Source organism: Manihot esculenta, chromosome 13 (genome assembly GCF_001659605.2).
Source record: "Manihot esculenta cultivar AM560-2 chromosome 13, M.esculenta_v8, whole genome shotgun sequence".
NCBI lineage: Eukaryota > Viridiplantae > Streptophyta > Magnoliopsida > Malpighiales > Euphorbiaceae > Manihot > Manihot esculenta.
Window position 1 is genome coordinate 31,672,525 of NC_035173.2, and position 138,456 is coordinate 31,810,980.

The 138,456-nt window shown below is 36.1% G+C and overlaps 10 protein-coding genes and 1 long non-coding RNA gene across 22 annotated transcripts in view; 4 read left to right on the forward strand and 7 right to left on the reverse strand.

Annotated features, from left to right (window-relative positions):
• Positions 1 to 276: 276 nt before the first annotated feature.
• LOC110629412 lies at positions 277 to 9,525 on the forward strand. 6 transcript variants are annotated; one of them, XR_006348324.1, is made up of 5 exons: positions 277 to 706; positions 1,168 to 1,754; positions 7,916 to 8,778; positions 8,983 to 9,050; positions 9,219 to 9,525. XR_006348324.1 is itself a non-coding variant. In XM_021776375.2 (4 exons), exons 2-3 carry the CDS (start codon positions 1,200 to 1,202, stop codon positions 8,759 to 8,761), a joined length of 1,401 nt encoding a protein of 466 aa, XP_021632067.1. In that variant the 5' UTR covers positions 277 to 706; positions 1,168 to 1,199; the 3' UTR covers positions 8,762 to 8,778; positions 8,983 to 9,525. The 6 variants fall into 6 exon arrangements, 3 of the variants coding, with proteins under 3 accessions (XP_021632067.1, XP_021632064.1, XP_043805907.1); XR_006348323.1 differs by having other exon boundaries at positions 7,916 to 9,124; XR_006348322.1 differs by having other exon boundaries at positions 7,916 to 9,050.
• A 4,614-nt stretch (positions 9,526 to 14,139) lies between these two features.
• Positions 14,140 to 16,176, reverse strand: LOC110629503 (protein SHORT-ROOT). Its single transcript, XM_021776503.2, has one exon. It carries the CDS (start codon positions 15,924 to 15,926, stop codon positions 14,421 to 14,423), a length of 1,506 nt encoding a protein of 501 aa, XP_021632195.1. The 5' UTR covers positions 15,927 to 16,176; the 3' UTR covers positions 14,140 to 14,420.
• Positions 16,177 to 30,597: 14,421 nt separating this feature from the next.
• Positions 30,598 to 33,679, reverse strand: LOC110629095. Its single transcript, XR_002490161.2, has 4 exons — positions 33,268 to 33,679; positions 31,968 to 32,863; positions 31,475 to 31,601; positions 30,598 to 31,368 (listed from the first exon to the last, which is right to left on the reverse strand). It is a non-coding gene; the product is annotated as an uncharacterized LOC110629095 (long non-coding RNA).
• A 1,156-nt stretch (positions 33,680 to 34,835) lies between these two features.
• Positions 34,836 to 39,412, reverse strand: LOC110630404 (adenylyl-sulfate kinase, chloroplastic). Of its 5 annotated transcripts, none has more exons than XM_021777889.2 (7): positions 38,896 to 39,405; positions 37,325 to 37,465; positions 36,145 to 36,294; positions 35,925 to 36,043; positions 35,748 to 35,832; positions 35,536 to 35,582; positions 34,836 to 34,950 (listed from the first exon to the last, which is right to left on the reverse strand). In XM_021777889.2, the coding sequence occupies exons 1-7, from the start codon at positions 39,125 to 39,127 to the stop codon at positions 34,852 to 34,854; spliced, it is 873 nt and encodes a 290-aa protein (XP_021633581.1). In that variant the 5' UTR covers positions 39,128 to 39,405; the 3' UTR covers positions 34,836 to 34,851. The 5 variants fall into 5 exon arrangements, with proteins under 5 accessions (XP_021633581.1, XP_043805856.1, XP_043805857.1 ...); XM_043949921.1 differs by having other exon boundaries at positions 37,325 to 37,460; positions 38,896 to 39,032; XM_043949922.1 differs by lacking the exon at positions 38,896 to 39,405 and adding an exon at positions 38,411 to 38,880 and having other exon boundaries at positions 37,325 to 37,460.
• Positions 39,413 to 43,468: 4,056 nt separating this feature from the next.
• Positions 43,469 to 45,716, reverse strand: LOC110629574 (BTB/POZ domain-containing protein At3g49900). 2 transcript variants are annotated; one of them, XM_021776605.2, is made up of 4 exons: positions 45,462 to 45,716; positions 45,294 to 45,363; positions 44,540 to 45,043; positions 43,469 to 44,461 (listed from the first exon to the last, which is right to left on the reverse strand). In XM_021776605.2, exons 1-4 carry the CDS (start codon positions 45,581 to 45,583, stop codon positions 43,670 to 43,672), a joined length of 1,488 nt encoding a protein of 495 aa, XP_021632297.1. In that variant the 5' UTR covers positions 45,584 to 45,716; the 3' UTR covers positions 43,469 to 43,669. The 2 variants fall into 2 exon arrangements, with proteins under 2 accessions (XP_021632297.1, XP_021632298.1); XM_021776606.2 differs by having other exon boundaries at positions 45,473 to 45,615.
• Positions 45,717 to 58,841: 13,125 nt separating this feature from the next.
• Positions 58,842 to 59,543, forward strand: LOC110629395 (60S ribosomal protein L26-1). Its single transcript, XM_021776346.2, has one exon. It carries the CDS (start codon positions 58,928 to 58,930, stop codon positions 59,366 to 59,368), a length of 441 nt encoding a protein of 146 aa, XP_021632038.1. The 5' UTR covers positions 58,842 to 58,927; the 3' UTR covers positions 59,369 to 59,543.
• Positions 59,544 to 67,586: 8,043 nt separating this feature from the next.
• LOC110628977 (calcium-transporting ATPase 2, plasma membrane-type) lies at positions 67,587 to 74,975 on the forward strand. 2 transcript variants are annotated; one of them, XM_021775795.2, is made up of 7 exons: positions 67,587 to 67,865; positions 70,625 to 70,679; positions 70,762 to 72,710; positions 72,820 to 72,978; positions 73,532 to 73,703; positions 73,807 to 74,105; positions 74,396 to 74,975. In XM_021775795.2, exons 1-7 carry the CDS (start codon positions 67,692 to 67,694, stop codon positions 74,633 to 74,635), a joined length of 3,048 nt encoding a protein of 1,015 aa, XP_021631487.1. In that variant the 5' UTR covers positions 67,587 to 67,691; the 3' UTR covers positions 74,636 to 74,975. The 2 variants fall into 2 exon arrangements, with proteins under 2 accessions (XP_021631487.1, XP_043805629.1); XM_043949694.1 differs by lacking the exon at positions 67,587 to 67,865 and adding an exon at positions 69,666 to 69,880 and having other exon boundaries at positions 70,625 to 72,710.
• A 68-nt stretch (positions 74,976 to 75,043) lies between these two features.
• On the reverse strand, positions 75,044 to 80,689 carry LOC110628976. Its single transcript, XM_021775794.2, has 5 exons — positions 79,538 to 80,689; positions 78,445 to 78,909; positions 77,250 to 78,308; positions 76,271 to 76,451; positions 75,044 to 76,101 (listed from the first exon to the last, which is right to left on the reverse strand). Exons 1-5 carry the CDS (start codon positions 80,606 to 80,608, stop codon positions 75,119 to 75,121), a joined length of 3,759 nt encoding a protein of 1,252 aa, XP_021631486.1. The 5' UTR covers positions 80,609 to 80,689; the 3' UTR covers positions 75,044 to 75,118.
• A 2,479-nt stretch (positions 80,690 to 83,168) lies between these two features.
• On the reverse strand, positions 83,169 to 85,459 carry LOC110629656 (cyclin-D5-1). Its single transcript, XM_021776731.2, has 5 exons — positions 84,988 to 85,459; positions 84,775 to 84,861; positions 84,400 to 84,691; positions 84,174 to 84,307; positions 83,169 to 84,007 (listed from the first exon to the last, which is right to left on the reverse strand). The coding sequence occupies exons 1-5, from the start codon at positions 85,258 to 85,260 to the stop codon at positions 83,780 to 83,782; spliced, it is 1,014 nt and encodes a 337-aa protein (XP_021632423.1). The 5' UTR covers positions 85,261 to 85,459; the 3' UTR covers positions 83,169 to 83,779.
• A 48,138-nt stretch (positions 85,460 to 133,597) lies between these two features.
• Positions 133,598 to 135,777, forward strand: LOC110629339 (BTB/POZ and TAZ domain-containing protein 4). Its single transcript, XM_021776255.2, has 6 exons — positions 133,598 to 133,907; positions 134,026 to 134,293; positions 134,390 to 134,520; positions 134,596 to 134,902; positions 134,985 to 135,298; positions 135,383 to 135,777. Exons 2-6 carry the CDS (start codon positions 134,045 to 134,047, stop codon positions 135,516 to 135,518), a joined length of 1,137 nt encoding a protein of 378 aa, XP_021631947.1. The 5' UTR covers positions 133,598 to 133,907; positions 134,026 to 134,044; the 3' UTR covers positions 135,519 to 135,777.
• A 1,503-nt stretch (positions 135,778 to 137,280) lies between these two features.
• Positions 137,281 to 138,456, reverse strand: part of LOC110628967 (formin-like protein 6) — a 5,399-nt gene continuing 4,223 nt past the window's right edge. The window contains exon 4 of the mRNA XM_021775786.2: positions 137,281 to 138,456. This exon is cut by the window's right edge and continues 42 nt beyond it. Within this exon, the coding sequence (XP_021631478.1) occupies positions 137,704 to 138,456 (753 nt within the window). The 3' untranslated portion in view covers positions 137,281 to 137,703.

A 138,456-nucleotide genomic window follows, 5' to 3' on the forward strand; every position in this document is an offset into this window, starting at 1 on the left:
TGATTTATAGTTTTTTCTTTTTTTAATTTTTGCATTTCTTTGTTACTATTAAAGAAATTCATGCTATACTTGGGACTGTTAAATGGATTTTCAAAGCTAATTTTCAGATTATTGAGTGTAAAATTATCATAAGAAATTAAATAAATTTAAATAAAAACAACTCACACTTGGATTCACTTTTTTTTAATGTTAATTCAGGAGAAATTTTGAAAAAAAAAATTGACATTTTTTATTAATAGTTGAGAAATAAATTATTTTAACAGATTTTTTAGGTAGTGTTGGAAAATCTCACCGCGCAAACTCGCCGCTAAACTGAACTTCATTAGACTACACCTCATCTTTCTACGCAAATGGCAGTTGGGTTCCTCCTCCAGGTTCCAGCAACAAAATCACCCAACACACTCTTCAGACGTAGCGACACATATATATATACATAGGCGTCTTTGGTCTCAAGTCTTCATCAATCATCCACCCCCTCAGATCCAAATTGAACCACAATTTAATTCCGCAACTCCTCTTCTTTTGACCTCACGGGACTTGCTTGATTGTTATTATATGAGAGAATTATTCGTATTCATTGATAATGTGAAGTGGGTTGTGGATTTCTTGGCTTGCTAAGTTAGTTTGTTGGTTCAACTTAAAGAGCATCAGCAGTAAAACCAATTGTTTGGAAGTTTGGCTTCACTCATGGTTCGTAATTGGGCTGGTAAGTTGTTTTGGACTTTGGTCTTGAGTTCTTAGTTAGCTGGTCCTTGAGTGTTATTTTTGCATACATTTTTTTTTTCTAAATTGTTCTAATGTTTCTGGTGGGGACATGAGATAAGTTTTGAGTTCAGGCCATTGCATTGGGGTTTTTGTGTTGATGTGCCGTATGGGATTCAATATTTTTTTTTGATACTCTTTTAAATGGTTGGTTATACTAGTTGTAAATTATCATTCTTTTTCCAATATAATGAACATGATTTTCAGAAATTTGGGGAGGTTTCTGTTTTGTGCAGTCCAAGGTGCTATTACGAAGCTGGAAAACCAACATATCAATTTTAAAATGAGTGCTTTGGAGAGTACTTTAGGTCCTTATATCGTTTTGTAGCTTATTTTGAACTGTTCATGTATTTTGAAACTTTTTGGTTCATTGGATCTCCATGTATTGTATTTTGTTAATTGCAGCATTATTTTGGAGATAAAAAGAAAAACAGAAAATGGGAATGAGGAACAAACACAGGAAACCAACCACTTTCCGTTGCAATGCAGGGGGCAGATGTTCAATGTCTGCTATGGTGTGGAGCTTGCTGGGATTTCTACTTTTCCTTCACTTGTACTCCCTTGTAAGCCACAATGGTGGAAAAGGTGGAGAGAACAAATTCCATTCAAGTCATCATCCACTAATCCATGAACTCGAAGAGGTGGAGGAGGAGCATATCCAAATTCCTTCACCAAGGGATAAAAGGTCTCCACGTGCTGCAAAACGAAGGCCTAAGAGGACGACCACACTGATTGATGAATTTCTTGATGAGAATTCTCAACTTAGGCACCGTTTTTTTCCAGATATAAGAAGTGTTATAGATCCAGCGAATGATGCTGGGAACAATAGCTTGTATTATCATCCTGGGAGAATTTGGTTGGATACTGAGGGAAATCCCATTCAAGCTCATGGAGGAGGAGTTCTATATGATGAAAGGTCAAAGACCTACTATTGGTATGGAGAGTATAAAGATGGACCCACTTACCATGCACACAAGAAAGGAGCAGCACGGGTAAGTTAGTAGTTTTAAATTATCTGACCAGCAACTGCTAGACAGCCGTTTATGTCCGTATCAGTCCATGAAGTATTTTGTGTAGTTTACATCTCCAACTGCATTTCTTTTTTCACATATGCTGGGATGATGTAGCTAATGCTCGGTAATAATATCACTTTGCTCTTCACTGTTTCAAAGCTTAAAGCTGGGAGGAAATTGCTGATTGTACCAACTCATTAAAATCCCTTAGTCCTAAACTACTTTATAGCTTTATCTGGCTTCTGTTTATCTCAGTAATGTTGGATTCCTTTCATTGATATCCTCCTAGATAAGTTCTGATTTTGTTAGTGACACCTAGGATACCTGGGTCTGATTGTTATTGGGCTATTTGTAGAATTTTTGGGTGCTTTGATTTTGCTCAGCTTTGTTGGTAGGCTTTATTAATCATGTGACTGTAGCTGGGGTATACAGAGCATACATTTATGCAAGTGATTTTTTTTTCTCTCTCTCTTTATAGCTGGTTGCCTTCCATGGCCCAAGTTCATTTAGATTGGATAGCTACCAGCAATTATGCGGGATGTAGAAATTCCTAATTTCTTATCAATCAGAGTGCAATAGTGATTTACTGATTTATCAGAAGGAAGTCGAAATTTTGGTACTACATGATTGACTGTGATGTAGATGAAATATCTTAGAATTCAGATCTGTGCCAACAATAAAACAGCCTGAAAATGATATGTTTATCTAATGCTTTATGATTTAATTGTCAAGGGTTTTTAGAAAAATCAGTCCAGGCCTTTGTGAGGTAGAACCCTGTTAACCAGATGATTGTGCAATTTTTCCCTAAATACATGCAAAATATTTCACATTATATGCTCTCACCTTCTTATTAACCCGAGTGAGATGTACAGTTGTACACATATGTATTTTGCTTCTGAGACATTTGGCTCTGCTTTATGTCAATTTTTTTGGATAAGCACCTTGAACCCATTGTTATCTATCCTAATCCCAAAGCTGACTCTATTGATATCATTCTTTGAGACGAAGATCCAAAGGAGGTGATGGAGCTTTTGGGAGAACATATGATCCTAAATTGATCTACTGCTTAATATGCCATTTGGTATCAGCTTGGCTTTTTGGATGAAGTTTTGTGCTCTTTTAGCTGTTTTTAGCAATCCTATGCCAATAGCTATGCGAAGCAAGGTTTACATTTATGAAAAGGGATTACTGTCAGGCAGTTAAGCAGGTTATCTTCTGTTGATTCTCCCAAATTTGTTTGGCACCTTTTTGTCCAAGTACGATTTCCATGGGATAGCATCAAGGAAAATGTGCCAAGAACAGAGTGCAATTTTGAGTTTATATTGGAGGAGAATCGTTGTAGTTGAAGAAACTATGACCATAAGGGTTATACTCGACTATTGAAGCCATAATGGATTTGATGAGTATGTTAAGAATGCATATTCTATGTGAAGCTTGTAAAGTTGTCAGTGAAATTCAGATCCATATTGATTCTGCTTGCAAATGGTTTAATGTTATACAGCCCATAATTTTCATTTTTTAGCATGGGACCTTTTGCACAGGCTAGTCAAACACCACAAAAGGGGCATTGCTTGATCCTGTCAGTCTTGTAGCTATAGTTTTTTTTTGCCCAGAAGAAAGTACTAATCAGAAGAATCCGATATCTCCCTTATTGCACAAGATGCCTTAGAATACATGCTTTTGTCTTCTTATTTTAAATTTCACAGATCAGATGTAATTTGTTTGAGTCTTAGAGATGTAGGACTTATTTTGTAGCTTTCATATAGAAGTTTAGTCTCTTAGGTCGAGTGATTCCTTGATACAATATCATACCCCTTTTGACCAATTGGTTCAAAGAACTTTCAGTGCCTCTTTTGACTAAGTAAAATTTTAGCACAAGAGATAGGTGGCCCTAGGCTCACCTTCTCACTGAAGCCCATTAGACATTCATATTAGAAATTTATTCTTTGCCTTGGCTATAAACTTGAGCTTTTAGGTTATTCTTTGCCTTGGCTATAACCTTGATCTTCTATGACTTTTATTTTACATTTTTGCGAGGTTTTTCCATATGGCATTAAAACCTTTTTGACCAATTTAGTTTAAGCCTGATCTTGTGAATTGAATTTCTAGACAAGGTAGAAGTGACACCATGCTTGCTCATAAATTCAAGATTACTTAGCTTTTTCCCATGGGACTCTATTCTTGGACTTTCACCTAAATCTTGAGCTTTTAGGTACCAATGTTTTGAATATGTGCATTTGCATTGTTGCTTCCAGGGTGCATGCTTATGGGTCATAATAAGCAATTAAAAACATGTGAAATGCATATTGTTGAGATTGATGTGATCTTCAAGATGATGTTATTTATTGTGCTGTTTATTTTGTGGTGACATTTTCTTTTTTGAGTTTACCATTTTGTTTTAACATGTTGACACTCCGGCTACTCCAAAAAAGAAAAAGAGACATGGAGAGTCGATAGTATGTTCTTTTTAATTATTGTTAAATTTATTTGTGTTGTAAAATTTATGTTATGTAACTATATAGAGCATAATTTAAGTTATGCCCTGTTAACAAGTTGGATCGAGTTTTTTTGTATATTCTTTGGAAAGTATACTATTGACACTGTACATAACTTTTAAATATCAGCATTTAGTGTTTGGCATCTGTATAAAAATATATACATCTGCGCATAACATGTCAAATAGGCTTTTCGAAATTGCAGCATTAATTCCTGTAAAAAAGAACTATAATTTTTAAGCTTTATGGTGAAAAATTGTAACTGGAGAAAGGTCTATCTATTTATATGAAAAAAGTTTTTCGAGTTTGAAATGTTGCTTTTAAATGCTGCTACTTTGTTTGTTCTATCAAAACTGCTGTAATGCTAGGCTACTAAAACTTCCCATGATATTGTGTGATTATATTGATTCTTGAAGCAGAGGAAGATTAGCTTAGCTTGCTTTTAACAAATTTATTTCAAATTTTAAAAATTGATACCAAAATAGCTTTCTGAAACAATTTTAGATTTTATGTGGGAGATTATTTGTAATTTATTTGCAATAAGATATGCTTCAAAAGAAAATCACTAGATGTACTTAAATTTATATAGTTTTTTTTTTTAAAGAAAATCTAATGTTGCTTATTGAAAACGATAATGAAAAAGAAGAGGGAAGTAGAAGTTTTGAGAATAAAAATGCTTGATGATTCCCCACAAGCCAGTTGGGGTATATATACTATTTGTAAGAATATATATTAGGTAAGAAAAGAAATTAATTCCCTAATTATAGTCCAATCATATTACATAATCATATTCCTAATTATATACACAATCACTACAAATCTAGGCTATTTAGAGAAAGTATCTCAACACTCCCCCTCAAACTGGAGCATACATGTCATATATTCCAAACTTGTTACAAATATATTCGATTTGTGAACCCCAAAAAGATTTTGTGAAAATATTAGCTAGTTGATCATTTGAGTTGATAAAACTAATAAAAATGCATCTTGACTCAATCTTTTGCCGCAATCCACCTCTATATGCTTCGTCCTCATGAAAAATTGGATTTGATTTAATATGGAGGGCAGTTTGATGATCACATATCAGCTTCATTTAGCCAGTATCGCTATATTTCAATTTTCAATTCCTAAAGAAGTTATTTCAATCAAATGAGTTCGCATGTTGTCAAAGGCATAGCTCGATATTTTTCTTCTCCACTTGATCTTGCAACCACACCCTATTTTTTACTTTTCCAGGATATAAGATTCCTTCTAATCATAATATAATATCCTGAAGTAGATCGTCTATCTGAAAGGGAATCTGCTCAATTTGCATCAGAATAGCCAACAATTTGTGAGTGACCCTTGTCCTCGTAAAGTAAACCCTGTCTTGGAGCTCCTTTTATAAATCTAAGAATGCGAATGACTACATCCCAGTGACTATTGTATGGGGTTTGAAAAAATTGACTAACCACTCTTACAACAAGGGAAATACATGTAAGAGTAATATCTGGTCGCGTGATATTGAGATAATTGAGCCTTGCCAACTAATCTTCAAGTGGCTCCCCTGTTCAGGAACAAGTTTGATATTTGGATCTATGGGAGTATCCACATGTGACAACGAAAATCTTTAGTCAATTTGCTAACAGGGATTAGGTTATACGGACATTTAGGGGTAAATAAAATATTAGTCAAGGGGATAGAAGGAATGAGATATATATTATCGATCCATTTAATTTGAGTTTGTGAACCATTAGCTAATGTGACTTTAGATGGTGTAGAAGGTGAAATAAGAGTAGAGAAACTATAGGGATTAAGATCAGAAGGACCAAAGTATAGGATCCATGAACCAACAGCTAAAGACTTGATTAGATAAGTAAAAGAATTACCAAAATGAGCAATATTTGATTGGGAAATGGGTACTAAATCTGCAAAAAAATAGCATCTGTGTTTGTGAATAGTAGATCCGAAGCTACTATTCATAAGCGTTGAGTGAAGACGAGCTGGGCAGGTGACGGGATCTAGTGGGCTGAGTCGCCAGCGTCCGGTGATGTTGGAGGAAGGGTCGCCGGTGTAAAAAGGATAGACTGTTTGAGCGGTGCGTAGAGGCGATTCTGGTGGCAGTGCTTCACCGGGCCGCCGATTGGAAGCCAACGAGAAAGGTGGGTTAGGTGGTGAGATCAACTGATTTCCAGAAAGTCTCCAAAGCAAAATGGCAAATCTGCCACTCACAGCTGAACCAAGTTTCTTGCCTCTGATACCATGAAAACAATAATGAAAAAGAAGTGGGAAGCAGAAGTTTTGAGAGAAAAATGCTTGTTGATTCCCTCAAGCCAATTGGGGTATATATACTATTTACAAGAATACATATTAGGTAAGAAAGAAATTAATTCTCTAATTATAACCTAATCATATCACATAATCATACCCCTAATTATATACATAATCACTACAAATCTAGGCTATTTGCAGAAAGTATCTCAACACTTGTATTTAAAAATAGAAATATATATTTTTAAATTTCAAATATGGCCTTTGACATATTGTACAGAAGTTCTTTTGATTATTAAAAACTGTCATTCATTGTCATTGATACACTTTTAATTTTAGATATCAGATTTAATGTACTTTGGTGTACCAAGTGCTACTGTGAAGTAATGCTTTTAAGTATTGCAATGAGATGTTCATCAACAAATTGACCTTTTGGTTTATTTATTATGCCCAGAAAATAAAATCAAGTTCTGTTGCACTGTTTATTAAGAAGGAAGCGGAAGAAAATGCTTTTAGCCCAACATAGAAGTTGTATGCATTTCATTTACTTAATGTGTTTACCCACATTTTACCAGATTTAGATAAGCTTCCCTTGTTTTCTTAAATTATCTTGAAGATGCTACTTTTCAAACAGTGCTTGTAATTGTTGTCTTGAGATAGATTGTGGAACTTTTGTCATCTTGAATTGTTTTTGATATATGGTTTTGCAATAGCAGTGTAGCACATTTACTATTTTCTTGGGATGTTTCAGAATTATAGAATTTTTTTTTTACACTACACATATATACATGTTGCTTTAATCCTTTTCAATAGGATTTTTTTCCTTTTTATATTAAATGGATAAATAATTTTTTAAGTCCATAATTATCATTTTTACGGTGTGTAGCTTCTTCTCTGAAGTGTTAACAAGTGTAAAATGAGATATATGTGAATCCTCTGTATCTTTTGCAATTTCTTTGCTTGATCATGATTATTAATCTTAAAGTGTGAGAAAACAAATTCTCATGATTCAAAGGAAGACAAACTAATTCTCCCTTTTTTTAATCCTCAATTGTAATAATCATAATAATCAATTCTACTGAATAAAAGAAAATCCTCGGAATATAATTTTTTAAATTGTATCTTTGAATATTGCATCAGTGGGAAGAAAACTAGTCATAAGACTCATAACAAATCCATGCATACTTTAAGATTATGAATGAATTTTAAATTTTAAGTGCTTGTGGGTCTATCCAACCAGAATTTTGGTTTATAACTTGCCTTGTTTTATTAGACTTTATAAACATATGTTTATAATTTATCTCATCTGTCATTGATCTTGTTATAAGAGCATGCATAATACGTTATAACTTGCAGATATAACTCACTAGGATCTGTTTACTCAAATTCTTTCAGGTTGACATCATTGGAGTTGGTTGCTATTCTTCCAAAGACCTCTGGACATGGAAAAATGAGGGAATTGTATTGGCAGCAGAAGAGGCCAATGAAACCCATGATCTCCACAAATCTAATGTGCTTGAGAGGCCAAAAGTGATTTACAATCACAAGACAGGGAAGTATGTGATGTGGATGCATATTGATGATGCTAATTACACCAAAGCTGCTGTTGGTATTGCCATTAGTGATTCCCCAGCTGGTCCTTTTGATTACCTCTATAGCAAAAGGCCGCATGGATTTGAAAGCAGAGATATGACAATCTTCAAAGACGATGATGGTATGGCATATCTTATATACTCTTCTGAGGACAACAGTGACCTTCATGTTGGACCACTTACAGAAGATTATCTTGATGTAACGCATTTTATGAGAAGGATTCTAGTTGGACAACACCGGGAAGCCCCGGCACTATTTAAGCATCAGGGCATTTACTATATGATCACATCCGGGTGCACTGGCTGGGCCCCAAATGAGGCACTGGCTCATGCAGCTGAGTCGGTCGTGGGTCCATGGGAAACTATGGCAAATCCATGCACTGGAGGCAACAAGATATTTCGGCTTACAACATTCTTTTCACAAAGCACATTTATAATTCCTTTGACAGGATTTCCAGGTTCATTTATTTTCATGGCAGATCGGTGGAATCATGCTGACTTGAGGGACTCAAGGTATGTGTGGCTACCTATGATAGTTGGTGGTCCAGCCAACCGACCACTTGATCTTAACTTTGGGTTCCCAGTATGGCCAAGAGTCTCAATTTACTGGCATAGAAAGTGGAGGCTTCCTTCCATCTGGAGAGTGTAGAGGGGTAGAAATGACAGGTTTATATCTTATATTACTGTATCATATGCTAACGCTCTTTCATGTTCTTTCGCCATTTTCATTGTAATTGCCTCCATATTCCCACAAAGCTTTTGCTTTTAATCACAAAATTCTGTGCTTAAGTTAGATTAACATTGAGGATGCTTGGATGTTTGTAGAGAAAAGTATTCATGGGTAGGAAATTTTTCTAATTACTTTTACAGTTGTAGGACAAGTTACTGTCTGCCTTATAAAGCTGTGGCAAAGCAAAGGTGGCACTTGAAGGGTTAAGGTTTGTTGTTTACTTGCTTTTAGTGTACTACATGACAATCAATCTTTTCTACTGTTGGGAACTAAATGTGTAAGGTGATTACCAATGTTTTCTCCATCTCTCACGTTTCTGTTTCTGTTTCTGTTTCTGTTTCTGTTTCTGACAATATAATGGTGGGATTTGTATCAGGATAAGAAGGTTTTTGAAGCTGAGGAGAATCCTTGCCCATTTAGAGATTCTGACCTAACTTGTGGTCCCTTCATTGGTGAGAATCTCTCTCTCTCTCTCTCACACACAATGAAAAAGATGTTGCCATTATCATATCTCCCATCCCAGAGTGAACCTCTAGCTTTAGTGGCGTTCTTTTAATATATATATATATATATAAATGTTTGGTAGGTTATTTACATACCTGAAACTAACATGGTGGACTGAAATCCCCAATTGCTGTATCTTACGACATGTAAGAATTAGGGTCTATTTGGCATTGTTGTTAGAGTTGCTGCTGGGAAAAGTAATTTCTTAAAAATACTATTTAAAAAATAATTTAAAATCATTTTTGACATAATTTAATCATAAAAACACCAAAACAAAATTTTCCCAAACTGCTTTCTTCAACATCTAAAATGATTTTTTTTTTTTTTTAAAAGCCCCTTTTTGACCTCCCAACTCAATTATCAAACAAGCTCTTAGTCTGTATCGCTGACTTTAAAAAAAAAAAAAAAAAAAAAAAGAAAAAAAGAGGATTGGGAAGTAGAAAGAGGGAGAAAAGGGTTGCAATTGTTAAATGCAGCAGATAAATTATGTCTATTAACTGAGCTGATAGCACCAGTACTGGAGAAATTTCAACTGCTTTAGATGCATTCATGCAACTTATGAAAATATCCGAGGTAGTAAAAAAGGAGAGCTAGCTAATTCAGGTAGCATTTGCTTTGGCCAAATTTTGATAGAGACATCCATGTACAAATGTAATTCACCAAAAAAGGATGGTCCCCATTCCATTTCCACCTCCCCAACTCACGCTTCTTGGATGACTCCATGGGACAGTGACCCAGTTGTTGTCTTTGTCACTTAATTAATTTTTAAGATTATGTTTAACTTTTTTATGTTAAAAAAGTGAATTATAAAAAATTATTTTTTTAAATATTTATTTAATCACTATCAAAACAGTTAGCTGATGCTAAAACAACTGTTATTATCGATCAAGACTTATTTAGAGTGCTGTGGGCAATGAGGGGTTGAATTCAGGAGATTGACCTGGGCCTTGTCTCACAGTGTCAGCCCCTAAGAATAAGCACTGGGCTCGTCCAAAATCTATTTAATGGTTCTTGGACTGCACTCCAAGGGTGATGCGAAACAATGTTGTTTATGGTTGTGAAATCTGTGTTGGAAGTCCAAAGGAATTAGAGATGAGGACATTGATGGTTTCTTGAAGTCAAGGGTGTACTTGCTCGTGCGCCAAAGGGTTATTGGATCCCTGGAAATTTGGAAATTTTTAGGGGTTAGAGTTATAATTTCTTAAAAGCTATTCAGGAGCATGTCAGCTGGGAGTCTTTTCTCGCTGCCAATTGAATGATAACAATTTTCTCTGAATTTGAGTCTTTTCTCGTTAATTTTTGGCAATTAGAGATGAGGACATTGATACCGCTGCCAATTGAATGATAACAATTTTCTCTGAATTTGAGTCTTTTCTCGTTAATTTTTGGCAACAAATCACCTTTGTAATCTCCTTTATGCCCTCTTAGGTCTTAATAATACTTTTTACCTTCTGAAACAAAAAAAAAAAAAAAAATGGATGGCCTCTCCGATCGAATGAAGTTGGTCCCATGAGAAAAAAAGAATAATAAGATTGAAATCAAAGACAGCTAGGTGGTCATAGTCAATAGAAGAAAAGAAGGATAAAAAGCTTTAAGATAAAGAAGGTATGGGCCATTCCACTTTAAAAGAAAGTAAAGAAAAAACCTGCAAACACACGTAAAGAAGATTGATAAAAATAAATAAATAAATACCATTATTTTCTTTAAAGAAAAGTTGGCGGTGGAAGGTTGGTTGTGCAACCCTCATCAAAAGATAAAGTTTATTCATTGAAGAGATTTCAGTACTGGCTTCAAAACTAAACGCAAAGAGAAATGAGTTCCATATATAAAATTACTTTATAGGGAAATAAATAAAAATAAATATAAAATTTATATGGTTTAAATATAAGATTTATACCAATGAATATAAAAATACAATTATTAACTCCATTTTATTTGAATTCTCTCAATATTATTGCAATAAATAGAAAAATATAATATTTATATTAATAAGAATTCAGTCCCATAAAAACATATTTAATTTTTTAATCTTAAAAATACACGTGTACACACTCACATTTATATTTAAGTACCCAATGTCTCTTTTGATCGCCCTTATTATTTTTTATTTTAAAAAATTTTATAAGATTAATTCAATTCAATTTTTTAATTTTTTTTTATAATAAAAAATTTATTTATTTTTTAACGTATAAAAAATGAATTTAATTTAATTTTATAAGAATTCATTTAATTTTTTTTATAGAATAAATCATATCAAACAAATCTTAATGTTTAATTCTTCGTACATCATTTTATCTCTTCGTATTTAATTTATCTCTTTACAATATTTTTTATTAATTTAATTAAAATAAAAAAATCTTAAAAAATTGATTTTTAACATTTAAAGTTTTATTTTAAAACCAATGTATTATTACACAATTTAAAAAAAATAAAACAGAGAAATTTTGGAGAAAATGAAAGACTATGTTGGCCACTAAGACTCTTAGACCCTTGTTGCCACAATTGACCAAACAACTTTTATGAGATTCCCCAAACGCACCCCAACCTTTTGGCCGTCCTAAGATTCTAAGGACCCAATGTCGATAACGACCTTTCCACTTTATTATTATTATTATTTAAAAAATTATTATTTAATTCTGAAAAAACTTATTTATAAGTTTCTCGATTTTATACTAATCGGTCTATTTATATTAAAAATATTTTAATTTCTTCACAGCATTTAATAATTAAAAATTAATTAATAAAAAAATTAATTAACAAATTTTTTAAAATTTTAAAGGTTTTTAATGTATTTTTTTAGTCATTTGATTAAATAAGAATACAACTTTATATTTATATTTAATTATGATTATAGTTAAAATTTTTAATTTTAAATAATAAAATCTCAAATTTTAAATTTGTTAGGACAATTTTTAAAATAATTTATGAAATGAATAAAAAATTTAAAATTTTATATTTAATCACGATTATAATTATAATTTTTAATATTGAACTTAAATTTTTAAATTTGTTACGATTATAGATAATTTCTAAAATAATTTATTAAATGAATAAAAAAATTTAAAACTTTACGTGTAATCACAATTATAGCCATAATTTTTAATATTCAATCTAAATTTTTAATTTTTTTTTAATTATACTCAATTTTTAAAATAATTTTAATCAATTTTAAATAGATGTAAATTTAGTGTTATTTATTTATTTATTTTAAATATTTATTAAATATATATACTAAATTCTTTAACTTTAATTAATCATATAATCTAAAATTAATTTTAAATTTTGAATGAATCTCTAAGTCTAACTAGTTTTAAATTAGGGATTTCAAAGTTTAAATTAGGAATTAATACAACAAAACTTAAATATTTTAAAAGGTATATGGTTAATTAGATTATAAGAATTTTTATTTTAAATAAATCTCTAAACTAGTTTTAATTAGGAATTTTAAAATTTAAATTAAAGATTAATACAATAAAAGTTAAATATATTTAAAAATATATAGTTAATTAGATGATAAGAATTCTCCATTTTAAATGAATCTCTAAATCTAACTAATTCTAAATTAAAAATTTTAAAAATTTAAATTAAGGATGAGGATAAGTTAAATATTTTTTTAAGGTATATAGTTAATTAGATGATAAGCATTAGAAATTAAAATAATAAAATTACACTTAAAAAATTAGTAATATATATTTAACTAAACATTTATCTAAAATATTTTGAGAGTTGGCTATAATTACTAAAAGAGTTAAAAAACTTAGACTTTTCAGTCCAATTTAATAAATTATCTTAATAATTAATTATAATTGCAATAAATTTTTAATTTTGATTATAATCGTGATTAATTGTAAAATTATAATCTTTTTATTTGATGGTTTTATTTTTTTTAAATGAATAGTCTAATTAATAAATTTTTATATTTATTGTACCTAAATAATAATTTATTATTATTATTATTCTTGTTTAGAAATCCTGCAAGTTATATATGCTGATATCACATTATTACACCAAATTAACACCAACCCCATTTCAATTTGGACTGGAGTTATGCATTGAAGAGAGTAAATTAAAATTTAATGGCCTAAAACCAAACATATATTTTTAAGAAAATACAATTCCATGGCTTCTATTACCTGCCTTTTGTCTTCAGTGGAGCAGTTTTTTAAAATTGATAGCAATAAGTTTCATCCACTCCACTTTTCAACTTTCATTTTTATAATCTCTAATTTTAATTCATGTTTTTAAATCAATGTTTTATTAATAATTTAATTCAAAAGTGACGAAGATCGAATTTTTTATGTTTAGGGTGGTGCCGAACTTTAAAGAAAAGTATAGACTTAAAATTTATCAGGCCATCTTCAAGCAGACCAACCCAATGCCGCAAGTCTTAACTCGGATACATGAGACAGGCCGAATGACTCATGGATACGGATTCAACAGAAAATAACCTAGTCCGACGATATGATGCGAGGGAGAATAATTAGTCCAGTCACTTCGTAGCCTTAACAGTACGCGCGCTAGAGAATTAAATGGCCAACTGATATGGAGAGGTACTCTAACGCGTTCGTACATACAGATCTAAATAACAGAGATAGGTGACACCGTTACAGAAAAGCGATTAGACATTACTAGCAGACAAAAGAAAAAAAATAAAAGAGAAGAAGCATAATTTTTCTTGGCCAAATTTACACCCAATTTTTTGATCTCACAATATAAAAAAGGTTCAAATTAATCCAAACCAGCAAATCTATTTTTGATTCTAATCCCTAAATTAAATGCAAATAGGAAACTTATATGAAAATATAATACATTTTTATTGTGACTAAAAAGCCCATGAGCCAATTCTTTGCATAAAATGTAAAAAAAAAAATTGTAAACAAATTAAGATTAATAAAATTTAATTAACTTCAGCTTCATTCCTATTCAAATCAAAGCAAATATCTACCCCTTCCCATCTAAATCAACCCCCACAAACATCCCCTGCACGTGCCCAAAAAACACATCACACGTGTCAATCACTCCACAAAACTTTGATTTTTTTTTCTTAAATAATAATAAACCCATCATCTATCAATCAAGGCCTCCATGCACTAGCCCACACTACCGGCTGGTCCTTCCAGCACAGGAATATTCCGGCGTCGCTGCACTGTGTCATTGACCAACCTTCCATATACCTCCTCAACAGGGCGCGTACATCGTCACACACCTCGTCACTGAACAAAACAGGGTTAAATCCACATGCATGCAACCTTGCAGACCAGCGCGTGGCTGTCTCCCGCCGTTCGATTGAGTCGGACGGCTGACGAGCCACCAAGTCAACTATGGCACGTCCTGCAGCCCTCTCAAGCATCAATCTTTCGTTGCTTGTTCTTGAAAAGCTCTCTTCCAATGATTCAAAATAAACCCTAAACCATCTCAAGCATTCTTGAAAGCCCCTTACGAAATCCAACCCATCAGAACCCACATCAAGTTCAGCTTCTTCTTCGACAATAGTGATGATTCTTGGCTGCAATCTTCGAAAACTTGATATGATATGATCTCTGCTGTTAGAAACTGAAGTAACCGAGTGTAGAGATCCTATACAGTTGATGGCTAGAGCTTCATCGTCTTTAATGTCCAATTCAGCTAAGTTTAGATCACATAAGTCACCTGCATGGTGGATGACATTGAATTTAAATGGAACGCCCATAAGTCTTGCAAATTTTTCCATTCTGCTTCCAATTTCTTTCATTACCTTCTGGACGGCAGCTAAACCTCCGTTGCCACCACCCCCACCACCAGTTTTGGTAGTAATTACGGTGGTTAGCCTGAGATGAGGTGTCTCATCATTGCGGGTCGCTAGGGCTTCTAGCAAAGTAGGCCACTGGGTGCAAAATGTGTTGCTAATATCAATAATATGCAATTTGGTTTCACCTTCAAATGCTTCCATGATTGCACCATTACAAGATACGTGACCAAAAGTACTCCAAGGACTCACCTCTTGAAACTTCAATACCATTTTCCTTGTAGACTCGAAAGAGCAAGTTTTATCCGATGCAGAAGCTAAAGTTCGGTAGCATCGCTCACCAGAATCCGTCATCCGGCTAAATAAAGCTTGGAGAAAATAGGAGGCAAGCTTTTGATCAGTGTCGCCATAAGGGGAGGCGAGTTCATTGAGCATCCACATAAGTTGCTGAACACGGTCGCTGTTTTTATCGGCGAATGCCCGAGCAGTTTCCAGGAGGATATCAGTGGCCCACTTGCCGGAAAATTCGAAATTTAGCTCACGAGAAGGTGAGAAAGAGAAGTCAGCGGATTCAACAGCATGATGAGTAGTGGGGGTGCTAATATTAGTGGTGGTGGTAGCAGGGGTAGTAGCGGCCGTTTGTTGTTGATGGTGATAAGGATAATAATGCTTAGAAGAAGACGAAGAGAAGTCTTCTTCATCCATGAAAAAGTTGAAGCATTCTTCGTCTTCTTGCTGGTAGTGATGGTGGTTGTTTTGTCTCGAGGATCTAGAGCTGCTAGAGGTTCTGCTAGTAGAGTTATTGAAAGATTGATCAGATTGTTGAAGACTAACAAGCCTAAACAAAGTATCCATCTAAAAACCAACCAGAGACCCACATCAATAGATTTTGGATTGAGTTTGATGGGTTTCTTGAAGGGTGAATGAAGAAAATAGATGGGTATGTTTGTGTTTTTAACAGTGAACAATATAGCTTGAATTTAGCAGCTTGATGGGTTTTGCTTATTCTAATTTTGATTAACATCGATATATAATTAGAAAGAGATCAGGAAAGGAATCTGAGCTAGTTAAACTTATGCTTTTCTTTTGTAGCAATCGATGAAATTGGAGTGGGGCTAGTGGGTTTATTTCTCTTTATTTCTTTTCTTTGTTAATATAAAAGAAAACAGATAAAATGGGCCAGTATGTTTTAATTAAATTTAAGAAAAATTTAATATTTAGTGTTTATATAAGGATTAAATAATAAATTTTTCTAAATTAAATTTTTTTAGAAGTACGTATAAAAAAAAAAAAAAAGATAACAAGGTCAAGATGAGGGAGTGGTTGTTCAGATTTTTTGGTGAGTGGATTAGCTTTTGGTTGATGAAAGAGAGAGAATGTTATAGGTTTTAGTGGGAGCAGGCGTGCAATTGGGCTTTGAAGAGAGAGATGAGTAAAAGCTGCCGGCGTGATGATCACCATCACCAACAACACATCCTATTCACATTCTTTGCCTGCCAATCCATCTCCAAACACTGCCAAAATTCCCCCACCACCTTTTCTTTTTCTATACTATAACATCAGCCCATACATCAACAATTCTTATTATAATCTCTTATTCTAAAATCGATACGTACCCTTCTCTAATTTCTAGGGCATATATGCTCTTGATCTCCTTTCACCAGCAACCCATTTAGGCCATTGTCACTATTCACTAGTTACATCAAGCCAGCTATGTAGGTTTTGTTGGAAATAATAGATATTTTAGTATCAATTGACAATTTTACTAGCGAATAATTATTTTAATAGAAATTAATCAAAGATTATAAAAAATAATTTTTTTTAATTCACCAGTCATTCAATAATAATATTTTAATTAAATTAAAATACTAAACACTGATTTTAATCTAATACGCTCGACTCATTTTAAGTCATGTTTGGGTTCATTATGATTGGAACCCAAAGTGCACCACTTGGCCTTATATTGTCTTGACCTTGTTGTCCTCTTCTTGTACCTTAATTCTCTCTAGAAACAACATCTATATATTGGGTTGGCCTACACCATGATACTAGAGCACCCAACATTTCATTTGTTTCTGTGTCTGCTTCGTTAAACTCAAGGGAATATGAATGATCAGTTCCTTTTTTTGGGAGGATTTTGATGGTTCAGAACATTATAATATGTTTCGAGTTTGGAAGCCTTTTGTGTTGTAGCCCTAGAGGTTTGTTGTTACATGCATTATCTTTCATCATTTCTTTTTGATATATATATATTATTAGTTATTCAAAATTTATTAATTTAATTAATTTATATTCGTAAAAAAAACAATAATTCAGTTCTAAATTTTAAAAGTGTTTTATATTTAAAATTCGAATTCAAACTCAAAATCTCTATCTCTGATCGAAGAAAAAGAGTTCGTACTATCTCATCTCAAAACGCTCTTCCATCATTTCTTGTATCTGGCTAGGTGGGTATGCATTTATTTTATCCTTGGAAAATTTTTGCTTGCTTTCTTTTATCATATATCCTTGGTTTCCTCCATTAATCATTAGTAAAATTCCATGTGTGGATTCTTTGTCTCTTGCGGAGAACTGGGTTTATAGAAGCTTTTCTTAGAAATCATCATTGCTGGCAGAAGCAACTAGCTAGGGAATTTACCCATGGATGATGCCTCGATCAGGCTCAGAGAAAGGGCACTTTGGTCATACACTCGATCAATTGCCAAGAATCATTTTGCTGAGAAGTTGTTCGGCAAATAATTTATGCTTTATATATGCTTTAATTATTAAAATAATAAGTAACTTTTTATCTTAATTATATAACTATATCTAATTAACAAATGAGACAAAACCCCATCAAGGCTTAATTTATGGGATTTATTATTGGACCCACATTATTTATATATATATATATATATTTTTTTTCAAAAATTAGTGTAATTTTAATTGACTTAATTAATAAAAAAAAATCACAGATGAAATGTCATTGTACCATAACAAATAAATACAAAATTTGTCTTAAAGTGGGGTTGATACGTTATATATATATATAACATGTTTCGTGTGATGACTTCAATTAATAAATTATGAAAATTTAAAGTTGTAGAATATATATATGTGATAAATATAAAAAAATATATTCACAGATATGGTAGTTACTTTGAAAAGAAAAATATGGTAGATGGGATATAACATTTATTTTAATTAAAAAATATTTGCGAAAAATACTCTATTTTTTATTAATGAATCAATTCGATGCGAATATAATAATATTTGATGACCGTTGGATTTTTAACATCAGGACTGAGGTTGAGTCTTGAAGAAAAGAATAGACCGAAAGTCCAATAGATCCCTGAGCAGGCCGACACACCAATACGTCATCTAGTCCGTGATTAAACCAGGTTAGACTAATCTTAGATTTAGATTTATCAGAGGATAACCTAGTTCGATGACATGACAGGAGGTGTAGAAGAGCAGGTCCAGCTACTTCGCGACTCTAACAGCATGCGCTAGAAGAAAATTAAATGGCTGCTTAACAGAAATAAATACGGATCTGTGTGACAAGAACCGGTAATACTGTAATAGGACGGTGGTTATAAGTCACTAAAGAACAAAAGAAAAAGGAATAAAAAGGAATACATGACCACTCAGACTAAGTTTACACAGGTAAATTTTTTTTTTTTTCTGAATTTCATAACATTAATATTTATTTTTTTAATGATATTTTTAAAAATAAAATGAAAAACCAATTAAATTAATTTTTTTTTACAAATTTCAAATGGGTGGTTAATGCATATGGAAATAATAAAGTCTTTAACTATATGGCATTTCTATAAACTAGGCCATGGGTTGATAATGGTGTAATTAAACCAGAGATTTTAATCTAAAGATTAAATATATTATTAAAAGATTAGTGGATTAATTAGTGAGAAAGCTTTGGTTCCAAGCTAGTTGGTCCCATGCATCTCTCCATTTTCAAAAGTCTTTTTGCTTGTAACTAATTCAGTTTAATTAGGTCAATTGGTCTGCAGATAATGCCTGGGAGGGTTCCACAAAGTGGGGTTAGTTTAGGACCTGTTAACCAAAACTTTATCAGTGGTTATAGAGAATTAATTAAGTGATTGAAAGCCATAAAGAACCTCAAGCTTGTAGCTGAAGTTATATATATGAAATAGGAAATTCTTGGGCTCAATCATATAAACATCTGCCTTTTAAAAAAAATTATGAAAAGTTAGAATTTTTTTTATTGAGATATTAATTATTAATTTATTTTATATGATCTCATATAAATGATTAAGTTATTTTATATATTAAAATGACTAGTTAATTTAATATAATTTTTAGAGTGATTTAAATTTAATTTAAATTTAATATGATATCAAAATTTTTCAATTAAATATTAAATATTTTAATATAATTTTAGACGTGAATATATTAAATTTTATATTGATTTGAAATTGCATTTTATTGAAAATTAGATTATCATAAATGAATTAGATTTTATTTAAATTTTTTTTTTGAAATGGAGATTTTACTTAAATTTAAAAGCATATCTCTTTGTTTTAGTTTCAATTATTTTCTACTAAAATTCAAACTTAAACCTCTCCATCTAATAGATTATTTCAATATCAAAAACCTAAAACCCTTTAGTAGGATACATATTCCTTTGATTACGGATCTATTAACTTATTATCATTATATTATTAGAGAGAATTAACCGCAAGTTTTTTAATTTTAAAAAAATTAATTAATTCGTTTTTATTTTAAAATTATGTAATTAAAATTTTTGTATATTTTGTAAAAATTAACTATTTAGTTTTTTTATTAAAAACATTGATAGTCAATTTATTTTATATTTAATTAAAATATAAATATTTAAAATTATAAAAATTAAATAATATATAATTAAAATTACATGATTAAATGGTAAAATACTAAAAATACATATAGTAAAAAATATAAATTATATGGATTAAGAGGGATAATTGATTTTATAAAATTGAAAATTTAATATTAATTTCTCCTTGTTATTAGAAGTGGCTCGAGTCTGTGGCATGATTATGTAACTGTTACGTTTGGTATCCAGCAGGGTTGGCCGAAAAGAAGAAAACACATGGATTGGCAATGGCAGGCAAGGACTTATTATTGTCCTTTTATAATTCTGCTGCGGACCAATTGATCGATTCATCAGAAGACTTTTACTTGGTGGGTAGGTGCATTTTTCAATTTTAATAAGATATTAAATTTGAATTTTTTTTCTTTCTTTCTTATAAAAGCAAAAATAATTTTTAATATCTCGATTCCATTCTTTCTTATAATATAATTAAAACATGTAATTTTCACTTTTAAATTTTGTTTAAATAGTTATTCTCCTAGTAGAAATCTAAGCATATAGAAGATTTTCTTTTGTCATGTCGCCTTCCTTTGTGCAGTGTTTTAGATGCAAGCTTTCTTGGTGATTCTTAATTGTTTTGGTTATTGGTGGATGGGTTGTTTAAGTGGCAATGGGTGTGATCTATTCTGTGTTAGGTTGTGATGACCGTCGGGTCACAGCCACCCAGAAGAAAGTTAAACCCAAAAAAATGAATCAAGTCCAAAGCCCTTGAAGTCTATCCTGGTAGACAGTCTAATATTTTCAGCGCTGACCCAAATATGCGGAACAGATCGAGTCACTCACAAGTTCAGGTCCAATAGAGAGAAGCTCAGCCCATTGATGTGACATGAAGAAAGACAACAGACTCAATCATTTTGCAGCCCTGTTCGCAGGCGCGCTGAGGGGAATTAAATAGCCGCCTGGCGTGGAGAAGGGCTCTGACGCTTCTGTATGTTCGGACCTGAATGACAGGGATAGATGACACTGTAGCAGAAAGGCCATTAGGCGTCACTAGCAGACAAAGGAAAATGGATAAAAGGGGAGGAGCTTCTCCCTCTCCACCCAAGCTTACACAACTACTGTGAACCCCCTTATTCTGGATCTCGAAATATCAATTGGCGCCGTCTGTGGGAACGAAGGAGATCTTCTCGTCACCGGAGTTCCTTTCTTGCAAAATCCACTGAGATTCACAATGGCAAACCACAATGAAAACCACACCATTAACACTCCAAATGACTTGAGCTCTGTCCAAGAAGGGTATCAGTTCTCTTTTTCCAGCCTTACAACTTCTACCAGCCAACCAAAAAGGCTGCTTAATCCCTTGCCGAGCTCAGCAAGGAACACACCCAGAACCACCATTTCCAACCAAGAACTCCAAACCATAGCCCTCCAGCTGCAAAACACCACCCACTGGCTAGGGCAAATAATGCAGCAAAGGGGTCCCAATACCCTATTGAACGTATTTCCCGTAGCTGAAGGAACCCCTATCGTAGAACCTCAACCCACCTTTAACCACCCAATCCCTCAACAAAGCAGCCTCAGAACAAACTATAAGTGTCGTGCTAGTAAGAGAAAAGGGAGGAGAGCAGAAACCAATATTTTACGTCAGCAAGATACTCAAAGACGCTGAGGTCAGATATTTGAACATAGAGAAGTTAGCATATGCTCTGTTGTTGGCCGTGAGAAAATTCATGGTGCACCTTGAGAGCCATCAGGGAGTGGTGATGATAGATCAACCCTTAAAGAAAATCATTCACGGACTAGAGACGTCAGGTCGAATACTTGCTTGGTCTGTTGAAATTAGCCCATATTGTCTAGAATACCGATCTCGGACAACCATCAAAGGTCAAGCCCTTGCTGACTTCATAGCAGAATGCTCATTTAACAGAGAGCAAACAGAGCCTAGTGAGAGGCCAAATGGGGCGTTAGGAGGAAAGGATGAGATGCAGCCCCTATGAGAATTCAGCTGGAGATTGTTCATAGATGGAGTGTCTAGTGCTGGGGGCAGTGGTGCTGGAATAATGTTGAAAGGACCTGAATGGTTTAAGGTTTGTTATGCTTTGCGAATGGAGTTCACTGCTTCGAATAACATAGAAGAGTACGAAGCCTTAATAAATGGGATGCTGATATCAATGGAAGTGGGGGCAACCGACCTAAAGATAAACAACGACTCTCAGCTAGTAATCAATCAGATAACGGAGACATACCAAGCAAGAGACCCCACCATGCAGAAGTACCTGGCAAAGGTGAAGGCTGTAGAGGCTGAGCTCGACGAGCAGAAAATCATTGTGCAGTATCAGAGGATACCCAGAGAAGAGAATGAGGAAATAGACCTGCTCAGTCGTTTATCTAAAGAGGAGTTAGAGCAACTCCCAGATGAAGTGTACATACAGCACATCAGCATCCCTGCATACGAGAGATCAACTGCAATAATGGAGATTGAGGAGGGGGAGAACTGGATGACCCCGTACCTGGAATATTTAGAGAAAGAAAACTCCCTGAAGACAAAGCCGAGGCAAAGAAAATTGTAGCCCTAGCTGCCAATTACCAAGCGGTAAGAGGGACCCTGTACCGAAGAGAGAAGTCCAGCCCGTGGCTCCCATGTGTAAGCTCAGAAGAGGCAATCAGGGTCATGGAGGAGATTCACTAGGGAATCTGTGGAGCACATGAAGGGGCAGGGATGTTAGCAAATAAAATTTTCAGGCAAGGGTACTACTGGCCCACAGTTAAGAAGGAGGCAGAAGAATTTGTCAGGAGATGTGATGTATGCCAAAGAATTGTCAATGCCATCAACATTCCGATTACTCCATAGTCCAACATATCCAACCCGTGGTCATTCTCCCAGTGGAGCATAGACACCTTGGGTCCTTTCCCTAAGACCATAGGACATAAAAAGTTCGTAATAGTGGCAGTGGAATATCTTTCAAAGTGGCCAGAAGCTGAGACCGTCCCCACCATTACAGTGCGAAAAATGATAGACTTCGTCTGGGGCAACATTATCTGCAGGTTTGGGATACTAAGGGTGCTCTTATCAGATAATGGTAAGCAGTTTGACTACAACATCTTTAGAGACTTCACAAGAAACATGGGCATCTGACACATAAACTCAAAAACCTAACTATGAGCTAAACATGCATTCTACCCCATAGATCTTGCATAAAACTTACTTTAAACATGAAATGAGCTTAAGATCGGCTCTTACCTCTTGAAGATCGAGAGAGAGACGTCCTAAACTCGGAGGTGGGAGATTTTTGAGTTCTTGAACCTCAAAGCTCCAAAACTTGCTTTAAACTCGAGAATCTTCAAAACAAAGCAAAAACTTGTGAAAATCTTGAAAGATTTGAAGGAAAAACTCAAGGATTGGTGAGGAACGGCGGAGAGCTCACCTTGGCCGACAATGAGGAGAAAAACTCGCCCGTTTTCGGCTAAGGGACCCTTTTATAGTGGCTGGCCAGGCCAAGTTCGGGGGCCGAACGTGCCTCCGCATGCATGCCATGTTCAGCGGCCGAACTTGAGGTTCGGCGGCCGAACCTGGACTTTCCTCAACCTATGCCTTCGGGGGCCTAAGGCACACCCAAAATGCCTGCATGTTCGGCGGCCGAACCTGAGGTTCGGCGGCCGAACCTGGGTTTTCCTCCAAGGTTGTTTTCATGCAAAAACTCATTTCCTCTTTACTTAAAATCATGAAAAACATTAAAACATTTTATGAAAACATGTTTCTACCCCACTAGAGGCTTCCGACATCCGAGATTCCACAGGACGGTAGGAATTCCGATACCGGAGTCTAGCCGGGTATTACAGTAATGCCACCACTAGCAGCGGTCTTCTTTGAACGGGGAGCAGCAAAGATGACCTTGGCCTTGACACCATCCTTAGAGGTGCCCTTGCTAGTGGGAACGACCTCAGCACTAGCTCCAGAAGCGCCCTTGCCAACCGGGACGACCTCACCTCCACCCTCAAAAGCACCTTTGCCAGTTAAGGACCTCAGTACTTTTCTTAGGAACGTATTCAGTAGTAGGAGTGACCTCGATCCTTCCCTGCAGAGCTCCCTCAGCTGATTCCTCAATGACTATAAGCTCCTAAGAGGTCAGGGCTGAGGCCGACTTGGACTTTGGAGCTGCAGGAGACTTGGAGGAAGAATGGGACCTGCTGTGACTGGAGGTCTTAGGAGCCCCCGAGTGAGAATCCTTGGAGCCTGGCACCAGACACGAGAAGAAGCCAAGGCAGGAGGAACAACTCGGTAGACTGGTCTGGGGGAGATAACCTGGGCGACCTCCCGAGTTGCATCAGCCACGGACAGGCTAGCTCGAAAGGCATCCAAAGCGGCCCTCATGCTCTCCTGGGAGAGGAAAAAATTCTTTGATGGCTTGATCTTATCCATGGGGAGTTCGGAAGCTGCAGAAAACAAAAATAATCAAACAAGTTAGAAATATACCCAATGAAAAATAAAAATAAGTGAAGACAAGACATCAACAAAGCAAATACCCGCGTCCTTGCAGTCTTGAAGACTGGACACAAACATACGCTTCTCGATATCATATTTACGCTTAATAGAAGTCAGTCTGAGAAGGTCGATCTGCTCAGAGAGGGTCAGTCTGAGAAGGCCGATCTGCTCAGAGAGGGTCAGCTGAGGAAGGTCATTGCAACCCGGTGGCACATCCCTCCAGGGGAGATCTACCTGCCAGGACAACCTGGGACCTCCCTTGTAATACCCGGCTAGACTCCGGTATCGGAATTCCTACCGTCCGATGGAATCTCGGATGTCGAAAACCTCTAGAAGGGTAGAATCATGCTTTTATAAAATGTTTTAATGTATTTTATGGTTTTAAGTAAGAAAGAAATTGAGTTTTGAATGAAAGAGACCATGGAGGCATTTCCAGGTTCGGCCGCCGAACATGGGATAGTTTAGGGGGGCAATTTAGGCTTCCAAAAGTGGCTCAGGTTCGGCCGCCGAACTTGCATGAGTTTTGGAGGCACTTTAGGCTTCCGAAGGTGGTCGGGCCTGCCCCTATATAAGGGCTCCATGGCCGAAACGGGCAAGTTTTCTCCCCATTTTCGGCCAACGGTGAGTCCATGCTCTCTCATGGTTGTTTTTTATGATTCTTCCTCCAATCTTTCAAGTTTTAACAAGTGTTTACTTGGCTTTTGAAGATTTGTGAACTTTGAGCAATGTGGGTTGTTTATGTATGTTTGATGTGTTGTAGTTGGGGTTTAGGATAGTTTGAAGCCCCTAGGAGCTTATGTATGTGTGTATGCATGTTGTGGAAGTGTTGTATTTGAGTTGTATGGTTTGGGAGGCAAATGTGCATGCAGGAGGCTGAGTTCTGCCCTTTGGAAGAACTCAAGTTCGGCAGCCGAAGGGACTTTCGGCCGCCGAAGGGACTTTCGGCCGCCGAACCTGCCTGTGGAGGCCAGCCTTTGGCTGCCGAACCCTGCCCCCGAAAGTGGACTTTCGGCTCTGGAAGGGAGTTTCGGCCGCCGAAGGTGCCGCCGAACATGCATGAGTTTCGTCTCTGGAAGGAACCTTCGGCAGCCAAAAGTGCCGCCGAAGGTGCATGACTTTCGGCTCTTGAGGGACTTTCGGCCGCCGAACCTGCCGCCGAAAGTGCCCTGTTCAGCCTTCCTTTGCATGATTTCTATGATTGTTTTAAGGTGTTTTAGGGGGTTTTTGGGGAGAATCTTAGAGTCATGTTCATGTTTGTTTAGTCCCTCATTTGAGTCCACCTGTGTAGGTTCAGACCCGAGGAACCGAGGACCCCAGCAGTGAGTCAGCTGCTTCAGAGTCTTGTCAGAGCTAGCCTAAGGTGAGTAGAATGACTCTTTATGATTTAAAGTAAATAATGAAAGTTTTAGCATAACTCACGCATCATGAATGCCATGAGATATATTAGGGTGCTTGCATTAGAACTCACGAATATGTTGCATTGCATATTATGTTGTTGATGTGGATGAATGTTGAATGATTCATTAGCCCTCAGATGTTATGACATGATATAATGATGATAGGATATGGAAGTCCAGGCGTGCCTGCACTACTCCCCCGGCACGATTGGATATGTATGCTATGGAAGTCTAGGTGTGCCTGCACTACGCCCCTGGCATGATTAGACTGTGTGGAGGGCTAAATGGTGACAAGTTCATCCTTGATGTGATTTGTCTGTGATGTGATGCATTCCATGAAAGCATGAATTTTAAATATGATGTTTTATTATTCTGCTCACTGGGCTCTAGTAGCTCACCCTTTTCCCTAATCCCCCAGGTTTGCAGGTACGGGCTAGGCCAGGAGGTCAAGAAGAGTAATTTTGTGTTTATGTACTAGTTAGATGTGGACATGATGAATTGTAAAGTATTGAATAGTCATGTAATAATGTTATTGAGGATTAGAATTATGCTTGACCCTATGTGTATGGTTATCCCCTTGATACATGATCTATAAAATGTTTTTATGATGTTCAAGTTTAACCAAACTTTTATGATGTTATGTACCCCATTGGAGCATTGATGAGGACTCCAATGTGGGGTTGATGATTATGGTTATGAGTTTGTGCATGCACAGGTTAAGTTTGGTAATTGAATGTGAAAGTTTAAAATTTTTATGTATATGTTGATCATGTATGGGATTAAACAGGTTTACAAGTTGTATGTTAGGCTTGCTACGGGTCCCGGCGGCCTTAAGCCGACCTGGATCCTAGCACCGATAGCGGTCTGGTTTTCGGGTCGTTACATCCCTTCAGCTCTACCACGGCGAACCCCTCTGCCTAGCCTTTGGTAGAGTCATTATGCCCCGAGAAGATGGACAACCCTCCTTGGGGAGCAAAGTAGTAAAAATCGTGACTTGCGCGAACCAAGCGAAAGAAGGTAGTGAACAAACGAGCTGTGGGAGTGAAACCCCAACTCAGACTGACAGACTCAAAGGAGCACATGAAGAGGACCGAGTTAGGGGCAAGCATCCGAGTAGTTATTCCGAAGTATCGGAAGACCTCAACAAAAGAGGGGGAAAAAGGGAAGGTTAAGCCAAACTCACGCTGTTTGACGAAGAAAACTAAGCTACGGTATTTTTGGGGGTCGATTAGACCAGAGGGAGGAGGATCGGGAAGAACGATCCTCTCATTACGATTGGGAGCCCTAATGCAAAAGAGAAGGGTATCCAGATACTCCCGAGAAAAGAAGTTTGCAAGAGAAGAAGGGGTGACATTAGACTCTAGATTCATGACATCAGGTAACCTGGGACTGTCCATTGCAGTATGAGAAACGTACCTTGAAGATGATTTGGCAGGAAAACAGGAGAAATGGAGCACACAGAGAGCAGAAGGAGAAGAAGGGTTTGGTAGAGACTTGAGAATTCGAATTTGAAAACAGTAGAGGCGAGGAAGGGACGTTTTATGAAGAGCCGTTCTTGGGCCACGCGGTCATTATGAGCTCCTAGGGATTTACCCCCCATCAGTCATGTAATAACTGCTGAGGAGGTAAAGGGGCAATTGATGACTGCCGGGCCGCAGCCACCCAGGAGTAGGCCAGGCCCAAAGAAATAAAATAAGCCCAAAGCCCTCGAAGTACACTCCGGCAGACCAGTCCAATACTTTCAGCCCTGACCCAGAAACGCGGAACAGGCCGGGTCACTCACAAGCCCAAGTCCAGTAGAGAGAAGCTCAACCCATTGATGTGACATGAAGAAAGACATCAGGCCTAGTCACTTCGTAGCTCTGTCCGCAGGCGCTCCAGGAGAATTAAATGGCCACCTAGTGTGGAGAGGGGCTCTGACACTTCTGTACGTACAGATAATAACAGGGATAGATAGCACTGTAGCAAAGAGGCCGTTAAACGTCACTAGCAGATAAAAGAAAATGGATAAAAGGGGAAGAGTTTCTTCCTCTCTACCCAACCTTACACAACTACTGTGAATCTACTTATTCTGGATCTCGAAATATCAGATTGTTTTAGCTTCTATCCATTTGTTTTCTACGCGTTCCTCTTGTGTATGTCCTCATTTTAATCTGTTGAGTATTTTTCTGGGTGTGCTATGGTCTGTCATCTTCTTTTCGATTATTTTGTAATGGAGGCAACGGTGAAGGTGGTTTCGAGTTTTCCAAGCGACACCAATTTCCTTGGATTGGGCTGCGGGTTTGAGTGTTGGATTGTGGATCGCGGGTCAAGTAGAGGCTTGAATTTATGTTGAGGGATTTTGTTTATGGGGACTTTTATCTCCTTTTTATTCACCTTAATCTATTGGGCTTTATAATACAAAGAATTTTACATGGTAAAAAAAATAAATTAAAATTACAAAATTTAAAAACAAAAAATTCTAAACACTTGTTGATGGAATTTTTTATTTTTGGCATAAACCATTCAGTATTAAAATTCATTGATTCGATTAATTCGTACTCGCGTCAGGCAGGTCCATTAAGAGGAAAGCGCTCCATTCCAAAATTTTAAATATGTTCCAACTCAAAGTTTTAATTTGAAACTTATAATTAATTTTATTTTACTCGCTGTGTGTATTTGACAATAAAATTTAATATATGTGAAAAGTCATCAATAAAATTATTTTTTTGAAAAGCTCTTAAACTGTCCTACAAGCGTACAATGAGCTTTTTCTTAGCCCTCTTCGATAGCTTAATAAGGAAAAAGAAATCCAAATTTCTTGTGCATGATGATAAGCAAATTCAATCATTGACTAACAAAATGTGCTGATGATGGACTACCTACCATATTATTATGGTTTATTGTCTTGTTGTTTTAGGCACAGGTGAGCCATTCATTATGCCATTAAATCTATAAGTTTGATCAAGAAATCAAGTTGATCCATTATTTTAGATCAATCAGATATGACAAAATGTCTAATTTGCATTTTATATTTTTTTGAGATAAACACATTGTTTAAAAAAAATTCAGAATGATTTATAATAAAAAATATATTTAAACACTCTTTCTATTTTATAATTTTTATTATAAAATTTATAGTGTTTCAAAATTATTATTATTTTTTTATATTATATTAACATATAAATTAACTATTATAATCTTATTTAATTTTCTTTTATTTTTAAGAAATCATTTAAAAAAATTTTAGTATTTAATAAAATTTGATATTTTTAAAATGAGTATTGGTAGAAAATTAATAAAAAATTATATTTCTTAATATGTGTAAAAAAATAAAGTAAAAAAAATATAGGAAAAAATATTACTTAATAACTTCATTAATCTACAGATTTTCCTTAAAACTAAAGAAATATCAGGGTGTTGTTAATTAAAAATTATTAATATATTTTTATGAGTCTAATTATCATAATTAAAAGTTAAATAAGCTATTAAGGTATAGTTTGGTGATGTAAATTGATAAATTTTATAACGGGACAACTAAACTTAATCTAAATAATTTTTGTATATTTTCTTTTTTAATTAATACAAAATAATTTAAATAATTTTTTAAGTTAATTATATAAATTATTAGATTATTTTTCAACGTTGGTGGGAAAAAAGAATGATAATAAATTTATTTAACTAGTTCAACAATTACTAATTAATTTAGTCTAATTATTTTAAATTAAATGTAAAACAGTCTAATAATATAGGCAATAGTTATAAAGAGGTGGTTTACGGTAGGAGTGATCATTATTCGGTTCAAATCGAAAAAATCGATTAAACTGAATTAATTTAAAAATTTGATTCGATTTTTTATATATTTCGGTTCGATTCAGTTTTTAATTTCAGAAATTTTGGTTATTTCGATTCGATTCGATTTTAATCAGAAAAAAATTAAAAAAATCGAACCGAATCGATTAGTGATAATAATATATTTTTTCAATAATATAGAGAAATTAAATCATATTAAGATTAAAATATTTTAATTAAATTTTAAAATATTAAAAATAAAGTGTAAAAAATAAAAAATCGAAACCGATCAAACCGAATTGAATCAGACCGGTTCGGTTCGATTCGATTTCTGATCAAAATCGGTTTGGTTTGATTTTCATAAACACTAAAATTTTGATTTTCGATTTATTCGGTTCGATTCGATTTTAAATCGAACCGACCGAATGCTACCCCTAGTTGACGGAGCTCCTTTCATCTATTTTGATGTCAAGAGTCATTATAATGGGATTCAACCATGGTTCACGATCCTAAAAAGTATCTACCCTTAACAACTAAGTTTCTTCCAACCATTAGACAAAATTCAAACTGATCCAATACAGATCAGCTTAAGTTCAACTCTTGATGAATTGAAATGATCAAGTCAAAATTCAAACTGATCCAATGACTAGGTCTAACTCACTTACAATTGAAGTCAATTCACATTTGATCATGTTTTAAAGACTATAGTAGTTTTAAAATAGAGTAGATCTTTTTTCTCTGTACCATATTATAATGAAACTTTAAATTCATACATTTCTAATTTATTTTTTATTGTTATCTTTCGATCATATACTTTTATTTATTCTCCCACTTTACTTTTGCCATTAATGAAAATTAATATTGTAATTTTTATCTCTAAGTTTTGAGAGTACAATCACTTTCATCCAACAATAAATATAAGAAAAATGTATAACCAACCAGATGGTTTCTCGTCTCTTCTTTTCATTCCATTTTTCTCAATCCAAATAAAACATTACATTTAAATTTAATCAGGTGATAAATATATCTTTAATTTGAAAAAGTTTTTGATTATAATGCTCAGGTAAAAATAAAAAATAAAAAAAAAAATTAAATAAAAGGGGCAAATGCTGCTTCACAGTCCTCATTAGAGAAACAGCCGGCAGCTTCATATTCTGGAGATGCCATATTAGGATCTCACTTCTCTTGTCTTGGAGTATTTATGGGTTTTAGAGTTGCAGCATTTGAAGCAATTTTGCAAGAAGATGACTTGAAGCAGCCAAGTGTCAAACCGCAATTTGGGAAGTAGCCCATTCAAGTAGGGAAAAAAAAAAATAAAGGCAGAAAAGAAAACTCTGGGGGAGTGTCAAAATCCACTAGCAATATACCAAATATGGGGCTGAAAATTAGCTGTAAAAAGTCACAATTGGTATGGAACAGCTTGGAATGGGACCTCTGAATTCAGACAGAAACTGCTCAAAAACCACGAAGATTGATGGTCCTAGAAGTCCATCATGAGATTATGACAATTCACCTTAAAATTAATGATACCAATATGTAAAAGGCTGCAGCATAAAGGGCAGTTTGAAACCTTTACACATGTTCACTCAGACTCTGCTGCACAAAGTATGAGTGGGTGCGTGTGAGACACAAGAGAGTGGGAAGGCACTCTTTGGACTGGACAAACGCTGCGTTTTTATCAGAACTAAATATAATTTCTGACTAATACATTTTATTGTAAAGACAAACCAGCCAAAACAAATCAGTGGAATGGAATGGAATGCCTTCTCAACAGTGTCTGTTTGATCCTGCAGTTCCTGTGCCTGGATTGCTTTGTCATGCCCCAGCCTTGTCCTAAAATGTTAAGAAGAAAGAACCAAAATTCATGTCTATTTCCAAGAAAATCCAAAGCCAATGAACAGAATTTCAAAAGCTAGCATTCTACTACCCAAAAACTAACATGTTCTTAGTTCTCTGTGGATCTTCTCATCTTTGGCCTTTTATTGCATACCCTCTTCTTCGTCAGGCTCCATATAGGGATTGACAAACAATTAGGGAACTAAATTTTATACCATCCTGCACACGGACTAGAAGAACCAAAACAAAATTAGATAATGCTATTTTAACAGTAGTCGTGAAATTATCATCTTAATACTATTAAGATATAGTAATAAAATTATGATTTTACTCATAACCATTGCGAAAAGATAAATAAATCGACAGCTTATACTATTATAGCAAAAATAAATGCAGTGTTTTGCTATTGACCTGACCTATAGTTAAAATTTATAAAATAACAATTTTTCGCTGCGGTGCCATCATGATTTTTCTAGTAGTGGTCAGATTGCCATCTTCCGTAGCATAGCATCTACCATTCAGTAAATGATGCCTATAGTTAAAGAATTGGTAAATATATTAACATGTTATCAGAAGAGAAGGACCAAATAACTAACCAGAGTTCTGGCACTGTTGTCAGCCGGAACCTTTTCCATTGGATTGCAGCCAATGTAATGACTCGACAAAAACTGTATGTTTAAAGTTCAGATGATTTGCAAACTACTAAAGAATGAAAATTTGAGAAACCATTGGTGTGGGGCCCACTATTTGCCCACCTCGTCCAGAATGGAGCAACTTGGAGTTCATCTCGATCTTTGAAAGGCTTCCACCATATACATTCACCACCTCTTCCTGTCCCATTATATATGATCATCACCTTGTATCATAAATTCTTGCAAAAAAAAAAAAAAAGGGAGAAATTACGACCGGGTAACCCCTTATGAGGAAATGAAGGAAAACATGCACCGGATGCACCGAATAATTTGTCAAGATACAGTATACTTCTACGAAAAGCAACTCAACAAGGGTTTATAGAGGGGAAAAAAAAAAGAAAGAAAAAAAAGGAAGAAAGAAAGTAATATCTAGAATATCCAACAATAGGACAATTTATCCATTAGACAAATTATGACTTCAAATCACAAAGTTAACAATGAACACAACCAAATTACACACCCTTAACATTGGCAAGAACAACAGGCGACCAATTAGAGAATCTCATCCAAGAGAGCAAGGGAGACATTTTGAATGTAGAATTCAAAATAATTTATTAGTTCGGATCCCTATCATATGCAATTGTGTCCAAGAAAAGATCAACATTGGGAAAAATAACCAGCTTTGCATTCATAGGGGCCCTCCCACCAGCCAAGCGCATGACTACCAAGCAGCAGTTTTATTACCTGATGCAGCATTAGCTGCAGCAGCAAGTCTCCAATGTACTGCAGCAGATGCAGCATCTTGTGGGGGGCCTTGGGCTCTCAATTTGAATCTGTGTTGCAATTCTCTCAACTTGAACCTGCACACACATTAACCAAGATTCATGTAACTAGCAATTATAAATTAATATTTAATATTCTTCTTAATTTGAAATTTTTTTTTTTTTTCTTGAAAAGGAGGGATAGAGCCCTTTAATTTATTATACGATCATGAAAAATATTCATATAGTCAGCATCCAAGAGGAGCTTAATACTAGATGAAGGCAAATTAATAAGACTCATACCAAAAATTCCACCCATACTAGCTTCGAATTTGAAAGGTTTCGTCCGCAATTCGACCTTAAATTTTCACATACTTCTTCCTTACGTTTGTGCGTATTTATCACCAATGAAAATTCAGTAGCTTTCTCAAGAGGCCATGACAAGATGGATTATTTGTTTGAACTCCATGTAATAAAAAATAAAAATTCAATAATAGCCTTACAATTTCGGCCTCGTGGTGGTTGGAAATGGATGATGATTTCGAGAAGCTAGGGTTTTATGGCTTGGTATCTAAGACAATGTGTGGTAAAGCTAATGTTAGGCCTTATGCTTTCTGCTTCTCCTTCTTTGCCCTGGGGAGAAAGGGCGGAGAAATTGGTGATTTGAAATTTTATTGCTTCCAAATTTGAGAGGTTTGTGACGGTGATGCTCGCCAACTGCCAGTTGAATCGGCTCAAGAAGCAAGGGAGCTCCAATTGGTCAAAGGCGGCCCATTTAGGTTTTCATTGGATTAATTGGGCCAGTGTAGACCATAAAAGCCCATGTGCGGATAGAAAATTAACATAATTCCTTTAATTCTTGTGCAAAAATCCTAGAATATCATATTAAATCCTTAGTTACTGCTGTTTACTAGTGATAATTATAATTTATTATTCGTTGCATCTAAATTATTTTTCATATTCAATAATAATTAAAGAATTTGAATTTTTTTATAGGTCAAAATATTATTTACAATCTTATATAATTTTTTAAGAACATTATCTCAGTATTTTTGCAAAACAGAACAAGTTTAAATTATATATACTCACTTGAATTTATTTTAAGTATATCATTTTGTTTTCTTTAAAAAAAAAATCATTTTATTGCATAGTAGAATCTAGGATGCTTTTACTTATTGCAACTATGATGAGGTTACAAAGCTTGGCAACTATAGATCATAAAAGGGTTAAAAATTGGAAGCAACATGGAAACAACCGATAATTCCCTGTATCAGCAATTTTGCATGTATCCGTTTCAATGAAGAACAAGCTAAAGCGACTCATAATCCACCCAACTGCCTATAAATATGGGGCCATCTCTGAAACTGAAAATCTGAAACGCATGGTTAAGAGTAGAGGGTCTTGTATTGGAAGATGGCAGTGTTGTTGGCTGCAGTACTGGAGGGCTTGGGTGTGGTTGCTAGTAGTTTATGGGGTTTGCAGGAGCAAAGGTTCACAGCTAACTTGGAGTCTGTGAGATATGCTATGTTGTTCATGAGCAGGGCTCTTGTTTTCTGCTTCTTGTCCTTGAATGACCACACAAGAGCAGAAATGAGTCTTGCTTTGATTTGATTTCTCAGCTCCCATTTTCTTTACAACCCTCTTTCTTCTTTGTTGTGAAGATGTCTTCTTTTAATAGTATTTGTCCGTTCACATTATCATCCTCTTCTTCTTTATATTAGTAATTATTGTATATTTTGTTCTAAATTGAGGTGATAAATGAAATTAATATAGTTATTTGCAGTAAATATACACATCTAAAAACTCTGGGATACTGTTTCAATACAAGAATTCAGAGAGCCCCCAATACTTTTATCCCCAGTTTCCAACATGAATATCAAATTGCTAGAGAATACAATCTATACACTAAACCCCCTTACCCTTCCAGAAATGATATGATTGCTACGTTTAGGAAACGAGAAATTTCCTTGATGCAGCAATGCAGAAGCCTCCTTGGTGAAATATAAAGCTTCAGCTACAAGAGGCTCTAAGCTTTCACCAGAAAGGATTTTTATTTTTGTTTTTGTTTTTATTTTTACTTTTTCTTATTAGGCCTGCAGATACCCTTTCTCTTCCAAGTAACTTATTACAGTTTCAGCCATATCACATGGAGAAGGACAATCGTCTCCCATCTGTTTCAGTACTATCTGCAACACTCGCCAATTAATGGTTGTCAATTGAGATGTCAATTGAGAAAAGAAAAGGAAGGAAAAAAAGAAACTGACTAAATAAGCATTTCTATATGACCATGCTAATAAGCTCTCTACGAGATGAATGCACTTGAATACTCTCGAGTCCTATTCATGCTTAGCCCATAGAGAAAATCATGAATGAGATAAACAAAAAAGTTCTACGCAAGACCAGAAATTTTTGACACTAACAGTTTCATTTACTTTTTATTTGGAATAAAAAATTTCATAAAAATTCAACTCAATTTATTTCTTTTCAATCAATATTCTCTTATTTAGAATAAAAGAATTTAATTCTTTTTAACTTGAAAATTTTTTATTAAAAAAAATGAATTTTTTATAGGAATTCATTTGACGAAGCGTTAATGTTTCAACTTTATCAGGCGACTGAGTTTGTAGGTAAACGGGGATTCCACCTAACATGCACCAAAGCTTGTTGGTATTGATATCAAAGCACGTCTAATTCTCCAAGTTGCAAGTTCATGCTCACTAGCAAGTTCAGACCCACATATCATGCATGGATTTCAATTAAGGGATACACACCTCACAATTTAGTGGCGGTTCATATGGATCATCAACCCCCGTAAAACCTGCAAAAAGTGCCAGTTGCACACTTAAACATGCAACTAAAATTGAGAACTAAACAATCTCTAGCACAATATAAAGAAGATTAACTACATGAATCTATCAACATTGGAAGATGGAAATTCTAAGATAAAAGAAGAATAATAATAAATAAGAGTCCTTGAATACACCTTTGATCTTTCCAGCTCGAGCAAGTTTGTACAATCCCTTTGGGTCCCTTGCCTCACACACTTGGAGCGGCACATCCATGAACACCTATCAGGCAAATTTCAAGCATTTTTCACAAGCAACATGAATTCCCATCCAGCATGTTCTATATTTGCCACAATAAGAATCACAGCACATACCTCAATAAAATCTCCATCAGGTAACAATGCACGACAGCCATCTCGGTCCTTTCGGTAGGGAGATATTAAACTAGCAATGCAAATCACACCAGAATCTGCAAAAAGCTTTGCTACCTCCCCTGCAAACGATAACAATGCAACATCCTCGATCACCAAAAGAAAAAACAAGAAAAAAATGAAAAGCAGTAAATGATAAATAACAGCAATAATACAAATTTACCAATTCTCCGAATGTTTTCTGCCCGATCTTCAGCTTTAAAACTTAGGTCACGGTTTAGGCCATGTCGGACATTGTCTCCATCAAGGATGTAGGTCAACTTCCCTCTTGAGTGCAAGCCTCGACTCAGAGCACATGCCAAAGTGCTTTTTCCTAAGGTAGCAATTTAACAAAGAGAGAGCAACAATTTAGGGTAAGGAAAAGCAAAAGAAAAGACTCCAAAACATCAGAGTTGCCTCAGAATGTGCAAGCTATGCTAGAAATAGTTTGACGCTGACAAATGCCTAAATTTTTTATCATGATTACAGATGCATTAGAAATTCTATACTCCATATATGAAGTATGCAAAATTCTTAGCTTTCGCTTTTCACAGTTAAAAACAGATTCCTCAGAAAACAATAAAGATTATATGAGTCTTTAGTCATTACATCGTCAGCAGAGAATATTCCTATGTTTAGTTTGCTCTAGAAAATTATCATAAGTCGTATAATTATAAATAATACTGCCTTAAATTTCTGTATGCTGCTTTCGATTACCCATTTGGAATTCATATTTTCACTGGTTTCTTTTCACCAATATTTTAACACAGTAGCAATCTCATAGCATGCCTTCCTATTCTTAGTCACCAGAAATTATTTGCTGGAACCAAGCCTCAAGGATAGAATTCCCAAGAATTTAGGACAAGCCAATTGATTATTAGTATCCATTATGAGTAACATATAATGGGCCATCAGAAATCACATTCTGCAGTTCCATTCAAAACTCAGCACATTAAGAAAACGGGAGTCCAGCAGAGGCAAATGGAAATATTGGTAGAAGTACATTAAAACTGCCAACTTGGACAACTAACATGAAGTTAAACAAATTTATTAATACACTGAAATTATACAACATCAAAAAGCCTACTTTGATTACTATTTATGCAAATTTCACTACATTTTTCAATGGGAGAAAAGGGCAGGGGAACCCAGAGCCAAATCACTAATTTTATATGGCATGCAAAGCACCCATTATTGAATTTTTTGGACATAGCTTGTTAAACTTTATTGTTAGAGAAATCATATACACAAAATATATCCTATGTTCTCACCTGAGCCAATGAAGCAAATTAACTATTATTTTCTCACAAAATCACTACGACAGAAAGTAATAATCATTTCATAAACAAGAACACTTAACAAACCTGAACCACTGAGACCGGTAATCCAAATGACACAACCTTTCTGCTGAAGTAACTCTTGCCTATCAAATTTATCAACTGAACTTTTATGCCATACGATGTTTGATGATTTCCCATTGCACGACATGATTTGATGATCCTTTCCTAGTACATGGTTGAGATTAGTAGCATAAATGGAGCCCAATTTACTTTAAAACTTTTTTGAAGTACACAACTAATTACTTTTCATGTTGGTGACCCAAACATGAAGATTGTGGGTAATATTATGTATAACAACATTTTAAAGTAAGTGAAACCCATTATTAAGCTCCCAAACTAAGGGATGTTTTGCTAGTTTGATAACTGTTCCTCATCTCTATTAACCATAGAATTTGGTTATACTGAACAAATTCAACTGGTAATAAGCACCAGTACAGTCACACAAGTGAATCATAGAAAGAGCGATACTAAGTCCATTTAGAAAGAAATTTGATCCATTTCTCTGCATGCAATCTTTGAAACAATTTTGAGGAAAAAAACTTCAAAATCCCGAAAAAAGAAAAGACCTGGTTACAGTACATAGAAACAAAAAAACCAAGTGAGGAAATTCTTTTGAATCAGTTCCAAGAAACGATGTTTAGAAAATTCCGCTCACATATAAGAAATTTAGCAGTTAGCTCCACCAGCACAACTGTAATTAAATTGAACTTTTTTCCCCTTTCTTTAATGTTCGAAGGAACTTACAGATTTGCCCATGATTTATAACAGAGATAAGATACAAACGTGAAGGCAGAAGACTGATCGAGAAATTGCAATAAAAATTCAGGGTACAATAACAAAATTGGTTTTGGAGGTAAAATAAAAATAAATAAATAAATAATTAAGCACTAAATCCAATTCAAACAGAAAAGCAAAGCAGCACAAAACAAGAACTGCCCCAAATTAAGGGGAAAAAGAAAAACAGAGCAAAACGGAAACAGGAACACTTAACAAATCTGAACCATTTAAAACAAGAAGCGTTTCCTCCTTGTTACAGTTTTTGGTATGCAATCGAATCTAAAAGAGTAAAACGGAAACAAGAAATCTCCTTCACGGAGAAGAACAGATTACCTTGAGGTGATTGAGCTTAATGCTTCCTCAGCAGACTACCAGTTCTCTAATCCCTTTAATTTATCTCTTTTGTGTCAATCCTGTTAACCCCTAATCTAAAATTTCTTTCATTTGTTTTTTTTTTATCAGTGGCTTCAATCTTTTATTTCCCACCTCAAAAAATCAACTTTTTTATTTATTTCTTACTCAAAACTAAATATTATTTAACAAAAGGTCAAATAGTTCATCATGAGCATTACTCAGTAGAGAGTCAACGATGCTTGTGGATATACCAATCAGAATACATCAAATTAGATTTCAACAAAAAAAAAATTAAATTTAAATAATGATACGGGAATTTTCCAACTGGAATGGTATCCCATGTTGTTCTTATCAAAAGATACTCGAGAAAAGGTTGAAAACACCGAAAATGGAGATAAAGTCAAGTTAACATCGATTTTCAACTTGCATTGAAAGCATCCACCATATGCATTTGTGTTTTGTACCTGAAATAGAGACGCAATCCTTGGTCAAAAACGCCGCAGACTCCTCCATTGCCTTAATTATCCGCGACGATCTCAACCTCGCATCACCACCGCGACAGAGCCCCAAATTGTTAACGGCATTATTGCCTATGGAGAACTTGGCAAAGCCTAACTTACACGGCACCAACGGTCCAGATTCAAATTCCGGCAGGTAGCTACATGCGAAATGCCTCGCTCCATGCACCGCAACCATCTCAGAAAAAAAGCCGAATGCGAGTTTGGCGGCGAAGATAAAGAAATTCGTTAATGATTGAGAATCAACAAAATGGTTTTGTTAGATGCGAGAATCGGCAGGTAGTTCGGAGTAGATGCGAGGGAGAGATATCTGAAAAGTGGTTGGATGATAGATTCTGAATGGGCGAGGGGCACGGCGGTCCGGACGTAGAAGCAGAGGGAGAAGCGGAAGTGTAAATTTTTATAATTTTGCGTACGGATTGGGGGAATGGAGGTAGAGAGAGGTGGTGGCAAAATGAGTGGCTGTCACGCGCTGGAACGGTGTGGGCTGACGGAGAGTCGACAAACTCAACATTGCTTTTTTTTTTTAATTATTATTTAGGTTTTTTTTTCTTAATTAGTAATTGCAGCTGAACTGTTACTTTTTTTATATATAAAATGATGAACAACATTATATATTATTTAATTTTTTTATTATTAAAATATATAAAAAAAATTAATAATTTGTTAAATAATATATATCAAATTTTAAAATATAATTATTAATAAAATAAAATTATATATATTATATATATATGTTATTTTATAATATTATATTTATTTTATAATTATAAATAGTTTAATAATATATATTTAAATTTATATTAATATAAAATTTTAATAATTAATAAATATTAAAAAAAACAATGTAATTTAAATAAAATATAAAATCTCATCATTTACCTTCTAATTCAAAAAAGTTTAAAAATTAAAGCTCATTGAAAAGATAAGTCATCGATCGTCTTTTTTAAAGTATTATTAAACATCAGAGTTAACTTTTTGGGAGCCAATAAATTATTAATCAGATGAAAAAGATAAATTAAATAATTTTTTAGTCTTTTATAAATTTACTGGTAAATTTTTCAATTTTAACTATTAAATATATAAAAAATTTAAATATTTTTAATATGAAAAAATTAATTAATAGATATTTTAAAGTTAATCATAAAAATTTTTTTATAAATTTTTACAATTATATTCTGTATTAATTCTATTACTAATTAAATAATAAATTTTACATTTTTATTGTTATTTCTGCTAGAAAACAACTTAAATGAATTTAAATTTAATTTAATTTAAGAAATTGAAACAAAGTAAAACTAAATTTATAACAAAATAAAAAAATTAATTAATTAAATTAATTCGATTTAATTTAGTTTATTAATTTAAATATTATTTTAAACTTTTTTAAATTTTAAATATAACTATATATTTTATTTTAATTTTAACTATTTAATTCAGCATGATTATGGAAGTTCCTTTCAGAAAATTAAAATAAATGAAATAAATTAAAAATTTTAGTATTAAATATAAACCAATTGATTTATTAAAAGGAAATTAATTTTATTTAGTAGAAAAAAAAATAAAAATTATCTCTTTTTTTTAAATTATATGGCTGATGTTTTCAATTCAAGTGAAATTATTGTGTTCGGTGCACACCGAACTTTCCATCACGGCAGTACAAAAAAAACAAAACAACTTTCCATCGCGGATTCCACTGTCAAGCTAGCGACACAACACAACAAACTAGCTTTTTGTCGCGAGTGGCCAGCACTGTTAGCTTTTTGTATTGATCACCCGGCATTTAAAACGCTTTTACTTGCCGTATCCAAATTTTACGAGTGTTTTATACCTATCTTAACAAAACTTATTATTTACTTCTATAGAAAAATTTATAATTTAGTTTCTTAATTTTTTTAAAAATATTAAAATATTTTTAAAATTTTAAAAATTATATTAATTAAACTTTCAATTAATTTAAATCATTAAATACTGAAAAATTTTAAAATATTTTTAATATTAAACTAAAATATAAATTAATTTTTATATTACAGAAATTAAATAATAAATAATTAATATTTATAATTAAAAAAGAATTAATTAATAATTTTTTAATATTTTAGAGATTTTTTTATATTTTTAAAAAATAAGAAATCAATTAATAAATTTGTATTTATTATAAAAATTAAATAATAATTTATCTAAAAAATTCTTTTATCTAATTTTTTATTGGAAAATTATTATAAGGTTTTTAAATTTGTTAAAAAAATATTAAATTATTTTTTATTTAATTAAACATTTATTTATTTTACGTAAATTTTAATTTTAATTTTAATTTCTGTCAAAGTTAACTGATCCAAGATTTATATCGTTAATTTTTTATAATTTTAATTGTATATATTATTTAATTTACAATTTTAAATATTTGTATTTCTTTTGATTTTTACTAGTAGTTGTTTTAAGTTATTTTTAAAAATAAAAATCTATTTATAATTTGTATGTTTTATTACATATTTTCTTTTTCTATTTATAGTTCAATAAAAGGAGTAATAATTAAGTTCACATTATTTATATAGGCATTTTAATTGAAAATTAATATAATTTTTTATTTTTAATTTTATTAAAATTCAATGTAATTATTGTTTTTTTTAATTCATTTGGAAAAATCTTAAACGAGAGATAATAAAAAATTGAAGAGTATAAATTAGAATTTTTAATTAAATTAAAATAAATTATATAATATTTTTCATTAAATAATTTAATTTTATATATTTTAATTAAATAAATTTAAAATAAAAATAAACTAATAAATGTTCAATAAGTCTAGAAGTACGATGGAGTTTGCTTTTTTGTTCTGACGTTATCATCCAACATGAGATCCAATTGAAATCCAACGTGGAATCCCGCCGGTACTTAAGTAATAGGAAAAAACCTCACGTCCCTCTGTAAAGCTCGCGAATGTAAAAATTATAGTTTTCATTCAATATTTACATTTAATATAAATTATTCAATTAATTTTTAAAATTAAAATTAAGAATATTATATCATATATAAATTTTATTATTTTTTAATATAAATAAATTCACATATAAAAATAATATTAAATTTCATTTAATCATTTAACTATAGTTGATTAATATATTTAATTTAAAAATAAATAAAAATTAAAATAAATAGTTTTACACTTTTTTCTTTATATGGGATAGATTATTCTATTTTTATTAATAAAAATATTTTATTTTTAATTTTTATGACACTCACAAATTTAACTTATATCAAGTATATCTGAATATATCCGAAAAATCTTAAATTCTATTCTTCTATCTCTATTTTTAAAAAAAATTATTTTGTAGTAAAAAATAATATTTAAAAAATATTTTTTAAAGAAATAATTTATTTTTTATTTTAAAATTTTAATATTAAAAATAAAATTCATTAATAAATTTATATAAAAAGATTTTAGTAAGAATTTCAATATATAAAAAAATAATAATTTTTCTAGTCTTTCTTTTTAAAATAATTTATTTTTATTTTTATTTTTATTTTTATTAAAAAATATTTTTTATAGAATACATAGAGTTTTAATGAGAATATTTTACTCCGGATGGACTTGAAAAAAATACACAATCTTCATTTCAGATTGATTGTATGTCTAATTGATATGGACTTGTTATCTATGAATGCATAATCTACTTCTTTACATTTTAACAAAAATTTATTTTGTTGCTCAATTTTACTTTTATCATATTAATCCAAAACCCATGGATCTGCGCCATCGTTGAGATGAGGCCACTATTGAGATGAGGACTGAGGAGCAACTGTCCATCTTTATTGCAGGGAGTAGCGACCCATTCAGCGAGAAGCAGTGGCAATAGAGCTGTTGGATTTTAATTTTGGTATGGTTCAAGAAGAACCAGAATTGAAATTAAATATTTGATTTTTTATTTTTAAAATTTATATTAGAATTAAATATCAGTACGGTTTTAATATAATTCTAAATAATTTTAATATAATTTCAATTTGATTTCAATTTTTATTTTGATTTTTTTAACTTTAATTTTAATTTTAAATTCAATTTAAATCTTAATTTTTTAAATAAAATTATAAAATTATTATATTTATTTTAAAATAGTAAATAACTAATATCAAAATAATAATATTAATATTTAAACAATAATAATATTAATATTAATATATATTCTATATAATTTTTAATAAAATATTATATTATTTTATATATAATTATTAATTATATATTTTTAATAAAAAATAAATATATAATTAATATATAAAGATATATTATATTAGTAATATGTGATTCACTCATATAATATAATTAAAAACTATAAAGTAATTAATATATTTATAGTTAAAATAATATATATATGAGAAGATGCTGAGCCTACAATAACACACTAATGTTAGTGGCCAATCAATCAACTTTACAAAGCATAAGTACGCATAAAGCATCATAGTTGCTACATATCTCAAACATAGAAGGTCAACATAAGTTTTTGGGAATTCCGATCCGACAACAATCTCCCGATCAAAATGTTAAGACATTTTTTAACTTCAATTTAATCAACGAGTGTAAATTAAATAAACAAATAGAAGTGCATGTCAAGTACCCAGTGAGCAAATAAATCCAACTAAAGAAAAAGGAAAAACAATAATAATTATTAAAAATTTTGTGGCCATCCTAGATGGAAAGTCTCCTCTTACGAGAAGCATCTTAATTTTGCTACGTGGTCACAGAAACTTCTCCATTTCCTGCTTCCGCCGCAGCTCCATCTTCTTTGCTCGAAATTTTAGTCTTAGATTGGCATTTTGGAGCAGATTTTGATACCCACAATGTACTTTTTAATCTATGAATCAGTCCCATTCCCATGCTGATATTTTTCTTACTTCTGGGACTGTCCTTATGTAAAGAGCCTCCACTTTTTTCACCTCTAACACCTAACCTGAAACCAGCAAAAGAAGTTGATCCTCTTTCGCCTTTTTCTATCTTAGCATCCCTCAAACCATAATGAAAACTCGCTGATCTTGATGAATCAATCACACTCCTTTCTTCCCTTTCTGTCTCATGCAAAACCTTCCCTGTTCTTTCCTTCCGTGGCCCAACCAAAAGCTTCTTCTCCATCAGACTTGTTTCCTTCTCAGATTTCTGCAAAATCTTCTTCATCCCAGCCAGTTCTTTCTCCAAGCTTTGTATACGTGAGCTCGTAGCTTCCATTTCGGCTTTGAGTTGAGCTGCTTCTCGTGCCGCTGCATCCCGTTGAAGGATTAAGCCAAGGGTGATGACCTCATTGTCATCGCCATGTGGGTGTGCATAGTTGTTGGCCGCAGCGGCAGAGGAGGTGAATATTGCTCGGCGGGTATTTAGCTGTTCAATCAACATTGCTCGGACAATGAATCGTAATGGGAGTCTAGGATTCTGCACTGCATGAACGAGAAGCTGAGTAGAGAGCTTTTCACAGTCTATGAAATTGCATATGTCCATCTTCTGCTCTTCTGTTATCTTCCCACCATGTTCCTGTGCCCAAAATCTAACCCAATGGAGCAAGAGAAGATATAGAAATCTAAAGATCAACGCTTGCAAATAGCAAGTTACCTGGATGTAAAGATCAATGACCCTATACAACACGTCGTGGCTGGTAAGCCTGTATTGCATCGTCTCTGCGACTACTTCAAACTCGTCGGCGGACAAATCTATAATATCGTCGACAACTCTGTCCATCTCGCTTCCATCATCACCCAACGCTTCCATGCATCTGCTCAAGAGAAACGCTGTCGTTTCAGCCTCTGGAAGCAACCGCAAACACGAACCAAAAACAATCTGTGCCAGCTCCCGGTTAACTGCAATCACTCGACGGAAGTACGTTTCCGTAATCTGCCTCAAGTTCTCTTCACGCTTACCCTTGGTGCCGGTCATCCCAAGCAACTCCGCTGCAGTTCTCAGCGCCGCTACATTGAACGGCGTTAAAACTAAGTTGGTGCCGTAGCAGAAGTCCGCAACAAGGGCGAACGTTTCAGCCGTTATATTTAACGGGAGCGTTATTTCTGAGAGTTCCGTTAGTTGACGTTTCAAATAGGTGCTCCTCGACGCCAACGGCTCCTGTGGAAATGAAAAGGTGAAATATCATAAGTGACCCGAATTTTATCATTAATTGCTGAATAGTACCGTTCTTTCCATTCCATCGAAAAGAGGTCACTCGAGCATCGATTTCGGTTTCTGCCCGATGCGTTTGAGGCCAAATTCAAAATCGAACCGGGCCTATATTCACTTTTTAAAAGAAAATTTATCCAAACAGGCAGAAAATTAGAACTAGCACATCTAAGAACCAGATCAAAATCAATGGACAGACCTTATGCAGATGAAAGCATGTCCCCTGAACGTATATCAAGACGTTTGTTTTCTTCCCAGTTGCCATGGACCTTTTAATAATATATAATTAACCACAAAAGAGATAGAGGATTAAAATAATTCAATAAAAAATTAATTAAAAAAACAAAAATTAAGAAAAATCAGATACCAGGACTCAACTCTAGAATGCAGAGGGACGGGAGGAGAGGAAATAGAAGGAGAGGCGGAAGAGAAGTCATAATCTTCCTCGTAGATGGTATCTACAAGGGCCAAACCTTTCCAGTCCCTCATCTTTGTTTCGGCCTTGAATGTCGTCCTCCTGTAAGAAGACGACAGTTTTGGTTTTGCAATTTTCAAGGGTTCTTGAATGGTTGGTGTGTAAATGGGATTTAGGGTTTTTGAAATTCTATGCCTGCTAGATGGTTATAAATTCGTATGAAGGGAGTATTAATTGGTGCATGTGATGACTCATAAATGCTGCTCTTAAATACCCATTTTGATTAAATTTTTTTAAAAATTTTGTTTTGGTATTTTCCCATAAATATTCGTGCCAACATATTAAGGTGATAAACGAGTAGAATCTCATCAAAATCATACCATCTCGATAAATATTATCATTATTTTTAAATTTATTTTAAATTCGATTCAAAATTAAAATATTTTCTAAATTTAATTATTATTATTCAAATTTATTTAATTTTATATAATAATTTTTGTTGAAAAATTAAATATTTTAAAAAATATTTAAATTTTAATTTTTAAATAAAATTATATAAAAAGATTTAAAAATATTATTATAAATATTTTATATTAAAATAATTATTTATATACACAGATTAATAAATATCTATAAAATTTAAATCAAATTTAAACTCATAATATGATGATATTAAATTTTAAATTAAATTCGTTTTAAATTCAATTATATAATATTTAAACATATTATATTATATTATGGTTGAGTTAGGTCATACACCAAAAATAATGAATAAGAATAGATGAATTATTTGAGAAATCTGATATGGACTTACCACTTCCCAATCTTATTGCACACTACGCTTAGCATAATCTGCATTTCTTGTAGATTTTTTTCCACCGTTAAAAAATTGAAGTCAAATTTGCATAAGATCTTCACTGATTGATCGCTGTGTATAGCAGCCACTTGCCGTTTTTGAACCTAAATTTAACCTAATTTCTGGGGCAATATCTTGTGTGGATCTCTTGTAGGAGGGATGATTACATCATTGGATTTGGTTCCAAAATTAAGTTAAATATTTATTTGTAATATTATATATCATAATTATTTTATTAACTTAATTTATAAATGAGTCGCATGAGCTAAATGAACAGTTGGGCAGGTTGAAGACAAGCCCATGATGGGTAATTTTAGTTTCGATGCTTCATAGTATATAATGAGGCCAAGCGGATGATAGCCCAGTTAAATAAATAATGGATAAGTTGCAGGAAAATATATATATATATATATATATATATATATATATATATATATATATATATATATATTTCCACGAAAGTAAGGCTGTAAATTAGCCAAGCTATTCGTGAGCTATTCGAGACTCAACTCGATAAAAGCTCGACCGAGTTCGGCTCGTTTTTTAAACGAGTCAAGCTCGAGCTCAATTTTGAGGCTCGTCACTTAAACGAGCTGAGCTTGAGCTCCATAGTATTCGGCTCGTTAAGGCTCGCGAGCTGACTCGTTTTTAGGCTCGCGAGCTGGCTCGTTTTAGGCTCGCTAGCTGACTCGTTGAGAAGGCTCGCGAGCAGGCTCGTTGAGAAGGCTCGCGGGCAGGCTCGTTGAGAAGACTCACGAGCAGGCTCGTTAAATAGACTCGTGAATAATATTATTTAAATAAATTGGTGAACCAATTCGTTAAATAAATTTATGAACAAGTTCATATATTATTAAAAAAATAAAAATAACTATAAAGTTATAAAATTTAAACTATTATAAATACTTGAAAATTATAATATTGAAAATTACAAATAATTAAGATTAATTATTATAATTAATATTCTTTAAAATTAAATTATAAAAATCTTTTGTATATAATTATTATAATAAGATTTCATAAAATTAATGTATAATCACAAATAATTAATATTAATTATTATAATAAGTATTCTTTAAAATTATAGTACTACATGATAAATTGAGTTGTAAAAATTATATACATTTTAAAATTAAAGTATAATTATAAAAAAAATTTTGTATATAATTAAGCATACAATATAAAAGATGATAATAATTATCAAAGTATAATAATAATAATTAATTAAGATTATATGGATGTTAAAGTTGAAATTCAAGTTAACTAATTGAACAAGCATGAAGATGATTATGAAGATAATTAAATTATATTAGCTTGTTTCAACTGTTGGAAGTTGGAATCAACTTTATTCGTTTGATATTAAACTTTGTGTGTAATCTAATTTTATTATGTTGTTGAATTTATATTTATTTGTGTTATTTTAGTTATAAATTGTGTTACGTAATTTTTTTTATGTACACTCTCTTTTTTTATATTATTTAAATTAATGATGATTAAAAACTGATTAAAGTGTAATTATTAATTCGAGTTCGAGCCTGAACTTGAGCTCAAACCAAACTTTTTAATTTTGAGTTCGGTCTCGAGCTTTTTAACGAGTTTTTTAATCGAGCTTTCCAAGTTCGAACTCGAGTTTTATTAACGAGTTTCTTAATCGAGCTTCTTAATCGAGCTTTTCGAGCTCGACCTCGAATTAGGCTCGTTATTAAATCGAACGAGTTTTTTCACGAGTCGAGCTCGAATCGAGCTCGATTATAATATTTAATTCTCGAGCCGAACTCGAATCAAATATTAGAGCTCGAGCTTCCAAACTTTTTTAATAAACAAGCTTGAGCTTTACAAAGCCCGGCTCGGTTCGGCTCGATTACACCCCTACACGAAAGTGTATATATTAATTTTTTTAAAAAAATTACTATTTAATCTTATAACAATTACTTATTTTAAAAATATATTAAATAGTAGTCTCTATAATTTTAAAAATGTAACTAAGTGATTCATCTTATTAAATTTTTGCATTGTTACCATTAAATTTACATTATTATTATAAGTTTTTTCCTTGTATTTTATTGTACATTTGCTAGCTAAGTGTTTTCAATAGTCTGGTTGTTTCAGAGTTGGAACTATTCCCTATAAATTAGGAAATTACTAGAGAAATTATGTTTGTCGCTTAGAATTTATGAGTGTGAAAAAAGTGGGCTAAATCATTTTTGAAGACTCATTTGTCGAATATGTTCAAAGTGGTTGTAAGACATAGATGCTAAGAATGAAGCAACTTTAAGGTAATAAAGCATTTGAAAATTTTTTACAATGTGACAATTAAAGATGTGAATCAACATAAATTATACAACTTGAAAAATAATTTTGAAGATTTGAATCAAGCTTATGAAGATCTTAGAAAAAAACTATGATGAAGTTATTATTGATTTAATGAGTTAAAGGTTAAAATGGAAGAACGAGATTTTGAAAAATCAAGTTATTATGAAAAATTAAAGTCAACTCAACTTAGAAGAAGAATAGTACTTGCACTTCAAAATTTTTCTCTAGATTATAATCCAAATAAAGATTGAAGTTTGAAAATTAAAGTGAAGCAAAAATTAACAAATTAGGAGAGAGTGTTAAAATAAATTAATTTGCAAATTTGTCTAGATACATTTTCTATATCTATTGAGTGATTAAGATTAAGTGTAATAATAATATTAATGTGTACATAATAAATAAGTGTGTTTTGTTATGTGTGTGGTTATTTACGATAAGAGATGAAAGATCATTTAAAATTAATATATATATATATATATATTCTTAAGTTTTCCATACTCATTATATAAGGTTTCTTCTTCCATCCTTTATGTTTTTATCGTTTTCCTTATTATATTTTCTATTGATAACTGCCGGGTCTCTTCCCCTTCCAAGCTGGGCCAGAGTCCATGATAGCAAAGGTCGGTCTAGAGCTCGGAGCACCTCAAGGGAAGTCTACCCACAGCAGTAGACCGGACCTGAAGATATCAGCCGACCTGGGTTTCCTACGAGCTCAGAACCTGCTGTGTTGAAGCCAGCCCCGTGATGAGACTCAAAGATGGGCAGAAGAAAAGAAATAAAAGGGAGGGGGATCCTCCTGAGAAAAGGAGCTTACCTAACTATTGTAAATCTTATTATCTGGATCTTGGAACATCACCTATCAAAGAGGAATTCTTTAATTATCACATTATAAAAATTTTTCAGATATCTTATTACCGTTGAAGCTACTTCATTCTCTTTGTCCTTGGTATATCATCAAATTCACTTTGCATATGTTCCCCAAATGACCATTTAAAAGATGACTTTTACAACAAAAATTAGATGATGATTTGACCCACTTTTTTAACTTAATATGTATTTTATTAGGTCCCAGTCAAAGTCAAGAAAAGAACAGAAATAGAATAAGAAGTTTCTGATAATTTTTTCCCTTCTCCTCAGTGCTACAGATACAAGTAATAAATAGAAAGGAGAAATAACCACTAAGTCCTATTCTCTTGGCCACAACTCGGCACTAAGAGATATTATTCCATGATTTTCTGCCAACCATTTGACTAGAAAAATAAATAAAACAAATAAATAAAATAAATAATATCAGCACTAATCCAAATACTTTCTATTTTTGATAATGACTCTGCTGGTACATCGTAGTGGCCTATCAGTACCTTCCCCTTCAGAATGAACCTTGTCCTCAAGGTTCAAGTGTGGGAAAACGGGCGGACAAATCAGCTGTAACTTCCCAAGTGGCATCTTCGTTCGGTAAATGCGTCCACTAGACCAAGCTTTCTTCAGTGAAGCGATTACCAAGTCGCACCCATCTCGTATCCAAATGTAATACCCGGCTAGACCCCGATATCGGAATTCCTACGTTCCGGCGGATTTTCTGTTGGAAGTCGGGATTCGAGGATGTCGGAGCTTGCCCTAAGGGTATAAGAAAGGGTTTTAAGATGTTTTTAAAGTGTTTTTTATCATGTTTGTATGTTTTTGAGTTAAGAAACTTGAGTGTTGCACTGGAAAGGCCAAGGGGACAAAAGCCAGGTTCGGCCGCCGAAGGTGAAGTTCGGCCGCCGAAAGTTGCATGGTTTCGCATGCACGTTAGGCCGCCGAAGGAAGAGTCGGTTGGTCACTACAAAAGCACCTTTGCCCGAGACTTGAGTGTCAAACACTCTGTTTTTGGGTCAAAGGTGGGTTCAAGCTCTCCTTAGTGTGATTTTTTTCATGTTTTCCTCAAATCTTGCATGTTTTAACTTGATTTGAGCTTTGTTTTAGAGTTTTGAGCAAAAGGAAGCAAAGTTGAGCACTTGGAGATTTTGATTGAGTTTTCTCCCATCTCCAAGCTTGGATCATCGATCCTCTAGTTCTTCAAGAGGTAAGCATGGATCCTCACCTCCCCTTCTGTTTAAAGCAAGTTTTAAGAAGTTTTGGAGAGTTTTATGGCATGTTTTGGGGTATAAGCATGAGTTTGAGCATATGCTGATCATATGAGTTTTTATGAGTTTTGGTGTTGTTTTTGGGGTTTGAGCTAGTTTTTAGGCCCCTATATGTATGAGATATGTTATATGTTAGTTGAGAAGTGTTGGTATGCATGTTCTGGGTGTTTTCTAGTTTTTGGAGGCTGGAACCCTGAGTTGAGTTGGGATTCTGCCTTTCTGGAGAATCCAGGTTCGGCCGCCGAACCCTTTGTGGAGGCAGTTTCGGCTGCCAAACCTTGCCCCCGAAAGTTAGGCTTTCGGTTTAGAAAGGGACTTTCGGCCTCCGAAAGAGGGAGTTCGGCTGCCGAAAGTGCATGAGTTTCGTCTCTGGACGAGACTTTCGGCCGCCGAAGGTGCCGCCGAACATGCATGAGTTTCGTCTCTGGAGGGGGGTTTCGGCCGCCGAACCAGCCGCCGAAAGTGCCCAGTCTAGCCTTCTTTTGCCCATTTTGCCATGCATGCTTATGATGTTTTAAGGGGGTTTTGGGGAGATATTAAGAGTTATGTTTAAGTAAGTTTGGTCCTCATTTGAGTCCACCTGTGTAGGTGCGGACCCGAGGAACCAAGAAGGCCCACAGAGTTAGAGTTACAGAGACTGCTCAGCAGTTGACAGAGGTGAGTGGAACAGACCTTTATTTTAAAAATTAATAATTGTTTTAGAATGATTCATGCATCATTATGCCATGTTTATGTAGGATGCTTTGCATTACATTAGTATACACGAAGATGATGCATTGCATTATTACTTGTCTATGTGGATTGGACCGAGGCGACCCCAATAGCCCATAAGTCTGTCATTATTGTAAGACCTGTGTGAGCTCCTTTGGGGCCGGGCATTTTCCTTAGATAAGTCCTGTGAGAGCCCTTCTTGGGCCGGGCACCATGAGTAGATTAGTGAAAGTCCTGTGTGAGCTCCTTTGGGAGCCGGGCACTAACAGAGGGAGTTTTGGGGTCATGTCCAATCTGAGCTGTGAAATGTTTGTGCAGTGACGCATTTCATTATAGCATATTTTAAATGTTTTTATGGATTCCGCTCACTAGGCTTTAGTAGCTCATCCCTCTCCCTAACCCCATTTTTCAGGGCCTCAGAGAAGAGAAAGAGAAAGAGAAAGAAAGGGTAAAAGGCATATGTAATAGTATAGAGTAGTGGACATGATTTACAGCACAGAGTTTATGTAATGTATAGAAATGATGTAATAGCAAGTTATGTATTGAGTTATAGAATTGTGCTTGGCCCTAGTGCTTGTTTATCCCTTTGCACATGATCCTTTTATGTTTATGTTATATGATTGAGATAATGTTGTGATGAGAGAGCTAGGCTTGGTGCATGGTAGTATTTCTACCTCTGTAGTTACTGTATGGTACCATAGTAGGTATCACTCTTCGAGTGCATACAGACAGAGCATGCATAGTCCAGGCTTAGTTGATGAGAAAGATTGTAAGTTTTACAGAAAAGAAAAGTTAGAAAAGCAAAGGAAAAAAAAAAAAAAAGAAGAGTAAGTAACAGTTTTAAGCTTAAGTATGATCATGTATGGGATTTATCAGGTACACAGAGTTTACAGTAGGCTTACTACGGGTCCCGGCGGCCTTAAGTCGATCTGGATCCTAGTGCCGGTAATGGTCCGGTAAGCGGACTGTTACAGATTGGTATCAGAGCATAGGGCCTCTAGAGTACGGTGTGCTGAGCAAAGATGCTCAGGGATTAGAGATATCTCACATCGAAAAGAGGTTGTATTAGAGGGCAAGCACAAAGGGAAGATCATGTCCACTAGGATAGGATGTTGAGTCCTGTCTTGATGCTGTGTAATGCCATGAATTTATGCATGTGCATTTAATGATATGCTATGAGATGCGATGCTATAATTGCACAGATGAGAGTTACCCCCGTGTTTCTGGAGCAGGTGGCTCAGAAACAACATGAGGATCCAGAGTTGGTCAAGATTGCCAGAACTGTTCAGTCAGGCAAGAGCGAAGAGTTCAGATTCGACGACCACGGGATTCTCCGCTACGGGAACAGACTATGTGTACCAGATGACATCAGTTTAAAAGGAGACATTATGAGGGAAACTCATAATGCAAGATATAGATCCTAGTGCCGGTAATGGTCCGGTAAGCGGGCTGTTACAGAAAATTGCAGCAGGCTCAAAAACAAAGTACCCATCATCAGTAAGCTGTGGAATATCTGAAGAAATTGGAGCAGCATCGCCTACATATTTTTTTAGTAGTGAGACATGAAAAACTGGGTGAACTCTGGATTCTGCAGGCAACTGTAAGCGATAAGCCAATTTCCCAATCTTTTCTTCGACCAGATACGGTCCATAAAAACGGCAAGCCAACTTCTGAAAGGCACATTTTGAAACAAATTGTTGCCTATAAGGCTGTAACTTAAGATAAACAAAGTCTCCAGGAAAGAACTCCACATCCCTGCGTTTTTTGTCTGCAACCTGTTTCATTTGATGAACAGACCGAGAAAGATGGATTTTCAGATCACGCAGAATTGCATCCCGGGTAGCCAAGTTACGATCAACTTCGTTAACCAAAGAAGAACCAGGTTCATAACGAGGAATCGTTGGTGGATCCCTACCATAAAGAGCTAAAAAGGGTGTCATTCCAATAGAGCTATGGAAGGACGTATTGTACCAAAATTATGCCCATGGTAAATACGAACACCACTTTCGCGGTTGTTGGCTTGCAAAGCAACGAAGATACTGTTCCAAACACCTGTTTGTGACTTCGGATTGGCCATCCGTTTGAGGGTGATAGGAAGAGCTCATATTAAGTTTAGTACCAGAAAGCTTGAAGAACTCCCGCCAAAAATGACTCATGAAAATTGGATCACGGTCACTAACAATTGACCTTGGTAAGCCATGGTATTTAACAACTCCAGTAACAAATAGTGCAGCAACCACTTTAGCAGAATAAGGATGTGCTAAAGGCAGAAAGTGAGCAAAGGATGTGCTAAAGGCAGAAAGTGAGCATACTTACTCAACCTATCAATGACAACAAGAATTAAATCTTTACCCGTTGAAACTGGAAGGCCATCAATAAAATCCATTACTATATCATCCCAAACTTGGTGAGGAATGGGTAGCGGCTGGAGAAGACCAGCAGGAGAAGTAGTTGCCGATTTATTTTTTTGGCAAACAGTACAAGCAGCAACATATTTCTTAATCTGAAGTTGCATAGAGGGCCAATAGAATTGCTGGGCAATTCTTTTAAAAGTGCGAAGGACTCCAGAGTGGCCACCACAGGGTGAGTCATAAAATTCGTGCAAAAGCTGAATAGGCAAATCAGTGTTAGGAGGAATTACCACCCGATTCTTATAAAACAGCAAGTCGTTCTTCCAAAAGTAAGGCTTTCCCGGATTAGCAGATGCAAGCTGGCCAATTTTAATCATATACAGATCTGAAGAGAGAGTAGCTTTAATACGATCCCACAGAGAAGATTGCGGCAAAAACAGAGAATTGAGACTAGGACTGCTAGAGACGCGTGATAACGCATCTGCAACATGATTTTCTTTGCCTGGTTTGTACACAATCTCGTAATCATAACCCAGGAGTTTTGAAACCCAATTCTGCTGCTCTGGGGTAACAATCCGTTGTTTGACCAAATATTTGAGACTTCTTTGGTCTGTTTGAATAATGAATTTGCGGCCCAGGATGTAGGGGCGCCAGGTACGGATTGCCTGTAAAATGGCCAGCATCTCCTTAGCATAAGTTGACCAAGATTGTTTGGAAGAGTCCAGGGCGTGACTCATGAACGCGATGGGTTGATCATTCTGAGATAGGACCGCACCAATACCCGTATTTGAAGCATCAGTAGTAATAATAAAAGGCTCATTAAAATTAGGTACAGCTAGTGTAGGTGTTTCTGTCATTGCATTTTTTAAGGCTATAAAAGCAGCCTCTGCCTCTGCAGACCATAAAAAATGACCCTTTTTTAACAAGGTGGTCAAGGGCTGAGCCAATATTCCATAATTTCGAACAAACTTTCTGTAGTATTCAGTGAGTCCCAGAAACCCTCGCAATTCTGTGACAAAAGATGGAGAAGGCCAGTCAAGAATTGCGTTGATTTTGGATTGATCCACCTGTACACTCGCGCCGGAAACAACATGCCCCAAATACTCTATTTGCCGTTGTCCAAAGGCACATTTGCTGAGCTTGATAAAAAATCTGTGTTGCTGCAATAATTCAAAGGCCAATTGAACATGCTTAAGATGAGACTCCCATGTAGGACTGTATATGAGAACATCATTGAAGAAGACAAGCATAAACTTCCGCAAGTAGGGGCGGAATACAGTATTCATAAGTGCCTGGAAGGTGGAGGGCGCATTGCAAAGCCCAAAGGGCATCACCAAGTACTCGTAATGTCCATTGTGAGTGCGGAATGCCGTTTTATGAATATCAGGAGGGTGTACCCTGACTTGGTGGAATCCTGCAATAAAATCAAGTTTAGTAAAATATGTAGCACCATGGAGCTCATCCAGCATATCTTCGACAGTCGGAATCGGGAATCGATCTCTGACAGTAACTTGATTCAGAGCTCGATAATCTGTGCAGAACCTCCAAGAGCCATCTTTCTTTTTTACTAATAAAACAGGAGATGAGAAAGGACTAGTACTGGGTCGAATCAGTCCCTTTGTCAACATGTCATGGACCTGTTTCTCAATTTCATCCTTTTGAAAGTGGGCATATTGGTAAGGGCGAACATTTACTGGATCAACACCTTTTTGGAGATTAATGTGATGGTCAATATCCCGCTGTGGGGGAAGCTGGCTGGGTTTCTGATATACATCTGAAAATTTAGTTAATAAGTGCAGCATATCAGGATGGAGATCCGTAGGAAGAGTGATAGTAGGTGATTCAAGGCAAAGAGCAAAGACTGCAGAGTTATGACGCAATTCCTTGGAGATGGCTTTCAAGGAGAGCGATTCAATTTGCTGTGTTTGAATCCCCTGCAGGTGGCATTGTTTTCCTTCCCAGAAGAAGTCCATCGTCAATAACTTCCAGTTGCAGGCCACTGTACCCAGCTGTTGTAACCACTGTATTCCCAAAACAACATCGAGACCCATTATAGGAAGAAAAATAAAATGTGGCAGTGAATGGTATACCTTGGAGAGAGAACGGAATATCCTTGAACTTGCCAGTACACCGCAAAGGGCTGCCATTAGCTACTTTGACATTGAACGGTGTTGTAGGTATGGTCGGCAGATTGAGCAATCCGGCGATTCTCTCATTGACAAAGTTATGAGTTGATCCACTGTCAATGAGAACAATTAATTCGACCGAATTAATTTGGATCACAACCCTCATAGTATTTGCTGAAGACCACCCTGTTAAGGCATGTAAGGAAATCTCCACTTCTGTATCATCTTCGTCCTCCCAATTCACAACCGCCATCCAAAAGTAGTAACTGAGGTTTGGTGCATCTGTGTCCTGGCGTAAATTTGTCATCACAATTAAAACACAACCCTTGAGCTCTTCGTTTTTGCATCTCATCCCAGGTCAGACGTTTAACTGGAGTTGTCTGTTTAATTTTGGTTGGAGAAAAAGAACTCGATTGGAGAGATGGGCGAATTGCTTTTCTATTACGCAGCAATTGCTCATCCTTCATTCGAGCCAAACTTATGGTGTCTTTCAAAGTCTTGGGTTTAAACATCTGAATCCCCTCTGCAATCTCAGTTTTTAGACCTCCCAACCAATGCCTTTTGAGTCCATCCCTTCACTCGATTTCCCAGGCGTTCAAACTCCCTCTGATAATCACGCAGATCACCTATTTGACGGATTTTGGAAAGTGATTCATCAAAATCCTCACTGTCTATAGGCCCAAAACGCGCCCACAATTCTTCAGAGAAGACTTCCCACGAAACAACCTTTCCTGCCTCTGTATGTGTTCGTCGGAGCCACTGCCACCACTCGTTTGCTTCACCACGGAGGTGGTAAGAGGCTAAAGAAACTTTTTCGGTCTCTGGAGTTCCCTAGTATTCGAAGAACTGATCTACTCTGGTAAACCACTCAGTCGAATCGTCCCCTGTGTACTTGGGGAATTCCAATTTTGCGAGCTTAGCCCAAAATAGTGGTCTCCCTCCATCTTTAGAGACTTCAGGAGTAGCACGTATTTGACTAACTCGATCATTCGCGGCACTGGATTCTTCCTTATTAGATAAGGAGTTTTCTGATAACTTTGAAATTGCTGCTTTAATAAATTGCAAGTCTTCGCCAATCCCTTTCTCCATTCGTGACAGATTGTCTTGGAGTTGGCCAAGCCCCGCTTCAAGGTTTTCGATCCTTTCCTTGTTCGTAGCCATTGAAAGAAGGAAAGAAAGGAAAAAAATAAATACGGCTCTGATACCAATATTAGGTCCCAGTCAAAGCCAAGAAAAGAACAGAAATAGAATAAGAAGTTTCTGATAATTTTTTTTCCCTTCTCCTCAGTGCTGCAGATACAAGTAATAAATAGAAAGGAGAAACAACCACTAAGTCCTATTCTCTTGGCCACAACTCGGCACTAAGAGATATTATTTCATGATTTTCTGCCAACCATTTGACTAGGAAAATAAATAAAACAAATAAATAAAATAAATAATATCAACACTAATCCAAATACTTTCTATTTTTGATAATGACTCTGCTGGTACGTCGTAGTGGCCTATCATATTTTTTGTTATTTATTAATGATTTTAATAATGAAATTTAAGTTTATTTTTTGAAGGAAAAATCAGAAACTTTTAAAGTGATTCAAAAAATTTAAAATACTGATGGAAAAAGAAAGCAACTACAAGATCAAAACTATTAGAACTGATCAAGAAGAAAAATTTACCTCAAATTAGTTTAATAATTTTTATAAATATCAAAACATTCCATATCTATTTACAATTCTAAAATCTCCACAACAAAATAGTGCCATGGAATAGAACAATAATAAATATTATTGTCTTCATCAAGTTTTCTCTCTAATTTTCCTTTTCCTTTACATTTTCCTTCCCAACAAAGGGTGACCATCATTAAATGGAAGCCAACTCTTAAACCTTTGAGATATCATCTTTATGTTGCTAGAGCAAAGGAATCACTTACCCACAAGTTTAACCCATATGTCAATAATGATGTCCTCTCTTCTTTTTAATAGACTTACAAAAAAGACAAATACAACAAAAAATTTATAGATATCTTAATCTAAAAGGGAAGGACAAGACCTACAATTAGACAGAAAAAAATTACTTTCTCTATCTAAGAAATTATAAAAGTTTACTAAAAAGAAAGGATCAAATTAAATTGAAATATTAAAAAATAAAAAAGAGAAACGAAAAAATTCTCTATAAAGATTAGAAAAAAAATATTTTAATAATATTTCGAGCTAATATTTCATAAGATCATTGTTAATAACCATACCATATGTGATGTGGACGATGAGAGTCCTATGAACTTGCTGACATACTACACGTTTCAAAAGATGAAGGCAATGAAAAACCATCAAGGTTTAATTATTGGGATAAGTAAATAATCAAATGCATGTTTTGAATATCACAAAATCAAAATGAATTCTTCAACGCTGAAATGGATGTAAACATTTCTTATATATAAAAAAAAAAATCTACTGCCACCCACCAAAGGATATGGCAACGAAATCTTTAAGCGAATTCAAGATGGAATTAATGTGCTGCAGCAGTAATTTAATAAAAAAAAATACTTTTAATAACAAACATGGAGAATTAACTGTTATTGAAATTGAGTTTGATGAACCATGACATTGGTTAAATCTAAGAATTGCAACTAAAATTAATCTAGTTAAATACACTCTCACTTTAATTAGTTCACATCATCATCAAACTAATAATAATTTTCCTGAAATAATCCAAAAATTGTTCGCAAGAGAAAGTTATCCTCTTTCTGGATAAAGCCCATTGGGTCAAAAAGGTCATATAAGCCTAGAAGGGTCCGCCCAATAAGCCCACGATACCTACTCAAAACCCTAATATATTCTCATCTTATATATTTGCCGCAAACAATCTCTTTCGCTTCCACTTGCCCATTTTCGCAGAGCTCCTCTCCCAAAGCCCTAGCACTCCACCACCATACACAGGCACAATGAAGTACAATCCTAGGGTTTCTTCTTCACGGCGCAAGAACCGGAAGGCCCACTTCACGGCCCCTTCTTCCGTTCGTCGGATTCTCATGAGCGCACCTCTTTCAACTGACCTTCGCCAGAAGTACAACGTACGATCTATGCCTGTCCGCAAGGACGACGAAGTGCAGGTGGTGCGTGGGACATACAAGGGACGCGAGGGAAAGGTCGTCCAGGTCTACCGCCGTAAGTGGGTTATTCACATTGAGCGCATCACCAGGGAGAAGGTGAATGGCTCCACCGTCAACGTTGGAATCAACCCTTCCAAGGTTGTCATCACCAAGCTCCGACTTGACAAGGATCGCAAGTCTCTGCTTGACCGCAAGGCCAAGGGTCGCGCCGCCGCCGACAAGGACAAGGGCACCAAGTTCACAGCTGAGGATATTATGCAGACCGTTGATTAATTTTGAAACCTTTTAAGTGGTGAAGTTTGTCATTTCTAAATATTCAATGATAGGATGCTTGCTGTTCTAAGAGTTTTTTTGATATTACTGTTATTATTGTTAGTGGTATGTTTACTTTATGTGAACCTGGGTTTTTTGGCGATCTTTAATCCTATTTTTCCTCAGCTTCTGATAATATTTTCTGATTTTGCTTGCTATATGCTGCACAGTTAATTTCTTGTCCTTGATCGATCTATCTGTTATGATTTATGGTCTTGTAGAATAGGGGTTGCTATCCAGTTGTGGTTTGAGCTGATGCTAACACTGGTTTCTTTTTTTTAACGATGTTTTAAAACCATATTTGTTTGACCATAAATACAGCCATTAGTTACTTGATTATGGTCTTATAATTGACATAGAGTAATTGGTCTTTTGAATTTTGAATCATTTATGGATTAGTTGGGTATTTGATACAATTGGGTTTATGTTACCTTGTTCGACGTTACCAGTCACCTATGCTAGAATCTGCATTGGTAGTATCTAAGTATGCTTTCGTTTTTATTTTTTTATGGTGGTTATCCATGTCTATGTCGCTTTTGTGATGGTTTTTATTATCACTTCTATTGAAAATTGCAATTGAATGCCTCCTCTAGATCCTTGTGTTTTTTTTGGATCTTCTTCTAGAATGGGCTTGTATGTTTGGTCGAATATGTAGAAGTGTTTAATATTAATGCTTCAACCAATATATTGGTGCGGCAGGCCATTTTGTCTTTGGATTAAAAGAGTGAATGTCATGAGATTTGTGGATGGATTTCAAACTGTATTGGGTAATATTTTTCTTTAACAACTCTGTTGTTTGATTTTGATTGCTGAATATTGTAAACCGCCATATGCCTACTTGCCATCTGATTTTATATGATATGATGTTTTGGTTAATTGTGTGATATGAAAACAAGTGATTTTGGGTGCACCAAAAAACACCTTGCCTTTGAAAGTTATCTTCATGGAAGACATAGAACTCAAAAGTTGAAACACTAGCTTTACCTGGCTGTGCAATTCAAGCCCATGATAGATGTGAAAAATACTTATGGATTGTGATCTTATTTGTCGCCTGACCCTAGCTCTGACTCTAAAAGGCATTTTTTATTTTCTCCTTTTTCGTTTGGAATTCTGAAATAGGCTGGCCGAATCATGTGATAGTCTGGTAGATTGAAATTTTCGCTATTATTTGATACCTGTATATATCAAGGTGACTTTTTCACTTATGCGTGGTATGTTGATGCTTACTTTTCCTTCATGACACGAATATCTGTTGGAACACTCTTTACAAAATAGCGCAGAGAACGTTTAAGCGATTGACGATTTTAGAAGTTCTTTCATTTAATCGCTTTTTTCACGGAATTTTCTTTTCTCATCTAGTACGGCTTTACGAGAGACCAAAATCATTCAATTCCTGCGGAAGAATTTCACATCCAATTCCCGAGTGATAGGTATTCTGATTTTTTCTTGATCGCTGCGTTGGCGCAGTAATTTTCTCAATTCTAAGAGGGTGAATCCGTATACGTCTATAATAATATAATCCATTTATTTATAATAATATAATAAATTTATAAGTTTGAAAAAAAAAGTTTGAACTCTTAATTTTTTATTTTATTACTTATCGAACGCTAAACTAATCTAACCAATTAAATTATTATATTATATTTAATCAAACATTAAAATTATATAAAAAAAATACCCTTTTTCAGTTATATAGGTAAAATATGTTTATAAGTTATTTTTAATTAAATATAAATTTTTATCTATTCGATCAAAACATGTTATGCTCTTATTTATCATCCCAATCGTCAAAATCGTTAAGGAATACAGCTGGACCAGGACCGGATTCTGATAATAAACTGCAGACAATAACCAAAGCTGTACAAATATGGTTCATCTCATTCAAGTGCCCCAAAGTACAAATATGGTTCATCTCATTCAAGTGCCCCAAAGCTGTAGGAATATGGTTTATGTCACAATTATCGTAATTTTTTCAAAAAAATACATCTTTCGAATGCTAAATTGAAATGATTAATTTCATTAATATAAATGCTATCGCATATCATATGATTGAGTCTATTATCTTTATTTTTCGAAATATATGAAAGGGGCGCAATATTTTAATTTTTAAAAATAAAAAGCCAGTTATCACCAAGTATTAAAAAATATTTTATCTTATTTTAACGAAATTTTCTCGTTTTAGAATGAAACTCTTAATGTTAAATTTTGAGCAAGACAACCCAACATGGGTCACACCACCTCTTAGTTTTATAAAGATAAATTTTGATGAGGCAGTGGATTCGAGGAAGAGATGTGGAGCTATTATTGCCATGGCAAGAGACCCTTCAGGTTTTGCACCAGGTTGGAGCTGTAGAAGATTTCTTGGAATTTTTATCCTCTCATTTTAGAGGCCTTACCTTATGGAGAAGTTGCCTTTCTAGCAAGAGTGCAATTTTCATCGTATTATTTTGAAACGTGATTCTTTTTCTGTTATCAAAACCTTACAAGAAGATACCTCTTGCATTTCTATCAAAAGTTGTGTTCAAAATACTTTTCGGCTTTCTTCTCCTCTTATATTCAAGATATTTTTCGGCTTTTTTCTCATTTTCATCGAGTGCTCTTCAATCATGTCAATAAAAAATGCAATTATGGTAGCACATTTTTTAGCTAAATAATGTCTGCTCAATAATTTCTTTTATTATAGTCGTGTGACAGAATATAATCTTATAATTTTTTTCTTACCGTTTATGAATCTTAATAAATATATGGTTGATAAAAAAATATAATAATTTAAAATTTAAAATTTAAAATTACTTATAAATTTAAATTAATTTTTAAGATTTAATCGTATATTTAAGTACTATTAAATTTAGTATATTCATTACTGATATTACTTTAAAAAATTACATGTTTAATTGAATGATAAATTAAGTTATATATCTATATACTATTTTAATCCCAATATAAATATAGAAATACATAAATTATATTATATTTAGTTATAACATAAGAAAAATTAATTCAAAATCTCAAATAAAAATAAAACTATTAAAAAGCTTTCATTAATGTCACGCTAATAATAAAGAATTTTGGTTATTTCATTGATATATTCCCATTTTCTCCTTTTAAATGAAAAATAAATTTAATAAGATCAAAGTCGTGGCCCAAACAAAAACAGTTGGTGGTGGATCCTTTACACACAAGCAAAGCCCATTGCGCCAATAGTCCATCTAACAGCAACGATGAGGGAGACGGAGACGGAGACGGAGACCTACAAAGAAAAGGCTATTCTCTTTCCTTATCAGATGACCTTTTGGTCCAGTCAATATTCCGTGACCCCGCGTTCGCGCACACTTACGTGCACACCGAGTAGAGTTCCAAAAAAGTTATAGCTAAAATATTTCGAAAATAAGTTGAATTAAAACTTTACACTTTTATTTAAGAATTAAATAAGTTTAATTTAAAATTTAAAATTAATTAAATTTTATATTTTTATTAAGAGCTAAACAGATTTTAATTTAATATAATATTATTTTTTATAATAAAATATTATTTTTATAATTTAAAATATTAAAAATTTAATATTTTAATTATTATAAAAATTTTAAAAAATATATAGATATAATAAATAATTTTTAAAATTATAACAATAAATTTTATTATATAAAAATATTTTTATTATTTAAAAATAATATTATATTATTATAAAAAATATTATATTAAATAATAATTTATTTCACCATTGAGTAACAATACACAAATTTAATTGTTCAAAATTTTAAATTGAATTTATTTGGCCTTTAAACAAAAATATAGAAATTTAATTAAACTTATATCCAAATTATATTATTACCATTTTATTATTTTTATTTATTTTACTTTTATACATATTAAAAAATAATTTTTATTATATTTATTTTAAAATTAGTAAATTTTATTAAATGTTAAAATATATTTTAAAAAATTTATTAAAAATAAAATAATATTAAATATAATTATAATAATCAATTTATATATTATTATAATATAAAAATGAACATAATTTAAAAAATAATAAATAAAAATTATAAAATAGAAAAATATCTAATTTTTTAAATTAAATATCAAATGCTAAATAATATATTAGTTTAAAGAAAATGAATAATATATTAACTCCATTTGTTCAAAAAATATTTTTTATATTTTTTAATTTTTAAGATATTTAAAAAATTAATTAAAAATTATTTTTATATTAAAATAATTAAATTACTTTAAGAAAAATAAGTTTTTCTACTTAAAAAAGAAAATTATTTTATGTATTTGAAATTTGTTATTAAGACTTTTATATATACATTTATTAATATATTATATTTTTTAATTAAAATTAAATAATAAAAAATAAATTATTTTATTGAAAATATTTTTAAATATAAATTATTTTTCATAAAAAAATATTAAATAATATATTGTATATTTTTTTTTAATGTTATAAATATACAGTCGTTAATGTTTATTTAATCACTCTTTATACCCATTAGGATTTGTTCAGCGTAGATAATTTATTTTTTATTTTTTAATTTTAATTTTAAAAATAAAATATATTAACAAATTAATATAGAAATATTTTAATGATATTCTTACAAATGTATTAAATAATTTTTTCTTTAATTAGAAAAACATTATTATTGACTAAAATTTTTAAAATATTCAAATATAAAAGAAATATTTTTCAATAAAATAAATTGAGTCTAATACTAAAAAAAATTAATTTTATAATATACCCTAAACTACCAATTTTGTAGCTTACGCCTCGTCCAATCCCTTGTTATAGTTACTATCAACTAACTTCAATTAATTAATTACACAACCTTTAATTAATTTCAACTAACGTCAATTAATTAATGAAACATTAATCCCCATTTAATTCATATCAACCTGCATAAATTAATAATTAATTCCCTCATTTTTGCAAATATATATATGGAAAATAAAATAAAATTGAAATTAAAATTTTAGATCAATTAAACTCATTTATTTTTATTTAAAAATTAAATGAGTCTTTACATAATATAATATTATTTTTAATAATAAATATGATTTTTATATAATAAAATATTATTTTTTATAATTTGAAATATTAAAAAGTTAATTTTTTTATTAATATAAAAATAATATTTTGTATTAAAAATAATATTTTATATTAAAAATATTATATTATATCAAATTTACTAGCCTTTAATAAAAGTATAAGAGTTTAATTAATAAAAATTTTAAATTGAATTTATTTGTATTTATTTTTTTATTATATACATTTAATTGATTAATTCTGTAATACCCGGCTAGACTCCGGTATCGGAATTCCTACCGTCCGGTGGAATCTCGGATGTCGGAAGCTTCTAGTAGGGTAGAAACATGTTTTCATAAAATGTTTTAATGTTTTTCATGGTTTTAAGCGAAAAGAAAATGAGTTTTTACATGAAAACAACGTTGGAGGAAAACCCAGGTTCGACCGCCGAACCTCAAGTTCGGCCGCCGAACCTCAAGTTCGGCCGCCGAACATGCAGGCATTTCGGGTGTGCCTTAGGCCCCCGAAGGCATAAGTGAGGGAAGTCCAGGTTCGGCCGCCGAACCTCAAGTTCGGCCGCCGAACATGGCATGCATACGGAGGCACATTCGGCCCCGAACGTGGCCTAGCCAGCCACTATAAAAGGGTCCCTTAGCCGAAAACGGGCGAGCTTTTCCCCATTTTCGGCCAAGGTGAGCTCTCCGCCGTCCCTCACCGATCTTTGATGTTTTTCCTCTAGATCTTTCAAGATTTTCATTTGTTTTAACTTTGTTTTGAAGATTTGAGCTTTTGAGCAAAGTTTTGGAGCTTTGAGGTTCAAGAACCCAAATCTCTCCCAACTCCAAGTTTGGTCGCCTCTACTCTCGATCTTCAAGAGGTAAGAGTCGATCTCTAGCTTATATTATGTTTTAAGTAAGTTTTATGAAGTTCATGGGGTAGAAAATGCATGAGTAAGCTTATGTTGAGTTTATGGGTTTTTGATGAGTTTATGAACAATGTGGCTTGTAATGTGTGTTTGATGTGTTGTAGTTGGGGTTTAAGGTAGTTTGAGACCCCTAGGAGCTTGTATGCATGTTTTGGTTGAGCTAAATGCATGATGGTTTGAGTTTGGAGGCATTTGTGCATGTTTGAACCAAGTTTCTGCCCTTTGGGAGAAATCAGGTTCGGCAGCCGAAAGGACTTTCGGCCGCTGAACCCTCTTGTGGAGGCAGCCTTCGGCTGCCGAAACTTGCCCCCGAAAGGAGACTTTCGTCTCTGTCTGGGAGTTTCGGCCGCCGAAAGTGCCGCCGAACATGCATGAGTTTCGCCTCTGTCTGGGAGTTTCGACCGCTGAAGGTGCCGCCGAACCTGCCTGACTTTCGGCTTTGGAGGGACTTTCGGCCGCCGAACCTGCCGCCGAAAGTGCCCTGTCCAGCCTTCCTATGCATGTTTTGCATGAATGTTTTGAGGAGTTTTAGAGGGTTTTTGGGGGATGTTTTTAGAGTTATGTTATAGTATGTTGGTCCCTCATTTGAGTCCACCTGTGTAGGTTCGGACCCGAGGAACCGAAGACCTCAGCAGTGAGTCAGCTGCTTCAGTCAGTGTCAGAGCTAGCCAGAGGTGAGTGGAATGACTCTTATGCTTTTAAATAAATAAATCAGTTTTGAGCATGTTCATGCATCACGGATGCCATGTGATATTTTAGGTTGTTTGCATTAGAAATCACGAATATGTTGCATTGCATAATATGTTGCTGATGTGGATGAATGTTGAATGATCCATTAGCCCTCATATGTTATGACATGATGATATGATATGGAAGTCCAGATGTGGCCTGCACTACGCCCCTGGCACTATGTAAGAGAAAGACCGGACGTGGCCTGCACTACGCCCCCGGCACCATGGATTATGTATGTTATGTTATGTTATGTATAAGGGAAAGATCAGGTGTGGCCTGCACTACGCCCCTGGCATGATTGGAATATGTAGAGGGCTAAATGGTGACAAGTTCATCCTTGATATGATTAGTTGTGATGTGATGCATTTCATGATAGCATGTGTTTTAAATGCTTTACGATTCTGCTCACTGGGCTCTAGTAGCTCACCTCTCTCCCAAATTCCCCAGGATTGCAGGTACGGGCTAGACAGAGAAGTCAAGAAGAGTAATGAAGTCGTATGTATGTAATAGTTAGAATGTGGACATGACAAATTGTATAATGATGTATAGATATGTAATGTAACAGTATTGAGGTTAGAAGTGTGCTTGACCATAGCATATTGTAATCCCTTTTCGATATATGATCTTAATGTTTATTGATGTCTATGTTTAGCCAACTCAACACTTGTTATGCCACCCATTGGGGGCATTGAGGAGATCCCACAGAGGGGTCAAGTTTATGATTATGACTATGTTCAGTGCATGCACAGGTTGAGTTTGGTGTATGATAGAATGTATGAAAGAAAAGTTTTAAATTTTTATGTATGTTTGTTGATCATGTATGGAATTAAACAGGTTTACAGGTTGCATGTCAGGCTTGCTACGGATCCCGACGGCCTTAAGTCGATCTGGATCCTAGCGCCGGTAGCGGTCCGATTTTCGGGTCGTTACAAATTCATTTTATTTTAACTAAAATTATAATAAGTCCGACATAAAAATACATATTGAGGTTATAGATTGATTTAATATTCATACTCTTCAAAATGGTTGAAGTAATATTGACATAATTTTAAATTATATAATATGACTCTTGAATTATATATATATATATATTAAAATTTACATTTATTCAATTATTTAAATATTTATACATTTTTTTTTAATTTTATGGAAATCTCAATTTAAATTATTATTTTTGATTTCATCGTTGTTATATAGCTTCAGCTTATATTAATAGCTAGGCTTAAAAATTTTTGAGGTTAATCAGCATTGATGGTGCTTTTGACTCTGGCTATGCGGTTCCAAGAAACCAGGATTTAAAGAGACGGTTACAAGCTCTCGGCAATGCTCGCGCTCTTGCCATTTGAATCGCTATTTTGTTTGCTTATCACTCCAGTCACACTCAGAGACCCAAGCTTCAACCGATTAACAAATGCTTTTTTCTTTTTCTTCTTTTGTTTCCTGCGCTTTCTCACCTCGCTTTCCTGGAAATGACCACAGAAAATTCGTCTGACTGAAGCTCTGGTTTCTTCAATATAACGACGAAATTTCTACTTATCGCGTGGATCAGTTTGTATTTAAACGTCGTTTGGAGTTTATTGTTATTGTGATTCGAGAAGAGGGAAATGGAAAGTTATTTGAGTGAAAATTTTGATTTGAAAGCGAAGCACTCGTCTGAGGAAGCTTTGCAGAAATGGAGGAAAGTGTGTGGAGTTGTGAAGAATCCGAAGCGAAGGTTTCGTTTCACTGCCAATCTCTCAAAGAGAACCGAGGCCGCTGCTATGCGACAGACCAATCAGGTACAGATATCAATCGAGTCTCATGAGTTCTGCTGGTCTGGAAGACTAATTTCCTCTATTATTACCCAATAATTTCTCACCTGAAGCTATATGTTGTCATATTAGGAGCCGCGGGAGAGTCAGAATTTTTTAGGAAAATTATTATTTAGTTTATATCATTTGAAAAAAATTTTTAATTAATTTTTTAATTTAAAAAAATATATTAAAATATTTATTATTTTAAAAATATATTAATTAATTTTTTTATTAATTTTAACCGTTAAATATTATAAATATTAAGTAATAAATTTTTAAAAATATAAGATATTCATCAATAAATTTTTAAAATTATAAAGATTAATAGTAAAATATTTAATAATAAAATTAATTAATAAATTTTTTAAAATATCAAAATATTTTAATATATTTTTATAATCAATAAATTAATTAATAAATTTTTTAGTATTATCAAAATTAAATAATAATTTTTTAGGAATTAATTTTATTGATATAAAATAATTAATATTAATATTATATTTTAAAAAATATCAGAATTAAAATTTATGTCTAGACTAAAAAAGAGTTTGAGTTTAGCTTAACGTATTAATATTAAGAGTGCATCTAATATAAGGTAATTTTATATAAAAATGAATTTAATAATTATTTGATTAAATGTTTTATATTCATATTTATATATAAAAAGTGTATATAATGAATGTATATGAATGGACATACATTTAATTTCATAGTAGTGAAATTCATTTTTATATGAAATTGTACTCACCGTAATTTCGCCCTAATATTAATAACTTACGGAACTATTGCAACTCGTTCAATCAATGAAAACAAAAATGTGCTTATTATATCATTATATCCATTAACAAATAAAAAAAAAATTTCTTTTACTCATTTGAATACTAATAAGCATTAAATAATTTTTTTCTTTGAACATATTAATTTTTGGAGGATTTGAAAATAAAAGATATCTGTTAAAAGATAGTAAAAGATTTTCATTTATATAAAAAATTTATAAAATATAATATTTTTTATAATCCTAATTGATAAATTTTGAAATTTATATATTTTCATATGAAAATAATTTTGTAGATTTTATATGATATTTTAATTTTAAGTTATTAAATAAGTTAAAATTATTGTCCGTATTTTTAATTTAAGTTAAAGTTAATAAAATTAAAAGAATATGATGAAATTGAAAAAAAATAATCTTATGTTGATAAGAAAATCTAAATTATTTTTAGATGGTTAATCACTAAAATAATACTCATTTGGTTGATAATTTTTATTCGCTTTTTTTTTAGAAAGATAATTTTTTTATTAATTTTTTAATCATATACAATTTAAAAATATTAAATTTTATTAAATATTAAAAATATTTTAAAAATAAAATAAAATTAAATAGTTTTTTAGTTTATAATTTTTATTTACTTTATTTTATATATATTAAAAAATATAATTTTTTATTAAATTTTAAAAAATATTTTAATTTTTTTAAAAAATAAAATAAAGTTAAATAGAGTTATAATAATTAATTTATATGTTATTATAGTTTAAAAAAGTGGATAATAATTGTAAAATAATAAAAAAAATAAAAAAATTATGAGAATGTGGGAGTAATATTATAAAAATTAATTTAGACGTTAATATAAAAAATTGAATAATAATTTTGAGGGGAGAAATAGATAAAAATTATGGGATTCTTATCCCTGTAAATACATATATACAACGAAATTAGGAGGGCGGGTATCCGCCTCTAGTTACGAGTTAAGACTGGGTTGTATACAATAAAGGCCACAAGTCGAAGAAATTTTGTTGATTTGCTTAAATCGGGTGCTTTTTTCCGCCTTTTAAAGATTTTGTAGTTTAGTTCATGGGAAAGAGGTGAGATTCGGAATTTGGATAATTGTTTGAAATAATGAACAAATAGAGATTCGCTTGTCTAATTTCTCCTGGGTTTGAGAGGGCAAGCAGTGCGCTTCTGACTTTCTTCAAAACTGGACACATTCTTAGCATTTCTGGTATCGACTATTACACAAGTATTTTCCGAAGTTATATATGCTTCGTTTCACTAATAGCTTATTAGTTTAGCGGGAACTACTGGCATTAAAGTCAGAAGAAAAGAAAGTTTTTTGTTGACTATCCACCAATAATACTCGCATATTAGCCGGCGATACATATTCATTTTGTGCGGGAAAGAAGAAACTCTCCTGAAGTTTCAATTATTATTTACATTAATGGGCTCAACATTCTTCGATAAAAAAAAGGGCTCAACATTCCCATCTTACTGATTTCCTTGACAAGCATGTACTAGATTGATTTGGCTGTTATTTGGTTAATTAATTCTTGTCCTCATTTAAAATGCATAGAAAAGCTTACTGGTGTTGATTTACGTAGATGGGAATAGTTTTCCTAATTCAATTATCATTCATTATCTTATTAAGAATTGTTGTGTGTATTTGATAAAAAAGCTGAGCGAGTGTCCCCATCCACTTTCTCCTAAGATGCTTCCTTTTCTTGCACACCTTGAGGAGATGTCAAAACTTTCCTGCAGATAATGAGTCCTGATATTCTAATGTGTTTCTGGAATCTACTTCCACGTCCTGTTTTGGTTGCTTTCTGATACCTTATTATTTGTCTCAGTACCAAATTGTGGTGACAATTATAACATTTCAACTTGGTGTCAATGTTGACCAACAAAAAAAATTGTAAAAGCTTGGTGTTTGTAAGGAGGATCTTACTTTTCTTTGATGTTGAATATACAGGAGAAGTTAAGGATTGCAGTTCTGGTTTCCAAAGCTGCATTTCAATTTATCCAGGGTGAGTTGCTTTGTAGTGTTGAAAACTTAAAGCTAGTAAATTGGAATTTTTTTCCTGTTCACTATTAATGCAATGTTTGCAGGTGCATCCCCTAGCGACTATACTGTACCTGCAGAAGTCAAAGCTGCCGGTTTTGAGATTTGTGGTGATGAGTTAGGATCCATTGTTGAAGGTCATGATGTAAAGAAACTAAAGTTGCATGGTGGGGTGAACGGGATTGCAGAAAAGCTCTCCACTTCAACCACCAGTGGGCTTTCTACAGATAATGATCTGCTGAATCGTAGACAAGAGATTTATGGAATCAATAAATTTGCTGAAAGTGAACTTCGGAGTTTCTGGATCTTTGTTTGGGAAGCCCTTCATGACATGACTCTAATGATACTTGGAATGTGCGCTTTCGTGTCTTTAGCAGTTGGAATTGCAACAGAAGGATGGCCAAAAGGGGCTCACGATGGCCTTGGAATTGTTGCAAGCATCTTGCTGGTTGTGTTTGTAACTGCAACAAGTGATTATCGTCAATCATTACAATTCAGGGATCTGGACAAGGAGAAAAAGAAGATCACCATTCAGGTAACAAGAAATGGATTTAGGCAGAAATTATCAATATATGATTTGCTTCCAGGTGATATTGTGCATCTTGCAATTGGAGACCAAGTCCCTGCAGATGGGCTTTTTATCTCAGGATTTTCTGTATTGATTGATGAATCCAGTTTAACAGGGGAAAGTGAGCCGGTAATGGCGAGCTCTGAAAATCCTTATATGCTCTCTGGAACAAAGATCCAGGATGGATCATGCAAAATGTTGGTTACCACTGTTGGGATGAGAACCCAATGGGGTAAATTAATGGCAACCCTCAGTGAAGGAGGAGATGATGAAACCCCATTGCAGGTGAAATTGAATGGAGTGGCGACCATTATTGGCAAGATAGGCCTTGCCTTTGCTGTAGTCACTTTCGCAGTCTTGGTGCAAGGTCTATTTAGCCGCAAATGCCGTGAAGAGTCCCATTGGATTTGGAATGGAGATGAAGCTTTGGAGCTGCTGGAATACTTTGCAGTTGCAGTTACAATTGTTGTCGTTGCAGTTCCAGAGGGGCTGCCACTGGCTGTGACATTGAGCCTTGCCTTCGCCATGAAAAAGATGATGAATGACAAAGCCCTTGTCCGACATCTGGCAGCTTGTGAGACAATGGGATCAGCAACAACTATCTGCAGCGACAAGACTGGGACACTGACTACTAATCATATGACTGTTGTGAAATCATGCATTTGCATGAACATAAAGGAACTTGGTCAATCTGACAAGGCTTCAGGCTTCTGCTCTGACATACCTGCTCCTTCTGTGAAACTTCTGCTGCAATCAATATTTAATAACACTGGAGGTGAAGTTGTTACAAGTAAAGATGGCAAACTTGAGATATTGGGAACACCCACTGAGAGTGCTTTATTGGAGTTTGCCTTGTCTCTAGGTGGAGATTTTCAAGAAGAGAGACAGTCGGTCAAACTTATTAAAGTTGAGCCTTTCAACTCCACAAAAAAGCGAATGGGGGTAGTGGTGGAGCTTCCTGAAGGGGGCTTGCGAGCCCACACTAAAGGTGCTTCAGAAATTGTTTTGGCTGCCTGTGACAAGGTGATCAATTCAAAAGGTGAAGTTGTCGATCTTGATGAAGCATCACTCAACCATCTTAAGGTTACAATTGATCAGTTTGCTAGTGAGGCTCTTAGAACTCTATGTCTTGCCTATATGGACCTGCAAAATGGATTTTCCCCAGACAATCCTATTCCAATTTCTGGGTATACTTGTATAGCAATTGTGGGTATAAAGGATCCTGTTCGCCCTGGTGTCAAGGAGTCCGTCGCGGTTTGTCGTTCAGCTGGTATCACTGTTCGAATGGTTACTGGAGACAACATAAACACTGCTAAGGCTATAGCTAGGGAATGTGGAATTCTTACTGATGATGGTATAGCCATTGAAGGCCCAGATTTCAGAGAGAAGAAACAGGATGAATTGCTTGGACTAATTCCCAAAATTCAGGTATTATTCACTTTATTATTATTATTATTTTTGAAATACTTCATAACAACCTCAATTTCTCAGTAATCTTTTTTTAAATAGGAAACTCAACATGTGGATTCATTTATAGGTAATGGCACGATCTTCACCTTTAGACAAGCATACACTAGTTAAACATTTGCGAACTACATTTGGTGAAGTTGTTGCTGTGACTGGTGATGGAACAAATGATGCCCCAGCTCTTCATGAAGCAGACATTGGTTTAGCAATGGGCATTGCTGGAACTGAGGTGAGTTTATCCTCTCCGAGAGTAGCATTGTTTTACTGCTTCAATTTAGGCACTGTGATGCTGAAAAGTATACATATATCTCATCAGGCAAGCGTTTCACTGAAGCTCTACTAGTAATACCACTGTTTATTCGGTGTGTATGTGTGTGTATATGTATAGTTCATATTTTAAATGTGTCCCAACTGTGGCAAGTTCCTTGATTTCTTTCCCACCACTAGAGCTTTTCTTCTGATATTTGTGTTTAAGCACTGGCTTTTGAAGTCCAGATAAGTATATACAGGGAAAAACCAAAATGGGATGATGAGATAGAATAAGAGCTTGATGCATCTTTGGAAATTCGACGGTAGCACATCAACTAGGGAAAATTTGGGTTGCATGGTATCATTCATGAACAGTAAGGATCATAACCTGACCAAGGAGTGGGGACAGGGCTGTGTATTTCCCTGTGTGTAATTCTTTTGTTTTACATAATAGGCAGTTCTCATCAACGGGAGTTTCTAAAATTGGTGTAAAAGTAATTGCATAGTCTGACTAATTCACCCCCAAATTTCAGGTGGCCAAAGAGAGTGCTGATGTCATAATTCTGGATGATAATTTCTCTACAATCGTGACAGTGGCCAAATGGGGACGTTCAGTTTACATAAATATTCAAAAATTTGTACAATTCCAGCTTACAGTTAATGTTGTTGCATTAATTGTCAACTTCTCCTCAGCTTGTTTGACAGGTAAGACAGTCCCTATACTTTCTGCGCCTTTCACTTGTTGCTTTTCATTCTTTTGTATATCAGAAACCAGTTTGTAATGCTTGTGTACGAAACCATTTTTTAGGGAGTGCTCCCCTCACTGCTGTTCAGCTTTTGTGGGTAAACATGATCATGGATACCCTGGGAGCCCTTGCACTTGCAACAGAGCCACCAAAAGATGAACTAATGAAACGCTCACCAGTTGGAAGGAAAGGGAATTTCATCAGTAATGTCATGTGGAGAAATATCCTAGGCCAGTCTTTGTATCAGTTTACAGTAATATGGTATCTTCAGGCAAAGGGGAAAGAAATGTTTGATCTTGAAGGCGAGGATTCTGATCTTGTCCTGAACACTCTTATATTCAATGCCTTCGTCTTTTGTCAGGTAACCTTTTCTAATTATCCACCCATTGTTTTCTATAATATAGCAGATATATAACAAAATTAGAATAACAAGGGGCTTTTGGACTTGCCTTTTGCTGATAGTTCCACAAACATCTCTGCGTTCTAATTTCAGCCAGGATTTAAATTTTATTGCATTTTTTTTACTTAAGAACAGCTCACTGGTGTATTCATTTTAATATCCACGAAAAATAAATATTAAGCATGTGATAATTCCATTTCTAGCCTTATGGGAAGCTCTCATTGAATAAACATTTGATTTCAACTGTGCAGGCATTCAATGAGATAAGCTCGCGAGAGATGGAGCAAATCAATGTTTTCAAAGGCATACTGGACAACTTTGTATTTGTTGCTGTTCTTGGTTCTACTGTCATTTTCCAAATCATAATTGTGGAATTCCTGGGCACATTTGCAAATACGACCCCTCTTACTTCAAAACAATGGTTCCTTAGCGTACTCATTGGATTTGTAGGCATGCCAATTGCTGCTATATTAAAGATCATCCCAGTATAATTGGGATAAGAGATGCTATCTTTTGAATTTGATTACTGGTTTTTGAGGTTCCCTCTTGGCAGAAGATTTATCAAGTAATGAAAATTATGGCACCGGAAAGTTCTCTTAGTTTGTGTTCAAGAGCAGAGAAAAGGAGAAATTTTGGAACATCAGAAAACCAAAGGGTTTTGTTAGATTCCATTTTTCCTCTTTATTCTCACCTTTTTCTTCGGCAATCTAAAAGATGCTGGTAGTTTTGCATGCATCTTGTAGATGAAACACAAGTTTTTTTGTAATGCGGGGGCTGCCGATATTATCTGTTCATGCAAGGGACTTTTTCCTTGAATCATTTACTTTCTTCATTTTTATTGCTCCAAGCTATTGTCAAGTTCTGGATTGAGAGGAATTCATGGTTAGATAAATCAGCTGTGGATACGAAATTAAATACTATAGTATTTGAATAAAATTTTAGGTTGGAACAAAGTGAGACAAAAATAATTCCATCTATTCTTCCATCACAGTAAACCTCCCAGTTTCATAAATATGGTACAACCAAACAGGTTCAAGCAATGCTCTGGTACTAAGTAATTTCTGCCTTGAATCTTCATTGTTTTGTTCCTCAATTTCTCTCTCAATCTGAGGGTAAATGTTTGGCAGAGAACTCAGCATCATATCAAGTTCATTCCAAGTTTTGTCTTCTTGGCCTACTAACTTTACACAGACAAAGTGTAGGAGCCCCAATACTAATGCAAAGTCCTTCCTTTCCAGGCCAACAACTGAATGGGCCAAGAAAATCACTCCAACAGCATCCAGCATGTTAAGGTTTCTTTTCAACGCTAGAATTATCATTTCTATAAATTTCCTAAACACAGGAAATTCCTTTGGTTCTGAAATTTTATGATCATCCTCATCTGGGTTTACTTCACTCATTTCAAAGAGCTCAGTCTTTGCTAAAATTGAAGGCCATGATGGACAATGGAGCTTAACTTGAGATAATGCTCTCATATATGTGCTTTCTATTGGAGTTTGTTTGAGTATGGTTCCTGAACCCAACGCAAGAATCAAATCAGGCAGCCAAGACTTTGCAACTGCAGTAAGCTGTGCAGCAAAACTAGAGCCCAAGTAGATTTCAATTGCGGTGATTAGGTCAAGCATATCATTGGCTAGTTCAAAAGCTTCTGGTGGAGGTGGTGAAGCTTCAGTAGTGTCTTGAAGTATGAGATTGAGTAACTTTGCTGCATAGCTGAAAGAGCTCTTCAGAGACAGAATACTGACTTTCAAATAATCCTCCTTAATTTGCAGTCTTTCCATATATTGTCGTCCCAAGACAAAGATGACGTGTTTTACATATGACGATGTAAAACTTAAGCACCTTCTATGAAGATGAGAAAGAAAGCTCATTGCAGTGAAATCTACAATGAACCGGAGAACTGCAGTAAGCATCTTCAGCTTATTTGACATTATCTTCTGTTCATCGCGAAGAGATCCTACATAAAAGTTGCAAAAACAACTAGTGAGTCACAAGAATGTTTAAGCATATGTACAGCATTCTGGATCTCATTCTATGATCAAGGTCTCAGTTTGCAGTCATTACCATTCTCAAATTAAACAGCAGTCCGAAAAGCAATGTATTTATCACTCTCGTTGATTACTTACCATTAAAATTTGAGTCAGAGGCGTCAGGTTGAGGCTTCTTTTGCTTTGCTGCCTGATTGACCTTCTTGGTATCTTGTTTTGAGTCTGCAGGTAAATTGCCAGACATTACAGCATCATCTGCTGCAAGCAGCTTTTCAGTACAGTTAAGCAGGTGATCTATTGTGTCATCCAACAATGTCCGCTGAAAATTTGAAAGGAAAAAAAAACAATAGAAATATATCAGCAATGATATTTTTTCTTTTTCTTTCGTTTACTATGTGGAGGGAAATTTCCATATCTGTCAAAAGTAAAAGTAGATGTTTGAGCATTTAATGGGACGAATAAATAGGTGAACCAACAAAGATGTGCTCCTTTTTAGAACTTCACGAAAGTTAAGCATTTATCACAATTTTGTGCTTATACAATGATAAAATATTCCCTAGGCTAACATGTCTGAGAACTAAGCATTTACTTTAAGAGGTCAAACCATCTTGGTCTGGCTTCAACAAGGATGACCTGAAATCAGTGATTACTGGTTACTTGTTTTCTTTATCAACTTTAGCATTGGACTATTGCTAGTGCAGGAACAGACTGTTGTTGCAGCTATACAAAATTTGGCTCTAATGTATTCTCAAAACATAATAAATTCTCAACACCCTTACTTCCCAAATGTTGAAGAGAAAACTACTATGGCAGAAAGAGGCATCCAATTCTACAATGACAGAAAGGGCAGTATGCTTTTCACGTTGTTAATTCACAGGCAAGCAAGAGATTTCTGTTCTCTTTTTGTATAAAAAAAGCCAAGGCAACAGGATCAAACTAATTAAAAAAAAAGTTTTGAAAATTGTAACTGAGCAACATAAACACTATTTCACTAAAAAATCTCTTAGGATTTTAGCCAATGACAAAAAACATGTGAGAGTAAATTTACCCTGAACCTATTGTATTATAGAGGCAAATTAAAGTAAACGCAAATTGAAAAAAAAAAGGAACTGCTTGCCTCCGGAATTGATGAAGAGTCAGTTCTATCATTCTTCTTCGCACAATGTTCGTTGGTTCTAATGTTTATATTTTGAAGAGTCATGTGCAGCGCAAGAGTGGTATATGCCAATAGAGGAGAAGTTTCCATGTATTCACAGAATACACATTGCAAAATGCTGACCTCTGAGATGACCTTTAAAGCAAGAAATGGAAGATCTAGAGATTGAGACTCTAGTAGAGCTTTCCGTGTGCCCTCAGTAACAAGAAAGTCTTTTATTTGCCAGCCTATTCCTGCAGCAATTGAATAATCGTCCTCAAAATCAGATGCAGTTTTTCCGCTAACATGTTTCCACTTAGCTGAAATTTTGACTGAGCCGCCTTTCTTCCTTCTTCCAGGGGAAATTCTCTGCTTTGGCAGTTCAATCCCAAATTTGACATGGCAACGATAGGCAGTTTTTTGCAAAAGCTTTGTTTGAGCCTCAAACATATCATTGAAAGCATCACAAGCCAGCAACAATTTGTGGGCAGACCTTACTTCAGCTTGCAATTCCGCATTCTCAGATATTCCACTACAGTTAGTTATGAGGTGCATACATTCTGTACTGAGGCTAGCTATATCCTCTGGACAGACAGCAGAAAAAATGTTGAGTACAGATGATTGAGCGCACACAGTTGATGCAACAGCAAACATGCACTTTGCTTTTCCACCAGAAAACAACTCTTTAAGGGCATCATTATAACATGGCTCAGCAACTAGACTGTTGCAAAGATAGGAAGCAGCAGCAAGTAAACCCTCAATTTGATCTGCATCTAGCTTTTCATGTGATAAAACCAAATTTACCAATGCTCTGACTAGCTCCATGAGGGACTTGAGAGATGCCCCTTCTGACACAGCAAATTCACAAAACTTTGCCCCAGCCAAGGGAGACCTTTTGATAAGAGTAACACAACGATTGCATGCCTCTTCAGTGCTTACTTTTGAGGGAAAGTATGATGGTATAAGCAATCTTGTTATCTTTTGAGCAACCTGAGGTTGATCATTTGCAAGTGTTGACAATAATACATCTAAACCCACAATCTGAGATGTATATCAGAACAAAATCAACACCATCATCATCATAATAATAATAATAACAATGCAATAAATATGGAGAAAGTGCGTCGATAATAGTGTCATAGCTAACACGAAGTAGGAACTTCAGAACGCTCAATACCTTGTTAAACTGGAATGTTTGAATATCTCTTATAAAGAGGAGGAGATCCGCAATAGCAACGCGAGTAGAAAGGACATTATCCAACATCAAATGGCCTAATCTTGGAAGAAGCACTTTCAGAATTTCATGAGATTGTGGATTTCCAAGCAAGTAGACAAGTCCATTCAACGTGGAGAGCCTAACCTCATTGCATGTATCATGTGACATTTCATCACAAATTTTTGTGAGTATCTTTGTAATGTTTGATGGCGGTATGATTTCCCAAAATAAGTTAAGAACACGGCAACAACCTTCTACTGCAACGACTCTCACATTTGGACAATCATCCAGTAGCAATCTCTCTAGCAAAAAGAACTGTCTGTCAAGCATTGTATCTTTAACTTCTTTTGTTGCATCAGGATCTTCAAGGGGGAACAAATCTAAAAGTAAATGCAATGTATTAAGACGAACATTTGAATTTGCAACCTGTCAGAAAAACATAAACTATATATTAACCAAAATATATTGCATAAACCAGTTCTACAAATAAAATTGCACATCGACCAATATAAGTAGATAAATTTCAGTACGCAATTCAAACTCAGATGCAACTATAACTCGCACCCAACAACCTGCTGGCCTTAAGGTTAAGTTTTTCAGAAAAGAAATTCCAAAAGGATGAGTAGAGCACATCCAATTAAGCCTTCATTCCAACGAAAGTGCATCAGCATACACATGACTCGCTTTAAAAGTAACAAATCAGTCTAAATTCAGACTTGACTGAACCGTCTAAGAATCTTTTATGCAGTGTCATTAAATTGCAACACCATTTTCGAACTACGAAGCTTCACAGTAATCAATAGCCAAGCATTTCTTGCATGATATTAAAATAAAATACAGACAAGCTATGCAACCACTCGGACAAAACTAGAAACAGTATCAGACGAACAGTGAATTTTTTTACCACTGAAACAAGTTTTCTTCCAATAAAGAACTGGCATGCAATAAAACAAAGACAATTATAGTGTCACCTAGATATTAGGAAATACATACCCATCGTTCTGACACTTAGCTTTTTCTTTCTTCAAAATATGGTTCATAATATATGACTTACCTGCAGCGAGCGGAATATAACAGGCTCAGCAAGACGAAAAAGCAATTTCTCCACTCCATCAGTAATCCTTTGGCTAATAAACCCTCCCAAAACCCTCCTAATAGAAGCTCCAAGCACTCCTGAATTCGCGTGAATTGCGCCCTCAATCACGCCCTGCAAAAACCCATTCTCAATCTCATTCTTCAATTCTCCTGGGGCTGATTTCCAAGCCCTGAATAAAACCTCTCCATACGCCTCCGAAGTTGACTTTCTTCCGAACGGAATCTGCGACCTTATCATTGCTAATGCGTCCTTCAGTAATTGCATACTCAACCCGAATATAAATGCTAGAAACCGCCTCCCATCCTCTGTTTTCAAATACAGAGGCGCAATGACGCATCGCATCAATAACAACTTCAAGTCATCTATGCTCTCATCTTCAAAATCCAACAATGCGAAGGCCTCGCGCAGAGCATAGACCCTATGAACATCCAGTTTCCTTTTTGAAGTAAGCGACTTCGAAACAAAAAACGGAAGAGACTGAGAAATGAGCATTTCTCGACCTGGTAAAGTCTCCTTCCAATACACTTCACACAAGCTCGCTATTTCCAATAACAAGTTGGGATCCGATTCGAACATAACCAAATTATCGTGCAATGATTGAACTGCAGGTAACAAATCCGAGGGTGAAAACGCCTTTTTGGGATGCGAAACACATAGAAACACGACATGAACGAGAATTTGGAGTTTCTCGGGAGTCTCTTGCTTACCGCGGGTCACATTGAACTCAATTTTTGGGGAATTAGGTTTATTTTTCCGGGAGGACCTGCGGAGGCGCTTGGAGGGAGGGGACTTGGCGAGGTCTGGGGAGGGAGGTTGGGGATTCTCTAGAAGGTTCTGGAAAGAGAGAATGGAGTCGGAAATTGAGTGGTGGAGGGAAGAAGGGAGAGAAGAGCAGAGGGGAGAAGAAGCGGGGATGGCGTGGATTAAGGTTTTGAGAGTGGATTTTGACGATCTGAGATTGAGTTTTCCGGCGGAGGAGAGGAAATCTTCGGCTGAAGATCGAAGAGAAGAGCGAAGTCTCTTCTCCATTTCAGAGGCAAATTTTGGTTTCTCTGTAATTCCGTTCTCTTTTTCGAAAATATGGGAAGCGGGAAAGTGAGAAGCCGTCGATTTTTCTAATTTCTTTTTTCTTTTTTGAAAAGTGATTTTTCTAATTTCAAATAATAAAGAATTGCTAAACTTGCGGGCTGTGACATCTCTAAAATGACAAACCAATTAGATGAGTTGAATACGATAAGAACTCGATTCTTGTGCAACCGAGACTGGCGGTCTTTTCCAATGTACCAGAACCGTGTAGCTCTGGCTTGATTGAATTTCAAATGGATAGCCGGGCGCCAAATCTTGGGCTTTGGTTGATTCTCCAAAGCCCATATAGGCCCATTTATAAAACCCAAATTAGTGGACTTGGGCCTGGACATGGATCAGTTATATCACTAGGTTTTTTTCACAACAATTTTTTTTTATCAAATAACAAATTTCACCTATTAATTTTCTTCTTTTTCCCACCTACTAATCAATCTTGCCATTGTATAACCATGCACAATGTGATTCCGTTTACATATTTTGAATGATTTTTAATAGCAATTATTCACATATATTTATTAATGATATTGTATAAATAATTACTCTATAGATTAAGTATTAAAAAGAAAAAAATAGAAAAACTATTTAAGAAAAAAAGGAACTAACTGGGCAGTGTATGCATTGGTACAATTGAGTGAGAATTATTTGTGGGGGATATTATGAGATGTTTTTGTCACTCAAATAATACATGTGCCAAGATCTATTGGAGAATGGGAATGGGATACATGTTTTGACCCACAGTGTAGCTAATGATATCAACAAGCTTGATAATATTTTCTTGGTTTTGAAGGGACAATGAGTTTGAGGCATTCATGGGTTTAAAAGGACAAAAAAGTCACCTGCAAAACCAAGCAACTGATGTGTGAGAAAGCTCTTCTAAACCCATAAAAAGAAAAGAAAAATCATCAAAGGTGAACGATGAATTTATTTTCAATAAGAAATTATCATATTATTCAGTAACGGACACCATATTTACATTTAGAAGAGACGAAAATATTATTTACATTTTGGGGATAGTAGTTAGTAAAAAATAAACTTGCATTTAACTTATTAAGATTTTAGAAGAGTGACAATCTCTGTCTGCCTCTTTTAAAACCGTCATTGATGTCATTCATAATCAAAGTTGTATTTGATCCCTCTCTTCCATGCTTCCAAATTGGCAAATTGTCCAAAAGCCATTTTTTTCCCTTCAAACAAGAGAGAAAAAAAGAAATGATTCTTCTTTCCAACATCACAACACAACTCTACTCAGTAGTACTCACAATTCTATGTGGATGTTGATGTGGTCCATTCACTGATTTGAGCATCACAGAGTTTAAATTGCAATACAAAATGAGACCCACTTTTGCAGCTTACACATTAAGTGAAAAATTTTCAGTACTATTAGTCACCATCTTGATTTCTTGACACAAGGGTCAGGTTCAGGTGTGAGCTCAATCCAATTGTTTTTTGCAGGTTGGACCATACATCCTTCTGCCCTAATCAAATCAAGCACTTATGGCTGGATTATTGTTTCCACTTTTTCTTTTTTCATGCAATCAAGCATGGCTTTCTTTCAATACAGTCCATGATTCTCCACAGTGCACTCTTCCTTTTTTTTCCCAAATTATTGCAGTTCAAGACAAGTCTGATTTTGATCTTTTCTTGGTAAATGTCAGTTACTTCTTTGAGCTATAACTTGATTAATGATATAATGATTTTAACCCACAATCACAAATGGGTCTATTAAGGCCTTACTGCTGCTTAATTACTTGACCATAATTTTCTTTTTGCTAAGAAGAAAAGATAGAAACAGAAAAATCTGGGAACTGGGAAGTGTTTAACATGATGATTTCGAACAGAGGAACACAACTTATGAACAGTGAACAAAGCCAGACACCCACAAGCATTTCCAGTGTCTCCTATAACAGGGCAACATTGCAAGAAATACTGCAGACAAATACATGTGTAATGTGTTTGTACAAATGCCAGACTGGATATTCTAGGATCCAAAATGGAGGCATGTGGAGAGGTGGAGCCTCTGACACAAGTTCTTTATTTTTGCTATGAAGCTTATGCCCCCTTTCCCCCCACCTCCCCTATCCACCAAAACAAAGAGGCCTCTACCTTCATCATGATATTTTGGGTCCTACAACTACCAACAAAAGGAGCAAATATCAGCATTCACATGCACTGGTGAAAACTATGGCCACTGGGATGCAATAGGCTCAACTAGAAACCTAGAAATTTTTTAATTTCTGGAAATAATATGGGTTTTTCTTAATTTTCTTTTTCATTCATCCCATCTGATCAAAGCATATAGAGTTGTTGTGATGCCATGATCCCCAAACACAGTGCTATACAACAGTGAAAAGGAAACTTCCTACTCATGAAAGAAGAAACCACCCAAAATTCCAAACTAATCTTACCACATCCACCTTTGGCAAAAAGAAAGGGAAAGAAAAGCAAAAATCTAAGCACATCCACCTTGATATACTTTTTCAATGGCCCAAATATAAGATAGATGTATCAAATCAAACAAAAACAATTCTTCATTCCTCATGGCTTTCAGCCTTTTGAAAGACAGAAGCAGCAACCAAGAACCCCCTCAAAAGCTAGGGTTGCAGTGATGTATACATCAACATATATTTCTTTGTCACAAAACTTTGATATAAAATAAAGAAAAAAAAAGGATAAAAAATACAACTTCTCCAGGAAAAAAGTGGCAAGGGACAGTGGGATATTCATCAGAGCAAACAATACAAAGAATGCTATGGACAAACAATCTTCAGTGGCCATCTGCCATTTCTTGGCCGGACTCCAGTCACCTCCTTTACTTCTTCTTACTGATGGTTAAAGCTATCCCTTTCTTATTTATTTACTTTCCCATTTCTCTATCAAAAATCCTCTTCTTGGGTTGTCACTTGGCTGAGACTTTTTTGTTGGGTATTGGAAAATGGAAACCCAATCATCAATGTCAAAAATCATTCCATTAAATGCCATATAACAACACTCATTAGACCTATAATCCAACCTAAGTAGAAATAATCAGTTTTTATAGAAAAATAAAATAATAATAATAATCCTACATTCCAACTAATGAACCCAATTCACTTCCCCTTGTATCAAAATCACTGACTATGAAGGATGATGGATTTTCTTTCCTGGACAATTTTGATCAGAATCATTGTAAGTGAGTCTTCTTTTAGTGCCACCTCCAGAGGTAGTGAAGCAAGAATTCTCAACAACAGCAATTGAGGAACTAGAATGGATTGGAGATGTTTTAGGAGAAAGAAATTGCTTTGGTGTCTTAAGTTTTCCCATTTCTATTTCCTGCATTATAATATAACAGGAAAATATATGCTCCTGTTGCAGTGAAATATGAGATAAAAATTAATTAAGATGAGAATTAATTAATAACCAACATCATTATATGTTTCTCTTCATTAATTCACAAAACCATGAGATTTTTTTCTAGGGTAATAAAATAAAAAATAATAATAATTTATTCATTCAAAGTAAGAATTCTCACATTTGCCAGAGAACCCCATGATGAAATTACTTTCATCTTGAGCTCCAATTCTTCTTTTGTTAATTGACTGTAAGATGCAGCCAATACTGCAGCAGCTGCTACAATAGATGGTCTATGATCCAGCAAATTACTCTCTGCAAAACTAAAATTAAAATTAGCAAAACCCAGATTCAGTAACTTGACAAATCAAGAATCTAAATTGGCCTTTGAAATTTTTAATCCCTACCTTTTATCAGAGCCAAAATAAGTTCCACAACTCTAGAGAATGTTTCCTTTGGTCTAGATTCACCACAGAATTTACTGATGAAATAATGTAGATAAGAAAAAGGAGTGGCTGAACCCATTTTCCACTCCAAGGTATTCAATACCAGCAACTCCATTCTTTGAATCACTTTGTTTTCAAAGCAATAATCTTCCACTGGAAACTCTGATAATGGTGGAACTCTGCACTCCTCCATCTTTGCTGCTAATGACAAACAAGCCACGGACAATAATCGAATAGCCCACAATTTCCCATCCTTCAAATAAAATCAAAACATCATCCATTAATCAGAAATGGGAAATTGCCCAACAAACTCAGGAAAGGGTTTCAGTTGCTTACATCAATGGATCTTTTTGACAGAAACCGATCAAAGTAAGTCACTGAAAGATAAGCTGTATGAAACTGGAACCCGAAGATAGCTCGCGTCTAAATCAGAACAAAAGGAAAAGAAATTTCAGGAACTCAACCCATAAAAACAAATGAAAATCAAAACAGAGAAGAAACTAAAAAACCCAAAATCAAAAGATGGGGTGGGGAAGAACAATTACAGACATTGAAAATCCATTCAACAGCATCCAAACGAGCACATTTTAACCAGTTAAAACTGGTGGTTGAGCAATCATTATAAGTTGTAGATCCTAAAATCGTCTCCCTTTCAACCATTTTCTCAATGTATTCAATCTCATCACTCTCTAAAACACCAAAAGAATCAATGTTCATGTCATAACAACAAGTGTATTCATCTTCACTCAGATTGAAACAAGAAGCTTCATCTTCTTGACAGAGGAGACCAGACAGAGACAGAGAGGTACCAAAGTCATCCATGGTTCTACAAAATCTGAAAGAGGAACATGGGTATTTGTAGTATTTGAATGAAACTGGCAAAACAATATTGAGGAAATCTAGAGAGTGAGGGAGAGTGAGGGAGGGAAAGATTGGAGGGTAGCGGTTTTGGTGCCGCCATGATTAGTGGATGAGACAGAGAGAGGCGTTATTTTGCTGTTACGGACACTTGTTAAGCCAATATTAGTATTCTACGTACTCCCCAAATTCATACAATCCTTGATTCCAGCAGTTATTAAAATTAAGAATCTTTTTTTAATTTAATTTAATTATTTATTCTTTGTCAATTTTTTTAAATAAAATATTTTTTTTTTAATTGGATGTGCTTCAATTTTTTATTTCTAAAGAAATTGGTATTCCAAGGTTTTGGACAACTTTACTATAATAAATGTTGCATTAGAAAGAGGTATTTTTTTCCTGTAATGTTTTATTCTAAAACAATAGTATTTTTTTTTGTACTTTAAAAATAATAATTTTACTTTTTTTATAAAAATATTTTTAAAAAATATTGTTTAGAGGAGAAATAATTTGTTATTTCTAATAGAATTACTAAATTACAGTAAGTTATAATATTGTTTTTTTTTTATTCTTTTGAATTAGGATTGTGAAATCGGGCGGTTTAATTCTAAATCGAACTGAATCAAACCAAAAAAATTAAAAATTAAATTGTAAAAATATTAAAAATCGAAAAAATCAATTATGAAGATATAATCAAACCGAATTAAACAGATAAAAATCGGTTTGGTTACTTTAAATCGAAATCTATAATTTTTTTTTAATTTTCTATTTCTAATTTCAGTAGAATAATTCAATAAATATTTCATATAAATTTACTAATAAATATTGTCTGAATACATAATGATAATATTTAAAAAATTCATATAAATTTATATAAAATTTAAAAATACGTATAAAATTAGTGCTTCATATAATAAAAGTATGAATAAAATCAATTATTTGGTTTATCGATTATTTAACACGTTTAAATCGAATCGAAAACCGAATAAACTGAAAAATACTAATCGAACTGAATATTCCGATTAATCGAACCATTAAACTAAAATTAATCGTTCGATTTAGTTTTTTGATTCAAATCGATATACGATCTCTCCTATTTTGAATATATAAATAATATATTAATTTTTATTTTATTTTAATATATATAAATAAAATAAATAAAAATTATGGAATCCACGTAATAAAATCTTATTTATTCAATTCAAACAGATTATGAAATGGAATTACCAAATTAATTAAATTTTGTTTGGATTGAGGTGAATGTAGAACATTGTATGGGCAAGAGATGATGAATGAGAAACAAACAAATGGGAATGAAGAACCAAACATTGCCAAAATGCAACCCACTTTCTCTTTTGCTCTTTTTACAATTTAGGTCAAGAGTTCTTTGAACTGCTCTAAGTTGTAGGCATTCAGGCCCTCTAAGACAGACACCTAGGATTTTGTGAATCAAAGCTTCTTTATGTGCCATTCACACTCCACTTCAATGTTTTTTTTTTAAACGCTTTTACAACCATTAGATTAGATTTACTTAATTAATTATTTATTAACCCTATCATTAAGATTGGAAAGATCAACTCTTTTTCTTTAAATAAAAAAAAGAGCCCACTAGTTAATTAGGGTAAAAAATGGATTCCAACACCATTTATGTATATACTTATTTGTTTTACATTAAATATTTTTTAGCATTCGAAAGAAAAATAATAAATAAAAAATATTTTATTGATCAAAAGAAAAATTAAGTCATTCTAAAAGGAAAAATATCCATTAAAAATTCAAAATTTTATATTTTTTTACGATTATACTTGATGTTATAGAGATTAGATTTACAATTATAGTTGATGTTATAGAGATTAGATAGATTACGTAATTGGAAGGAAGCTGCATTGTGATTGGCTTAGACCTACAAAGAAGAGAACGCGAGGTAGTGGGTACCCATAACAGTCACTCTAATACTCAAGTTAATATACTGCGAAATAGAGAGAATGCAGTGAATTGCTTATAACTCAAATATTATGTGAGAATAACATAAATTTATCTTTGTGATTTTTAGAATAGTATACATTTATTTTTGTGATTTTTCTCCTTTTATATTGTAGGAAGGTGAAAATAAATAAAATATTTCCCGATAATCCAGAGATGATGTGGCTGGCTGTTTGATATGGGATATCGCCAGCTAATAGGTTGATGATCCTATAATCACTACTGTAATGGGATACATTGGACCGTTTCTGGTAATGGTAACTTCATGCTATGTTAATGTTTGTTGGGGTATAGACTAGTTTGAGACCCCTATATGCTTGAATACATGTTTATGCATGCTTGTGAGTGTTGTGTATGAGTTTGGAGGGTTTGGAAGGCAAATGTGCATGAGAGGCTTGAGTTCTCCCATTCTGGAAGAACTCAGGTTTGGCTGCCGAAGCCATGTTCGGCCGCCGAACCTGCCTAGAGGCAGCTTTAGGCCGCCTAAACTCGCCACCGAAAGTTTGGACTTTCGGCTCTGGAGGGGAGTTTCGGCCGCCGAACCTGCCACCGAAGGTTGTGACTTTCGGCCGCCGAACCCTGCCCCCGAAAGTGCATGACTTTCGGCTCTGGAGGGACTTTCGGCCGCCGAACCAGCCGCCGAAAGTGCCCTGTCCAGCCTTCCTTTGCATGTTTTCTATGAATGTTTTATGATGTTTCAGGGAGTTTTTGGGGAGATGTTTAGAGTCATGTTAGAGTATGTTTGGTCCCTCATTTGAGTCCACCTGTGTAGGATCGGACCTGAGGAACCGAGGTGATCAGCAGTGAGATAGCTGCTTCAGAGTTAGTTCAGAGTCAGCCAGAGGTGAGTGGAACTAAACTAATCTTTTATTTCAAGAAAGCAAATGTTTTAAGCATGTTCATGCATCATGATATGTAATAGGTTGTTTGCATTAGAATCCATGAATATGCCGCATTGCATTATTCATTGTGAGTGTGGATGGACAACAAGACGACCCATTAGCCCTCTAGATATTATGATATGTAAAGAAGTCCTGAGGAGCCCCACCGAGGGTCGGGCACAAAGCTTATGTATATAACAGAAGTCCTGAGGAGCTCCACAGAGGGCCGGACACAGAGTAGAGGGATTTTTGGATCAGTCCATCCGTGATGTGATTTACTTGTGATGTGACGCATTTCATGATGGCATATGTTTATTTAAATATTTTTTTTATTGTTCTGCTCACTGGGCTGTTGAAGCTCACCCCTCTCCCCTAACCCCCAGGTTTGCAAGAGCACAAGTAGCTATGGAAAAGTCTGCAAGGTTATGGTATAGTCTATGTAATAGAGTTTTAGTGGACATGTAACGTAATGAAATGTAAAATGATGTAATGTAAAGTAATGTATGAGGAATAGTATTGTGCTTGGCCCTAATGTCTATGGTTAATCCCTTTTTGTACATGATCTATATGAAATGTTTAATGATAAGAAATGTTGAACCAAGCTTGATGTATGATATGTTGACCCACTAGAGCTTTTGATGAGGGCTCTAGTATGGGGTCTTATGTTTACAGTATGGTGCATGCACAGGTCAAGCTTGGTATATGTGAAAGATTAAAGTTTTTATGCAAATATATGATAATGTATGGAATTTTATCAGATGTACAGGATGTATAGTAGGCTTGCTACGGGTCCCAGCGACCTTAAGTCGATCTGGATCCTAGCGTCGGTAGCGGTCCGATTTTTGGATCGTTACACATTTCTTTTCTTTTTATTTGCAACTATCGTCTGCGAGAGACATGAATGGGGTATTTTCTTTTCTTTCCTTTTCTTGAGAGTAACCAGATCTGTGCATAGGATATCATCATGGTCTATGAAAAGTAGCTGAAAACGGGTCTTTATGAAGGTGCAAGCATACTGCTTAGCTCTGAAGACTGTAATCAGCCCGACTATAACGACCTCTCAGCATTACGACCCCATAGAGAGGGGTTGGATTGTGCAAGATTGATTTTAAGGATCAAACCAGCATTAAAACCTGCAAAATGAATATATTTTTGCCATCAAATAGATATACAAAATATGTATTTTCAATACAAAAGACTATAAGGGGATAAAAGGACTTGCACAAGTCTCTATTATATTAGAATCTTCTAAAAAGCTATTAGTAGAGACCCAATTGGCATAATTCTCCTCAGCCTCTCGCTCGATCTCATCCTCCGGGAAGACGTCATTCGATAGACCATATGAAGGACTATCTCTCTAACTACCTTCTTGGCCTAACCCCCAGAATCAATCTTGCACAATCCAACCCCTTTCCTTGGGGTCGTAATGCCGAAAAGACGTTATAGTTGGACTGGTTGCAGTCCTTAGAGCTAAGCAATATGTTTGCACCTTTATGAAGACCCACCTTCAACTGCCCTTCGTAGACCATGATAATATCCTCATCTCAGATCTAGTTATTCTCAAGAAGAGAAGAGAAAGCCCCCATTTATATCTCCCACAGACGATAGTCGCAAACACAAAGAAGAGAAAGGAGGGCTCTTATACAGTGGCATAGTTGACAAATTTTTTAATATGGCTCGAAAAGTGAGGCCATCATCATGACCAAAGGAAGAGAAAATACCGCAAACGTTAAAGGCCAGCTAAATCGTGCCACGTAACCAAAATGTTAAACTGTCACATTTAAATCTAAAGAATTGAAGACTAGTGGGAGAACCTTTGATACTACATAACAACCGCCCAAAATAAGTGGTGAGCTATCACTACAAGATATGTCCATGTGGGAAGAATCAGATAAGTAGAGGAATGCGGTCCAGCCTAAGTAAGGTATGGACCACACAACATCCGGTGCATCATCAAGACTTGGCCTTCCCTCAATGGGGTGAGTCTCGATATGAAATTACCGTTAACATACACAGCCCAGCGTATCTCCATTATACCTTTAATTTTGAGATTGCCAACTTGTTAGTTGGCGATATCCCTTATCAAGCTACCGGCCATATTATCACCAGATAATCGAAAAACACTATATTTATCCCCATCTTCTTACAATATAAAATAAGAAAAATTATATAGGCAAAGGTACGCCATTCTCTCAGATAAAAACTCTAAGCAATTCATTGTATTTACTCCTTTTTTCAATATTTTGATTTCAGTGTTAGAGTGGCTAACATGGGTACACACCACCTCATATTCTCTTCCTTACAGGTTCTAACCAACCACGTAGCTCTATTCCGGCTATATTATCAATATAATCTCTACAACATCATCTTAGTATCTCATCTTAAACTTTTTTTTTATAAAATTTTATTTTAAAAATTCATTTATTTTACAGAAAATATTTTTTAAAAAATATTTTTCACATTTTTTAATATTCTGTGTACTCATAAAATTTTATCAACATTTTTCTCATCAAATAAAAAATTAAGTCATTTTTTTTAAAAAATATTTTTTTTCAAAAAGGAAGCATTTTTCACATTTTTAAAATCCTATTATTACTTCTATATAAACTCGTTAATATATTTTATTTATTACATTAAAAATAAATTATTTCATTGAAAAATAACTTAATAAAAATAAATAATAAAAAATAAGTTATTTTATTTAAAAATATTTTTCATAAAAAACAATTTACATAAAAAATATTTTTTTATGAAAAATATTTTTTAAATATAAGTTATTTTTCTTAAAAGACGAAAGTTAAATTTATATTTTTTTCCTCTATTTAATCAAAACTATATTCTGTTCTAAAACATATTAATTTTATTATTCTTAAAGAAAAAATCTAAAACATATTGTTTAAGGGACTAACATTGACCAGCCTGATACTGAAATCCTAATCAAATTTCATCTGATTTACGTTTGGATTGTTGAACAGAAAATATTTTTTTAAAAAATATTATTTATAACTTTTTAATATTTAGACACTCAAAAAAATTAATTAATAAAAAATATTTTTATAATTAAAAAACATAAATTATTTTATAAAGTTTAAGAATCTTATCAAAACCTCTATGTGTATATATTTACTAATATATTTTATTTTTTAAATTAAAATTAAAAATAAATTATTATTCCACATAAAATATTTTTTAAAACACAAATTACTTTCCAACGGGCCTTAGAATTGAAATAAAAAATTACATTGATTTTAAACAAAATTAAAATTGAATTAGATTTTGTTCAATTTGATACTATTCGTGTTTCAAATGTTAAAAAATATTTTATAAATAGAGAAAAATTTAATAGTTTAGATTTCTGTTCTTCTTTGACCTGAATCAAATCATGAAATTGAATTCCATTAGCTGGAGGGTATGGGAGGGAAAGTAACAGGTAAAAACAATTATGCAAGAAAAAATAAAAGCAGGACACAAGATCCAAAATCTGGGCAGTGAATATAGAATTGGTGTAATGGGATGGGCATCTACTTCAACTCCTTAACCTTAATGGCCAGATAAGAATATTTCTGATCTGAAAAACAAAATAAAAATTCTGAAAATCCTCTTCCTGCTTCCCACTAGTTTTCTGGATCTGCACTGCACAGAATATGTTCTTTACTTCTCAGAGTCCTCTTCTTTTTTTTTTTTTTAAATTTTATTTTCCTTTTCTGTGTTAAAACTCTGTCTTTATTCCTGTTTCCTTATTTTATCATTCATACTGACAGAAACAATTTACTAACTCAAAGTTGGTCTTCTCTGATCTCATTGCTCTGTACTTGACAGATTCCTCATTGCTATTGAATTCCAGCCTATTATAAGTTTTTGCACATTTTCACAAACTCTACTTTCATAATATACTTACCTTCAATTAAACAAAATTTAGAATCCAATATTTAAAATATATTGAAATTGTTACTTAAAATTCTAGATTCAATTAGAATTAGGATTTATAAATTAAATAGAAAGTTTAGAATTATAATTTATATTTAAATTTTGAAGTAGAATTTTATTTAGAATTTTTTTTTTTTTTTAAAAAAAGAAGTTTATATTCGGTCAAAACCGAATTATGAAGGAATAGGCATATACATTATACAAGTCCAATGAAGACTTGGATTCTGTGAGCTTCTGGCGGCCAATATAAGGAAGTTGGATATGACCTTTATTGGATGGTAGTGGTTAAGAGCATACTGGAGATAGGTGCACCAATCTTTGTTTCACAAAAAATAACTTTTAAGAAAATATATTTTATATTTTTAATATATAGACATTTAAAAAATTAATTAATAAAAAATATTTTTTTAATCAAATAAAAAATTAAGATATTTTCTTTAAATAATTTTCTTTTTTCAGAAGAGAAATTTCAGTATTTTAAGAAATTTATTAAGAATTTTATATATAAAATATTTTTCCATAAACAATGAACTCATATTAAATAGAAGTTTTTTTAAGCTACTAAAATGATTAGAATTGTAATAATTTGTGAGTTAAATAGAAGTTTTTTTGAACACTAAAATGATTAGAATTGTAATAATTTGTGAGTTTTTGAGGAAGAAAAATAATAAGTTCTTATGACTTATTTTTTTATTAATAATGATTAGCTACAAAATTGGTTTATTCCAAATCATATTAAATTTTTTAGTTTGTATAGTAATTTTTTCACAATAAATAGACTTATTCTAAAGTACCATGAAAGATGTTCTTATTCAATAAGAATTAATCAAAGTTTTGAAAGAGAAGCAACCGATAACAACCAATGATGATTACTGTGATAAGTTTAAAGCAATTTGATTGACATGAGCTTTCAATGTGACATATAAAAAAACTGTTCTGAGTAGCATCTTCTGAACCTTGTATCTCTCTGTAACAGCCCGGACGTGAACCCCGGCACTGTCACCGTTCACGGCCCAGGGCTATCCCTCGCCTGACCTCTTGCCACCTTGGACTTTCCACTGGCGTCGTGAACAGCTCTTAACATCCATTCACCCTCACGGGTTCCTGGCAGGATTTGTCCCCTTGGGTTCTCGCATCGCATCCTTCCCCAAGTGGATTTGGCCCAAATTTCCCTTTGGAAATTAGGTCGCCTCCCCCACTACTCGAACCCTTGACCAGACTTGTTCCATTGGAACAATTGGTACTCACTCTCACCAGACTATTCCCTTGAAGTGGGAGGTCAAGGGTTTGAATAGTGGGGGAGGCGACCTAATTTCCAAAGGGAAATTTGGGCCAAATCCACTTGGGGAAGGATGCGATGCGAGAACCCAAGGGGACAAATCCTGCCAGGAACCCGTGAGGGTGAATGGATGTTAAGAGCTGTTCACGACGCCAGTGGAAAGCCCGAGGTGGCAAGAGGCCAGGCGAGGGATAGCCCTGGGCCGTGAACGGTAACAGTGCCGGTGAGAGGGCCGAGCTGTTCACGACGCCAGTGGAAAGCCCGAGGTGGCAAGAGGCCAGGCGAGGGATAGCCCTGGGCCGTGAACGGTAACAGTGCCGGTGAGAGGGCCGGGCTGTTACACTCTCCTTCCGAACCTTGTTTTCTCCTTTTGATCTTGGTGATCTTGCTCTCTTTTCTTATCTCCTTTCCTTATCTTATTTTTTAGCCTTGTCAACTCTTGTCCTTGACTTTCTCCCTCAGCTTTCCAACAATGTCAGATTTCACACCCAATGTCTCAGATCTCATCAACAAAGCTTTAGAGCTTAATTGTCATGATGAAGTTTTGCAATTTAAGACCATTGTTGTCCAAGATAGCAACCTGCATAAAAGGATGTTAGTAGGAAAGTTAATGTCTCAAATATTCTTTAGCCTTGTCACCATTAAATCCACTCTTACCAAATCTTGGAATATAAATAGAAGATTTCAAATCAAATCTAAAAAATCAGATCTCTTCATTTTCACTTTTGAACATGAGGTGGATGTACAACTGGTCATGCAGAATAGACTATGGTACATTCATAATCAATTGTTATCCCTACAAGAATGGCCACCAAACATTTCATTTGAGGAGTTAGAGCTTTGATACTACAACCTTCTAGGTCTAAGCATATGGCTTACCTCCAAACCAAATGAATATGGAAAATGCCAAAATGATCGTTAATATGCTAGGGAAGTTCATTGAAGTTGATCTTGTGCATGGATGAGTTATGTGCATCTCTACTTTTCTCAGATTGGTGGAGATAGCCATTGACAAACCACTTAAGAGTGATTTCATGAATGGAAAGCAAAATTTTAACGACCCGAAAATCGGACCGCTACCGGTGCTAGGATCCAGGTCGGCTTAAGGCCGCCGGGACCCGTAGCGAGCCTGACATGTAACCTGTAAAACTGTTTAATCCCATACATGATCAACAACATACATAAAAATTAAAACTTTTCTTTCATTCATTCTCTCATACACCAACTCAACCTGTGCATGCACTAAACATGAACATAATCATAAACATTGGTCCCTCTGTGGGACCTCATCAATGCCCCCAATGGGTGGCATAACATGTGTTGAGTTGGTTTACATAAGCATCAATAAACATCTAAGATCATGTATTAAAAGGGATACCATACACATAGGGTCAAGCACAATCTCTAATCCTCAATATCATTATATTACACAACTATTCAACTCTACATCATTATACAATTTGTCATGTCCACATTCTAGCTATTACATACACAAGATTTCATTACTCTTGCTGACCTCCTGGTCTACCCTGTACCTGCAAGCCTGGGGGTTAAGGGAGAGAGGTGAGCTACAAGAGCCCAGTGAGCAGAATAATAAAACATTTAAAATATATGATAACATGAAATGCATCACATCACAGCTAATCACATCAAGGATGAATTTGTCACCAATAGTCCTCTACATGGTCCAACTGTGCCAGGGGCGTAGAATGGGCCTCACTGGTCTTTCTCTTACATAGTGCCAGGGGCGTAGAATGGGCCTCACTGGTCTTCCGTACCGTATCATCATCATATCATAACATATGAGGACTAAAGGATCATTCAACATTCATCCGCATCATCAACATATTATGCAATGCAACATATTCGTGAGTTCTAATGCAAGCACCCTATTATATCCCATGGCATTCATGATGCGTGAATCATGCTAAAACTTGTTTATTTATTTAAAAGCATAAGAGTTATTCCACTCACCTCTGGCTGAAGCTCTACTGACTCAGAAGCAGCTGAACTCAATGCTGGGGTCCTCGGTTCCTCGGGTCCGAACCTACACAGGTGGACTCAAATGAGGGACCAAACATACATGAACATAACTCTAAACTATTCCCCAAAAACCCTCTAAAACACCTCAAAACATCCATGCAAAACATGCAAAGGAAGGCTGGACAGGGCACTTTCAGCGGCAGGTTCGGCGGCCGAAAGTCCCTCAAGAGCCAAAAGTCAGGTAGGTTCGGCGGCACCTTCGGCGGCCGAAACTCCCAGACAGAGGCGAAAGTCCTCTTTCGGGGGCAAGCTTAGGCAGCCGAAGGCTGCCTCCACAAGCATGTTCGGCGGCCGAAAGTTCCTTCGGCGGCCGAAAGTTCCTTCGGCGGCCGAACTTGGTTTCTCCCTTAGTGGCAGAAACTCAGCTCTTCTATGCATAAACGCCTCCCAAACCATCCAAACATGCATAAACCTATTCTACAACACACATACTCAAGCACACAAGCTCCTAGGGGCTTCAACTATCTAAAACCCCATCTACAACACATCAAACATGCATTTGCAAGCCACATTATTCAAAAACACAACATAAACTCAAAAACCTAACTATAAGCTAAACATGCATTCTACCCCATAGATCTTCATAAAACTTACTTAAAACATGCAATGAGCTTAAGATCGGCTCTTACCTCTTGAAGATCGAGAGAGAGACGACCTAATCTTAGAGATGGGAGATTTTCAACTTCCTTGGGTCTCCAAGCTCAAAACTTGCTCAAAACTTGAAAATCTTCAAAACAAGATGAAAACTTGTGAAAATCGTGAAAGATTTGAAGGAAGAACTCAAAGATTGGTGAGGGACGGCGGAGAGCTCACCTTGGCCGAAAATGGGGAGAAAAGCTCGCCCATTTCGGCTAAGGGACCCTTTTATAGTGGCTGGCCAGGCCACGTTCGGGGGCCGAACGTGCCTCCGCATGCATGCCATGTTCGGCGGCCGAACTTGAGGTTCGGCGGCCGAACCTGGACTTCCCTCACTTATGCCTTCGGGGGCCTAAGGCACACCCGAAATGCCTGCATGTTCGGCGGCCGAACCTAGGTTTTCCTCCAAGGTTATTTTCATGCAAAAACTCATTTCCATCTTGCTTAAAACCATAAAACACGTTAAAACATTTTATGAAAACATGGTTTTACCCTTCTAGAGGTTTTCGACATCCGAGATTCCACCGGACGGTAGGAATTTCGATACCGGAGTCTAGCCGGGTATTACATTCTCCCCCCCTTAAGAACATTCGTCCCCGAATGTTCCTCAACTAGCACATAGCATGGCATACACATATCATACATACAAAGCATATAAAACTCACAAGGAACTAACCTCAGAAAAGATAAGGATATTACTGGAGCATGGACTCCCGTGTCTCCCAAGTGCATTCTTCCATATTGTGGTGGTTCCAAAGGACTTTCACCATCGGGATTTCCTTGTTTCTCAGCTTCCTGATCTGGGTGTCTAGGATCCGTACTGGCTGCTCAACATAAGTGAGATCTTCTTGGATCTCCACATCAGGCTCACTAAGAACTTTGCCCGGATCTGACACGAACATTCTCAACATGGAAACATGGAAAACCGGATGGATTCTTTCCATTGAAGCAGGTAAATCCAGCTTGTACGACACATTCCCAATCTTTTGCAAGACTTCAAAGGGTCCGATGTACCGTGGAGCCAGTTTACCTTTCCTTCCGAACCAAACCACTCCTTTCATTGGAGACACCTTGAGCAATACCAGATCCCCCTCCTGAAACTCTACTTGCCGTCTGCGGATGTCTGCATAACTCTTATGTCTGCTTGCAGCAGTCTTGATTCTTTCTTTGATTATGGGTACCACCCTGCTGGTAATCTCTACTAACTCAGGCCCTGCCAAGGCCTTCTCTCCAACTTCCTCCCAGCAAACAGGTGACCTGCACTTCCTTCCGTACAAAGCTTCATATGGAGCCATCCCGATGCTAGCATGATGGCTGTTATTGTAGGCAAACTCCACCAAAGGTAGATGCTGCCTCCAAGAACCGCCAAAGTCCAGCACACACATTCTGAGCATATCCTCGATAGTCTGGATGGTCCTTTCTGACTGTCCATCAGTCTGGGGGTGGAAGGCAGTACTGAAATCCAACCTAGTACCCATGGCATTCTGCAGACTCCGCCAAAACCTGGAGGTGAACTGGGGCCCTCTATCAGACACTATTGAAACATGAACCCCATGCAGCCTAACGATCTCATCAACATACACCTGTGCCAACTTGTCCACAGAATAGCCACTCCTGACAGGGATGAAGTGAGCAGATTTGGTGAGTCTGTCCACAATCACCCATATGGAGTCCAATCTGTTGGACGTCGCCGGTAACCCCACTACGAAGTCCATAGCTATATTCTCCCATTTCCACTCTGGAATAGGTAGCGGGTTAAGCATTCCAGCCGGCTTCTGATGTTCCAGCTTCACCCTCTGACACACTTCGCAGGTTGACACAAACTGTGCCACTTCTTTCTTCATCGCCGGCCACCAATAAACTTTCTTCAGATCTTGATACATCTTGGTGGCTCCGGGGTGAACGCTGTATCTTGCATTATGAGCCTCCCTCATAATGTCTCCTTTTAGCCCTATGTCATCTGGTACACACAATCGACTCCCATAGCGGAGGATCCCCTTGTTGTCGAATCTGAACTCACTGTCCTTGCCTGACTGAACAGTCCTGACAATCTTCACTAACTCTGGGTCCTCATGCTGTTTCTGAGCCACTTGCTCCAGAAACACAGGTGTCACTCTCATCTGGGCCACTAAAGCACCTGTACCAGACAACTCCAACTGTAGACCTTCATCAATGAGCTTGTAAAACTCCTTCACCACTGGTCTCCTCTCTGCCATGATGTGGGATAGACTGCCTAGTGACTTCCGGCTTAGGGCGTCTGCCACAACATTCGCCTTACCCGGATGATACTGAATCTTGTAATCATAGTCACTCAGCAGCTCTACCCATCTCCTCTGTCTCAAATTCAAGTCTCTTTGACTCAGGATGTACTGTAGGCTCTTATGATCTGTAAAGATCTCACATTTTACCCCATAGAGGTAGTGCCTCCACATCTTGAGTGCAAAGATTACTGCTGCCATCTCTAGGTCATGCGTGGGGTAATTTAACTCGTGCTTCTTCAGCTGTCTAGAAGCATAAGCAATCACCCTCTCATTCTGCATTAGTACACAACCCAGTCCCACACGGGACGCATCACAGAAAACTGTAAAGTTTTCATCACTAGATGGCAGAGCTAACACTGGTGCTGAAGTCAACCTCTTCTTAAGCTCTTCAAAACTCTCTTCGCACTGGTCGGTCCACACAAACTTTTGATTCTTCCTGGTTAACCTGGTCAGAGGAGCTGCAATTTTTGAGAAGTCCTGGATGAACCTCCTGTAGTAACCTGCCAAACCCAAGAAACTCCTGATCTCTGTTACTGAAGTGGGTCTAGGCCAGTTAGCCACAGCTTCTACCTTCTTGGGGTCCACCTCTATTCCATTTCCCGATACAACATGCCCCAAAAAGGAAATGCTCCTCAGCCAGAACTCACACTTAGAGAACTTGGCATACAAGCCATGTTCCCTCAAGGTCTGCAAAACCAACCTCAGATGATGGGCATGCTCCTCTGCATTCCTGGAATACACTAAGATATCATCTATGAAGACAATAACAAAGTGATCCAGGTATTGGCTAAACACTCTGTTCATGAGATCCATGAATGCTGCAGGGGCGTTGGTTAACCCGAACGGCATTACAAGGAACTCAAAATGCCCATATCTGGTCCTGACAGCTGTCTTTGGCACATCCTCATCTCTGATCCTCAGCTGATGGTACCCAGATCTCAGATCTATTTTGGAGAAACAACCCGCTCCTGCTAGCTGGTCGAATAGATCTTCGATCCTTGGCAAAGGGTACTTGTTCTTGGTAGTGACTTTGTTCAACTGTCTGTAGTCGACACAAAGTCTAAGGGATCCATCCTTCTTCCTCACGAACAAGACTGGAGCACCCCAAGGTGAGGTACTCGGTCGGATGAAGCCCTTATCTACCAGCTCTTGCAACTGTTCTTTCAATTCCTTCAACTCAGCTGGAGCCATCCTGTAGGGAGGGATAGAGATCGGTCGGGTTCCAGGCATCAATTTTATCTCGAACTCTATCTCCCTAGCAGGTGGTAAACCTGACAGCTCGTTTGGGAAGACGTCTAGAAACTCTCTAACCACTGGTACCGAGGCGGGCTCTCTAACCTGACTGCTAAGCTCTCTCACATGAGCCAAATACCCCTGACATCCCTTCCTAAGCAACCTACGAGCCTGAAGAGCTGATATCAGACCTCTAGGTGTACCCCTCCTGTCTCCCCTGAAGACAACCTCTGACCCATCCTGACCTCTGAACCTGACTACCTTGTCCCTGCAGTCCAAGGTAGCACCATGGGTAGATAACCAGTCCATCCCTAGAATGACGTCAAAATCTGTCAAGTCTAGAACCACAAGGTCGGCGGAAAGGCATCTTCCCTCAACAAAGACTGGACTGCACTGGCAGACTGACTCTGCCACTGATGGATCACACTTGGGTCCACTGACCCAGAGAGGACACTCTAACTCAGAGATCATCAACCCCAACCTCTGAACGGCTCTCGGAGCAATAAAAGAATGAGATGCACCAGGGTCCATCAAGGCATACACATCTGAACAACCAATGACTAAGTTACCTGCCACCACGGTGTTAGATGCATCTGCCTCCTGTTGACTCATCGTGAAGATCCGTGCTGGAGCTGACGGACCTTCGCCTCTGAAACCCGCTGAAGAAGAGGCTGCTCCTCTCCCTCTACCTCTGCCACTGGCCTGAGTCATGGCTGGAGCTGCTGGCTGAGCCACACTACCAGAAGCTGTCTGCTGAGACTGTGCTCCAAAAGCTGCCCTAGGACACTCCCGAGCCATGTGTCCCTCCTGCCCGCATCTGAAGCAGGCTGCTGTCCCAGCCCGGCAAACTCCTATGTGTGGCCTACTACACTTTGTACAAACTGCATTATCCGCACCAGAGCTTGAGTCACTCCCTAGTCCCAGACTGGACTTGACCTTGTTCCAAAACTTATTCTTCTTTGACTTCTTGGTGGTACTGCTCCACCTCTTGCTACCTGAAGCTGCTGCACTAAAAGAAGAAGAGCCTGGGGTCTTAGAACCAGAAGGCTGTGCCACTGACTGCTTAACTATCTCCTGAACGATGACACTGGCCTCCATTTTTCGAGCCATATCCACTATGGCATGGAAGCTCTCCCTATCTGCTAACTGGATCAAGGAGGAATATCTGGAGTGGAGTTTCATGATATACCTCCTTGACTTTTTCTGGTCTGAGTCAAGATTTTGCCCTACAAATGGCAACAGCTCCAAGAATCTGTCTGTGAACTCCTCTACACTCATATCATCGATCTGCCTCAACTGCTCAAACTCTATCATCTTCAGCTCCCTTGAACTATCGGGAAACCCCATCCTGCAAACTCGTTTGCAAACTCCTCCTAAGACATGCTGTCTACTCTCGGGTTCACATAATTCTTGAACCACTCTCGTGCCTTCTTGTACTTAAGCGTGAACCCAGCCATCTGAATGGCTCTACTGTCATCAACCCCAATCTCATCTGTGATCACCTTAACCCTTTCAAGATACACAAATGGGTCATCCCCTTTTTCATACTGAGGAGCACCCAGTTTCATGTAATCGGTCATCTTGACCTTGCTCCCACTGGCTGAGCTAGGTCTAGGAGGTTGAGTAACTGGGGCTGCTGGTTCTGTAGGTGGTGGAGGTGGTGCAACATTTTATGAGGTAGGGTTTGCTGGGTTTGGATAGTAAGGTGGGGGTGGATACATTGGGTATTGTGAATATGGTGGGTAATAGGGTGGGTATGGCATCTGTGTGGGATAAGGGGTGAAGCTAGGGTAATCCGATGTACCTCCCATCGAATACCCGGGATTTTGTGAGAAGTGTGGGTAGTGGGGTGGCTGAACAAATCCCGAGGCCTGAGTGCCTCCTTGGGACTCTCCCATTCCCTCTTTTGACATGCTAACTCCCAGACTGCCATCCCTCCTCTGCTCTACATCCATATCATCCCCCATGTCTTCTGACATTCCTCCCTGAACTGTTCCCCTTACTGATCTGCTCCTACCCAGATCCAGAGACCTTCTAGGGTCTCTTACTGCTCTTTCTCTGTTAGACCTACTAGACATTGCCCTAGGCAATGTAGGAGGACGGGCGCTCATGCCCTCATCCTCAGATGGCACTCCAGTCAATCGTGCATATCGACGAGTTCCTCTCATCCTGTTTTCTGAAAGGCAGCACATAACAAGCAAACATTAGCATCATATGGTTCATGTGGGCACACATGAACCCTCATCACATACATCACATATCATTAATGCACATGCATATAATCATGGCATTTCACATCATCATGCAAGACAGGACTCCACATCCTATCCTAGTGGACATGATCTTCCTATTGTGTTTGACCTTCTATAACATCTATGAGCCCAACACTCTAGGTCCGACCATATGAACCTAGGGCTCTGATACCATTCTGTAACGACCCGAAAATCGGACTGCTACCGGCGCTAGGATCCAGGTCGGTTTAAGGCCGCCGGGACCCGTAGCAAGCCTGACATGTAACCTGTAAACCTGTTTAATCCCATACATGATCAACAACATACATAAAAATTAAAGCTTTTCTTTCATTCATTCTCTCATACACCAACTCAACCTGTGCATGCACTGAACATGAACATAATCATAAACATTGGTCCCTCTGTGGGACCTCATCAATGCCCCCAATGGGTGGCATAACATGTGTTGAGTTGGTTTACATAAGCATCAATAAACATCTAAGATCATGTATTAAAAGGGATACCATACACATAGGGTCAAGCACAATCTCTAATCCTCAATATCATTATATTACACAACTATTCAACTCTACATCATTATACAATTTGTCATGTCCACATTCTAGCTATTACATACACAAGACTTCATTACTCTTGCTGACCTCCTGGTCTACCCTGTACTTGCAAGCCTGGGGGTTAAGGGAGAGGGGTGAGCTACAAGAGCCCAGTGAGCAGAATAATAAAACATTTAAAATATATGATAACATGAAATGCATCACATCACAGCTAATCACATCAAGGATGAATTTGTCACCAATAGTCCTCTACATGGTCCAACTGTGCCAGGAGCGTAGAATGGGCCTCACTGGTCTTTCTCTTTCATAATCATAACATAGCATAACATAACATTCCCAACTATGCTAGGGGCGTAGAATGGGCCTCACTGGTCTTTCTCTTACATAGTGCCAGGGGCGTAGAATGGGCCTCACTGGTCTTCCGTACCGTATCATCATCATATCATAACATATGAGGACTAAAGGATCATTCAACATTCATCCGCATCATCAACATATTATGCAATGCAACATATTCGTGAGTTCTAATGCAAGCACCCTATTGTATCCCATGGCATTCATGATGCGTGAATCATGCTAAAACTGGTTTATTTATTTAAAAGTATAAGAGTTATTCCACTCACCTCTGGCTGAAGCTCTACTGACTCAGAAGCAGCTGAACTCACTGCTGGGGTCCTCGGTTCCTCGGGTCCGAACCTACACAGGTGGACTCAAATGAGGGACCAAACATACATGAACATAACTCTAAACTATTTCCCAAAAACCCTCTAAAACACCTCAAAACATCCATGCAAAACATGCAAAGGAAGGCTGGACAGGGCACTTTCGGCGGCAGGTTCGGCGGCCGGAAGTCCCTTCAGAGCCGAAAGTCAGGCAGGTTCGGCGGCACCTTCGGCGGCCGAAACTCCCAGACAGAGGCGAAAGTCCTCTTTCGGGGGCAAGCTTCGGCAGCCGAAGGCTGCCTCCACAAGCATGTTCGGCGGCCGAAAGTTCCTTCGGCTGCCGAACCTGGTTTCTCCCTTAGTGGCAGAAACTCAGCTCTTCTATGCATAAACGCCTCCCAAACCATCCAAACATGCATAAACCTATTCTACAACACACATACTCAAGCACACAAGCTCCTAGGGGCTTCAACTATCTAAAACCCCATCTACAACACATCAAACATGCATTTGCAAGCCACATTGTTCAAAAACATAACATAAACTCAAAAACCTAACTATAAGCTAAACATGCATTCTACCCCATAGATCTTCATAAAACTTACTTAAAACATGCAATGAGCTTAAGATCGGCTCTTACCTCTTGAAGATCGAGAGAGAGACGACCTAATCTTGGAGATGGGAGATTTTCAACTTCCTTGGGTCTCCAAGCTCAAAACTTGCTCAAAACTTGAAAATCTTCAAAACAAGATGAAAACTTGTGAAAATCGTGAAAGATTTGAAGGAAGAACTCAAAGATTGGTGGGGGACGGCGGAGAGCTCACCTTGGCCGAAAATGGGGAGAAAAGCTCGCCCATTTCGGCTAAGGGACCCTTTTATAGTGGCTGGCCAGGCCACGTTCGGGGGCCGAACGTGCCTCCGCATGCATGCCATGTTCGGCGGCCGAACCTGGACTTCCCTCACTTATGCCTTCGGGGGCCTAAGGCACACCCGAAATGCCTGCATGTTCGGCCGCCGAACTTGAGGTTCGGCGGCCGAACCTGGGTTTTCCTCCAAGGTTATTTTCATGCAAAAACTCATTTCCATCTTGCTTAAAATCATAAAACACATTAAAACATTTTATGAAAACATGGTTTTACCCTTCTAGAGGTTTCCGACATCCGAGATTCCACCGGACGGTAGGAATTCCGATACCGGAGTCTAGCCGGGTATTACAAAAATGGCAAGCTTGCCTGGGTGAATCTCAAATATGAGAAATTATATGATCTATGCTACAACTATGGTATCAAGCAAAAGAGTGTAATCACAGAGCTATGGAAGATTCTTCTTTGATAGGGAAAGGGTTGTTTGGTCCCCACGTGAAGGCAAATCTCCTACCCAAAACCAAGACCATTATCCTCGCTAACCAAGATAATTTTAAACAATCCTTTTCTTCACCATCCATTGCTCAACTTACTAATACAGCTACCCAAAGCAATGCAAAAAATTCTCTTCCCAACAAATACCCTCAAGACAACCAATAAGCTTTTTTGTATCTTCCATCAACAACAACTTTACTCCAACCAAACCTTTGAGATCTAACCCAGCAAATCCCATCCCATTCATAAGCCTAACAATTTCACCCATAATCACCTTTTACAAAGTTCAATCAACGACCAAGCTCCTCTTTTTCACCCCAGCTTGGAAAGTCACCCTATAACAATCCCCCTTATCTTAGCTTGGATCCTGGCCTAAACCTGTTAATTTTATCACTTCTTCGCCGTCGCCGATCTCTGAAATGAGCCTCTCATTGAATTAAGTAAGTCAGGTCACATCAATACCTAATACAACCTCGAGCCAAGAGCCATCATGCCATAAATAACTTTTTCTACAACACCTCATCCCACACCTTTTCTCAGAATATCTTACTTCAGTTGGTAATATTCAGATTGACAAAAATATAATTTTTCAAAAAATACCCCTATTTGATGAACTACTGTCAGTCGACAGCTGCAGAGAAATTGTTAGCCTTCCAATACTCTCCTTCGGTGAAAGAACAGGAACACGACAATCAAAAGACAATAGAGGACCTTTTGAATCAGGCTATCTCAAACCCATCTCAAGAGACAAAAACTGAGGACGTTCTAGGCCCAAACTGCCCAGAACCCAATCCACCATTTGTCTTTACAAGCAACTCCTTCTCTAATCAAAAGGCCATGAGCAAATGGAGTGAAAGAAAAGCCCATTGGACTTTCAAGTGGCAGACTTTGGAGATTTCAAAGAGAAACCTCGGACCAGAAGAATTACTGCCTCTTGAGGAATTACTATGTATGGCTATTGATCTCTTTTATCCAATAAAAATAGAAACGATAAATGTGGTTGACATGACAGACCAGCAAATGGAGCACCAAAGGGATGACGACAAAATTCCTAGGAAACAAAAATGGAAGAGGGTAGCAAGGGATAGGGGTAGTTCAAGCTCCTCAGTGGTTATTCAGGAAATATAGAAGCTACAGAGTGATGAAGCCAAGATAGAATGCAATACAGAGAAATCTCATGTCAAGAGGTCCAGAGAGGAAGGAGCATATGTTAACCAGCAACAAAAAAAAAAAAAACAAAACCTTGCTCAATTGATTCAGAATGATATGGTAGAGGAAGCCAACAACAAATGGCCCCAACCTGAATTATGAAGCTCTTGAGTTGGAATATTTAGGGTTTGGGGAACCCCTAACGTTCCACCATCTCAAAGGGATTTTAAGATCCCATTCTCCTGATGTTTTATTTCTAGTTGAAACTAAGAAAAAAGCTAACTTCGTTGGCAAGAAGCTTAGAAATTGTGGTTTTTTTGTTTACCCTAGCGGTCTTGCTGGAGGGTTAGCAGTAGCTTGGAAGGATAGTTATGATTTTATTTTGATTCACCTTGAGGATTTCTTCCTCCATGCTTGTATTATGGATACATCCTTTTTATTTCTATGAATTCTGTTTCAGATATTCATCAATCTCAATTCAATCATCTCTACTCGTACAAGCTTCACCTCAGGAATGAATTAATTGTTATTGGAGACTTTAATGCTCTCCTCCATAAGCTTAAAAAAATAAGTGGTTAGCTTATTCTCTCATCCAAAATTCTACCATTCAAGAACTTTGTTGATGACATGAGGTTGATTGATCTGGGTTTTGTGGGACCCAAAATGACCTAGTGTAATAGAAGAGACAATTGATATCACATCAAAGAATGCATTTATAGAGGTTTGGCCTCATCAACTTGGATGGCTCAATATTCGAATGCCTTAGTTATACACCTTGAAGATACAAGTTCGAATCATAGACCACTTTTACTTGATATTAACTCATATGTTCAAAAAGTAAAAAGAAGATTATTTTTTTCTAGAAGATGGTCCGAAAATAAGGAAGTCGTAGATATCATAGTTGAAACATAGCAAACACCCATCCGAGGTTATAAGCTTTTTAAAGTTGTGTCCAAATAAGTTATCGCCATGCTCTAGTTGATTGGTGTAGAAGATCCAACATGAATTCTCAGACTAGAATTAAGGATTTATCTCATGATCTTGATCGGGCTAAGAATAGTTCTAGAAACTGGAATAGAGCGCATATCAAAGAAATCGAAAAAATCTCTACTTGAAAATTAAGAGAGAAGAGGTTTACTAGGCCCATAAAGCAAGACAAGACTAGATGAAAGTAGTTGACAAAAACACAACATTTTTTCATGCCAAAGTAATACAACATAGGAGGAGAAATCAAATTATGGAGCTCCTGGATGATAATGGCAATTGGAAACACAATTTGCAAGACATAAGTGGTATTGCCATTAATTATTTCAAAGACATATATACCTCTTGCAACCCAGAAAATCTGAATCAATTTACTACTGGTTTTTGCCCCAGTGTCTTCCTTCACATGAATGAAATGTTAGTTGGTGAAGTAATAAGGAATGAAGTCAAGGAAGCTGCTTTCTCCATTCACCCTCATAAAGCATCGGGTGATGATGGCTTGACGGGTTGGTTCTTTCATAAGTATTGGGATATCATTGGGAAAGACGTGTATAAAGCATTATTTGAATTTTTTTACAATGGCAAAATACTCAAAAGTATAAACCATACAATTATTACTCTAATACCAAAAGTGAAACAAGTACAATGTATGAAGGATCTGAGGCCTATTAGACTGTGCAATATTTTGTATAAGGTGATTTTGAAAATTATGATTAGGAGATTGCAACCTTTCACAAACTCATTAATTGATCTAGAACAAAGTACTTTCACCAAAGGGAGGCTTATTTCAGACAATATATTACTTTGTCATGAGGTGATGCACTATTTAAAGAATTGCAGGAAAGAAAAAAGTATGGGATAACTGTTAAGCTTGATATCAACAAGGCTTTTGATTGTGTGGAATGGTGATACTTAGAGCATATGCTAGTCTCTTTTGGCTTTCATAGACAGTGAAAAACTTGGGTGATGGAATGCATCTCAAGAGTCACCTATTCTCTCCAAATCAATGGTCACAAGGTGGAGTTCATTAATCCTACAAAAGGGTTGAGACAAGGGGATCCCCTGTCCCATATCTCTTCTTATTTTGTGTTAAAGGATTGTCACATAAGATCAAATCATCCTCCTTACCCGGCATTAGTATTTCTAGAATAGGACCATCTATCTCTCATCTATTTTTTGCCGATGCTTCTATCCTCTATACCAGAGGTTCTTATGAAGAGGCAGAGATAATTAAGCGAATCCTCCACGAGTATTCACTTACAAGTGGTCATAAAATTAATCTATCCAAGTCATCCTTGGGTTTTAACAGTAATACTCCAAGGTCCATTTGCTCGAGCATCTCCAAAATTCTTCACATTGATAATATTACTGGTCTCCATAAATTCCTAAGCATCCCAGCAAACTTCACGAGATCTAAAAGGCAGAATGTCACTTACATCTAAGATAGAATTCAAAAAGAGATCTTGAGATGACATGATCACTTACTATCACCTGGGAGGAAGGAAGTGCTCTTGAAGTCTATTGCCACTGCCATATCCATATATGTTATGACTTGCTTTCATCTCCCTAAGCTTTTCTACAAGGACATTAACATAATGTTTGCTAACTTTTGGTGGGGCCAAAAAGAGGGTGAGAGAAAGCAACATGGGATAGCTTGGAAGCATCTTTATGAACCAAAAGCAAATGGAGGCATGAGTTTCTGGGATTTAGAAGCCTTCAACATGGCTCTCTTAGCCAAGCAGGCATGGCACATTTTATCCAAACTGAATTCTCTCCTAGCGCGGGTTCTTAAAGAAGGTACTTTCTGTAATACCCGGCTAGATTCCGGCATCGGAATCCCTACCTTCCGGCGGAATCTCCGTTGGAATATGGAATTCTGAAGATGCCAGAGGCTTCTAGAGGGGTAAAATGTGTTTTCTAAAATGTTTTCACATGATTTCATGGTTTTAAATGAAAATGAATTTAGTTTTGAAAGGAAAAAGACCAAGGAGGCAATTGCCAGGTTCGGCCGCCGAAAGTGAAGTTCGGCCGCCGAACATGGGAAGGCTTCGGGAGCGCCTTTGGCCTCCGAAAGTCTTGTTTAAACGAGCCAAGGTTCGGCCGCCGAAAGTCAAGTTCGGCCGCCGAACATGCATGAGTTTAGGGGGCACGTTAGGCTGCCGAAGGTCTTCGACCAAGCCACCTATAAAGGGCCCTCAAATCGGAAATGGGTGAGTTTCCTCCCCATTCTCGAGCTCAGGTGAGTTCTTGTGCTCTTTTGGTCGTTTTCGTGTTTTCTCTACCCATCTCTCAAGTTTTTCATGATTTCTACCCTTGTGTTCGAAGATTTAAAGCTTAAAAGGAGTTTTGGGAGCTTGGAGCTTTTGGAGCTTGGATTCTCCACACCTCCGAGTTAGGGGTCACACCACCCTCGATCTTCAAGAGGTAAGTGTAGATCCTTGCTTCCCTAGTGTTTTCATGAAGTTTTATGAAGTTTTTGATGGTTGAGTATGGGTAGATATGCATGTTTAGGTTTATGTGGGTTTTATACCCAATGTATGTTATGTGATGTTTGTGTGAGGAGTTTATGTTAGTTTATGCCCCTTTATGCATGTGAGAGTGAGTATGCATGATTGGGAGAGAGTATGTAAGGATTTGGGTGTTTTGAGTTCGGTTTTTGGCTAGGCAGAATCGGACCTGTCGTCCAGAGGGGACCAGGTTCGGCCGCCGAAAGGAGTTTCGGCCGCCGAACCTGCATGGGAGGCAGCCTTTCGGCTGCCGAACGTGCCCCCGAAGGAGGGACTTTCGTTTCTGTCCTAGGGTTTCGGCCGCCGAACCTGCCGCCGAACCTACCCGAGTTTCGTCTCTGGAAGGGACTTTCGGCCGCCGAAGGTGCCGCCGAAAGTGCCCTGTCCAGCCGTTTCTTGGGTGTTTTCCATGCATGTTTAAGTGATGTTTAGAGGGGTTTTTGGGGAGTTGTTTATGAGTTGTTAGAATGTGTTTGGCACCTCATTCGAGTCCACCTGTGTAGGATCGGACCCGAGAGACCGAGGAGGCCATCAGTGTTAGCAGTTGCAGAGGCAGTCAGCGTCTGCTAGGAGGTGAGTAGAACTAAACTTAATGTTTTATTTTAAGAAATTCTAATGCCTAAAGCATGAGCATGCATCATGATTATGTATAGTAGGTTGATTGCACTAGTTCACGAATATGTTGCATTGCATTATTTCATGTTGATGCTGAGGTAGGTTTGGACCAAGGCGACTCCAATAGCCCATATCTGTCATTGAGTCTTGTCTAAGTCCTTTGAGAGCCGGACGAGTACCTGTAGGAAAGTCCATGTGAGCTCTCTGTGGACCAGACACCATGTTATGTCTATGTTAGTCCTGTGAGCTTCTTTGGGGAGCCGGGCACCGACAGAGGGATTTTTGGGGTCATGTCCGATCCTTGAGAGTAAAGATGCTAGCAATTCAAGAGTACTCTCAGAAAACACTCCGTGGGGAATAGTTATCTGCATGAACCCCGAGACGGACCAGAGAAAGTTATGTGATTTACTTGTGTTATGACGCATTTCATGAAAGCATGTAATTAATGAATGGTTTTTTTTCCTGTTTCTACTCACTGGGCTTTTTAGCTCACCCCTTTCCCCTAACCCCAGTGTTGCAGGTTTAAGTCAGAGTCCAGAGGCTGCAGGGTAAAGTCAAGGTTAAGATATGCATGTTGTAATAGCTTAGATTATGTTTATGTTTAGTATGTTAGAGTGGACATGTATTATAAATTCATGTAAGATAATGTAATGTTAAGTAAAGTTGTGTCTATGGATTAGTTGTGCTTGGCCCTATAGACTGGTTAGTCCCTGTTAATGCATGGTTATGTTTATGTTATATGTTGAGTTGAGAACCAAACTTGAGGCATGTAATGTTACCCCATTGGAGTATATGATGAGGACTCCAGTGGAGGTTTTATGATTTTATGATTTTATGTTTTTATGATGTATGTTTCATGTCAGGATACATGCACAGGTCAGATTTGAGTTCAACAGATGTTCAGTTTTCATGTTTTTATGGTTAAGTTTTAATCAGGTATGGGATTTGACCAGGTAATAGTATGTATGTTTGGCTTGCTACGGGTCCCGGCGGCCTTAAGCCGATCTGGATCCTAGCGCCGGTGGCGGTCCGATTTCCGGGTCGTTACAGAGTGGTATCAGAGCTTAGGGCCTCAAGAGTACGATGTGTTGAGCGATGTGCTCAGGGATTTGAGATATCTCACATCGGAAAGAGGTTGTCATAGAGGTTGTGTTAGTAGGGCAAGCACATTAAGAAAGATTAAGAGTAAGAGCATGTCCACTAGGATAGGATGTCGAGTCCTGTCTTGCTATGATGATGTGATATGCCATGATTTCATGCATGTGCATAAATGCTATGATGTATGACATGTTATGTATGCTATGTATGTATGATGTAGGTTCATGTGTTTCCACATGGACCGTATGATGCTGATGTTGTTTGCATGCTTGTGTGTGTGCTTCAGAGGAGTCAGGATGTGGGGTACTCGTCGATCTGTGGAATCGACAGGAGTTCCGTCAGAGAGGGAAGGCATGGACACCTTTCCCCCTACCCTGCCGAGAGCGCAGTCGTGGGGAGTCAGTAGATGGAGGACATCAAGGGACCCTAGGAGGTCTTTTGATGCAAGCAGAGAAGGTATGGATCTAAGGAGGATGTCAGCTAGTATGAGAGAGCCTGAGATGGATGTTCAGAGGAGAGATATGAGTTTGGATGTGGCTATGTTTGGAGAAGGTATGGGAGATTCCCAGGAAGATGCTCAGACCCAGGATTCTAGAATCTCGGGTTCAGGAGGGATTGATCCCTCCACTCTGAGTACAGCTGCCACGAGAGGTAAGAAATGGAAGAGAGGTCTCAGGAAGTCGCAGAAGAAGTTTTGGCAGAATCTGAAGGCTAGTTTGGGTTTTGGTGGTTCGAGCTCTGGCTCAGGCAGTTCAAGATGCTTGAGGTGCGGAAGGCCGCACAAGGGAGTCTGTCTCGCGGGGATGACAGCATGTTTCAGGTGCAGACAGGAGGGGCACATAGCACATGAGTGTCCTACTGCGCCCTGGTTGGCTCAGCCCCAGCGGACCGATGCAGGTAGAGCAGCTCAGCCAGTAGCTCCAGCCGTGTGTCAGGCTAGTGGTCGAGGCAGAGGAAGAGGGTCAACCTTTTCTTCGGAAGGTTCCCGTGGAGAAGGTCCGTCAGCTTCAGCTCGGATCTTCACCCAAGCTCAGCAAGAGGCAGACACATCGAACATGGTGGTGCCAGGTATGCTCACTTTTGAATGTTCTGATGTGTATGTTTTGTGAACCCTAGTGTTTTTCTCTTTCTTTAGTTGCTCTAGGAGCCGTCGAGAGGTTGAGTTGATAGCTTCTGGGCTAGAGTGTTCTCTTTGGTCAGTAGACTCTCGTGTGATTCATCTGTGGCAGAGTCAGTCTGCCGGTCCAGTTCTATGACAGTTGAGGGTAGATGCCTTCCACCCGACATTGAGGTCCTAGACTCGACTGTCTGGACGTCAGTTTAGGGTTGGACTGGTTTTTCTACTCGTGGTGCTATCTTGGTCTGCAGAGACGAGGTAGTCAGGTTCAGAGGACAGGATGGGTCAGAGGTAGTCTTCTGAGGGGACACAGTAGGGATGCCTAGAGGTTTGATGTCGGCCTGTCAGGTTCGTAGGGTACGTAGGAGGGTGTAACGCCCCGGAAATCCGGACCGCTACCGGCGCTAGGATTCAGGTCGGCTTAAGGCCGCCGGAACCCGTAGCAAGCCTACATACATCCTGTTTACCTGTTTAATCCCATACATGATCAACAAACATACATAAGAATTAAAAAACTTTTCTTTTTCTTCATTCACCAAACTCAACCTGTGCATACACTATATTCATCATATACATAAACATTAATCCCTCTGTGGGATTTCATCAAAGCCTCAATGGGCAATATATATCCTGTGTTGAGTTGGTTCACATATACATCATAAAATAAGATCATGTACATACCAAGGGATTAACATATACTATGGTCAAGCACAACTCTATCCTCAATAACATAACTACATAAACATAACTGTTCAAAACTTTACATTACATTCTTATCATTTGTCATGTCCACATACTCTAGCTATTACATACATAAGACTTTTCTCTTCTTTTCTTCTCTATCAAACCCGTACCTGCAAACCTGGGGTTAGGGGAGAGGGGTGAGCTAAAAGCCCAGTGAGCAGAAACTAAAAACATTATATTAAAATTCATGCTTTCATGGAATGCATCATATCACAAACAATTCACATCAAGGGTGAACCTGTCACCAATTAGTCCCAACATAGTCTCGTGCCAGGCCGTAGCATGGGGTCCTGGTCTTCCTGTCATAACATACATAAAGTCTCGTGCCAGGCCGTAGCATGGGGTCCTGGTCTTCCTGTCATAACATATATAAAGCCTCGTGCCAGGCCGTAGCATGGGGTCCTGGTCTTCCTGTCATAACATATATAAAGCCTCGTGCCAGGCCGTAGCATGGGGTCCTGGTCTTCCTGTTATATCATATATTAAGTCTCGTGGACTAATTGGATCATACAGCATTCACCCACAACCACAAAATAAAATGCAATGCGACATATTCGTGAACTAATGCAATCAGCCTATTACATGTCATCATGATGCATGAAACATGCTCAAAACATTTAATTGCTTGATTTAAAACATTAAGCTTGTTTCCACTCACCTCTGGCTAGCTCTGACCAGACACTGAAGCAGCTCACTCACTGCTGGGGTCCTCGGTTCCTCGGGTCCGAACCTACACAGGTGGACTCCAATGAGGGACCAAACATATATAAACACAACTCTAATATATCCCCCAAAAACCCCCTAAAACATCATGAAAACATCACAGAAAATATGCATGAAATGGCTGAACAGGGCACCTTCGGCGGCACCTTCGGCGGCCGAAAGCCCCAGACAGAGACGAAACTCAGCTAGGTTCGGCGGCACCTTCGGCGGCCGAAAGTGCCAGACAGAGACGAAAGTCTCTTTTCGGGGGCACCTTCGGCAGCCGAAAGCTGCCTCCACAAGGGGGGGTTCGGCGGCCGAAACTCCCTTCGGCTGCCGAACCTGGTTTCTGCCAAACGGCAGAAACTTGGTTCGAATGAACCTCCTGCCTCCCAAAACCATAAATCATGCATATTTCTCAACTAAAACACACATACAAGTTCCTAGGGGCCTCAAACATGCATATACCCCATCTACAACACTTCATTCACACACAAACAAGCTACATTGCTCAAAAATCACAACTTAAACCCATAAACCTACACATGAACTAAACATGCCTTTAATCCCCAAAGATCTTCATAAAACTTGTGTCAAGCATAAAAGAGTTCAAGATCGACCCTTACCTCTTGAAGATCGAGAGTAGAGGCGATCTAACTTGGAGTTGGAAGAGATTTAGCTCCTTGGGTCTCCAAGCTCAAAACTTGCTCAAAACTCGATTCAAAAGCTTAAAAACTTCAAAGCAAGATGAAAACTTGTTAAAACCATGAAAGATCTAGAGGAAACACTCAAGATCGAGGGAGGAACGGTGGAGACTCACCTTGGCCGACAATGGGAGAGAAAAAGCTCGCCCGTGCGGACCAAGGGGACCCTTTTATAGTGGCTGGCCAGGCCACGTTCGGGGGCCGAATGTGCCTCCGCATCCATGCAACGTTCGGCGGCCGAACATAAGGTTCGGCGGCCGAACCTGCACTTCCCTCACTTAGACTTTCGGGGGCCTAACGTGCCTCCCAAAGTCCATGCATGTTCGGCGGCCGAAAGTGAGTTTCGGCGGCCGAACCTGGGTTTTTCCTTAAAGAATTTTCATGCAAAAACTTATTTAAAATCATACTTAAAACATTAAAATACATGAAAACATTTTATAAAAACATGCTTTTACCCTTCTAGAGGTTTCCGACACCCAAATTCCACCGGACGGTAGGAATTCCGATACCGGAGTCTAGCCGGGTATTACATTCTCCCCCCCTTAAGAACATTCGTCCCCGAATGTTCCTCAACTAGTACATGCATAGCGAAACAAACATAACATACACACATATAGCACATGGAACACATCTCAACTAACCTCAGAAGAGGTGGGGGTACTGCTGGAGCATGGACTCCCGGGTCTCCCAAGTGCATTCTTCCAAATTGTGGTGGTTCCAAAGGACTTTCACCATCGGGATTTCCTTGTTCCTCAACTTTCTGATCTGAGTGTCAAGAATCCGCACTGGCTGTTCAACATAAGTGAGATCCTCTTGGATCTCCACATCAGGCTCGCTAAGAACCTTGCCCGGATCTGACACGAACTTCCTCAACATGGAAACATGGAAAACCGGATGGATTCTCTCCATAGAAGCAGGCAAGTCCAGCTTGTACGATACATTCCCAATCCTTTGCAGGACTTCAAAGGGTCCAATGTACCGCGGAGCTAGCTTACCCTTCTTACCAAATCGAACCACCCCTTTCATCGGAGACGCCTTGAGCAATACTAGATCCCCCTCCTGAAACTCTACCTGTTTCCTGCGGATGTCTGCATAACTTTTCTGCCTGCTGGTGGCAGTCTTTATCCTTTCTCTGATAATGGGCACCACCCTGCTGGTGATCTCAACAAGCTCAGGCCCTGCTAAGGACCTCTCTCCAACCTCTTCCCAGCAAACGGGTGACCTGCACTTCCTCCCATACAAAGCTTCATATGGAGCCATCCCTATGCTAGCATGATAGCTGTTATTGTAGGCAAACTCCACCAAAGGTAGATGTTGCTTCCAAGAACCGCCAAAATCTAGCACACACATTCTGAGCATATCTTCTATGGTCTGGATGGTCCTCTCTGACTGTCCGTCTGTCTGTGGATGGAAGGCGGTGCTAAAATCCAACCTAGTACCCATAGCACTCTGCAGACTCCGCCAAAACCTGGAGGTAAACTGGGGCCCTCTATCTGACACTATAGATACCGGGACCCCATGTAGTCTGACAATCTCCTCAACATACACCTGCGCTAACTTATCCACAGAGTAGTTGCTCCTAACTGGAATGAAGTGAGCAGATTTGGTGAGTCTGTCCACAATCACCCATATGGAGTCTAGTCTGTTGGATGTTGCCGGTAACCCCACTACAAAGTCCATAGCTATGTTCTCCCATTTCGATTCTGGAATAGGTAGCGGGTTAAGCATTCCAGCCGGCTTCTGATGTTCCAGCTTCACCCTCTGACATATTTCGCAGGCTGACACAAATTGTGCCACTTCCCTCTTCATAGCTGGCCACCAATAAACCTTCTTTAGATCTTGATACATCTTGGTGGCTCCAGGGTGAATGCTGTATCTTGCATTATGAGCCTCTCTCATAATGTCTCCTTTAAGCCCGATGTCATCTGGTACACATAGTCTGTTCCCATAGCGGAGGATCCCCTTATCATCGAATCTGAACTCACTATCTTTGCCTGACTGAACAGTCCTGGCAATCTTCACTAACTCTGGGTCCTCGTGCTGTTTCTGAGCCACCTGCTCCAGAAACACGGGGGTTACTTTCATCTGTGCAATCAAAGCACCTGTACCAGACAACTCCATCTGTAGACCCTCCTCAATGAGCTTATAAAATTCCTTCACCACCGGTCTCCTCTCTGCCGTGATGTGGGATAGACTGCCAAGTGATTTCCGGCTTAAGGCATCAGCTACTACATTAGCCTTACCCGGATGGTACTGTATCTTACAATCATAGTCACTGAGCAGTTCTACCCATCTCCTCTGCCTCAAGTTCAAATCTCTCTGACTCAAGATGTGCTGCAGGCTCTTATGATCTGTGAAGATCTCACATTTTACCCCATAGAGGTAATGCCTCCACATCTTGAGGGCAAAGATAACTGCTGCCATCTCCAGATCGTGTGTGGGGTAATTCATCTCATGCCTCTTTAGCTGTCTAGAAGCATAAGCGATCACCCTACCATTCTGCATCAACACACAACCCAAGCCTACTCTGGATGCATCACAGAATACTGTGAAGTCCTCATTGCTGGTTGGCAGAGCTAACACTGGTGCTGAAGTCAACCTCTTCTTGAGCTCCTCAAAGCTTTCTTCACATCGATCGGTCCACTCGAACCTCTGATTCTTTCTGGTCAATCTGGTTAAAGGAGCTGCAATTTTGGAGAAGTCCTGTACGAACCTCCTGTAATAACCAGCCAAACCCAAGAAACTTCTGATCTCTGTCACTGAGGTGGGTCTGGGCCAGTTAGTCACAGCCTCTACTTTCTTGGGGTCTACCTCTATTCCATTCTCTGACACTATATGCCCCAAGAATGATATGCTCCTTAACCAGAACTCACACTTGGAGAACTTGGCATACAAGCCATGTTCCCTCAAGGTCTGCAAAACTATCCTCAGATGATGGGCATGCTCCTCTGCATTCCTGGAATACACTAGGATATCATCTATGAAGACAATAACGAAGTGATCCAGGTATGGTCTGAATATTCTGTTCATGAGGTCCATGAATGCTGCAGGGGCGTTGGTTAACCCAAACGGCATTACAAGGAACTCATAGTGCCCATATCTGGTCCTGAAGGCCGTCTTTGGCACGTCCTCCTCTCTGATTCTCAACTGATGGTACCCGGATCTCAGATCTATTTTGGAGAAACAACCCGCTCCTGCTAGCTGGTCGAATAGATCGTCGATCCTTGGCAATGGGTACTTATTCTTGATGGTGACTTTGTTCAACTGCCTGTAGTCGATACAAAGCCTGAGGGATCCATCCTTTTTCTTCACAAAGAGTACTGGAGCACCCCAAGGTGAGGTACTCGGTCGGATGAAACCCTTGTCTACCAGTTCCTGCAACTGTTCTTTTAACTCTTTCATCTCGGCTGGTGCCATCCTGTAGGGAGGGATAGAGATCGGTCTGGTACCAGGCATTAACTCAATTTCGAACTCTATCTCCCTAGCAGGTGGTAACCCTGGCAGCTCGTCTGGGAAAACATCTAAGAACTCACTCACCACAGGCACTGAGGCGGGCTCTCTAACATGACTATCCAACTCCCTCACATGAGCTAGAAACCCCTGACATCCCCTCCTAAGCAACCTACGAGCCTGAAGAGCTGAAATTAGACCTCTAGGTGTACCCCTCTTGTCTCCTCTGAAGACGACCTCTGACCCATCCTGACATCTGAACTTAACTACTTTGTCCCTGCAGTCCAAGGTAGCACCATGGGTAGATAGCCAATCCATCCCTAGAATGACGTCAAAGTCTGTCAAATCTAGAACCACAAGGTCGGCGGACAAGCATCTTCCCTCTATAAAAACTGGACTACACTGGCAGACTGACTCTGCAACTGACGGGTCACACTTGGGTCCACTGACCCATAGGGGACACTCTAACTCAGAGACCATCAATCCTAACCTCTGAACGGCTCTCGGTGCAATAAAAGAGTGAGATGCACCCGGGTCCATTAATGCATACACATCAGAACACCCAATGATGAGATTACCTGACACCACGGTGTTGGATGTGTTAGCCTCCTGCTGCGTCATGGTGAAGATCCTGGCTGGAGCTGATGGACCTTCACCTCTGAATCCTGCTGAGGAAGAAGCTGACCCTCTCCCTCTGCCTCTGCCACTGGCCTGTGTAGCAGCTGGAGCTACTGGCTGTGCCACACTTCCTGAAGCTGTCTGCTGTGTCTGTGCCGTAGGAACTGCTTTAGGACATTGCCATGACATATGCCCCTCTTGCCCACATCTGTAGCAGGTCGTTGTCCCAAACCGGCATAAACCCCTGTGTGGCCTACCACACTTCGCACAAGCTGCATTATCTGCCCCAGAACTAGAACCACTGCCAAATCCCAGACTAGACTTGACCTTGTTCCAGAACTTATTCTTCTTACCCTTGGGCTTACCCCATCTCTTACTGCCTGAAGCTGCTGCACTCAAGGTAGAGGGATCTAACCTTCCCCCACCCGGAGTTTTAGAACCAGAAGCTTGTGCCACTGTCTGTTTGACTGTCCCCTGAACGATGGCACTAGCCTCCATTCTCCTAGCCATGTCTACTATGGCGTGAAAACTCTCTCTATCTGCTGACTGTACCAAGGAGGAATACCTGGGATGGAGCTTCATGATATACCTCCTCGACTTCTTCTGGTCTGTGCTAAGGTCTTGCCCAGCAAAAGGCAGCAACTCCATAAACCTGTCAGTATATTCGTCTACACTCATGTCATCGGTTTGCCTCAACTGCTCGAATTCTATCATCTTTAATTCCCTTGAACTATCAGGGAAAGCCCATCCTGCAAATTCATTAGCGAACTCTTCCCACGATAGGCTATCCACCCTCGGCTTCACATAGTTTTTGAACCACTCACGGGCCTTTTTGCATTTCAAGGTGAAACCAGCCATCTGAATGGCTCTACTATCATCAGCTCCGATCTCCTCTGTGATCATCTTGACCTTCTCCAAATATACGAACGGGTCATCACCTGACTCAAACTGGGGAGCACCCAACTTCATGTAATCTGTCATTTTAGCCTTACTTCCCCCAGATGAGCTAGGCTGAGGTATCTGGGTATCTGGGCATGTAGGTGCTGGTGGTGGTGGAGGTACAGCATCCCCCGGAGTGGGGTTTGCTGGATTTGGATAGTATGGTGGAGGTGGGTACACTGGGTACTGTGGATATGGTGGGTAGTATGGTGGGTATGGCATCTGTGTGGGGTAGGGGTTAAAACTAGGGTAATCCGATGTACCTCCCATCGAATACCCGGGATTTTGGGTGTAGGGCGGATAGTGAGGTGGCTGAACAAATCCCGAGGCCTGAGTGCCTCCTTGGGATTCTCCCATACCCTCTTCTGACATACTGACGCCCAAACTGCCATCCCTCCTTTGATCAACATCCATCTGATCCCCCATATCCTCTGACATACCTCCCTGCACTGTTCCTCTGACTGATCTGCTTCTTCCCAGATCTAAAGACCTTCTAGGGTCTCTCACTGCTCGGTCCCTGTTGGACCTACTTGACATTGCCCTAGGCAATGTTGAAGGACGGGCATCAATGCCCTCGTCCTGAGGTGGTATTCCAGTCAATCGTGCAGATCGACGGGTTCCTCTCATCCTGTTTTCTGAGAAACAGTAAACATCACATAAACATTAGCATATCATCATGGCATATCATACAATCATAGCAAGACAGGACTCTACATCCTATCCTAGTGGACATGATTTTTGCCTATTGTGCTTGACCTTCTATAACTTCTATGAGCCCGACACTCTAGGTCCGACCATATGAACCTAGGGCTCTGATACCACTCTGTAACGCCCCGGAAATCCGGACCGCTACCGGCGCTAGGATTCAGGTCGGCTTAAGGCCGCCGGAACCCGTAGCAAGCCTACATACATCCTGTTTACCTGTTTAATCCCATACATGATCAACAAACATACATAAGAATTAAAAACTTTTCTTTTTCTTCATTCACCAAACTCAACCTGTGCATACACTATATTCATCATATACATAAACATTAATCCCTCTGTGGGATTTCATCAAAGCCTCAATGGGCAATATATATCCTGTGTTGAGTTGGTTCACATATACATCATAAAATAAGATCATGTACATACCAAGGGATTAACATATACTATGGTCAAGCACAACTCTATCCTCAATAACATAACTACATAAACATAACTGTTCAAAACTTTACATTACATTCTTATCATTTGTCATGTCCACATACTCTAGCTATTACATACATAAGACTTTTCTCTTCTTTTCTTCTCTATCAAACCCGTACCTGCAAACCTGGGGTTAGGGGAGAGGGGTGAGCTAAAAGCCCAGTGAGCAGAAACTAAAAACATTATATTAAAATTCATGCTTTCATGGAATGCATCATATCACAAACAATTCACATCAAGGGTGAACCTGTCACCAATTAGTCCCAACATAGTCTCGTGCCAGGCCGTAGCATGGGGTCCTGGTCTTCCTGTCATAACATACATAAAGTCTCGTGCCAGGCCGTAGCATGGGGTCCTGGTCTTCCTGTCATAACATATATAAAGCCTCGTGCCAGGCCGTAGCATGGGGTCCTGGTCTTCCTGTCATACATACATAAAGTCTCGTGCCAGGCCGTAGCATGGGGTCCTGGTCTTCCTGTTATATCATATATTAAGTCTCGTGGACTAATTGGATCATACAGCATTCACCCACAACCACAAAATAAAATGCAATGCGACATATTCGTGAACTAATGCAATCAGCCTATTACATGTCATCATGATGCATGAAACATGCTCAAAACATTTAATTGCTTGATTTAAAACATTAAGCTTGTTTCCACTCACCTCTGGCTAGCTCTGACCAGACACTGAAGCAGCTCACTCACTGCTGGGGTCCTCGGTTCCTCGGGTCCGAACCTACACAGGTGGACTCCAATGAGGGACCAAACATATATAAACACAACTCTAATATATCCCCCAAAAACCCCCTAAAACATCATGAAAACATCACAGAAAATATGCATGAAATGGCTGAACAGGGCACCTTCGGCGGCACCTTCGGCGGCCGAAAGCCCCAGACAGAGACGAAACTCAGCTAGGTTCGGCGGCACCTTCGGCGGCCGAAAGTGCCAGACAGAGACGAAAGTCTCTTTTCGGGGGCACCTTCGGCAGCCGAAAGCTGCCTCCACAAGGGGGGTTCGGCGGCCGAAACTCCCTTCGGCTGCCGAACCTGGTTTCTGCCAAACGGCAGAAACTTGGTTCGAATGAACCTCCTGCCTCCCAAAACCATAAATCATGCATATTTCTCAACTAAAACACACATACAAGTTCCTAGGGGCCTCAAACATGCATATACCCCATCTACAACACTTCATTCACACACAAACAAGCTACATTGCTCAAAAATCACAACTTAAACCCATAAACCTACACATGAACTAAACATGCCTTTAATCCCCAAAGATCTTCATAAAACTTGTGTCAAGCATAAAAGAGTTCAAGATCGACCCTTACCTCTTGAAGATCGAGAGTAGAGGCGATCTAACTTGGAGTTGGAAGAGATTTAGCTCCTTGGGTCTCCAAGCTCAAAACTTGCTCAAAACTCGATTCAAAAGCTTAAAAACTTCAAAGCAAGATGAAAACTTGTTAAAACCATGAAAGATCTAGAGGAAACACTCAAGATCGAGGGAGGAACGGTGGAGACTCACCTTGGCCGACAATGGGAGAGAAAAAGCTCGCCCGTGCGGACCAAGGGGACCCTTTTATAGTGGCTGGCCAGGCCACGTTCGGGGGCCGAATGTGCCTCCGCATCCATGCAACGTTCGGCGGCCGAACATAAGGTTCGGCGGCCGAACCTGCACTTCCCTCACTTAGACTTTCGGGGGCCTAACGTGCCTCCCAAAGTCCATGCATGTTCGGCGGCCGAAAGTGAGTTTCGGCGGCCGAACCTGGGTTTTTCCTTAAAGAATTTTCATGCAAAAACTTATTTAAAATCATACTTAAAACATTAAAATACATGAAAACATTTTATAAAAACATGCTTTTACCCTTCTAGAGGTTTCCGACACCCAAATTCCACCGGACGGTAGGAATTCTGATACCGGAGTCTAGCCGGGTATTACAGAGGGGTTGTCGGAGGGTTCCAGCTCTTGTTTGAGAGTTTAGCAGTCAGGTCAGGGAACCAGCCTCAGTGCCAGTTGTAGAGAGAGAGAGTTCTTAGATGTCTTCCCAGGCGAGTTGTCAGGTTTACCATCTGTCAGGGAGTTAGAGTTTGGTATAGGAGTGGTGTCTGGACGCAGAACCATTTCTACCCTTCCCTATAGGATGGCGCCTGCATAGAGAGAGGTAGCAGTAGAGTAGAGGCGAGACTTGGTAGACAAGGGGTTTTGTCCGACCTAGTACCTCACTCTGGATTGCTCCAGTATGGTTGTGGGAAACGAAGGATGAATCCTTGAGACTTTGTAACGACTGTAAGCGGTTAAACAAGGTCACTACCAAGGGCAGGTATTCCCATGTAGGATGGATGATCTATTGGGACAGCTAGTAGGAGCTGTTTATTTTTCCAAGATAGATCTGAAATTCGGGTACTACCTGTGAGAGTTAGAGTTAGTTTTGGGTTAGTAGTGAGAAGAAGCCAGTTAGTAAAGATGAGAAGAGAAGAGTAAAAGCAGAGAAGGAGGAAGATAGAGAAGGATCAGAGTAGCGCAGCAGAAGCTTGTGGAGTTTAGGAACCTGGGAGTTCTTACTCCAGCGTTTGGTGTCTCTCTTTGGGGAGAAGCTTTAGGATTCGCTTGCTTGCTTGCATGCTTGTGTTTGTTGTTTTAACATTCGGGGACGAATGTTTTTGTAAGGGGGGTAGAATGTAATACCCGGCTAGATTCCGGCATCGGAATCCCTACCTTCCGGCGGAATCTCCGTTGGAATATGGAATTCTGAAGATGCCAGAGGCTTCTAGAGGGGTAAAATGTGTTTTCTAAAATGTTTTCACATGATTTCATGGTTTTAAATGAAAATGAATTTAGTTTTGAAAGGAAAAAGACCAAGGAGGCAATTGCCAGGTTCGGCCGCCGAAAGTGAAGTTCGGCCGCCGAACATGGGAAGGCTTCGGGAGCGCCTTTGGCCTCCGAAAGTCTTGTTTAAACGAGCCAAGGTTCGGCCGCCGAAAGTCAAGTTCGGCCGCCGAACATGCATGAGTTTAGGGGGCACGTTAGGCTGCCGAAGGTCTTCGACCAAGCCACCTATAAAGGGCCCTCAAATCGGAAATGGGTGAGTTTCCTCCCCATTCTCGAGCTCAGGTGAGTTCTTGTGCTCTTTTGGTCGTTTTCGTGTTTTCTCTACCCATCTCTCAAGTTTTTCATGATTTCTACCCTTGTGTTCGAAGATTTAAAGCTTAAAAGGAGTTTTGGGAGCTTGGAGCTTTTGGAGCTTGGATTCTCCACACCTCCGAGTTAGGGGTCACACCACCCTCGATCTTCAAGAGGTAAGTGTAGATCCTTGCTTCCCTAGTGTTTTCATGAAGTTTTATGAAGTTTTTGATGGTTGAGTATGGGTAGATATGCATGTTTAGGTTTATGTGGGTTTTATACCCAATGTATGTTATGTGATGTTTGTGTGAGGAGTTTATGTTAGTTTATGCCCCTTTATGCATGTGAGAGTGAGTATGCATGATTGGGAGAGAGTATGTAAGGATTTGGGTGTTTTGAGTTCGGTTTTTGGCTAGGCAGAATCGGACCTGTCGTCCAGAGGGGACCAGGTTCGGCCGCTGAAAGGAGTTTCGGCCGCCGAACCTGCATGGGAGGCAGCCTTTCGGCTGCCGAACGTGCCCCCGAAGGAGGGACTTTCGTTTCTGTCCTAGGGTTTCGGCCGCCGAACCTGCCGCCGAACCTACCCGAGTTTCGTCTCTGGAAGGGACTTTCGGCCGCCGAAGGTGCCGTCGAAAGTGCCCTGTCCAGCCGTTTCTTGGGTGTTTTCCATGCATGTTTAAGTGATGTTTAGAGGGGTTTTTGGGGAGTTGTTTATGAGTTGTTAGAATGTGTTTGGCACCTCATTCGAGTCCACCTGTGTAGGATCGGACCCGAGAGACCGAGGAGGCCATCAGTGTTAGCAGTTGCAGAGGCAGTCAGCGTCTGCTAGGAGGTGAGTAGAACTAAACTTAATGTTTTATTTTAAGAAATTCTAATGCCTAAAGCATGAGCATGCATCATGATTATGTATAGTAGGTTGATTGCACTAGTTCACGAATATGTTGCATTGCATTATTTCATGTTGATGCTGAGGTAGGTTTGGACCAAGGCGACTCCAATAGCCCATATCTGTCATTGAGTCTTGTCTAAGTCCTTTGAGAGCCGGACGAGTACCTGTAGGAAAGTCCATGTGAGCTCTCTGTGGACCAGACACCATGTTATGTCTATGTTAGTCCTGTGAGCTTCTTTGGGGAGCCGGGCACCGACAGAGGGATTTTTGGGGTCATGTCCGATCCTTGAGAGTAAAGATGCTAGCAATTCAAGAGTACTCTCAGAAAACACTCCGTGGGGAATAGTTATCTGCATGAACCCCGAGACGGACCAGAGAAAGTTATGTGATTTACTTGTGTTATGACGCATTTCATGAAAGCATGTAATTAATGAATGGTTTTTTTTCCTGTTTCTACTCACTGGGCTTTTTAGCTCACCCCTTTCCCCTAACCCCAGTGTTGCAGGTTTAAGTCAGAGTCCAGAGGCTGCAGGGTAAAGTCAAGGTTAAGATATGCATGTTGTAATAGCTTAGATTATGTTTATGTTTAGTATGTTAGAGTGGACATGTATTATAAATTCATGTAAGATAATGTAATGTTAAGTAAAGTTGTGTCTATGGATTAGTTGTGCTTGGCCCTATAGACTGGTTAGTCCCTGTTAATGCATGGTTATGTTTATGTTATATGTTGAGTTGAGAACCAAACTTGAGGCATGTAATGTTACCCCATTGGAGTATATGATGAGGACTCCAGTGGAGGTTTTATGATTTTATGATTTTATGTTTTTATGATGTATGTTTCATGTCAGGATACATGCACAGGTCAGATTTGAGTTCAACAGATGTTCAGTTTTCATGTTTTTATGGTTAAGTTTTAATCAGGTATGGGATTTGACCAGGTAATAGTATGTATGTTTGGCTTGCTACGGGTCCCGACGGCCTTAAGCCGATCTGGATCCTAGCGCCGGTGGCGGTCCGATTTCCGGGTCGTTACACTTTCCTTATAACTCTTTTTTTGGATACTAGTACCAGGAACAACTCCTCTTGGGAGTGGCGTAGTTTATGTTGGTCAAGATAGATTCTAGACAAAGGAGTTAAATGGCATTGTGGGAATGGGAAAGATATATTGAGTAAATTGGATAAATGGATACCTGTTTCATACCTATCACCACTAAAAGTTAAACCAACCCATGAGGAAGATGTCTTTTGGGTAAGTCGGCTTATGTCAGATAATCTCTCATCTTGGAATATTCAAAGATTAAAAGCAAACTTCAAGGATGATGAGGTCCAGAATATTCTTGCTATACCCGTTTCGGTCATTAGGCCACCGAATAAACTCATTTGGCATTATTCCAGGAACGAAAACTACACAATAAGCTCGGGATATGGTGTGGCTGTAGAGTTTGTTAGAACTCTTTCTACCATGGTTTAGCCGGGCTTAGGCCTTCAACAAGATCCAACTTAACTCGTTTCTAGAAAGAGTTTTGGAAGCTTCCCCTACCAAACAAAATTCAAATATTTTTATGGAAAGCTTTTCTTGATAGATTGCCCTTAGCTCAAGTTATGAATAAGAGATTTTCGAAGGAGCTCAAAGAATGTCGTAGCTGCAGCAGAATGGAAACAACTTAACATATCCTATTTGATTTCCCGCAGGCAATAGAAGTCTGGATGCACTCTGATCTCATATTAAAATCGACCTTATTAAGGAGTATCTCTGTAAGCGATCTTTGGTATGAAATTCTTTTATGAACAAATGGGCTAGTATCTTTGCATGGAGACAACTTTTCTCATGTGGCAAATCTGGAGGAGACAAAATGCAATTTTCTTCAACAACCAGTCACTCCATTTCAATGAAGTGATCAATTAAGCAGCAAAGTATCATCAAGATTTTGATCTAGCTAACCACAAAGAAATCTCATATGGGAATTCAAATCACCAGTCGATAGCTACTCCTGCCCCAATTCTTGAAGGCTAGCATAAGGTGAATTTGAATGCAGTAGTACAAGTATGAGAAAACAGAGGCACAGTAGCTTCTATTGCTCGAAATCATGTTGGGCTTATTTATGGTTTGACGTGCAGAAGAATAGCTTATCTTTTGGATCCTCTCATTTTGGAGTGCTTAGCATGTCGTGATGCAATCCTGTTAGCCAAAAGCAAAGGCTTCTAAAATGTAGTCTTAGAAGAAGACTCCCTCACAGTCATTAATGCTTTGAATGGTAAAGAAGCCCCAACATCTATCGCCAACATTATCCAAGATATCAATGATATTACTTTGAGTTGTACAAGCATCCTTCTCTTTTATTAGAAGACAATGCAATGAGACAGCTCATGTTCTTGCTGCTAAGATTGTCGAGGATCCTTCTTTCTCGTGTAATCCCTAGCAGCAATCTGACTTTATTTTTTCTAGTCTTCTACCTCAAGGCTAATATACATCTTTTCTTCAAGAAAAAAAATTGCTTTATGAAAGAAATTGAAGAGTTTACATATACATATCAAAGTCACTCTCAAATCGTTTGTAATTGAAGATGGAGGAAGAAACATATATGAGATATCATCTTAATAAATTAATTATTAGTTAGCAAATGTATATATGAATATTGATGATGAAGGCAAACTTTATCACTTTTAATCTCTCTCACACAATCTTATAAAAGTTTCATGATAACTTTAATAGTTGAAAATAAAACATTGAATATAGATAAGGTTACTACAGTAATCTTAGATGACAAGAAGTTCAAGTAGATAAGTGGTGGTAATAAAAATAAATTTTTTATTTTTAACTAGTCATATTAAAAGTAATTCATGTGAAAATAATCCAAGAAGAAATATAGATAGCTCAAGACCATTAGTATACCTTATCGGTAAGAAATGCTTTGTTATGGGAAAGGTTACATTCAATGCACTTATAACAAGATGAATAAAAGATCTTTACATAATTTAAACGATTGCAGAAAAGTCTTGCAAAAAAAGGGTTATTATAATTACAATGAAGGATGATGAATTGATGTTATGAATATGGATGTTAATGTAAAAAAGACAAAAAAATCCATACAAGATAGATGGATAATAAATTCTATTTGTCCTTTTCATATTTGTTCAAAGAAGTAATTTGATGTAATTGAAGAAAAGAAAAAAATTTTAGTAAAAAAAGCCGATAAGAATAAAGTGAAAGTCGATGTTATTAATAAAGTAAATTTTATAATCATTTGAAATTGTTTGATAAAGTGAGGTAAGTTCCTAAATTCAAAAAAAAATAACTTAATTTCCTTAGAATATGAAAGTTTCATTTAAGGGAAAATCATAAAAGTTGGTCGATATATTCTTGTACTCATAAAGAAAATAAAGTTTGAAGCAAATAGCCTCTAAAAATGAAAGAAAAACAAAAAGAAACACTTGATCGAAGAAATGTAAACCGAGGCAAGAGACACATTAACAATAAAAATATAAATAAGGGTTAAAAAAAATTGACGTTTACGAAAGTATTAGTCTTATTTAATTTAAAGGTGGAGATTTTCGAAATTTCAAATTCAATTGAGATTTAAATTTACAAAAGGTCACATAAAAGGAAGTTAAAGAGATGGCCATAATTGAGTGGTAGCAGATGAAAGCATGAAGGAGATAATTCTAATAGTGAATAAAGGTTTTTTTGGACTCAGCTATGGAATAGCTTAAGCGGAACTATGTTAAGATAATGTATTATTTTTGTTAGGTCTATTTATATGAGAAATCTATAATTTTTTTATCACTTTATAATTTAATTTAAAAATTAAAAATTAATAAAATTATTTATAATTATATTAAAATTTAAATTTTAAATTAGAAGAGTATATTTTGCTGACGTAATAATATGGTGTGAATTATTTTATCATATTTATATGTCAAATAAATATATGTGAAAAACTATTATTTTAATTTTTTTTATTTATCGTTAAATTCAATCGAATTTATAATAAATCTCCAATTTAATTTTTTTAAACAATACAAATTGATTTTTTTTTGAAACATTAAATTAAACAAAATATTTAATATGATGAATTATACTGAGATATATTATGGAAAATGAGGACCTACGGAAATAAACAATGGAGGGATTAAAATTAAAGGTTAGGCTAACAGAGAGGAAGAAGAGGGCCAAACGTAGAAGCCAAATTAATAAAGGTGATGATATCGCACGTGACTATAATTGCCGGCAGGAGCGTCTTCTGCAAAACTCTGGACCACTCTTCCCTCGCCAGTCTGTTTTTCTTATTATTTTTTCTTTGTTATTATATGGAAAGGGAAGGACAGAGTAGGACGCTCCTCCTCTATCCAGAGCTGCACTATAAGAATAAAATAACAATAAAATAAAGTAATTTTTAATTAATTAATTTTTTATTTAAAATAAAAATTTGTTAAATTTAAATTAAATATTAAAATTAATCGAAGAAAAATGAGTGTCTAAAATTTTAAGAAAAATATATTATTTTTATAAATTGATTTTAGACTTGGTTGGATTTGGTTGGGGGTGGGTAGGGGTGAGTATTCGGTCGGTTCGGTATAAAATCGAACCGAACCGAATAAACCGAAAACCGAAATTTTAGTGTTTATGAAAATCAAACCGAACCAATTTTGGTCAGAAACCGAATCGAACTGAACCGGTCTGATTCGGTTTGATTCGATTCGGTTTGATCAGTTTCAATTTTTAATAATTTTTTTATTTTTTATACTTTATTTTTAATATTTTAAAATTTAATTAAAATATTTTAATTTTAATATGATTTAATTTCTCTATATGATTGAAAAAATATATTATTATCACTAATTGGTTCGGTTCGATTTTTTCGATTTTTTTCTAATTAAAACTGAATCGAACTGAAATTTTTGAAATTAAAAATCGAATCGAACTGAAATGTATAAAAAATCGAACTAAATTTTTAAATTAATTTGATTCGATCGATTTTTTTAATTTAAACCAAATTCGGCTAACCCCGGTGGGGGCAATGGATAGGAGTTTAGGAGTTTTGACTATGGAATCTGGTGAAACCCAGATGGCCAATTTGCTTTGACTGTGTCTTTGAGTTTGATCCACTTTTCTTTAATTTATTTAGTATTACAAAAGATTCTAAAGACTGGGACCAATCATCTATGATCTCTTACTCTCTTCTTTTGTTCCAAGAGATTAGGATTTATTTTCTTTCTTTCTTTCCACTACACTTTGCCTTTTTTCTTATCTCAGATTTTCTTTTTAAATTTATCTATGCATCTTTTTAATTTTTTAAAAAAATTAAAAGTTATTCTCGTGCTACCACCAAGAACTTGCTAGAAGATACATTAAAATATTTTTAAAAGTGTATTAATTAATTATTTTATTAATTTTATTTTAATTATTAAATATTTTATTATTTAGTTTTTATAATATAAAAAATTCATTTATTAATTTTTCAATTTTACAATATAATTTATCAAACAAGACTCTTACTTAAAATTAAACTCACTCATAGCTAATATAAACTCAATTTCATCAAAAAATAAAATTAATAGCCCTTAAATAAGATATTTTATAATAAAATTTTTATATAATAAATTAAAATATGTATAATTGAAATAAGGAATTCACAAATGCCAGTAAAAATATTTAAAAATAATTTATTTTATTCTTATATATCAAGTTTATAATAATTACACCTAAATATTTTTACTTTCAAAATTATCACTGTGCAGATTTTTTTTAAAATTTATTGTTTTGTTTCTACAGTATAAAAAACTTTAAAATATTTAAAAATAATTAATTTTATTCTTATACAACATCAAGTTTATAATAACTACACCTAAATACATTCACTTCAAAAATTTTCACTAAACTATGTTTTTTTTCTAAAATTATCATTTAACTCTTATAATTTGAAAAAAAATCATTAATTAATTTATTAATTTTTAAAAATACATTAAAATATTTTTAAAAATTTAAGAAATATACACATTAGTATTTTCGTTATTTTTAATCTTTAAATTTATTATTTAATTTTTATAACATAAAACAACTCATTAATTAATTTTTTAATTTTATAAAAATATTTACTAATTAATCTCTAAATATTAAAATCATTTTAAACTTTTATATAAAACTTAAACTCTGTTTGTTTTGTGAAAAGTATTTTTCAAAAAAATATATTATATATTTTTTTAGTATGTAGACACTCAAAAAATTCAGTTAATGAAAATTATATTTCTATTAAAAGAAAAAATAAATCATTTTAAGAAAAATTATTTTTCATCTAAAAGGAAAAAGTGATTTTTCGTATATTAAAATTTTTATTAAGACTTTTATAAATAAATTTATTAATAAATTTTATTTTTTAAATTAAAATTAAATAATAAAAAAATAAATTATTTTCTATAAATAAACAGAGACTTAATTTCTTTTTGAAATAATTTATTTTTTATTATTTAATTTTAATTTTAAAAATAAATTTTATTAAAATATTTATATATAGACTTTAATATTAGGTGTGAAAAATGATTTTTTTTTCTTTTCATTTTTCTTAAAATATTTATTTTTTTATTTAATCAGAAAAATATTTTTCATTTCTGAGTGTTTCAAATGTTAAAAAATATAAAAAATATTTTTCAAATAGAAAAATATTTTATGTAAAATAAATGAAATTTTAATGATTAAAGTTAACAAATACAGTAAATTTTTAAAATTTTAAAAATATTTTAATATATTTTTAAAAATTAAAAAGTAAATTAATGACTTTTGTTATATTATATAGATAAAATATTTTATATAAATAAAACATGCGGATGAAATTGTTAATGAATGTGATACAGCAGTAATTATAGCTCATCTTTACTCAATATTAAAATATGTCATATTAATTTGTCAACTTTTTATTATTTTAATTACGTGAAATTATAGGTCAGTCTGCATATTTTATTAATAATTTATAATATTCTCATAAAAGAAGAAGGAGAGAGAGAGAGAAACGAAGAACCAAAAAATTTGGAGGAGGAGGAGGGCTAAAAACCCATTTTAAAGCAAAGGTTTTGCTCCAGAAGGAATGGGCAAGGCCCACTCTACGTTATGGGCCCAAAAGAATTAGAGAATTTTCAGCTTAAGGCCTCATGTTTCAAACCATTGGTTTGTTATGGCCAGGAGTATTCGGTTCAAACTGAAAAAATCGATCGAATCGAATTGATTTAAAAATTTAATTTGGTATTTTATACATTTCGGTTTGGTTCGATTTTTAATTTCAGAAATTTCGGTTATTTCAGTTCGGTTCGATTTTGATCAGAAAAAATTAAAAAATCGAACCGAACCGATTAGTGATAATAATATATTTTTTTAATAATATAGAGAAATTAAATCATATTAAAATTAAAATATTTTAATTAAATTTTAAAATATTAAAAATAAAGTGTAAAAAATTAAAAAATCAAAACCGATCAAACCGAATCGAATTAAACCGAATCAGACCGATTCTGTTCGATTCGGCTTCTGACCAAAATCGGTTCGGTTTGATTTTTATAAATACTAAAATTTCAATTTTCTGTTTATTCGGTTCGGTTTGGTTTTAAACTGAACTGACTGAATACTCACCCCTAATTATGGTATTATTATTGTATTTTTTTTCTCAATTTATTTAGTGTCTCAATTTTTATTTTAAATGAAAATTGAAAATTGATGTGGTGAAATATCAGATCTCATATTTATTTAGATATATTTAATATCAGATTAAATCTGTGAGTGCTAATATTTTAATTTTATTGATTGATTAATTTAGATTTACATTGATTATATATTTAATAAAAAGTAGTAAAATATTTTTTTAAATTTTAAAAATATTAATATATATTTTATATTTATTAATTTTTAAGTTGATAGCAAGCTGTGCGGATGCAAATGAACAAAAAAAGAAAGGCTAAAATTATTGGAAGGCGCTATTAAAATTGGGCAAAAATAGCCGTAAAAATCTAACTACTTAATCAGAAAATGACTGCCTATCTCTCTCTTTCTGTCTTCCTCCTCGCAACCATACAATTCTTTTTGTTGCCAGACTTTTCCTGAGCTGTCTTCCAAATTACACGCACATGTTTTTTTTTATGTACGGCTATAATTTTTAATAGCCAGGCATGCATGCATTTGTCCACATCTTCTAATATCCAGTCAAATTATCATCCTACGTCACTACCTAAAGCGAAAAATATCTCTAAAAAATCCATAAATATAAAGGAAATATTATGAAACATTAAAATATAGATGGGCCTACATTCAGTAAGTAATGCATAAATTATTAAAATATTAATAAATTTTATATAAAATATAATTTATTACATTCAGAGTCCTAGTTTAACTGTAAAGATATTTAAATGAATTTGAAAAATTTTAAGTTTTATTTTTTTTTATTTTTATTTTAAAAAATATAATTTATTGATTTCTAATATTCGAGTGCATAAATTATTTTATTTACGTTATGAAATCCATTTTAAAAAAATTACAGTATAATTTCTAAAAGTTAAAAGAATTTTAAGAGTTAATTAAAAAAATTATTTTTCTTTTAATTTTTAAAATTATACTTTATACTAATTTAATTACTAATTATTTTTATATTAATATTTAATAAAATTGTTGTTTCATCCCCGCTGCTATATTAAAAAATTTTAAAATATAATTAATGATGATAAAAGAATTTTTAAATTTTTTTAAAAAATTATTTTAAATCACATGTGCCAAATAACGTAATAATTTTGTTAAATAATAATGATAAAAGTAACAGATGGGCATATTTAGGATAATATATGAAATTTAAAATTTAATTAGTAATTAAATTAATATAGAGTGTAATTGTAAAAGTTTAAAAAAATAGAATTTTTTTGTTACTAACTTAATTTTTAATTTAGTTTTTACACTTTTAATAATAAATAATTTAATTGTTAAAATTTTATTTTATTAATAAATAGTTATTTTATTAAAATTATTCATTAGGTAACTATTAATTGAAAAGTAAATTCAAATAAAAATGATTAAATTATTAAAAATATTAAAATTATAAAAAAATAAATTGTTTTAATTTAACGACGAATTTTAATACAATCACTTTTATTAATGGAATGAAATTTTAAAGATTAAATTAGTTATTATTAAAATAGCAAAGATTAAAATAAATCACCATAATTATCCTTAAAAAAAAAAGGCGAGGGAAAGCGCGTGAAGAAATGGGATTAGGACATGAACGATGGTTATGTGTACGTGAGTCAGCTGAAGACACCCATGAATAAATTAGGAGTAAATAGTGACCTTCCGATTTGATGATTGACAGTTAAGATTGAGAGAGACATCATCGTTCCTTCCTAATATTTATATCACTTATTTTTCTTCTGCAATAATCTCTTCAACTTTCCTTCCCCCTCTGCGAGAGAAAAGAAACAGAGAGAGAGAGAGAAAGAGATCTCCGTAGCCTCACCTCAATAATCCTCACAAAACGATTCATCCTTCAAATTTTTGTTTTGTGAGAGCGTGAGGAGAGAGATCTCTTTTCTTCTCTTTTCTTTTCCTTTCTTTTCTCTCCTTTTCTTTTCTATTCCTTCTGTCATTTTGAAAGAAACACAGAGAAACAGAAAATTATCAATTTTTATTGTTTCCAACGGATATAAGAATCTAAGAAAGGAAGTGACTCTTTCTCTCTAAACAACAGGTATGTCATTTCTCTTTTCTCTTTCAATCATCAGGATGCCTCTAATGCAAACCAGATCCCACGTTTCAATTATGAATCGGAATTGAAATTGTCTCTTTCATTTTTTCTTTGTCTGCAGAGGAGGTGGTTGGAATCTGATGGGAAAAATGGAGGAGACATGTAACAAGACAGGGCATCCAGCACCACCCCCATTACCTAGTCCGGCGACCACCAGCAACTACCTTCGAAGGCAGCTAACGATGGATGGCCAAACATTAAGAGGACATAGCAGTGTCTCTATCAGAACCAAGGATATGTGGGAACTCTTGTTTGATGAAGGCTATAGAGCAGATGTTAGAATTAATACCGACAAGGGTGGCTCCATCTACGCACATGCCAATATTCTTGTAAGAAACTCAGCATCTCATAACAATCAATCAATTAACAACTTCTCTAAATAAAAAGAAATGGGGATCATCAATTCTGTTTAAATCTTCCTTCAGGGCATGGCTTCTCCTGTAATAAGAGGCATGTTAAAGCAAGCAAAGAACCGAACTCGACAACGATCAATCTTAATCCGCGGTGTTCCTCACGATGCCGTTCGAATTTTTATTCGATTCTTATACTCTTCTTGGTATTAGTCGACGACCCTTATCAACTAGATTGTGATGCTTCCTCGTTTTCTGATATATTTACGTTGTCTGCGCAGTTACGAGAAAGAAGAAATGGAGGAATTCGTGTTGCATCTGTTGGTGCTCTCGCATGTTTTTGTGGTTCCAGAATTGAAGAAAATTTGCGAGAATAAGTTAGAGCAAAGCTTTCTTACAACCGAAAACGTCGTCGACATATTTCAGCTTGCATTACTGTGCGATGCTCCAAGGCTCAGCCTCATCTGCCACCGCATGATTGTCACCAACTTCCAGGAAATCTCCACCACAGAAGGCTGGAAAGCGATGAAACAGAGCCACCCTGTGCTCGAAAAGGAGCTTCTTGATTCCATGGTTGACTTAGAAACTGTAAGATTTTTTTATTAATCTCTTGCTGCAACATTCGATTCAACACATGAATATACATTGATTGGAATTCTATGTGTTACAGAGGAAAAACGAGAGGATTAGGAAATTAAATGAGAGGAAGATATATTTACAATTGTACGAGGCAATGGAGGCTCTTGTTCATATATGCAGAGATGGTTGTCGGACAATCGGACCACATGATAAAGATTTCAGGGAGATTAAGGCACCTTGTCCTTATTCAGCATGCAGGGGACTAGAAATGCTGGTTCGCCATTTCGCCAGTTGTAAGATGAGAGTTTCTGGAGGTTGCAGTCATTGCAAGAGAATGTGGCAGCTATTAGAGCTGCACTCTCGTCTCTGCGCTGATTCCAACTTGTGCAGAGTTCCCCTTTGCAGGTACACATGCCCTTTAATTTCCTTGATCCTGAGAACATCCCCATGTGAAAAAAAGCTGAAGCAATGTGATTTTTTTTTTTCCAGGAATTTCAAGGTGAGGATTAGGAAACAAAACAAGAAGGATGAGGTTAAGTGGCGAATTCTAGTGAAGAAGATTCTTAGAACAAAGAGAATTGGAAGTTCCCCATTTTTTTCATTGGCAATTTCCTGTTCTTCTTGATATGAAAAAAAAAAACAAAAAACAAAAATAAGAGAAAATTTTCCAGGTGTAAATTGGTTTTAGAAAGTAGGGACAATGCAATCCAGGAAATTGTTGCTTCTTTCGACCTGGACTCAACAATAAAAAAAAATATCATATATATTAAAATTGTAATAGGTCGAATTTATAAAAATATATCGATTATTTAATATTAATCGAGTGTGTTAGAAATTTTCGATGTTAAATTGATAAGAAATATATTTCCTTGTCAAATTCTTGATTCTATGTAGCCATGTGAGATATGAAATATGAAGTGTTACGTTGTCAAGGAAATCATGCAGAAGTGATTTATTTATTTAAATATTATGATAGCCTTCCTAATAGTTTTCATGAGTAGTTGAAAATTTAATTTTTTTAAAAATCGAATTAAACAAACATTGAATAGAAAATTTTTAAAATATTTTATATTAAATCAAATCAAATTATAAAAATTGAATATAATTACATAATTAAAAAAACAAAATTAAATATTTACACTTATTTATATATATTTTTTAGAATAAATCTAGTAATGATCCCACAAGTTGAATAAATAAAAAATTACAAATTGCAATTATAGCTTGCAAAGCTATTGAATAGCTAATATTCTTAAATAATCTGGTTCTTTTTGGTCATTTGCATGTATGATGAATCCTTCCACCGACACCTCTCTTTCAGAAAAGTTGTTGGCCGATCCATATCAAGTCGATTCAGGAGGACCACAATTTTTGCAACAGCAAATCCAATTATGGCAAAGCTGTTCAATAATACGTAGTTGATTTAGTAACGGATAATTATTTGATATTTATTTTAATTAACAATTAATAGCTATTTTATTTTTTTTGGAATTATTTATTCAATTTCTAAATATTAATGTTTTGATTTAATATTAAACACTTTTAAAATTTATCGGTTTTTTCACTTTTCTTTCATTTTCTCAGCAGCCAAACAGATGTTTCATTGGCTTAGGGTACTAACTTAACCACATATTAGATTTTATAGTCCTCATATGCTTGATTTTTTTATTTTTAATTTGGAGACGAATATGAAATGTAAAAGATATTTTTTTTTACATTCAATAATCTTTTATTCAAGAAAAAAAAAAAACAACCTGACAATATGAAGTTGATTAATCTTTCTTTACATAATATATGTTCCATATCTGATCATTTTAAAATTCTCACACAATGACCCACTCCTCATTCTTCAAAGATTCTGAAAAAAATTAATAAATCTGATTGGCACCAGAAGCAGGCATTCTGGTGCGGAAGTGAAACCCTAATCAATTCTCTTACTTCAACCCATTGCTCTCCAATTTGGTGATGGCAGAAATGTTCAGATTCAGGTATGAGAATGAAAGCTTTTTCCTTCGCAATGTCTCTTATCTGACTGCTTGGTAGTTGATATTTGCCTGTTGATTTTTGACCATTGAGGAAACAGAGCAGAGCAGTTTACTGATAATGGCATTTTAACAGTCATTTGGTGCTCATTGCCATTTGATTGATTGCATTCTCAAATATTCAAGGAAAAAGCTTGAAAATATGTTGTAGATTTACTTTATTCCTGAACAATACGTATCAGATAGCACTAACAAAAACAGAGAGTGGTTTTTATTTAAGTGAATATCAAATAAATGCAGACCAAATTACTAACAGGAAAAATTGAAAACATTATGCTTTCTTGAAAACTAAATGAAGAAATTTGCCGACAGAAGTATTTCATTTCTTCATCTGCTCAGAAAAGAATCAATGCCCCATTTTTCCTTGTTTTGGCCAAAAAGGCAAAATAATCTTTATTGTCTGGTGCACACCAATTGACTCTTTCTTGAATGGGTAAAGCCTTCCAACAAATTTCTAATGTTACTATCATACAGTAATATTTGGTCTGTGGATGGCTTATATCTAAATAATTCTCATACAATATGTGTTGCTCCTCCTGTTACAAAAATAATAATTGTGTCTGTTTGTGCACCAGGATCTTCCAGATAATGAAAGACCATTTTTTAGTTTCCCTGTCTCCATAATCCTGCTTCTTTTGACATGCCTGTGACCAAAACAAACAGATATTCCACGCTGCTGCTTCAATACAAAATGAATCTAATAACCGCTTTAAGTATAAGCTATTTAGTTATCCTCCAAAAGGTTCATGTGTTCATATAAACATGGTTTCAAGGAGAAGAGCTTTCTTCATCTGAACTTCTATCTTGTCTTGCATTGTATCTGTTAAGAACTGGTAATGAAGCACTTGCAGATATTCGGAAGGATCTGGCCGAGCCCATCATTGTTTTGTCCTGCATCTTTCCCACTTCCTTGCACACATGATCCAATATGGTTAGGAAATCTCTTACAATCATGAAAATGCGCAAAGGATGAGCTTCCTCCTTTGCTGCATCCCCATGAAAGTACTCTGTGACCTCCTTCACATGTGATAAAGCCTTTCTTTCATCAGCCTTGATTCTATTGATTTCCCCTTCGGCCTCTCTTAGAAACAGCTTCATTGAGTTGAAAAATTTACCCTGCATATCTGGTTTCTCACATTGCAAAACCGACCTGACTTTCTCAAGCCCCAGTTCAAGCTTTGTAACATAACTACTTAAAACGTCAGAGTCCATCCCTGCTGCCTTCTTGACATTGCTGAGATCTCTACTCAGTCCAGAAACAACTTGCAATCCTTGCTTCCTGAAGTCATCCTCCCTAAACTTGGAGTTTGCACTTTCCTGAGGAATCTCATTTGTAGAATCAGTGCCTGCACCTTCAGATCTAATAATTTCCTGAACCACAAAGTGGAGTAATGTTGTCTTTCCATCAGTTCCCTTTATATCTACAAGTTTTAGGAGTGTATCAAGTTTGAATGCTTTAGCATCACCACGATTGGTTCCAACATTCATCCGGTTCCCTGTTCTCAGAACAGCTTCAAGGAG

Excerpts from the sequence above, each read along its gene's own strand:
- LOC110629412 (XM_021776372.2), top strand. The coding sequence starts at position 1,200 with ATGGGAATGAGGAACAAACACAGGAAACCAACCACTTTCCGTTGCAAT. Across the intron at positions 1,755-7,915 it reads ACAAGAAAGGAGCAGCACGG|GTTGACATCATTGGAGTTGG; the intron begins GTAAGTTAGTAG and ends AAATTCTTTCAG.
- LOC110629503 (XM_021776503.2), bottom strand. The coding sequence starts at position 15,926 with ATGGATACTTTGTTTAGGCTTGTTAGTCTTCAACAATCTGATCAATCT.
- LOC110630404 (XM_021777889.2), bottom strand. The coding sequence starts at position 39,127 with ATGGTTGCGGTGCATGGAGCGAGGCATTTCGCATGTAGCTACCTGCCG. Across the intron at positions 36,295-37,324 it reads TACCGGTCTCAGTGGTTCAG|GAAAAAGCACTTTGGCATGT; the intron begins GTTTGTTAAGTG and ends TTGCTACCTTAG. Across the intron at positions 35,583-35,747 it reads TCGAGCTGGAAAGATCAAAG|GTTTTACGGGGGTTGATGAT; the intron begins GTGTATTCAAGG and ends CACTTTTTGCAG.
- LOC110629574 (XM_021776605.2), bottom strand. The coding sequence starts at position 45,583 with ATGAGGGACTGGAAAGGTTTGGCCCTTGTAGATACCATCTACGAGGAA. Across the intron at positions 45,364-45,461 it reads CATTCTAGAGTTGAGTCCTG|GTCCATGGCAACTGGGAAGA; the intron begins GTATCTGATTTT and ends TATTATTAAAAG. Across the intron at positions 45,044-45,293 it reads CATGCTTTCATCTGCATAAG|GAGCCGTTGGCGTCGAGGAG; the intron begins GTCTGTCCATTG and ends TCATTTCCACAG.
- LOC110629395 (XM_021776346.2), top strand. The coding sequence starts at position 58,928 with ATGAAGTACAATCCTAGGGTTTCTTCTTCACGGCGCAAGAACCGGAAG.
- LOC110628977 (XM_021775795.2), top strand. The coding sequence starts at position 67,692 with ATGGAAAGTTATTTGAGTGAAAATTTTGATTTGAAAGCGAAGCACTCG. Across the intron at positions 70,680-70,761 it reads TGCATTTCAATTTATCCAGG|GTGCATCCCCTAGCGACTAT; the intron begins GTGAGTTGCTTT and ends CAATGTTTGCAG. Across the intron at positions 72,979-73,531 it reads TGGGCATTGCTGGAACTGAG|GTGGCCAAAGAGAGTGCTGA; the intron begins GTGAGTTTATCC and ends CCCAAATTTCAG.
- LOC110628976 (XM_021775794.2), bottom strand. The coding sequence starts at position 80,608 with ATGGAGAAGAGACTTCGCTCTTCTCTTCGATCTTCAGCCGAAGATTTC. Across the intron at positions 78,309-78,444 it reads AAACATTCCAGTTTAACAAG|ATTGTGGGTTTAGATGTATT; the intron begins GTATTGAGCGTT and ends TATACATCTCAG. Across the intron at positions 76,102-76,270 it reads CTCTGACTCAAATTTTAATG|GATCTCTTCGCGATGAACAG; the intron begins GTAAGTAATCAA and ends ACTTTTATGTAG.
- LOC110629656 (XM_021776731.2), bottom strand. The coding sequence starts at position 85,260 with ATGGATGACTTTGGTACCTCTCTGTCTCTGTCTGGTCTCCTCTGTCAA. Across the intron at positions 84,692-84,774 it reads TGTCAAAAAGATCCATTGAT|GATGGGAAATTGTGGGCTAT; the intron begins GTAAGCAACTGA and ends TTTTATTTGAAG. Across the intron at positions 84,308-84,399 it reads TATTTTGGCTCTGATAAAAG|AGAGTAATTTGCTGGATCAT; the intron begins GTAGGGATTAAA and ends TTAGTTTTGCAG.
- LOC110629339 (XM_021776255.2), top strand. The coding sequence starts at position 134,045 with ATGGGAAAAATGGAGGAGACATGTAACAAGACAGGGCATCCAGCACCA. Across the intron at positions 134,294-134,389 it reads ACGCACATGCCAATATTCTT|GGCATGGCTTCTCCTGTAAT; the intron begins GTAAGAAACTCA and ends ATCTTCCTTCAG. Across the intron at positions 134,903-134,984 it reads CCATGGTTGACTTAGAAACT|AGGAAAAACGAGAGGATTAG; the intron begins GTAAGATTTTTT and ends TATGTGTTACAG.